Consider the following 117,978-nt stretch of genomic DNA (forward strand, 5'->3'; position numbering starts at 1 on the left):
CCCTTGATGTGCTTCTCAGGCAACAACTTGTTACTGAATTTCAGTTGTGCAGCCACTTGGGGATAAGTATGTATCTCAAAATTTGCAATCCCATATGTGTAACAAAATGTTTGTTTTAGAAATACAAGTGACTTGAAAGTAAGCATCAGCAGAAATGAAATACTGGTATATGTAATAGAACAACATCTTCTCTGTAGAGCAATGATTCCCAATTTCTTTGGCCCACCAGAGCATTGCAGCCTTCAAAATTTCAGGCAAACATTGTTCACCCTTATAATGAAGCTTTTAGCTGAAAGCATTTTTATGATACTTTGGTTGTGTAGCCAGAAATGATGAATTACCTTATCCATTATGGCCACAGCTTGAAAACACAACTGTAAATGCATTTGCTTCCCCCTTTTTCTAGTGCTTCTGATTCAAGCTACGTGTTTCGAGTCCATCACAAAAGGGCAAAGATTCCCATCAGATTTATTTCTCATGCACTCAGGTTGTACTAACTGTTCCTTTGCGCTTTATGATTTTAAATTGTGAAAGTTTGGAAAAAAAGTGAAGAGTTTGTTGGATATCATGTATTTGGTTATAAAATGTGCGCCTTTGTACACAGCAATAAGGTTCTGGTGTCTGTACTGAGATTGTTTTGTCTTGTGTTCACCCTTTCTGATGCTTGTATGAGAGATGATTTTTGGTTTTTACTTCTACCCATTTCCACATGATAGAAACTAACTTGAAGAAATATATTTTCATGCACCTGAATGTCAACACAGAATGGGAGATTTAATCCTTTACTTTCTGTTCCATATTTAGTCCTTTGAGTACACAGAAGAAAAATCCATGCTCATGGTGACCTACATAATCCCCAGAGTGCCTAATCACACCGTCATGAGGAGGCTGCCTGTGGTATCAGGGAGGGAATGTGGGCACTGGGAGACCCCTGCTAGTGCTCTTCTGAAGGCTGATATGAGTCACTTTTACTCTCTGGAAATAGAGAGCCTCCTCCTGTAACACAGCTTCTACAGAGCTGAGTATCAAGGGCACATAAATTGATTGATCTTTTAAAATGTGTTTATCATTGGCTATTTGTTTTTTTCTTATCATGGCACTCACTTCAGGGTGACTCAGGGCGAGCTTCTGCAAACTAGAGGCCAGCTGATTTCAGCCATAACTATGCCTGTGCTGTATCATGAGGCAATCAATGACTCCGAAACTAAGAGGTACATCATGATAGGTGAGTTTCAAAAAACCAAAACCAAGCAATGAAAATCACATTGCTCAGCATCAGCAGTGAAATAATTAGACATCTCTTCAGGATGGATTTATAGACTAGTACCATTCACAGGCAGAAGCAGAACTTGCTGGGGAGGATGCTTTATAAATGCAAAATTAGTAACAGTAGTCCTAAAACCAAAACTGAGTAAGGAAGCAGAGCCTGAGGAAGCACAGAAAAATGCACAGCTGCCTTGAACAGACCAGATGTGGGCTGATCTAGGGTAACTCTTCCCAGAGTTTTCTCCTTGCAGCAGGATGCTGGAATACTCTTTGGTCTTTGTGAATGAGGGTACACATGCCAGCATCTCCCTTGGTGCCTGTGTGCATTGAGGGCACAGAATAAAACAGGAAAAGAAGCTAGTTTATGGGCATGCTTGGTCAGAGTGAGATGGTATTTTAAAGCCAGGGGTGCCATTTTTGGTTACAACAAACCTCAAAACTTGAGAAAATGCCTTTGACAACTGGTGTCATAGCGTTGCTTGTTGTGAGAGAGGTTTCTGAATGTGCCCAAGGCAATGGGTCTCTTTGCATTGTCACATCCTCTCTTCTGCCTACTGGAGGCTACTGAAATTCAGAGATAAAGAGCTAAAACAAGAGGATCACAAGTATTTATACACAAATGAGAACCACCAGGCATTTCAGGTGGGATTTTGAGCCCCTGTGCCTGGCATGAAGCCCTGGCTGGCCTGTTTTGCTCAGAGAACATTTGGCTTCTAACATATATGGGTTCAAACACCTGCTTTTAAACCTGCCCGCATCCCGACACGAGTGACACCCGTAGCTGTGGCCAGCACTTCAGTGGCCTCAGGGCTGGAGCGCAGGGGGACAGTGGGTTGAGTCGGTGAGTGAATCCAGCCTGTGGAAAAGCCACCTCGTGCCTCAGTTTCCCAATTTTTGTGACCATGTGAGGGGCGGCTGCGACCCCTCGGCGGGATTCTCTTGATCCGGCTGGCGGGCATCCGCGCCCCGGCGCGGCTGTCGCCACTCCTCGGGAACCCCCACTGGGGTAGGGCTCGGGGAGCCTCCCCGGACCCGCGATCTGCCCGGCGGGGGTGTGAAGCCGGGCGTTGTGGGGAGGCAACCGAGTCCCCTGGACGCCCCTCAGCCTCCTGCTGCCTTCAAAGGCCGCCGAGGTCGCCGTGGGGCGCCGAGGGGCCGGCGGCGGGAGGGACGGGGGCACCGCCGAGGGGCGGCGGGGAGCAGCGGGCGGGAGCCGGGGAGGAGTCGGCCCCGGGGCGGGGGTCGGGCCGGGCCGGGGGTGGAGCCGCGGGCTGGCGGGTCGGGGCGAGGGGGAGCCCTCCCCTTCCCTTCACGAGCGAGCCGGAGCCGGGGAAGGCGCCTCCGCAACTCCTCCTGCCCCGCCGGTGCCGCCCGCCGCCCGCAGCATGGTGAGAGGGGTCGCCGGGCGGGAAGTTCGGCGGCGGCGGCCGCCCCGCCGGCCCCGGCCCGGCCCGCGCTCACCGCCTCCCCGCTCCCTCTCTTGCAGATCTGGAAAACTCTCCCGCTGCTCTGCGCCCTGCTGGCCGCCGCCCGCCTGCGAGCCGAGGTAGGCGCGGGGCCCCGGCGGCGGGTCGGGGAACGGGACGGGACGGGTGGGGACAGCGGGAGCGCCGCGGCGCCCGCGGGGGAGCAGCCGGGAGCGGGGAAAGTGGCAGCCGGGGCGGAGAGGGAAGTTGCGAGGCCGACGGGCGTTTCGGTGGGGCGCGGGGCTGTGTCCGCGCCGGGGCCGGACGCCTGCATCCCGCCACCGGGACGGGCTCCCCGGGGCAGCCCCCTTCCTTCCTCCCTCCTTTTCTCCATCCCTCCCTCACTCCCGCGCGCTCTTTCCGTCGCTCTTCTTTTCTTCCTTTCTTTCAATGCAATGACATTGAAAACCTTTGAAAGCCCCCAGCTGCAAACCCCCCAGCTCTGTTGACAGAAAACAAACGGTGCCTGCATTCCCGGTTGCGGCGGCGGCCTCCCTAAAAAGTGAAGTCAGAAACAAAATATTTGATAATTACGGCAGGGAAAATGTGGAAGTGATTTGAGGAAAATGAACTCAAGCTGGGCTGGGAAGGGAGGCCGAGCCTGCCTTCGGAGGAAAGCGGTCCCGCTCGGGAGGCAGCTCGTCCTCCCTCCCTGCATTTTTTCTCCCTACATGTTTCTCCCAGATGGTGAGACCCACCCTAGAGCATCGCAGTTTGGCTCCACGAAAAAAAAAAAAAAGGCATAAACACGTCTGGTTCCCTCTTTTTCTGCCTCCCACCCATGGACTGTGCTGCCTGGGTTATGGTAAAGAATGGGGATTAGGATGGAGCCCATCGCTGTTGCTCTCTGTCCATGAGCAAAGCTCTTTGTGAACTCCCTGCAACGGCCAGGTGAGGAGCAGAGATGATACAGAGTGGTTGTTAGCCAACACTGTTGGGCTCTGGTCGCTGCTGTCATGAAAACCAAGAGGGGTGGGAATGAGCTGTAGTATGTACCAGCATTTCACATCTGCCTGTACATGATAATATTGTAATACACATTCCTCCCAAATACTTATGTAGTGAGTGTTTCCATGCATCCTCTCCAACACTGTTCTGAATAAGCTAAATCGTGTTTTTTAATTTTCTTAGGAACCCTAAATAAATCATACTCAGCTCTGGTCAATGTTCACCAACATTTCTGTAGGAAGGAGGTGCACAGCATAAGAAAAATTATAATAAGAGCTAAATAATGATGACATTGGTCTGAGTAAAGCCTTCTGGGATCAGTAACCCAGAGAAACAGCCAAAATATGTTTGGCCCTGCACTTGTGATTCCATTGGTGTCACTAACATTGTCGAAGTGCTAATTCCTGCTTTTTGCCTAATGTTTTCTAATCTGTAGTACCTGGATAGCTTCCCAGACATAAGTACTGTCATGTCTCTGTGTCTCACCTGCAAACTGAAAGTAAGAAAAAGTGTACAGCCATCATGTTCAAAACTTGGTTTTAAAGGCCAGTTCATGCTTGAGTGAATAAATGAATTATTATGACTGGCTTCAGAGATAATGGTCCAAGTGTCAAACCAGTGAATGTTTTAGTTTGAATCCAGTCTAAGTTCAGGAAAACTTGAGACGGATGACTTAGGTCTGGGTCTGGTTTCAGGGAAAATGGACACTTCAGGCAACTTTTGTTTTGGGGTTCAGTTTGATTGCTCTTTGCTAGTAGCTGCCAAGCAGTGAATACTACCTCAGTCATGGGTAGCATCCCATCCTCTGGGATATTTAGGCCTTCTAATTTTCTAAAGAGTGGGCTGCTTGTAATTCAGAGACAGCTTTGATGCTTACCCACTTCTAAATGTTTCTTGTTACTACTCTACTGCATCACTGGCATTCAGTGAGATTAGTGTGGCATTTTCCTGTGTGGTTTTCCCTTTCCAGATTTTGGAAGCGATAACCCTCTCTATGCCTTCTCTTTCTGCTGCAGCTTGCACTTTGTCCCTTTCAGTACATTCAGAATATTAACACAGAGCCTTAAGCTTCTAATCCTTTTGTTAGCAAAACTCTGAGTTGTACTGGGGTTCTTGTACAACATTCATTTCTACAACATTGTTAGGTGCATAATTAGAGTCTTTAAGGAAAGAAAGAAATTGCTTCAGTAAATGTTCCTGGCATAACTTCATGCAGACTGGAAAATCTGAGGCGTGCCAGAACTTTGGAGCTTTTCTTGGCCTGGTTCAGTAATAGTCACAAGAGCAATAGACGGTGAACTGTACTCCTCGGATGGAGGCCAGCCACCAGCTCCAGACAGCCCCTTTTATCTCTCTTTTCCTGGGTCAGACTCAATGAGGGGGCTGTTCACTCATATTAACAGGGATACTGCAGATGTGAAGTTACTCATATTCTCAGCTGGGGCTCCCAAAGCATATGGAGTAATTTTTGGGAAGCATCCATCACAATAGAGGAAAAGGGAGAGGCTTGAAATGTCTGTTGGATGTATTTAAAGTCAATCAGTTGTTCAGTTCCTGCTGGAGTAAGTTACCTAGTTAGCGCTGGAGAGGAGTCCAGGTGCTATTTGGCTCTGCCCATTGAGGTCTGAAGGCTGGTGTGTGGGACCACTTCCATACCAGCATCATTCTGTCTCCTACCAGGTTACTTGTTTCACAATAAGAGCGGGGGGTTTTCTTGTTTTCATTTTCACTTAAACTTCATTCAGAATCTTTGAGAAAGTTATTTTCACCATGAATTTTAGATGTTAGCAAAGAGGTATATGCCAGCATGAGTATATTGGTGTGAGCTGTGGATACAAGTCCTTTCTTGAATCCAGCCTTGCCAAGAAGAGAGGTCACTGACCTGGCCTGCCTTCTGCTCCTTGCAAGTCTTCTGGCCATTCAAAATAATCTCTGGGGCCTGTAGCTGTTCTTCTGAGCTATCCTTAACCCATTTCTGGCCAAATGAGCCAGCCTTTGGAAAGGGTTATGTGTAAACGGTTTGATCTGACTTGTCTCATTTTGGCTAAAAAGGCAAGCAGAGGAAGACAAGCAACTTCACTCTTGTGAGGAGATGTACAGACCGATCTGAGGCACTCTAACCCCTGGGCAACACAGTGGTGGCAAATATCTGGAAGCAGATTCACAACTGTTTCTAAAAGCATGGTGTTTGCAGTGTCTACATCTGTTGTAACCTTGGGATGATTTTTTTTTTCACCTGACCTCTGTTTCCCTCAATGTAGTTTTTCTATATGAAAAGCTGAAAAGGGATGTTAAGGGGGAGAGAGAAGGCAGAGGTTTCTGTTTGCTTAACTCACCTAAGTGCTTCCTCTTGATCTGACTTGGCTGCTTTTTCATGTAAGGAGAGGAACTTTTCACCCTTTCCAAGACTTGTGCCATTTGCCAGCAGAGTACTTGTGTGCACCAGGGGATTTGGAGCTGGGAATTCAGATGATCTTCACAGGACTTGATGTACTTCCTCTCACTGGGTTGTTCACACAGTGTAGCCAGCATCAGGAGCTTGCCTTGGTCGAACTTTTCCCACGTTTTTGCAATGGACAAAACCTAAAACTGATGTCTTAATAAAGGAAATGGATTAAATTTAAATTGAGATCCCTGTGTAGTTGCATAGCCATATTTGGCTCTGAAACCATCATTTTAAGAAGTTTGCCTTTTGAAATTAAATGATAGAGACTTTAAGAATAGTTCAGCCCTGCTTTCACTGATAATTCAGCCAGGACGGTGGACAGAAAAGACAGCATGGTGCCAATGATGTGGGTAATGCAGGCTGTTTTTAATAGGCAGTGACTTTGTGCAATACAACCCAGCAGTAACACATTCATAAAATAATTTAATAAAAGTGACTTCCCAGGTGTAGTCTAGCAATCACATCTTCAGTGGAAGGAAAGATTGCATCCATTTTTTTCTCCTTGAGCTGGTTTTGGAGTGATAGGTGTCTTCCTTCTTGAAATCCTTCCCTTGAGTGCCAGACCAGGCATTGCTGGAATTGCATCTCAAGACAATAAGCACCTTTTAAATGGGAAAGTAGGAAATAAGTGATTCTTTCCTGGGAGCACGGCAAAGGCTCATCAGTGCAAAGCCTATTTTTTAAGGTTCGTGCTGTGCCACCAGGCAGCTGCTGCGCTGCAGATGTCCCAGGAGTTGGAGTGTGCGAGATGAACCAAGCGGTTCTGTCCGAGGCACCTCATTGTGCTGAATCACTGGCCAAATGCCCCATGTAGGAGTGTTTAAACAACCTCCCTGGCTGTTCTGAAGGGGCTGTAGCCTCTGAGCAGCAGCACGTGTGGCACGAGCTCTGCAGCAGACGCGATGTCGTGTAGCACTTACGTGTGCGTGGCACCCAAATGCTGCTTCTCAGATGGAGCTGCTGTCAGAGCCGAGCTGCTCTGTGTGAACGCGCCAGCGGCTGACTGAATGACTTTATCTGCCAGAGTGCAAATTCCTTGCCGGTAATTAACAGGGGGCTGCTGCTGGGGGCTGCCGAGGAGGCAGCTCTGCTCCCAGCACAGGAGGAAGGGACTGGCTGAGTCTCCTGTTGCATTTTCCAGCTGCTGTTATTGGTACAGCTGCTTACCCATCAGGAGGCTTCGGGACACCTTTGATCTTTCTTGTGTGGTGTTACATGAGCTGGGGAGTGTTTCTCTTTGTACAGAAGAGAGTTTGTCACGAATCTCAGCCAGATGTCTCTTCCCAGACTGATGAGACTCCCATTAACCAGGCTGTGTTTCCACCGCATATCCTGTGAGCTAGACGAGATTGGTTCTCAGAAATGCCTTGTTTACCTGGGTTGCATCTATCTTTGCAGGGATGTTGGCTTCTGCTCTACTGTGATAGCTATGCTAATCTGTAAATAACCAGCATTTCCTTGGAGAGATTTATCTCTCACAGTGTGGTCCCTGAGTTTAGCAAGCAAAAAGCAGCCTGCTGTTGTGCTGTGAAGCGTACTTCCTTCTACAGCTGCATCTGGGTGGTAGACAAGGGGTTATACACATCTGGACTTTACCAGGGCTTGAAGGTTTTGCCACAACTGTGTACTGTTAGGTGTGAGCTGGTTAGAGCAGGGGTGTATTTGCTCTCAACTGTGGGATTCGGATTGCAAATCCTCAACAGTAAATAAACAGATAGCTGGTGAACAAGTCTGGACACTTCAATGCTCTGTTAAAGCACAGATAACTGTAGTACAAGCAGCAACTGTGTGACATTTTCTTGCTAGTTTTTCTCAAATGTGTTTCAGTACTGATCTGGGCTGAAGACACCAGGCCGCAGTAATGAGTGGCTGTCCCTTCTCTGCCTTGCAAACTACCTACTCCCAAGTGAAGTCCATATAAGCTGCTGTGAAATTTTGTTACTGTGCTGTAGTTTTGTCTCTTATTACAGTGTACCTCTTGGTTTTGGCATGGGCCCTGTGGTTGCTTGGGACAGTTGTTTAGATGAAGGCTGCTAAGAGCTGAAGAAAAGCAAATTCATGCTCCAGTCTGCAAATGTGGAATTTCTTACAGATGTCTGCACCTTGCTTGGAGTGCATCAGGAGGCCTATAAGCTCGAAACAAATTTGAGGCTCCTCTTGTACAAACACACCTTGGAAGGAGCAAAAGATTTGGGGTGGATGACTGGAGAGGAGTTTAGTATCTTGTTAACTTCAGCTGGAAGTGAATCCCATATTTCCACTGTTTCACAGCTAAACAGTGTTTTCCTTGGCTGTACTCTCTCAGCTGCTGTCCTGGAGATGGACCTCTAACCATTTTCTCAAAATACCTTAATGCTGTGTAATAGACCCCATAGAACTGAGCTTTTCTTGTTCCTTCTCCTTAGTCCTTCCCTTTTTAACTGCAAAGACCAGCAAACCAGCCTGAGGGAACAATGGTGAGAAACAGATAAAAGCACCAAGACAGAGCCACTGTGTTTCATTTGCAGGAAGAGAGGATTTGCTCACCTTATGCTCCAAGCATGGAAAGGCTGTTTGGACAGCTATTTGTTATCCACTGCTGGTTGTCACTAGTCAGTACATGTTCCTTCTGACCCATCTCTGCTTCTTGCTTAGAGTCCTGAGACAGGATCAAGAGACCTTGGGAACATGAATGCTGGTAGAGCTTCCAGTGCTTAATCAGCTTCTTCCCAACACTGAAAGTTTTCAAGAAACAGTGATTTGAAGATTGCTTCATAGTCAGAAACAAATTCTTTAGTTTTGTATCTGTGAGGAGACCTAGAGAGGTCATGGAAAGATTTGCTGTGGAGGTACCCATGGCAGTAATATGACTCAAACCTGAAAGGGTCTTAAGTCCTACAAGTCATGGGATGGGAGCAGAGGATGTTAAAGTCTTTTATAAGAGGGAAGCAGGAGTGGAGTGACAGGAGTGCGCTGGTGAAGGCGCCTGCATCTGATGGAGAGATATGCTGGTGAACCTTGTCCTAATGAAGGAGCCCAGAGCCTGGGTGTACTTCCTGCCATCAGAAGTGCTATCCTTGCCTGTCTTTTCCTTGTCACCCTGCTGCAATGGTGAGATATTTTAGGGCTTGAGTGTCAGAGAGGCAGAACAAGGAATTTCTGCCCATCCGCCAGGATGGGCTTTGGCAGGCACTGGCCAGCTGATAAGTTGGCCTCCGGCACTGTGTTGTCCAGGGATGGTTTTGACAGCAGAGCCTGCTGTTTTCCCGACAATGGATCAATCTGGAGGACTGTTCCTGGGAAGGTGCCCCTCCATGCTAGAGCAGCCCCTGCCATTTAAGCACTGGTAATTTTAGCCCGAAGCCAAGAGCTTTCCTTCTGCATGATGTAACTCCTTGCATATGTACTTCTTGCTGCTCTGGGACCTTCTTTCCCCTCCCAGTTTTGGCTGTATTTTCATGTTTATGTTCAAGGAAGCGTAAGTATGAGGGATTGGAATTGTTGTCTCATTTCCTATATGTAGAAGGAAGCGATTTCATTGGGGAATTTTTGCAATGTCTGGATCATTTAGTTGTCTGGGTGAGTAAAATTCCTCAGGGATAACTGTAAAGGTTGTGACCGAGCTCTGGTCTGCAGTTTGTGCATTCAAACTCAGAGCTCTGGAAGATGAAGGTGGCAAGGGACCAAGCATTCATGTGGGAGGCATTGCCTTCAGCTTGGCAGAAAAGCTGCAGTGTTCCTGTGTGAGGACAGCGTGTTTGCTCCACGATGCAAGCTCTGGGGTATTCCAGTCCTAAGACAAAGAATGCCACATGAGTAGTCTCAGGCTAATCTTCTGGCAGTTCTCTCCCTCTCCAATTGCCCTCTGGATGGATCATGGAGAAGTCAGGTTGCAGCAGAGGCTCAGTTTCTCTCAAAGCCCTTTTTTCTGTCATCCCCAGGACTGGGGCTTAGACCCCTTTGTAGAGGATGATGTGTAAGGGTAAGGAGGAGCAGATTAAGCAGAGAGTACCTCTATATTCTTTCCTTGTTCAGAAAAACAGACTGTTTTTTCTACAAGGTATCACTGCATGCCCTGGGATTAGTAGCTGCTTGTACAAACCATAGCCATTAGTGTCTTATTAAATCCAGTTTTACACATCCCTGATAAGAGATGCCCCCCTTCCTGTTCTCTGAAAAATGATACTACACTCTGGAATATCTCAGAGTTAATAAGTTTATCTTCACAGTCCTCTTCTGTGAGCAAGTAGACCATTTTTTTTTTTTTAATTCTGTCCCAATGGTCCTAATTACACCCCCGTGTTCAGTGATAATCAGTGCCTCCCCCATGCCATTATCTCCACCTTGTACACACAGCCAGTTTGTGGGACCCCTCAGCTCAGTGCTTAGCACGCCTCTTTTCATCTCCTTGTATCTCCCTTCCTCCTGTCAATGGAAAGGAAAGACCTATGTGATCTGATTCTCTGTTTGGTGTCCCCTTTGAACCTTCTCAAGCAACTTTTAAACTGAAAAGCCAGTTTCAGTCATGTTTAGTGAAGCATGTTAATTTCCTACAGGATACAGTGTTGCTCTAAGTTTTGTAAAAGTAGGTGCGGTGCTACAGTACTTACTGCCTTACCAGAGGGAAAAGCTTGAGTGTGAGTTCAGCTTCTGCTGCAGGCCAGAGAAGCAATTTATGAGCATTCCCCAGTGATTGTAGTTCATACCTTCATAGCCACTAAATGCTATCAGCCTCAAGAAGGAATCTGCGGGAAGCAGTTTGTAGAACAATTTATTGTTGCTCAACTTTGAACTCGGTGCTTTGTCTTCTCCTCTTTGGCACTCAGAGCTGTGCAGTCCCCCAGGAGGGTGTCATGGAGGAAACTGAGCCTAAGCATAGCTAATCAGGGGGCACAAAATGTGGTTTGTTACACCTCGTGTACACCCACACCCATGTGCACAGAGCCACTGTGCCCAGTCCTGTTACTTGCTGGTAACTCCTGCAACGCAGACCTGGGATGGGAGAATGGAGGATGTAGCAAAATTTGCAGTTGATGTGGATTATTTGTGGATTTCCTGTCTTGCTGGGTGAGTGTTAAATCTCACTGTGGTATGTGAAAAGCTTGAACTCATACAGTGCCAGCGCCGTGCCTGGGCTGCTCCTGGCTCTGTGCACGTGAAAACCAAAAGAGATGGGAGAACAGCTGGATGTTAACACCTCCTCACAAATCAGTGCCAAGCTCTTCTGCAGGGCAGCAGCACACATCCAGATGCTGGGGTGAGTTAGGCCATCCTGGCTGCAGATACAAGGTCAACAGTAAACCAGCATTAAACAGAGCAAACTATTGAGGTTTGGGTGCTTTGGTTTTGTTTCAGGTTAATATTTATTTGCTGTGGGGTTTTGGCAGGGTGGAGAGACTACAGCAGACTCTCAGCATCTGTGGTTCAAACACTTTCAGAGCCTGTGGGCATCAAGAAAATGCAAACAGACTCTTTGCAGACCAATTTGTCCTCAGTCTTAGCATGATGCCATGATTTGTATGTAGGCTTTGGGCAAGGCATCCTATTCCTCTAAGCTGTGGTGCTCACATCTGTAAGACAAGGATAATGATGGTGCTGTGCCTCATAGCAAGGTTTATAAAGCTGAATGCATTCCTGTTAAGAAAAGTTTAAAAGCTCTCATGTAGAAGGTGCAGCAGGCATTGCCGAGGATCATTTTCCTTCCCAGCAATGGTAACAATAATAAGAAAAATGGACACAAAATGTAGACCAGAGGGTGATACAGCAATTTTTTGCCAGCCAGTGAAGACATGCAAAAAGGGCTTAATATGGGGCCACCTTCAAGGTGTGAGCCAATGGCTCACAGATGGAAAAGAGGTGGTTGAATGTTTTGATGAAGCCAGAGAGAGTAAGAAGCCAGTCATAAAGTGGGAGAGCTGGGGTTTCTCAGAGGGAATTGCACTTCTGGGGTGCATTCGCTCTTGCAAGAAAGCAGTAAGCACCTCTCCATCCCCTAATACCTCAGAGGAAAAAAACTAGAGCAGTGCTGTAAGGGGAGCACTTGACATTACAACAATGTAGATTTCCCCGTGTTCTGGTTCACCAGAGAACCTTACACAGGGCATAGTCCCTTGCTTTCCCTGACAGGTCTGCCAGAGGTTGACAAAGGAGGATATGGGTTAGTGATTTCCATTGGTTGTCATGGAAACTAATGGAAATTACTCTTCTTTCTTCTTTTTTTTTTTTTTTTTTTTTTGTCTGTCTGTCATATATGAAGATTTTGTTAAAACAACTAGGAAGCATTCTTTCTTTTTCTCTCTCTCTCTCTCTTGTTTTTAACATTCTAATTGCTACTTCTGCTCTTCAAAAGTATTTTGTTGGCAGAATTTTCCTAGGCAAGTTTTTGAATACTATAAAGTTTGTATTGGGGATGAGCATCTGAAGTAGGGCAGCTGCTGGTCAGTTCTGTGTGCTGAGCTACGTTCCACTCTGACAGTTTCTGCAAGGTACCCACGTGACCATTTTCTCACCAAAAGGCTTAAAATTAGATGGCAGGTAGCCTGAGTGTTCTGTTTCCCATGTAAATGGTAAGCAGATGATTAACTACTCTGAAAAAGCACAAGCTGGATGAAAGGGGGATGATAATGCCAATTTATCAGCACTGAGTTGTCAGCTTGCTGACATAGTGATGGTAAAGAGCTTAGAGAATTTCAGATTAGAGGTGTGGGTGTAACACAATGTATTATTATTGCTATTTCATGTAAACATCAGAATGTCTTGTTGCTAAAAATATGACTGTCTACCAACTCCACTGACACTAAAAGGGGCAATTTTCCCCATAGATTAGTAGATGGTGAAACCAGAAGGAGCTATTGTGCTTTGGTTCTGCCCTCTTGCACAATACAGCCCATATATCTAGTTTTTTTATTAATTCCATTTGCTCTGGACTCTACAATGTGTCTTAAAAGCATCTAGTCTTGATTAAGTAATTACTACAAATGGAAAATACCACTGTGTTTGGTACGTTGCTGCAGTGGTTAATTACCCACATGCTGTTACATCTCATTTCTGGCTTGCATTTGTCCAGTCTTGATCTACAGATGCTGAATCTTCTGTTTAATCCACTAAACAGAAGAAGCCTTTAGTCCAATGTGTCTCTTCCCCACTGCTGTAACTGTGGTCTGTACAAAGACTCTCCTAGTCTTGTCTTTGGCAAACTGAGCAGCCTGAGCTGCTCAAGCCATCCCCTGGCAAGGTGAGTTTCCTAACCTCTTGCTCAGTACTGGGTCTCCATGCAGTACATCCCTTTGCCAGTGTGTTGGTGCTCCCTCACTCTGTGGTTACAGGGCACATCCATGTGCTTGCTACTGGGAATCCATGAATACTGGGCAGTGTAAATTGTGAAAAGAAGAAAGGCAAAACCATTATGATTTACTACTAGGGAGTTTATACACATTAACACACACCCCATCAGGAAGCACAGCTGGTGAAATTTTCACAGTGGGGTTGCTCCCTTAGTACACAGATGTGCTGTTGTTGTTACCAGCTAAAGTTTTGGATTTGAGTTTCCTAAAATACATGCATAAGTTAAAGGTCACAATTTGGAGTGCTTTCTGACCCTCTTAACTTCACAGGTGAGATTTGACTGGTCTGGGGGCCAGGAGGTGTGCTCAGCACAGCTTGTGTCCTCTAGGAGGCAAGCAGCAGAACTGCTTAGGTGGAGCCTGTCCTCAGGCAGCCTCAGCTGAAGCTTGCTGGGGCTCCTGTGCTCCCCAGCCAGTGCCCTGAGCACGGTCTCTCTTTGTCTTTAACTTTTGTCCTTAAGTAGGGATGTTGGATTTTTTCTCCTCTGAGAGCAAGTGGAAAGCTGGCTGTGTTTCTTGGCCTCAGGTCCCTTCTTGGAAAGACTAAATGGGTGAGGCTGAAGGTTTGTGCTTTCACAGCTTTAAGGCATCTTCCTGCATGGCAGCCTTTACTGGGCAGCAGAGGCAGTCAGATAAAGAAAGCTCATGCACTTTTTCTGTGGGCAAGCTAGTTGGAAGTCTTTTTTTGCCAGGTGATGCTTTCACCCTGTGCTCTCCTGCAAGCTTGAAACTTATTTTTAATAAAAGTCTGGCAAGATGCAACAAAGCCCTGTTTCTCAAGGCTGTGATTTTTAGACTTGTAGCCACACTTCCTTCAGACATGCATCTAAAGAAGTGGTTACAGACTGTGTGAGTTGCTCTGCCTGTGAGCTGCCCTGAAGAAAGGTGAGCATCTCCTGTGCTGCTTTGTCTTTGTGCTCCCTCTTCTTTTTTCTTTGCCCTTAGGCAGCTAAAAACTGAACTCTGCCCCCAGAATAACTCCAGATGTTTGGAATGAGGGTGAGCACAGTTTTTAATTTTTTGTCTTTACAGACATGAGAGAAAACATTGGAAAATGGAGCATAGGGAGTGCAAAAGAGGTGCCCTCCCTCTCTGCCCCATCACATTCCCTACAGCCCCTGTGACAGAAGCCCTTTGCTGGCTGCTTTGTCTTTTGGATGCAGGAGAGCCTCAAAGCTTTTTCAGAGAAGCTGTGGTCTGTCCCCATGGTTTCTCTCACATAAAACCTCTCCTTCAGAGCCTCCAGCAGGATACAGGTGAGGACATTTGTCCATGGTCCCCCGCTGGAATGGGGAACTTGTCAAGTGTTCATTTATTGCAGAGGCAAATCCCAGAGGACACTAGGTGATGCACTCAAGGGGACACAAGGTACCATGACTGAAGGGTGAATGCAGAAGCATTTATCAGCTTAAGTCTGTGTGAGAAGGGCTTTGTGTCCTTGCTCATACTCCTGCAGCAAATGGCAGGATAGTGTCATGGAACAACTGCAGTTGTTGGTGGAAGGTGAGGATGGGCTTACCTGGCAGGACTTGCAAGGCTTCCCACAGACCTCCCATGTGGTATTGGATTAGTGCTGAAGATAGATAATGTATCTAACTTTCATGGAGAACAGGGGAGTTAGTCTCCTAAAGGATGATAGTGGTCTGAGCCGACTTCAAGGTGGGTGGTTTGGTAGAATCTTCCTCATCCTGTGTCACCATGTAAGATTCTTAAAGAAGAGCTTTCTACCCCATGACCACATTTAGGTGATAATGCAGTGCAGTTCATGCCTGCTTTCAGGAAGCAGCTATCTGACACAGCAGTGGAGAGTGTGCATACAGCTTTCATACTTAGGTCTGTTTGTTTAGCCAGGTGTTCACACAGTAAGTACCAGGAGTCCCAAATTAGTTCCTTTCAGCCTCTGTCCCATCCAGCAGCATTATGTGTTCCTAAGAGGTTGTTGAAAGCATTAGGATGTCTTGGGGAGGAGTGCCCATATTTGCATCATTATTTTTTATAGGATTTAGCTGTTAAAAGCCAGGCACACTGCATACTGCTGGCTGGGGTCCCAGTGTTATTATAGTCTGATCTCTCTGCAGTTGAATGGTTTCCGACAGGGAAGTGGGGAGGGGAGGAATTAAAATGTCTTGGCTCAGATGAAGATACAAAACTCAGGTAAGATGAAGAAACATGGTGAAGTCCATGTATGGAGTATGCAGAGGTATAAAGCATGTGTTTCACAAACTATTACTTGGTGTGTTTGATGACGTATGAGAAGGTGGAGGAACAAGATTTAATGGAACATTGATGTGACTGGAAGAACAACATCCCGTATAGCAGGGCTGTGCTGGCATCCTGACATTTTGGAGAATATGAGGCTCATGAAAGTCAATTGTATTTTGCTGTAACAAAGGACTTGGAGGATTAGGCTTGAACAGCTGAAATGCAGTGTGGCCATGGCTGCCTGCAGCAGCCTTTGGCTGAGATTGCCATCACACAGCAGAGATGACTGGACAGGTCGTGGAGCATGGCCGGCAGCGCTTATGGCACAGTGTGCACTGGTAACTGAACGTGGGGCAGCTTTCCCATGGGAGATGAAGCAGAGAGCTGCAGCACCTTGGCAGGAACTGCTCCACAACCACCTGGGATACCTTTGCTGTAGAGCATGCATTCATTGCTGAAGGGGAGAAGGGAGCAGCTGCAAACAATGCCCCTTTAGAGACTTGATTTTCATCCACACCCTGGACTTTATGTTGCTGACTGAAACATTAAAGGCTTCTTGTATAAAGCTTCACTGCTGGGACTAGGCTGTGTTTCTGTATGTGTTTCTTCACAGTATCAGGGATGCCAAGGCAAGAGCAAGTAAGACATGCATGGGTAAGGGTCGTGGTTCACCCAGTAAGTGAGAATTGGTGTCAAGGCCTCATGAGTGAAAGGTTTTTAAGGACCAGCACCAATGTGGAAGACATTCATGTTCACAGTAAGATACTTAGCCTCTCTTTGGTGAGTTACTGTATTGAAGTGGCTCAGGAACTAGAAGTGCTAGAGCATTTGAAACACAAGGAGGAACATAGAGCCAGCAGCTGGATTTGCCTAGGCTGTGGTGAAGTTGTTGGGTGTTATGATTGCAGTAAATCTTTCATTATTTAAGATTAAGATTAATCTAAGATTTAATCTAAGATTATTTGCTGTATCTTGCTTTTGCCATAGGCTAAAGGAACACACACACACACACACACACACACGATCCCTTCAGCTTGGTGACAGGACTTTCTAGGGCTTGTATCTTACCTGTGTCTGACCTGAAGAGCATACACCCTCAGAGGGTCTGTGTGTTTGGTAGGGAAGGACTGGGGCAAGACTTTGGACTTGGCAAGTTTTATTCTAGGAACACTGTTAGATCTTCAGTAAGGAGCTTTTGGGGCTTCTTTGGGTAGTGGGGTTTTTTCAGTGGGTATTTTTGGTTTTGTTTGTTTGCTTGTTTTTAGGTTATCTCAAACTGAGCTAACCCAAGTTACTGGGGAGCTGAAAAATAAGATTTGCTTTCTTTCCAAAACAAACCAAGAACTCAAAATGTTCCTTGTTGAGTTCCTGAACCTTTTCTTGCATAGTATTAGACTTTCATTAATTGCAAAACTTCCAGATGGCCTGCAGCACTTTACATTGGTTAATTGTGGCTCAATACATTGCTACAGATTCACATGCTATTTCTAAAATAATTTTGTGTGAAGTTGATCATGTTATCTTGTAACATTTCCTACAGCCTGCACATTAGTACAGGTAGTGTCTAGTGTAGCTTTGTTTGACAAAGCAAGTGGGACAATCCAGTACATGAGATTTACATCTACAATACACAATATGTACTTTTAAGGTTTTTTTCCTCAGTATTCAAAGGCTACCAGTGATTTCCTGGCATGCTTAGTCAAAGCTGGCTCTAGGGAGATATTTTAATAAATGCTTTGGGTGTGTGAATTTCCTGGGTTTTCTTAAATCTTTGTCAAAAAAGAAAACCCATTGTCTCTTCTAAATTTCCTACCTTAATTTCTTTCAACACATTGCATTTTACATCTGAAATCTGCTCTTCATAGGAGTAGAGGGTCTGGTTGCATTGGGAGTTGTAAAAATAGACTGCTTCTATATTCAGGTGATGTCATTCCTGGAGGGGAGCCCTGGAAGGGGGGAAGGTGGTGTCAGTAGTGCAGGTATTAGGGTCAGGAGGGCTTTCTTATTAGTTAGGCAGTGGAGGATGCTCCTACTTTTACAGTGGGCTCTGAGCTGGTGAGAGCATGAGCAGTGCTGATAACTCTGGCAGTCCTAGCTTTATCTTTTGCACCTACAGCTCCCTGCCCCCATGGGGAGCAGTAGATAGCCAAACCAGCCTTTCCAACAGCAAAGAATGCTCCATCAACTTCTGTAGAATAAACATCTTTCTTTAGTTCTTTAGCCCCTTTATTTGCCTCTAAGCCCTTCATGACAAGGAAGACATTTTGTTCTGTTCCTATCTTTTCTTTCCCTCCTTCAAAGTACAGTCTGGGATCTCACCAATCATCAGCAATGCAGTCTAATACTCTAGGCTGCAAACTGTAGTGGCTGAGGCACAAGCATGTATTTCTTTCTGCTGACTTTATTAGAGGAGCAGTAAATTCTGGCTGGCCAACAAGGTGGATAGCCAAGGCTGGCAGACAGCTGTGCAAGCTAATGTCTTAAACTGCTGCAGCTGGATTTGCCAGAGGCTGCCTTCTGAAACCTTTAGTCTGCCTCAGATTTGTGTCTATCAGAGTTTATTTTTTCCCCTCAGAAAGTAATGGCAAAAATTGGCTTGTCTTCACTTGGGTTCTGCAGGAGAACCTACCATCCTACAGCGATATTTTCTTTCACCTACCTCCCAGTGCAGCCCTGGCTGCAAATGAGCCACTTAATGTCATACATGGACTTCACTAAAGTTGTGGCAGAAGCTGGGTCTGTCCCGTGCTTAATGAAGACTGCAAGAATAGTGTGACCTTCTCTTTAGTTACTCACTGCATTCATTAAATGGGAAATTTTCTGTGGAATACCAAAATTGTTTATACTGCATTAAGCAAGGGAAGTTTGCCAAATATTTTATGCTTGTTTAGCTTAAAATATGTCCAAACTAAGTGCGTTCCCCTGCCTTTGATTTGATTTTGACATAAAGTATGAAAACCACCAAGTTTCAGCCTGCCACACATGTGTCTGGTGTCTCGATAGTTCTACAAACAAGGAGGTTTGTGGAGAAAGATTAACTCAGCCATTTCTGCATTGTTGGAAAGGGAGAGCGTGACCACTGCCCTCACTTTGTGGAGCTGAGCTTTTCACATCAGAGGGGATATTTTCAGGCAGTGTTAGACTGGTGCTGTGGGCTGGGTTTCCAGCAAGGCTAAAGGCTTTTGTTTCCTTTCTGTATCACTAAGCATTTCCAACCTCTGTGAATGTCAGGCTGTTTGGAGGAATGTTCTCCCCTGGCAGAAGAACTGAAGCAGATCAGATGATTTTTCTCTTTGAGGGAGGAGGTTAAAAGTAGGCATGCAAGGCTGGATACAAAAGGTAAAAAGGGGAATGTCAATCTTCATATGGTTCCCAGGAGGATGGAAAGCCAGCTCAGATCATCAGCAGTGTCACCTCTGATTCAAGGAGTAGCAATTGGGAGTGGTCAAAAGCAAGGTTAGGGTTGTGTTTCCAAGTTGCATCAGAGACACTCTCTCTGATGAGGTGGGCTACCAGAAATTCACGGTGTCTGGCTTCTTGCTGTTGTATGGGAAAACAGAGGCACACAAAAAATGTTACCACTAAATGAGCAAGCAAAAAACCCCCACGGAAATATCCTGTCCCTAAGCCAACTGACCTGGCTTTGGTAATTGGAGATCTGCTGTCTGTGCAGAGATCTTGGCTTCTGCTGCCACTATAAACTTCTAGGTTTCTGGGACGTTTCCCAAAGTCCGGCACAATCACCTTCATTGCTCAGGGAGGAATTGCTGCCGTGCAGGTACCCTTCACATCTGTGGGGGCCATTGCCTTGTCATGTGTCTTTTTCTACCACCTTTGTTTTGCCTTTAATACCTCCCTATCCCATGTTCCTGAGCTCTAAGGTGTAAATCTGTTGAGCTGCAGCTCCAGCTGCTGTGAAAAATTAATTTTTTGGGGGGGAGATATGAGCTGCTTGTGTGGCTGCTGGTATTGGGGAAGAAGACACCTGGGACCTGCAGTGCTGAGCTCTGGCTGCAGTTTGCTTGTTATTCCTCAATGTTTTTTTCTTCTGTGGTACAGTGCATCTATAATTTTATTTTGCTGCCTGCTGCATCATCTATCTCTGCCCATTAGAGCATTTAAAATCATAGAATACCCTGAGTTGGAAAGGACCCACAAGAATCACTGAATCCCTCTCCTGGCCCTGCACAGGACACCCCAAGAGTCACACTATGTGCCCTAGAGCATTGTCCAAACACTTTTTGAACTCTGTCAGGCTTGGTGCGGTGTCCACTTCCCTGGGGAGCCTGTTCCAGTGCCCAGCCACCCTCTGAGTGAAGAACCTTTTCCAAATATCTAACCTTAACCTCCTGTGACACATTTTCATTCCATCCACTCAGGTGCTATCACTAGTAACCAGACTTTTTGCTGCTTAATTTGCTGCCTAATTACTTGAGCAGCTGTAAAACCTCTGTAAGGTAGGCTGTTACTCCATCTCTCTTGCTTTAACCAAAGACAAGCAAATAAAGTCATCACATCCAGGTTGCTTTCATCCTTTAGAGATGTGATGACAACCACTGACTCTGTATGGTGAAGAGCGCAGGGCTATGCTTCTCTTTTGAGAAAATACAAGTAAGAAAGATGAAGGTCAGACATGACCTTTGTGCTTGGCTCCACAGTACTTGCTTACCCAGTAACTAAGAGGGAATTTTCATGAGTAGAGCAGCATTAACTCAGCCATCTTCACGGGCAAAGGGTTTGTGGTACCCGTGAATTCAGACTGCTGCTGTACTCATTCAGGCCCTGAGCTTCATCCCACTATGCGGCTGCCTGATGAGGGAACATAAAGCACCCACTGGGATCTGCTGCCACACAATCCAGGTTCCAAGGGGACTCTAGCTCCAGGGGATGGTCATGCCCTACCTGCCAGCCATTTCTCTGTGCTCTAAGTCATGTCCTGAGCCTGCTTTTTCTACAAAAACCATCTGCTGATTCAGTTCTTCACCCTTGTACCATTTGTCCTGTTTTCTTCTGGCCTCAACCTTGCTGGCTGCAATGATGCATGACCTGGAAGGGAGATGTAGCCCCCCTGCCTTTCATTTCATTGCTCCTTGCTGTATGCCATGCAGCAGATGCCTGTGAAATCCTGCAATCCCAGAAGAGAGCTCATTTGGCATTCCTGTTTAGCTCGTGTTTGAGCAACATAATTTGGATCAGTGAGCTGTAAGGGGAAAGATTGTTCTCAGCAGAGACTGAAGTTTTAGAAGGAAAAAGGTGCTAGAACGGTCACTGTGTGTAAATTGGTGATTTCCACGAACACACACTAAATTGCTATGGTCCTTGAGATGTGGCTGTCTTCCCACAAGCAAGAGGCACCAAGCTGACTCTTCCATCAAATTCAGGCCCTTGCAGAGGTGCTGAGGTCTGCTCTGTGTTCTGAGCACAACTTTAACAATTCCTCAGACATGGACAAAACTACTTAATCTTGTTCTTAGAAACCGTTGACCTTTTTCTGTTGACACTTTAAAAGGAAAAGTCACCCTGAGGCAAACTTCTGACATGGAAACATTTCAACCTGAGCAGTTCCGTGCTGGCAAAGTTCTCAGCAGTGGAAAAGATATTTTCATAAGAGAAAGTGTCAGGCTGCTTTTAAGCATCGGGTGCTACCTGTTACACCCATAACAGTGTGGGTTCTTTCAACAACACCTTGAATTCTGTGAATCTGCTGGCTCAGCTGCTCTCCATTCCTCAGAGGACCTTTAGAGGAGGTCAGGCTGTGAAGTACAAACCCAAGTAAAGTTGGAGGGGGATGAGAGCTGCTGTTTTATATACACAGCTTGGCATGTCTTTGCATTTTCCAGTCACAAGGATGTCTTGCAAATTCCAGATGTATGGAAAATTATGCCTTTACCTTGGCCTTTACTACACTTCCCATCATGGTACTTGACTCCTTACAGGCTGTGGCTGAGATTCTGCCATGGCTTTGGCAATGTCTGCATTATTAAATTAAATATGCATGGGTTTGCCAACTGTGGGGCTAAGGGAGACCAAATGGCCAACATCTGTGCTGCTGTTAGCTCTTACTTAGAGATGCTGCATGTGAATTACTTCTTGGTTACTGGGGGTCTGTGCTAACCCCTAAACCGTGTGTGAGAACTTGCAGACCACACCATTGGCCCTATTCTTTGAGCTTGGATGCTTGGGGTTTTCCTGCTAGTGCCTGGCTCTCTTGAATTTCCCAAGGTAAGCACAGCCCTGGTGCTCTGTGCCCATCCCAAAATTGCAGCTCCTCAATTTTTCCCTTTGTGCTGTTCAGGGGTGGATTGAGCTCTGTCAGCCCCTGGTGGCTTCTCCTGTTGCCTCAGGGTATTCCTGTCCACAGCTGAACTTCAAGGAGCTTTGCTGGGATTAGCCTGGACATGGAGGATTACTGATATCTGTGATATCTGTTATGAATTCACTCCATTTAGTGCTCTAAACTCTTCCTCCTTACTCCTGGGTTATCAGCCATAGCTATTGCTAACGCTATTGCTAACGAGTTTGTTAGGAGCACCAGCAGGGAGATGAGCTGAGACTGATGAATTGACTTAGGTTATTGTGTGCTGTGGAGGAGTCTTCAGGTGGTTCCAATCTCCAGTTCTGGTGACACAACTGCAAGTAGCATAGAGGCGAAACTTGCGTACCACAGTTATCTGGCGTATGGGTTGTGTCCCTGCTCTGAAATCTTGTCTGTATTTCTGAGCAATGGAGAGCTATGCAGTAAAATGAATCTCCCATGAAGGCTGGTCATCCCGCTATTTCTTCATGTAAAATTCCTTCACCAACAGCCTCAAGGACAATGCTGTATTGCTCAGACACTTAATGCTGTAGAATTTGTCTTGGGAAATAATATAATTGCATTTTTTTCATAACAAAGCCATTACACTGTCAAAAGCCTAATTTTCTGTTGTATTAGCCGACAGGCAGCAGAGATTGCTGGGAAAAGAAAGTGCTTAGCTTAACCTAAATTTCTTGCTAGCAAGAAAAATGGAATGAAAACAAAATGAATTTATAATGAAATGGATTTATTTCTGGGCTTTCCTATTGTGCTGTTGTTTGCTTTCTTTGAGGGCATTTAGAGCTGATTAGCAGCCCTGGAGACAGAAGTCCATTATTTACCCAAAGAGCAGCCAAAAATGGAGAGACAACAATGCAGCTTTCCTCCCTCCCTTTTTCTCTATCCTCTGCATCCCAAAACAAGCCTCAGATTTGCCCAGAAGGGAGCATTCTTCATCGAAGAGAGGATAGCTAAGTCTGTGTGGTCTGCTGTCTTCTGTTGGAGATGCCAGCAGAGCATTTGCTGGAGGTCTCCAGTTCCTCAGGGTCAGGTCCCTGTGCTGGGGAGAAGCATGGAATCCCTGCCCGGACTGTGGGAGGCAAAGGGCTGGCAAGGGTCTCTGAATCCATCTGTGCTTAACCAGCCTTCTGGGAAGCAGGATCACAAGGGCTGTTTCAGGAACAAGGAGGACGAACATGTGGTCTTGCTGAAGAGATTTTGCAAAAGCCTGCACAAAAAAAATTGTTTCTTTACATGGGAATTAAAGCTAGGGGGAAGAAGTGGGAGAGCCAGATATGAGCTGGTCTGTAGCAGCATCTCTACCCTCCTCCTCCTCCCCAGGTCCTGGGAATTGTTCCTGGAATCTCTGCATGCTCTATCTGTGGTGCATGGGCACTTAGATACCTGCAGAGATCCTGAGCATCCATGGCAATTGTTGCCTGTAGCATGGCGTTTTTAATTGCAGGTTTAGAGGCAATTACAAATTATTTGAAACATACCCTGGTTTATTTGAGAAGGTTTACAATGTGGAGAAAATGCTGTCTTTTTTCTCTCAGCTGCCCATTGAGGTAACAGCGTGGCCAATAATGGATATCAGCTCCAAAGCAGTAGGGGATTTAGTTCCGGAGGTGGCTGTTCCCTCTCTGAAACAGAACTAGAGCTGCCTCATGTTGTTCTGTTTGTTCCCAGACTATTGAAACCATGGGTAAATCCATTCTCCTTTTTCTCCATCCCTAATCTTGCATGTCACATCTTGTACAGAGGATTCTTTTACCCTGGAAGAAACAGGAATTTGATGATAATGGCTTACTGTCCTGATTAGAACCTTAGCTGAACTTGCACTGCAGTGAAAATATTAAATTCAGGTTTGTGACCTTTCTTTGCCCTCTTCTGGCCATAAAATGGTGTTAAACTGCATATTTTCACCTCTGATTTGGCCTGTCCCCCAGATTTCAATGCAATAAGAGATTTTTGAATCTCATGTTTCTTTTTAAAGTATTGTTGATAACAATCAGAACAGAAATTACTTTTATAAAAGAGCATTATTTATTAAGTCAGACATCTGTTTTTGCTTTCTCTTTTCCTCCCTTATGCTGAGCAAGACGAGGGAATGAAATGCCAGGGAGGGAAATATGTTGTTTGAGTTAAAGTATAGAAGTCATATGCTTAGAGTAGCAAAAGCATAGAATTTATTCATTCCTATGCCAGTGTGAATAAATATGGATGAATCAGCCATGAACACAGTCAGCCTTGACATTAGGGGAAGGTTTATAACTGTAAGACAGTTTTAAGATCAGGCTTTTGGTGGGTGTGAGACCGTCAAAAATAGCAGCCTTTAATCAGTGTCATGTAAATGGAGTTGCACAAAGAGGGAGCACAAATAACATAGAGATGAACTTGGCGACTCACAAGGACTTGGTGGCTCCCAGCCCTGTGTATGTCCCAGCTGTGTGATCCCATTGAAAGCAAGAGTTGGTGACAGGGACTAGTGCTGGAGGACAGAAGGAGCAGTGTGCTGGGAAAGTGGGTAAGGAAAGTCATCTGGACAGGCAGGGAGTGGGAGGCTGAAGTTCATCTTACTTCAAAGCATTAGAAAGATATCAAAGACTGTGACTGCCCAAGCACCTTGAGGAAATGAAGTTTCTACAAGGACAAAGTTACAGGAGTAAAAATCAATCATGAGAGGGACCAACACAGGACAGGAAGCAGACTACAGTTTGACAACACAGAGCAATGAGAGCTGCTGGCAACTGGAGGAAGTTCAGTGCTAATGAACAGAAGGTCTGGCACTTGAGAGAGAGATTAAACAGCCTGTGGACAGCAGAAAGGGTTGTGTAGCAGAGAGACACTCCAGGTGACTGAGTTTATTACCAGGAGCATCCTTGCTGAAAACCTCACACTGCACTGGTGGTGTGAAGAAAACAACACATTTTTGCTCTGGAATGGTACTTTTGCTCTTCCTTCCTGGGATTCCCTTGTCCAGGGCAAGGCTGAGAGTGGAAAGGACAGTGCCAGGGGGGCAGAGGTTCAGCAGCACTGGGATGTAGGGACAGAGCTGTGCTTCCTACAGCAGCCATGAGTTAGTGATGAGTTGGATGGCACAAAGCCAGCTTTTCTCACCTTGTGATTTCAATAAGGTGGTGTGGGAATGGGGCCATTTGACTGCCTGTGTGGTATGAAAAAAATAATTGTCTTGGGGAAGTATTAGGAGAAAGGACCTGGGTGAAGAGGACACACAAAAACAGCCACTTCTTTACTCTGGCTATAGTCTCTCTTGTGTGCATATGGCAGTGGTGCAGTTTATACACTCACAGAAAAAGCACATGCAATTAATTTAGCCCACCTCAGACATGACAGGGGAGGGAAATAGGGGAGCACTTGCCTCAAATGATATGATAAACTATATAGTACATAGCAACTGCAAGGGCATTGCTTTTCAGAGCATTCACAACAGGGACAGGCCAGCTCCTGTGACAGGGACTCCCTTGCACAAAGGAATGTGCTGAGTAGCCAGCTAAGGGAATACCATGGATTTTCTAAGAGATCTCTGCCCCTTGTCTGTTGGTGTGTCTCTGGTTTGCGTGCACAAAGCATGAAGGCATCAAGATTTCCCCAAGACATTGGATCCATCTGGTTTGGTGGTTATTCTTCCACAGATTCTGGTGGGTTTGTGTTGTTGGGTTTTTTTGTTGGTTTTTTTGTTTTGTTTTGTTTTTGTTTTTGTTTTTGTTGTTGGTTTTTGGGTTTTTTTTTTGACAGGGTTGTGTTTATAATTCCCTATCTTAGCTATGTGAGAGAGAGAGAGGGCTTCAGCTTCCACCCAGGCTCTGAGCTTATCTCTTCCAGCAGCTGGTGCCACAGGCTGGTGTGATCCTTGAGAGCTCCCATCTGATCTCCTGAGCTGTGCCAGCTTCATCCTGTCAGAACAAAGGGTTGGATTTGGAGTGGTACAGAGGAGGCCATCATTCAGAGAAACACCTTTTCTTGCTGGTTGTGGAGGATCAGGGCTGAGCTCCTGCACCAATGCTGAATTTAAGTGGGAACCACTGAGGGGACAGTATGTTGGGCTGAAATTCTGCCAGGCCACTGGCAGGGTCTCTCTGTAGCATTGTGATGGGGCTGAGCTGCATGCTGAGACTATGAAAAAGCTTCCCTTCAGCATTTGGGGTTGGGAATTTGGTTTGGCTTGTGCTAGAGCTGGGCAGGGGAGATGGATGTGTGCAGATGTCTGTATCACAGCCCTCCAAGTGCCTGCCCTACTGACTGCTTTGGTGTTGCACAAACCCTGAATTTTCTGCCCGAGACCTCGAGTGCTCTTTGGGTTCCCTCCCTATAGCACACATTTCCCAGCTGTGGGCAGTGGTGCTTCACATGCTTGATCTGTGACGAGCTCTGGGAGCCATGAGGACAAAACAGATGAGAAACACATGTTTTTATTGAGCAAGTTTGCGTGCTGATAGCATCATGGCTTTTACATTTTGCACCATGTCTCCTTAAGGCTGTTGGAACTCTCAGAAAGCAAGAAAGCTGCCTTGGTTTCTGCTGGGCTAGTTGGGGGCCCAAGGGGGTCACAGCTGGTCCCAAAGCCAGAGGGGTCTGTGCTGGGATCTTGCAGCATACCTGGCAAGCTGGGGTTTGCAGTACTCTCTCTGGGCTGGGAGGCAGCTACTCCTCCCTGGCAGTGCAGCTGCAGCTGCTTCGAGGAAAACTTTTGAGCCAGGAATGCGTAAGGATGCCGGCATCTGTGTGCGCTCACAGCCTTTCATCTCTGAAATGCGGCCCAGCCAGGCCACAGGGCAGAAAGCAAAACGTCTTGGGAAGGGCTCAGGAAGTATTAGAGAATAGTTCATGCTGTTGGAGGTGATTCAAGCAGTGATCCCTCTTCTAGGAACGCAGGCTGCAGGAGGCATGGAGAGCCTCGGGGTCACTAGCAGGGCTTGGAAGCCCTCTCCTTCTAGCCCAGGGCATGACTGAAGCTCATAGCAAGTCTGTGATGCCTCATCACTGTCTCCAGGGTGGGGGGAAAGGTGAGATGGGCAAGTGCTCAGATTGTTGTCATCACATGTGGCTGGTACTGATTGCTTGCCCTTACTGGTTTGGGGCCAGACAGGATAGTGGAGTTCAAAAGCCCTGTGTTTAAGTGACTGCAGTGATGTACTCAGGTCCCTTATGTCTCTGCAAATTGAGCCACTTCTGGGTGTGTGTAGACATGATGGCAGTGTCTCTTGAAATTACCCACCAGGGGAGGAGAGCTGGGAAGACCCAGGCACCTGCTCTGCAGCTGGAGGCAGTGCTGTGTTGTCCCTGCATGAGTCCTGGGTGCACTCTGCTTCTCCAGGCAAGCCTGCATATCTCTGTAGTGTATCAGCCTCCCATTTAAGTTTCTGCATGCAAACCTCCTGATGCCCATTAGCTTGCCCAGCTGGGTTTGGATGATGCCAGCAGGGCAATGATTTCCTCCTCTGCTGACAGCTGTAGCACTCACTGTGTGTCTCAGGAGGCAGGCAAGGGGGTCTGAAGGATGAGAAGGAATGCAGCGGGACTGAGTGTTTGAGAGGGGACCAGAGCAGAGCAGGAATGGGGTTTGCAGCCCTGGTACAGTTTGGACTGGGAGCTGCTGCCTCATTAAATCACTGCTTTGCTGGAGTGGCTCAGAGGAGGGGATGCCTTCCCTGAAGCAGTATCTCTCTGGGTTCTCATAACCACCAAATGGAGATGTGGCTTTATTTTTCTGTTTGTTTGTTTTTGAAAGTTGAGCCGTGGGAGTCGGCATCTAAAGTCTTCCCAACTAGACAGGAAAAAATTCCATGGTTGCAGAGAGAGGGGGAGAGCGATTTCTGCAACAGTTCTTCGTTATTTCCAGACACAGTCACAAAGAGCCAGATGGAAGGAGATGAAAGAATTAGAAGAATAGGTTGCTTTAGACACCAAATAACAATGTTATAGGAATAAAGCCATTGGAATAACTTATTGGTTTTGTTTTTTTAATTTCCTAGCTGAATCAGAGAGTCAACTCAAAAATTGCATTTTAGGTCAGTTGAAATTCATGTTTTATTTCCAACAGAAAAAAATAGCTGGGCAAACAAAGTTGCTAAGCTTACCAAAACATGTTTTTATTTTGCTTTTTTTGACCTTTAAGCTTAAATACATAGCCTCATGAAATATATTTAAAAATAAGAGAGGGAAAAGAGTTCACTTCATCTTAGAAATCATTTTGGAATCAAAGCTGTTCCCTGAACTAGGCACAAATTTCCAAATAGTTTTGGTCTACCTCAAATTGCATTTCCTAGTGAATTAGGTCTCTGTCTGAAAAATGTTACCCAGCCTTATTTAGGAGTTATAGGAAATCAATGGTCACTTCTCTTGTTTCTTAATCACAGAATTGCCTTTGGGCTGCAAATGCTGCCAAGTCTGTGCTGTCAGCCATGGGGACATAAGGGAAGCTCTGCTCTGGCAGAAGTGGCGGTGACTGAGTCTGGTTCCCTGAGCCTACACGTGTGGGTATGGGGTGTGCCATTTCTAATGAGCACAGCAGAGGTTGTTTGCTTCATTTTCCCCTTCATTTTATATACTGCTCCTCTGCTGGGAGGGGGATTGTGGTTGTGACTGGTGTATCTTCCAAGCAACACATCATAAGCTAACAGGTCAGGAGGGGTGTTGGGGGAAATAGCATCCAGCTTCCTCACTGATTGTCCACACAACATAATTAGCTCTCGTTCCCCTTCTGTTTAGGCTGTGTTAAATCAGAAATGAGGTGGGGGACCCACAAGGACACACCAGTGTAAGCACAAGCAGCTTGCCTAAGAAAAAGCCTCCGTGTTTGACCGGTCTTCTTGAGTGACATTGGGTCCAGCAGAAGCTGCAGGGAGCAGTGCAGTGGCAAAGGGGCCACTGTTGGCTGTGGTGCTGATAGCCTGGAGAGACACCCATCCTTGGGGCATCCATGGGAAGGCTGGAAACCCTTGGACTTTAGAAAGTTTTTTTCTGTCCTTCCAACTTCTAATGGCAGTTTCCAGAGTGACTCTATTTTGTAGCCTATTTCATAGTGATGCTGTCAGGTTTTTCATGGCCTTCTTGCCTTATCAGAGCTTCCTCTTGGCTGTCTTAGTGAAGAGATCGGTCATTAAGTGTAAGTCAGAGACTTACAGAGCTTTCCCTACCGCAGAAGTCTCTTGAGGATAGGCATGAAATGGTGTTAGCACTTTGCAGGGATGGTTTCAGGTGAGTTGGCTGAAGGTTTTCTGAAGGATAGTAGGGACATCAGGAGTTGAAAAGAACGTGCTGATCATAACTTGGGTCACAGTTCCCCTTGTGCTGGGTCCCACATGGCCCAACATTGCTACTCCCTGATCTCAGTGTGGGGCTGTGGGGTGACTGCCTTTGCAGTTTAATAGGATTTGCTTATTGCTGATGTGATGTTTCTGAGAGCAGTGAGCACACACCTCTCTCCCTGTGTACCTCTGCAGCCTTCCCAATGTCCCAGTTTCAGACAGGATTTTCAGTTAGTTTTTACAGCAGAGTTTTTTTCTCTCCTCTTTCCAATACTAATCAGTAGGTGCACACACCTGTCAGTTGTCAGGTCATCTCCTGAAATCCCCGTTTGCATTTTGCAAGTTGCAGTATGGTAGAGCTTTGGCAAGCTTGCCTTCAGCTCCCTCTGGCTACAGGGACACAGTTTAACCTTGGATGGAGCCATGCCTTTTTGGCAGATGCACCACTGATGAGCAGACTCCAGGTTACTTCCACAGCCAACTCAAACTTTTCCTCTCTTCCACATTCGCCTTACTTCACTTTTATTTTCAGGTGTTGCTGTTAGTCTGATTACCATTCCCAGCTATATGATTTCAGGAAGGGGATGGATGCTCTCTCAATACCATAGACCAAGAAAAGCTGTCTACAAAAAATAATGCATAATAATGAGGGGTTTTCTGAGCCTTCCTCAATGTTCTCACTGTGTAAAGGGGATTTCATGACTGCATGAAGGAGAGAAGCTTCAAAGGAGAGAAATGACTGTGACAAAGCACTGTCCCCTGGGGACTCATTCTTCCAGAGCCACCTCCAGCAGAGCCATTGGGTAGAGCAGACCCGAAGCTGCTCTGCATTAACAAGGAGCTGAGCAAATCCTTGAGCAAGGCTAGAAAACGGGAAGGACAGAACTGGCTTATGTCCAGCTCTGTTCTCACTCTCCTACACTGAGGCTGACTCAGTGTTTCCCCCCAGTCACAGCGATTTCCATTGCTTTTTTTGCAATGCGCTGTGGTGGAAGGAGAGTAAAGAAGGACTAAGGGACAGAGCTGGGAAGAGGGATCATCAAATCCATTGCAGTTGGATTCCCATCCCCATGAGGAGAACAAAACCACTGAGGACTCTTGCACAAGAAGCTGGAAGCTGCTGTTAAACCTCAGCATTTCCTGCAATCTACATTCCTCCTGAGTATCCAGTTACTGGAAGGGGTGTGAATATGCCATAGGGTTGTAAATTCTAACTTGCCTCCCACTGCTTAGCTCACTCTTTCCTTCTCTCTATTGGAGCCAGGTGATGGCTGAGAAATGTGCCAGATTTGGATTCCATTCAGAAATAAATCATCCTGGTCAGAAAAAAGAGGCAACAAAATTTACTGGCAGGACCAGTAAAATTTGCAGGACTTCAGAGTGTGGGAAATTAGGGGAATGAAGGATGAAAAAAGAGGGACTACCATGATACAGAATGAGCTGTGGGTCAACACAGATTATGGGGCTGAAAAAGGAACATTTGAGGTTGTATATGGCACAAACTGCCTCAGATTGGGAAATGGGTGTGGGGGCAGGCAGCTGTGTCAGTGTACCTCAGAATGGGGCAGATGAAGGAAGGAGCATACACCTTTGGGGAAGTGCCATCTGTCAGACAAACCTCCCTCTTACAGCTGAGCCTGGGTGTGCTTAGAGAGATGATGGCACTTATGTTTAGTTGCTAGCAATAGTTTGTGGTGCACAGCTCTTCTCTGGTGTGGAGGCCCTGAGGGTGAAGTCCTCATCTTCCTCCTTCATCCTCCTGCTGTCAAAGGCTTTCTCTGATGACTTGTAAGTGCTGTGACATACAGAACATCACCCTCCTGTTAGAATTCAGAAGTCAGTGCTAGTCTTGTTCTTATTTTTGCTTTAAACAAAATAGGATGGAGAACTGTGATTCCTAGGAGCTCAGCCCTGGCAAAATAGAGCCTGGCCCAGGGCACTCAGGATATGGGAAGAAGAATCATGCCCCAGTGAGGAGTGCAACTGGTGCATCACTCAGTGAAGTGGTCCTGGCTTCAGACCAGGGAGCAGAGGGAGCTGAGCTCCTGTCTTCTGGTCATTCTTGAGCAAGTCTTGCACCTTGGGCCTTTCCTTTCCAGTCTTGTCACATGAGAGGATGACACCAATCTCATCCCTAAGGCCCTGTGGGACTAACTTCAGCTAGGACCTTTCACGTGCACTGAGATGCTTTCCTGTGCATGAGGGTTATTTTTCTATCCAAATATGATGTGATTAACATGATTCCACCCTCTAAGAACCATGGTGCAGCAGAGCATCACATCCTCCCCCCCTGTGGGACTGATTCTGCTCTGCTTACAGCTGGAGCCTCTTCAGCTGGTTTGGTACGCACAAATCAGTCACACTCTGAACTCCTGTCTCCATGCCTTGCTGGGACCAACACTAGTAAGAAAGATCCCGGTGGTTGTGGAAAAATTGGCAATTTCACCACATGATGCAGCAGAAGGGAATCAAACTCCTTCTTCCAAAGGTGCTGTAGTGATTGGTGGAGAGAATAGTGCTGAGAGAAGAGCAGATTTGGGCCGTGACACTTTGGAAGCTGTGAGTGTAAGGAGTGTTTTTGCCTGAGCCGCAGAGAGGCTGCAGGAGTGAGAGTGCTGCCAGATGCAAGCTCCCTTCCTTCTAGCAGCCATTTTCCAGACTTGTTTGCAGGAGCGATTTCCTCTTCCCCAGACTCTCCTGTCATTGTTCCCCTAATGGGGCCTCACCGGTCATTGCCTTGTGGTGGAAAATATGAGGTTGTGGGGGCCAGAGCACAGACATTCCTTCCAGCTTAAAAGGGAAAACGGAGTCCTTGCGCAGCGGAGTCCCCGAGAGGTGTGCCTGGCTCCGGAACTGTTTTAGCAGCATCATGCTGTAAGAGACATCAGCTGTTTGGCAGATGCCTTTTTGCTCTTGATTAGGTTGTGGGGAGAAAACCCTCCTTCTTCCCAGTTCTTGCTTCCCTTTCTGTGCAGGCACCAACTTCTGCCTGCTCTCTGTGGAACATGAGAAAGCCATGGCTGGTGTGTGAGGGCTGCTGTCCCTGCCAGCGATCCAGGCCATGTCTCCACAGTGGGGAGGCAGAGCTCTCTATGCATCCTGCCAATGTCTGTAAGGCAATGCTGCCCAGGCAGTGTTTTTTAGTAGCAGTACAAGCATCAGACATCTTAATTTCCCTGACAGCGTCAGGGATGAATTCCTACAAGCAGGTTTTCACAAGCCGTGTTGGTTTTCCATGGCCTCATGTAGAGGTCACTGACCTGATGGGCCCCCTTTATCCCAGAGGTCACTCAGAGCCTCAGCCGCTTTCCTGCTTAATGCTCATATGATGGACACATCTGATCCATGGATCCTGGACTGAGCAGCCAGCAAGTCAGGGAGAGTCTCGCACAAATGGGTGAGGTACCGGTTTGCAGAGAGGGAACCTCCTCTGAGCTCTGGGAGTTGCAATTCCTTTCCTCTATTGCCTTCTTTTCTCTGCATCCAGATTTTCTGGGAACACACCCTGATTCCCAGCATGTGCAGAGATGTATGGTCTGGCTTGTTTCCCATGAGCAAAGTCAGCTGCCATTATATTAATATATATTCATCTCACAAGCATTCAAAAGCCTCTAAGGGGTTGCACTTGGTGTGATGCTTTAAGAGAGCCAGTCCTATACGTCAGTTGAGAATAGAGAGAGATTGGGGCATAGTATTGGAAAGAGGGGTTGGCTGATGTCTAGTTGTGTGGATTGGTGGATTGGGGCACATGCTCTCCTCCATGGCAGGCATCCCACAGGGAGTGCAATAGCTCCTGACCCTGTGTCCAGATCACTGTTCACAGCCCTTGATTGAAGCTGGCTGAAATACCCTAGTGATGGAAGCTCTGAGGGGGCAGAAGTGAGATGGGGTTTGTCCTCCAACACAAAGGAAATGCTGTTGGGGAAGCACAAGGGTCAGTGGCAGGGAGACAGCAGGGAGCCTGGATTCATGGCAGGGGGCTGGAGTGAGGATCTGTCCTCAGGACTGCAAGCAGCAGTGACGTTGAGTCTGTCAAGAGGAGAGGCTGAGCCGCAGAAGTGTTGTGTGGGGCTCTGCAAAGGAATTACTGCCTGGTTCCCTAAGGAAGCAAAGCAATGTCAGCAGGCTGTCTGTGTCTGCCTGCCTGTCTCTGGCCTCCAGCAAGCCTTGACTCTATGGGCCTGTTTCCGGCACAGCTGATAAAGCGGTGGAGGCCTCCGAGATAATGGGATCCAGCTGGTTGTGTGACTCTAGGTGACTGCCTTAATGAGAGGGGCCTGTGAAGACCTCCCCTGAGGAAGGAGTCCATGAGCTGCCCTGTAACTGGCTGACAGGCAGGCCATGCAGAGAGAGCTGTTGGAAACTGGCCTTCATTAGTTCTGCCACTCGCAGGATGGCTTTAGGAATTGGGGGAGGGGGAATCCTGCAGTTTAAATTGCACTGGACCCCTCTGCATCCAGCACAGACCCCATATTGACACCCTTCAAACTGGATATTGTTAGCATTGGGAACATTGTCAAATGCAGCTGGTCACACTCCCTTGGGGAATCCAGCCCTGGTCCAGACTTTGCCTGACAAACATATCTTCTTTTTTTACTACCTAGCTCAGGGATAGCGTGGTTTTGAGCCTTTCCAGCTGCCTAGCAACACCTTTGCTGGTGTGAGCAGCAGGACATGTACCATGTGCCTTCCAGAGACTGGTGAGGAACTCCTGCAGCAGGGGAGGGAGGAGTTCCAGAGGGTGCCACTCTGAGTCCAGATAACACCAGACCAAAAGAAGTGTTCAAGAGATGACCCTGCACCAGTGTGTACAGCAACCTCTGGCAGGAGGTTTCCTTCCAGAGTAGAGTATGTGTTATTCTGCAGCCTACTGTACCATCCCAATAGGGATGATGTCCTGGGTTTATCCTGATGATGTCTGGTTTTTTTGGAAAGCTGAACTGGGAATAGCATGATTCAATCCCCACTTGCTGGGCCTATCACCATCTTATTTTTGCTAAATGAAACTCAAGACTTCCAAGTAAAAATTTAAGATAATTTGTGTGGATTTTCTTCCAACCTAAGGCAGTAGCCCAAAGGAAGGAAAACTGTAATGGTCACCTTACCTATCTATTTATGGCAAACCCAGTGTCAGGGGTGCCTGCTTGTTTCATGCTAATCTGCTCAGTTTATACTGCTGTCAAATTTCTGCCCCGTCACACCAGAGTGTTAGTAGATCCAGGGAGCTGACACAGGAATTGGGTCAGATTTGCAGGGAGGAACAAGTGCTTTGCTCGTTAGTTGCAAACCAGAACAACGGGACAAACATTCTGCCAGAGCCAGCTGCACAAATGACCAGAGGTGACAAGCTGGCAGCCCCTTCGTGCCCTCCAGTGAACATGGGATCTGGTCTCCCTGGACCTCTGCAGGACAACACTGCTGCCAACAGAACTGGAGAAACACTTGGGTAATGGGATGAAACGCATAAGACAAATGCTTTCTCAGTGCCATCACTTTACAGGAGTTGCTAAATTCTCCTGGCTCCCCCCTGAGCTGCTCTGCTGCCCAGCTCTCTCTTTTTGAATGTTGCAGCACAATGTAGTGCTTCTCCCTCCCATCTCCACAACAGGAGAGGAGGAAAGTTTGGGATTCAGGAGACATAGCTTATCTCAGCTTTCTGCATCATTAACCTACTGCCTTCTGTTTCCAAATCTTTCTGCATTCAGAAGCAAACATTGCCAAGACAACAGCCAGACAAAGGTGCTAGATTTCATGGCTGGATGTTGAGTTGGTTTAGAGATTATGCAGGCTATGCAGTTTATGGGTAGCACCTTGGCATGTTCAGAGATCTCTTACGTCCCTAGTCCCCTGTTAGTTGTGGCAGGGAACGGGCAAAAGGGATGTCGATGTGAAGATGTAGGGAGGACTGGCAGAAATACATAGCTGCACAGCTTATTTCTCTCTGCTGCATGGAGGGGAGTCTACTGTGAATTGTAATGATTATATCTGAAAACTTGCAGCCAGCTTTTGCTACTGCCTTCCCTGAGGCATGAGAATCTGTGCATGTCTTGCAATCCCAGACATCATTTTGGTGCCCTTTAGTTTTGCCTTCTCTATGTAATACTCAAGTTTGTATAATACATGGGATTGCCTCCCCTAGGAGTTTTCAGTGCTCCAGTTTTAGAGCACTTTGATTTCTGTGCACATCACGCAAGGCAAAACCACAAAACCTTGATTTTACAGCAAACAGCACAGAGCATTATGTGTGGGTCAAGTAATTTTATGTATTTCCAGAAAGTGATGCCAAAAGGAGAAAAGACTTGCCCTCACTGCTGATACCAGAAAAGGTTGTTACTTGTATCAATAGGATCAGGACAGTAGGTAATATTTCTCGAACACAGTACGGGCTGCAGAGAAAAAGACTTTTGAGATCTCAAAGAGGAGATTTGATGTGGAAAGATATGCAGAAAACAAGGCAGTATGAAAGGTTGTTGTGAAGCACATTAACTCCCTACCTAGCAGCAATCCCTGCCGCTTTCTTCGGGCACTAGGGCACTGTGGACATGGAGCTGCATGCACAGCTCTTCTCTGCAGGTGGAAGCTTGTTCTTCCTTACAGAGGTGTTTTGTCATTGACTTGGTCATGGTTTCAACTTTCACAGGCTGGTTGGGAAAGTCCCAGTTCCCACCAAGGGACACCAGACAGTCATGGCTCAATAGGAGCTAGGGGAGGAGGCAGCCAAGGGAGAGCTGCAGCGGGCAGTTCCCTTGCAAAGGCAAGAAGCCATGATACCTCTTTTCTGTCATGTATACAATCACTCATATCTCACTGCAGACACTACACTGTTTCTATGCAGTCCCACCAGTGCAGAGCAGGCACAGCACCTGGTAGGACCTTGGGATCCTGTGCAGACCTAACACTGCATTGGTGTGTCAAGTCACACTCGGTCCTGGACAGCTGGGTGCAGCCAGGGACTCGGAAATGCTCCAGATGTCTGCGCTTGCTCTGTGTTGGGGGTCCAACTTCTCAGCACCAGATGCTGCCAGAGATGAGAAACAGCCCTTTCCACTGCCTAATTTCCTAATTTTAGCTCTCCACCTTGAGGCCCTGCATTGCTGGTTGCCATGGTGATCCTTCACCACTGGCATTGCCTCTGGCTTTCTCGCCTGCGGTGCCTTGGAAATGTCTTTTTCCTCCTTGCTCCTCAGGAGACAACAGCTGAGGCAGAGGCATTGCATGTGACTCTCTGCACTGTCAGCTCAGGTCTTCTGCTTAGTGTTTGTCTGTTAACATGCAAGAACCTTCATCCATGGGGTTACACTTCCCAGCCCTCCAAAATCATTGTGCATTCCCATCCCCATTCAGTAGACAAGCTGGGCTATGTAAACATGACACTACCCAGCTGCCCTGAACTTCTGGCCCTTGAGCTGTTGAGAACAGCTTTCTCCATGGTCTTTGCCAGAGAAGATGTCTAGGAAGGTCGTGCCCCTGCAGGGTGAAGAGTCAGAGTGCCTCTGTGCTGTGGCAGACATTCCAAAGGCACAGGCACTCCTGCCCTGGCTTCATCCTTGCTGCTTTTACACCTTCCCACTTGCTTTCTGGGCAGCAGAGGAGTACATAAAAGAGAGAGAGAGAGCTTGGGCACCTCACTCGAGGCAGAAGAGAGGAACTGCCTTGCCAAGGCTTGCAGTGGGAATGCCACCATGCAGCAATTAATAACAACTCTCTGCCCTTTCCCTTCTGCCTGCCCGAGCGCGCTGTGGACTGGAACGAGTGACACTTCCCAAGCACAGGATGACAGAAAAGGCAGCAGCAGCTCTCAGAGACAAAGCAGTGTAAAAGCTGTGATTCCAGCAAATCCTGATATTAATTAATTTAAGGGCAATGATGTTGAAACACTGTAGAGAATTTTTTTTAATTTAAAATTTTAAATTTGAAAAACTTGCGGTTTATATTTTTAAGCTTTTACAAGGAAGCTGCAAGGATGGGCTATTTAATATTAAAAGTGGCAGCTGCCATCCTCACTCACATGACTCCAGCCAGTGAAGCTTTATAAAAAGCAAACATCACAAGATCCAAGGTAAGATCAGAGTATCTGTCACAAGAAACCAGTTTGACTGGTAGATTCTGGGAGATCACCAGAGAACTGGGAGATTATAAAGCCTCATTTGCAGACCCCCACTGTACTCATCCAGTCATCCACCTCTGTCCCTGTTACGCTGTCAGTTGTGCACAGGAGACTCCCACATTTGCTGGGAAGGCAGCCAGGAGCTGCTAGAAAGAGCTCCCACCCTGTGGTATGCCACAGCTGGGTTTGAGAAACCCTGTGCTGGAGTGAGAGGGCAGGCAGAGCAGCTTGCTTCATTTCTTCCTCTGGCTGAATCCTGAGGTGGAGAAAGCCATGCTGCAATGTGGCAATCAGCCCCAACCCCCTGCCAGCCTAGGACAACTTAGGGCAATAAGAAGCAGCAACCAGGAAATTGTATTGCTTTGATTAATAAGAAAAATCAGAGTAATGTGGCCTTCTAGCCATGTGGCAGGGTGTCTTCAGAAACTGTTCTGGTGATGTCATGCTGCAGCATCCCCAGCCCAAGTTCCAATGGAATAGCTGGGATGGTTCCTGGGCTTTAGCACTACCAGGGAGGGAGCTGTGGAAGGCCCCATTGGAGACTGGGTTTCCAAGTGAGCTCCCTTGGGGAGAGGAGTCCCGCAATCTGAGCTTGGGCACTGCAGATGCTTGTTGAGACCAGCTGCATTGCAGCAGTGCCCTAAGTCCCAGCCAGGAACCAAAAGCCAGGCTTGCTATTGGTGGGCATGGACAGGAAGGTGGCTGCTGGCAGGCCTGCCTGTCTAGGGAGAGGCAGAGTACTGCTGTCTATTGCCAGGCACCTGGATTACAGACCTCACTGGGTGGCCAGTCAAAGCTGTGCCCAGCCGCATTTTCCTGTCTTTGACTGCTTGAAGGGATAGACAAGTTGTTCAAAACCCCTTAAATGGATCAGCACTTTGGTAGCTACATTGCATTTTAGGTGTTTGAGTGCCCAAAGTCACACTCCAGCCTTGGACAATTTGGGTTTTTCTTGTGCATTTTGCAAAATGAGCTATTCTTCCTTCCCTGTCCTGAGACGCACGAGGTTGCTTTGTGCAGTGAAGTACTCCTGTTGTTCCATCTCACCCCAGAAGCGCCCAGTTCATTTACCCCAGCCCTCCCCTGGAAGGTGACTAGAGAGAGCTGGATGCAGTAGAAGGGATAGTGTGTCACTTGTAACTCAGAAACATTATGTGAAAGGAGATAAAAAGGCAGAAGGAGGGGAATGCTGTCTTCATGGGGAGAACAGGCCTGGGACATGGAATACATTTCTCAGCTAAGACTGGCATGTCCAAATACTGTATTTGACAGAATAAGCAGCAAAATAGGAACACCTGCGGAGAATCCAAAAGATGTTTGTCACTATGTGAACCTGGAGGGACTCCTGCAGTGCTTTGAAAAGACCTTCTCAGGTTTGATGAATTGTGCACTAGGCCAGCAAACAAACCATTCTGAAGACCAGGACAAGGTTATTCAGAAAATGATCTGGCTGTCTCTGTGGGCTGTTCAGTAAAGACAGCACCTCTCTGTGAAATTGTGGTTTAAAAGCAAAACAAACAAAAACTAGGAGGAAAAAATGTGTTCAGCATTTGTCAATAATGCTTACTCTTCTGACAAATTCTGTTCCTTTTTTAACCACCTATTTTCAAAAGTAAATGGTGGAGGTACAAAGATGCCACAAATGAGCAGAGTTGAAGAATAATACTATGATGAGAAGGTGAAAAAACATTTTTGTATTAGAGGAAAGAAACACAGCAGATGTGATTGACTTATCTCACTGATTATTCTTCATTCCTCAATCTTCTTTCTGATGCAAAACTGTTGCAGATGCCAGTTGGCTGGCATAAACCAGATGCTCAGCATACAGGTGGAAAATGTTTGGTGAAAGGAGAGTCACAAAGGAAATTAATGACAAAGCAGGGAATTAAGCCAGGCTCTTCAAAGTCTGAGCCCTGGAACTACCTTCTCTTTTAAAAATCTATTAAAAAAGGCATTAAATGGATAAAAATAAGTGGATTTTTTTGTATCAAAAGTATGATTAAACTATGGAAATATTCCACACTGGGCATCACCAGTTTAGGAATGCTGTGGGACACCAAGAAAAAAAAAAGAAAATATTTGACAGTTGTGTGAACAACAATACTTGTGATGACTTTGGCTAGGAAAAAACTGTAAAGCATATAAATTGTGCTGGACATAAGTCAACTGCAGGCTGTCAGGAACCAGGAAGGAATTTTCATTATGGGAGGATTACTGGATAATTATCTCGTCCATGACAGTGTTCTTCCTTTAAAGTGTTTGATCTGGACTAGTGAAAGCAAGATAATGGGTCAGTTTTTTGTGACAAGGACATAATCTCGTGCCTGATGGCAATTTCTTCTGCCTGTTTGTATTTTACCTTTCTCTAGGGATACATTCACCTTCTTCCTAAGTGTCTCAAGCAAAGACATTTCTGCTCCCTACCCTCTGTGAAAAGAAATTTTAAAGACAGCAGTCCTTGACATGAGCAAATTATTCTTGCCATTCATGCTAGACTTCCTCTTGCTCATGTTTGCTCCACTTGTCCCAGGTGATTTTCCAGGAATGACCTGAAGGAAACCCTGTATTCTTGCGACTGCAGCCCTTGTTCTTGTGTCTGCTGCTTCTTATTGTCTGAGCTGTCCATCTATTGAAGTCACGTCTCTCTTGTTCTGTCACCCCCACCTTAACACTGTGGTACCTTTTTGGTCCTGATACCAGTTAAATGTGCTATTTTTTTTAACTATGTTTTTACTCTTCTGGGTAATGATGTATTTTGTGTTTCTCACGTTGTATCTTGCAGGAAGAGCCAAGGAGCAAATCTAAGATCTGTGCCAATGTTTTCTGTGGAGCTGGGCGTGAGTGTGCAGTGACAGAGAAGGGAGAGCCAACCTGCCTCTGCATTGAGGTATGGGAGCAGCACAGGTTCTGTGTCTGTAACAGGTGTCACCACCATCACCCCCCAGATGGGTTTCTGTCACTGGAAGGATCCCATGATGGAATAAGGCTATGGCTGTTTTGAAGCAGCTGCAAAGTCACAGTGGCTCTTCAAATAGCAGGACTGTTTCCAGTGTTGTGTGGGGGAAGAGCCCTGTAGGGTAGATACAGTCTGGGACTCACAGTTGTGCTGCTTGCAGGACTGCCTAGGGTCTTCACACGCACAGGAGACTTTTGTTGGGAAAGCCCAGTGGGGTCTGGATGTGCAGCTGGCTTTGAAGGGCACTCTAGGGAGTGGTCTGTGAGCTCCAAGACAGCCTGACCTCACTGGCGCCGTGTTTGAGGAGGTTACAAGCACCCTACTAAAAATCAGCTTTTGTAAAATGGAAATAATTGTGGTAGAGTGCTGTAAGGATGAATAGCTTTATCCAGCAGGGGGTCAGAGATGATTAGAAGAGTCTTTCCCAGCTGTAGGGACACAATGTCTCCCTACTGCGCTCTGCTCCGTGCCTTCAAAACATTTCTGCCTGGCTCCTGGGAATGGCCATGTGGCTCTTTGTTCCCCCTTCCCTCAGAGCTTCCAGCTCTGGCATGACCAGCCTGGGCACTGGAGAGGGAAATGCCCTGTTAGTAGGAAGAGAGTCTGTCACTCTGGGTAGGCTTGGCCAGACCAAAAGGGACAGGAGAGAGAAGCTCATAGCCTGAACAGTGGCACTGGTGAACTCTCTCTTTGCTGTAGGCTGTGCTGTTTGTTCATGGCCGATGCTTATTCTGCCATTTGGTTGCAGAAGGGTGGAGCAGAGTCTGCAGAGAGATGCAATGGAGCCAAGCAAGCACAGGTGCAGAGACCAGAGGCACAGAAACACCTCTGGGCAGGCATGGCCACAGCACATGGAGCAGCAGTTGCAGGATTATGCTCCATATTTATGCTGAGCACTGATTTCTCTGCAGAGGTCTGCTTTCAGAAAGATTCCTGTCATGCTGGTGGTGATGGAAACTGGGATGAAGTGAGGCCTTTGAACTCACACCCACAGACTTCCCTGTGTGGGTTTTTCTGGGCTAATGATAGGTGAGCCAGCCTGTTCCAAACACAGGGCCAAGGGGACCGTGCCAAGGACTTCTGAGCTGGGTATGGTTGGACTCACCAAGCTGTCCCAAGGAGGCAGGTGAAAGGCTGTGTTCTCTGGCTCTCCCACAGAAATGCAAGCCTCACAAGAGGCCTGTGTGCGGGAGCAATGGCAAGACATACCTGAACCACTGTGAGCTGCACCGTGACGCCTGCCTCACCGGCTCCAAGATCCAGGTGGATTACGATGGCCACTGCAAAGGTAACCCTGGCAAGGAGGGCTGGCTGCACTCTCAGGGACAAAGAGCTGGAAAGGAAGCATGGCATGATAACAAGGCAAGGCAGAGGCCTCACCAGCCATGACCTTGTCCCACAGTTGCTGAGTGGGGTAAACAAGGCAAGCCTCTGAACAGTAGCCAGATTCAAGCAAGAGTCCAGATGACCAGGCAAGCTGGCAGTGATGAAGAAGGCCTGAAATCAAGTTGTGAAGTCAGGGCTGGTGATTCTGGTAACCAGAATCAGACAAGAGCCAGAGGAGCTCATAGTGATGCAGTCTGAAGCAGGGCTGAGATCAAGGTGGGAACACAGTCACCAGGTGAGGGCCTGGATCAACAGTCTGTGGAAGAGAGTGGTTGCAACAGAGCAGGAGACAGGCATGGCTACAACATAATAATCACAGGCAAGGACTAGGAGTTAAGGAATCAGATATGAAATGGAGCCTCATGGTTCACAGTTAGAGAGTTTGGATGGAGGCTCTAGGTGAGGCCAGCAGGGTCATTAAGGCCCTCATTAGTGCACTCAAAACCCTGACATCTTGACTGTGGGGGGACCTTGGAGCTATTGTCTCCTGAAGCTTCTGGGAGTGTGGCACTCAGGAGAGCAGGACAACCTTTTGCTCCTGCTGCCTCACTCTAAGCTTTTGGATTCAGCCAGGTAAGTGTTTCAGTTTAACTGCTGAGGAAAAGTCATGCTCTGAGGATAACCTCCTAAAACCAATACTATCCTCCATGTTCCTAAGGAACCTCAATAACTTTAGGAGCAAGGATTTTACATCATCAGTGGGGCTGTTTAACTCACAGACAGACAGACAGATACACACACACACATCAGCTGCATGGTTTTCTTGTGATCAGACAGAGTTTTATGTGCTTAAATATGTGCCCACTGTCTCTTGCCCTGTCACTGAATACCATGGATAAAAGTCTGGTGCAGTCTTCCTCATTTCCTTCCATCAGATTTATAAGCATTGGTGAGATTGTCCCTGAGCCTTCAATTCTTCAGTCTAAACTGTCCTCAGTATCTCCTCATGGTCCAGGGGATTCCAGTCCCTCAATCATATATGTGGCCTTCATATATCCAAAGACTTCCAGGTTCCTCTGCTTTTACCCATGATGGAAAGAGATTTGTATTGCTTCACACTGCATCAGAAATGTCCTCTTCTGTCTTTCCATTAACAGAGAAGAAGTCTGAGAATCCAGCTGCAAGTCCAGGTAAGAAGCTGTGTCCTGTTTGGCTGTATGAATTTGTATGCTCTGGGAGATGAGCAGAGGGTGTGCTGGGGGACTGCAGAGCTCTGTGTAAAAGTCATATCCTGCATGGGCTGTAGAAGAGTCTGAGTTGATAAATCAGCTGAAATGTGATCGCCCAGCTCTTTACTCTTGGGTAACCTTTCAGAGCTCATACATCTCCTGGGCTTTTCACTGGGCTGGGATGTCTCAGGGACTCAGCATAGACAAAGTGCAATGAAACCCAGTTTGCCCCCAGGGACTCAAACTGGGTGCTCATCACCCAGACTGAGGGGTGGAGCACTCTTTTAAAAGGAAACGTTGCTTTAGGAGTGATGAACCAATGGGTGCAGAGGCAGAGTCAGGAGCTGAACTGCCTCTACCATCAGTCCACAAGATGATCTTGAGTCTCTTCTAATCTAACTGATTCTATGATTACCTAACTTTGAAGACTCTTTGACTCCCTGTGCTTGGTTTCTCCCCTTATGTATTGCCATGTGTACTTAACACTGGATTTAGGGCCATGGCTTGTCATCAGGAGAGCCTTTTCCTAGTCATGCCCTCTAAGTACTGGAGCTCTATAATCATCAATTTTAACTTCCTACGACAGATGAGAACAAAGCCTCATACAAACTAAAGAGGAAGGACCATGCCAGAGCATGGCCACCACCCCAAAGCAGTTTTAAAGAAGTACAAAATTAAATATGCAGAATCCCTACAGAGGTGATTTTTTTTCACCTCTCCATCTGTTTGTGATAGAAGTCACTGGATGCAGAAGATCCTTAGTGTGTGTATGTGACATGAATGCACACTGATTACTTTTCTGGCTTCACTGACCACTGGGCAGGCGTGACAATTCCCAGCTAGGCTTTCATTTTTGTTTCTAAATGCAGTTTGTACTAGCTCACAAAATGGTACCTGCCCTGGAGAAACCTGTGACACTGACAAGCACTGTGTGGGAAGAAGCCCAACCTGAACCCCTCTCATTTCCAGTCAGAGTGGGCAAACCAGGGCTTTGAAGAAACAGTATTTCCTGAGATAGTAGGCCCTAAAATTCAAGTCTTGGAGACAGAGTGGTAGAAAGACTTGCTCAGTCTAGTCTTCCCCCTTGCAGTGGATAGAGGTTTTGATATTTTAGGGTTGCCAGCTGAATGACAATTCTATGCAGTGTTGGGAAGCCTGGGGACATTATCAGTTACCTCCTCCCTCAGTCTGGGACTCTTCACACCAAGATGAGTCAGCTCCGGGTTGTTCTTCCACAAGCTTCAGGAATGGGAAGGGAGAGCTTCGGCAGGAGTGTTGTTTTCCAGCCGTGCCACATGGTGTCACCAACAGCCCATCCACTATTCAGCACATGACACATCTGCTTGGATCTGGCAGTGATGTAACTCCAAGGACTGGACCGACCGAGGGGCTGCAAGCTGCCATCTGGGCGAGCTGGCTGGCTTTTATTTCCAGTCCTCTCTTTGTGATCTGCCTGCCAGCTTGATTTCTCTCACTCTGTTTTTCCTTCTGCTGCACTGTCTCCCATTACAGTTGTCTGCTACCAGTCGGACAGGGACGAGCTTCGTCGCCGGGTCATCCAGTGGCTGGAAGCTGAGATTATCCCAGATGGGTGGTTCTCCAAGGGCAGTAACTACAGCGAAGTCCTGGACAAATACTTCAAGGCAAGTACAGCAGCACCTGCCTCAAAGCCCAGACAGCATTTCTTGCCTTGTCACTGCATAACAGCTGCTGTGCCCCCAGCTGAGAGGCTCCAGTGTGTGATTTGCCTGTTGAGCTGAGGACCAGAGGGTTCTGGTAAGTCCTACAGCCTGATGTGTTACGGGCTGCCTGCAGCAGCCACCGACTGAGACACCGACACAGCTTGTGACAACCTGATGTGAGGCATCTCTGACTCCTGGTGTCTGACCTGCCCTGGAGAAAAAGAAGAGAGCAAGCCACCTGTGCTTGTAGCAGAATAGAGAACTAATCTCAGGGGTAAAAAGCCAGAGGAAAAGAGGTGAAAGTGCTAGAAATGTGGGAAGCTGTGGCAGGGGCTGCTGATCCTCTGGTCTAGATAGCCCCAAGGCCATGCTGAGATGGGCATAACTTGGGGGCTTTAAGGAATATGTCCCAGTTGTGGCTGAGAGCTAGGCAGTTCCCTAGTATGCTGCAGAGTGAAAAGAGCCACTTGAGTCTTGGGCCTTGCAATAATCATGTTCCTCCCTCCTACCTGTCAGTCTGTCCCTCAGCCCATCTGCACCCCCTTCTGTAACCAGCAGATCCCAAGCTTCTCCCATGCTCCTGCCACATGCACTACTGTGTCCCTCCCCCTCACGCCTGGCTCCTGACAGAGACTTCAAAGCATTCGGGATGGAGCTGGAGGAGCAGGTGGGGAAGAGGGGAGAGCGTTTAAATCATGATCTGTTGACAGCCAGAGATTAATGGTGCCTGACAGGAGTTAGCACTGCAAGCAAATTTGCCATGGCAATGGCACCCCCTGGTGAGACAGAGGAGCTGATCCCCTCACTCCACAAAGCATCCTCACATTTCAGCCTTTAATGCTGCTCTGTCTGTGGAAATCCACTGCTCTGGGCGCTCCTGTCAGTGCCTGCCAGCACCCAAAAGCAGCAATGTCCTGTGCCAGTCCCTCTCCCTACAAATGTGCTGTCCTCAGCCACTTTTGCAGGGTCTCCCCAGGTCATGGGCTTTGCTGAAATGCATAAGCCAGCCACAGCCTTGTTCTACTGTCACCACACAAGCCGTTCACACCCACTGTCCCCATGCCTGTCAGCATCCTGGTGATATCTTGAGGCTGCAGCTCAGAGGCAGGCAGCCTCATGTTCTCTTTTCTGTCCCACTTTTTCTGGGGCACTGATCCCAGCCACTGGGTGAGAGATCTTCTGGCAAAGAAATACCTCTGCTTGTACCAAAGGGAGAATTTCCATGGCCAAGTATGAGGTTCAGTAAGGGCAAGTGGCAGGTCCTGTGTTTGGGTCACAACAATCCCAGGCAGAACTACAGGCTGGGGAAACAGTGGCTGCCAAGGGAGGTGGTGGAGTCACCATCCCTGGGAGGGTTCAAGAAACAATTGGATGTGGCACTTGCTGCTGTGGTTTAGTTGATAAGGTGGTGTTCAATCAAAGGTTGGATTCGATGTTCTTGGAGGTCTTTTCCAACCTTAATGATTCTGTGATTCTCTATCAGGTGGTAATCCACCTTTTCAACTACCTTATTCTTTAAGCTTTGGAACATTTGGGACAAATCAAGGCAAAGCAAACCGAATGGCTTCAAACACTCTGAAATTTGTGTCAGCAACGAGTGTCTGCTGTTACTGGAGGAATTTTGTCATGCCAAGCTGTGGGGCTCTTCATGCTCTGCATTCCTGCAAATGACCTGATTCCTGTCCTGCATGTAGGAAACACTGGAGGCATAGTTGAAATGAAGCTTTTCCTTTTCTCCTTGATGGGGAGGTGTGTAGATGTGGCATTAAGCTATTTTCCCTCCTGGAAGCCTGACTTGTGGGGCTCACTGGGATGTGCTTTGTTTGTCAGGCAGGTCATGACCTTGAAGGACATTATTTCAAGAGGAGCAAGAGCGGTAGTGGGAAGCTGCTCCATTTTGGAGAATCTCTGTGAGAATGCCTTAATGTAGACCATAACTTTAAAGGCAAGAAAACTCACTTAACAGTCTGGGTCACTAAGAGAACTGCAGTCATTTTCACAATAAAAAGCAGGACAAGAGGCTTCAAAGTCTATTGGAAGTTGACATGTGGAGCAGTTACACAGGATTATTTCCCTAGCCCTAGATGTTTCTCCTGAAACACATAGAGGTAACAACAGGCAGTGTCTATTCCAGCATTCCTGAGAGCACTGTGCAAGGAGCCACAACGACCTGCCCCAATCACAGAGCAAAAATTAGGTGGCAGCAGTCTGTGTGCAGGATTAATTTTCCACTCACAGCAATGCAGCTGTCTCTGAGGGGGCACAGCAGTTCCTGCTGAGTGCCCAGCACTGAGTTGTCACATCTCCAAACAGGAAAGCAAAATGCAATTACTTCTTTGGGAGTACAGCCAGGATTTTGGGGCTAAAAAACACTGCTCTTCAATGCCAGGAGTCTTGTCAGGACCTTAAGATGTTGATGGTGAGGTGTTGTGCTATTGCATTAAATTTTTTCCCTGGAATCAGCAGAAAATTGCTTCCTGTGATTTTTCCCCTCTGTCACTGTCAGAGTCCAGGCACAGCTTTGGATTTACACATATTTGAAAGCTGACACCTCCTTGAATGCAGCTGGTCTGCTTCAAGGCAGGAGGTATATAAGAAAGCTAAGAGCTGGCTGAAACAAAGAGAAGAAATAGGGTTAGAGCCATAAATCAAGCAGCAGGAGATGAATGAGAGGCAGTGTAGCTTATCTGTGAGAACAAGGCTAGGATCATTTCTCTCTTATTCTGAGGCTAATATGGATATGTTGCTGCTTTTTTCTGTGTCTCTTTCTTTGTGAAAAACAGGGATAATGGAACTTGTCTCACTAAAGCTTCAAAATGCTATGTATGTATGGAAGAGGAAGAAGGAAGGGGTACTTTGAATTGATAAATGAGAGCCTCTCACATCTTCCCATCTTCCCCTACAGAGCTTTGATGATGGTGATTCTCGCTTGGACTCCACTGAATTCCTGAAATTTGTGGAGCAGAATGAGACTGCCATCAACATCACCACCTACATGGACCAGGAGACCAACAAGTTGCTGAGGTGGGCAGTGGATAGGGTACCAGAGGGAGGGCCAGGGGGGCAGATGTGGTAGAATGGAACATGGAGATTCACTCATGGTAAATATCAGCTAGGGTTTGCACTGACAGAGTTAACTGTGTATGAAGTGGCTTCCAACTTAAATGGGTGTGAACACACAAGAGGAGCAGACCTATCTCTACCCTTCATGTTAGGCACGTATTCAAATCTTTTTTTGCCCTAAATCTAGCACTTGTGCAGCCAGGAAGGAGTTGGGTAACAGAAGATTTATCATCTTCTATTTCCTAATAAATTAGCTTTCCTGGGGACTGCCCTCACCTTTTGCCTAATAGCTACATCCAGTGCAGGGCAGATGGTGGGAAAACACCATTCATACACAGCCTTTGTATGAGAGGTTTCCCTCTTTTTGTGTCTGCTGCTGTGTGAAAAAAGGCTGTTTGTGGTTATGCTCTGCTTGCATCTCTACCTGTGTGACAGCATGCAGATGTCAACAAACTTGGATGTCCGATTCCTGCTTTTCTGAATATCCCCCCACTGCCCAGTCCGTTGCCAGACAGAGAGTATTTTCCGACTGTTTTTCTTTTCTCTGTATCCCATGAGGTTTCCTTAGAGAAGCCACTTCTGCCAGACATCTTGGAGTCTCCCTGGTTATTACTGTTTTTAGTTACCTGCACTCTGAAGAGTAGAGACTCTCTACTCACTCAGTAGAGCAGGGACTGACCTAGCCCTGTGCAGAACAAGCCTCTGTGTTTCCTTTCAGGGGACTCTGCGTAGATGCCCTCATCGAGCTGTCAGATGAAAATGCTGACTGGAAGCTCAGCTTCAATGAATTTCTCAAGTGCCTCAGCCCATCCTTCAACCCACCAGAGAAAAGTAGGAACTCCTCACTTATCTTGGGGAACAAGAGGGGTCCTGGGAAGGGAGGAAAGAAAAGAGATCAGCTTCAGGCCAGACATAGGGTGCTGTAACTCCCACAGCCAGAGATAATTCTAATATATGCCTGCCTCTCATCCAACAGCACCCTTTGTTCCTGCATTGATGAGAGTACTGCTTTTACTGTCCCAGAGCTCCTGCAGCTCTTGTAATAAGAAAGGTTTGGATTTTAGAAGCAAGGACATAGGTTGAATGGGTATGGTATGCTTGTAAGGTCAAGGTAGGTATTTAACAGTGCAGAGGTCAATCATGTGAGGAGTTCATGGCTGGATAACTTAGGAAAGTCAGACCAAAGTCCTGCTATGCTCTGCCTTTCACACAGAGAGCCTCCCTGATGACCATCTCAAAGTTCACTATCCTTCCAAATCATTTCCCCAACTTATCCCCACCTGGATCAGAATAACCCAAACTTTCATTTCAGGGGTTCTTTTCTTTGTGTAACAAATAAGGAAATTCAAACAAATCCAATGCTGAGATTTCATTTGGAATTGAGAAATTGAAATATGTTCTTCTGAGGAAGAAAAACAAAGGTTTTGACTTTCCCAAATTTTATTTTGGCTGATTTCACTCACCAAATTCAGCATGAATATTTTAGTCAGGAGGAAACTTCTGGTGGTTGGGGAAAGGAAGACTTCCCCTTCAACCTCATCTTCTCTCTCAAGGCATCTCCAAAGTATGTTGTCTTTAGCCTGCTTGCTCTCTCACAAGCACTGCCCTTGTTTTGTGCCTCTGCAGAGTGTGCCCTGGAAGATGAGACCTATGAGGACGGAGCAGAGACCCAGGTGGAGTGCAACCGCTGCGTCTGTGCCTGTGGGAACTGGGTGTGCACCGCAATGACATGCGAGGGTCCGTATGCTCTCCAGAAAGTTACTGGGTTTGGGTTTGGACAAAAGAATTCTCACTCTGTGCCTTCCCAAAGGCACCAGCTATCCAGGGCTCTCTCTCCAGCTTTTCCTCAGCTTCTCCATGGCTGGTTTCTGCATAACCCTCACTCAGTCCACCTTAGTCAAACCCAAGCTGGTACTGTTGCAGAGGTCAGAAAGTGTGTTACTGGGCTCGGGGCAATGCTGTTGGGGTTTGTAGTTTGGATTTGGTGTCATTAAAATTCAGCACTAAATCTTCCAGACTAGAGCTACTCTGCATCCAGCTGGTGCAAACCAAGTAGGTCACTGGCTGCTACTGTATGTGTAGGCGTGAGCAAGTCAGCTTTCCTGTATATGTGTCCATATCTTCACTGTATCTGTGTTTATGGAATTTGCAAAACAGGATCTAGGATCCTGTCTCAATCAAGAGGGGATATAGGAACCTTCATCCAATGCCAAGAAAGCACTTTAGCTTCCTTCCACAAAAACTGTAGAATAATGCTGATGAAGGGAGGTGGTGCTATGGTAAGGAAGGGTTGTTTGTTCCTCCTTTGGAAAGCCCTTAAACTTGCACAGCCATGGTACAATTGTGAGAGGTCATGGGGCAGTTGTGAACAACAGCTCTCTGTTTCACCTTCTCACACATAGTTCAGGGCCAGTAGAATGCCACCTTTTCCCTGTGTTAGCAAATGTAAGGGTCCTTCCCAAGGAGCCACATCCATCCTCCCAGCATGGTGCTGCATTTCTCTGGCCTTCTCCCCTAGAAACCCAGCCCTTGCTGCATTTTTACATCCTTCTTCCCTAGAAACCAGGCCCTTGCAGGAGCTTTATTTCAGGGCTGTGTGGGACCTGCCAGGAGTACACTGGTTCAGATCTATAGTCAGTAGCTTGGGCAGAGTAGGAGAGAGGGAAAAGGCAGCAGTGTGTACAGAGCTTTTCATGTTTATCTGATCTTCTGCAGCAGAGGCTTCAGGATCACCTCAGCTCAGACTTAGCTGTAGCAGCAGGAACTCACCTGAGAAAAGACAACTGTAGTATTAATAGAGCTGCCAGAGGAGCTGTGTGTAGGTGTCACAGATTAAGCAACAGAATGAGAGACTCTTTTTGTTGCCTCCCCAGAAACAACCTTCAAAGTTGCTATGCAACACCTGTTCTCGCTGCCCACTTTGTCCCCTGCATTCGCAGCAGAGGCATGCAATGGGATAACGATTCCTTGACTTTCTGCCCATGTCAGAGCAGCAGAGGGGTTAGAGGCTATTGTTAGAGGAAAAATGAAACTGAAGAATCAGATCAAACACATCAGCAACTTACATCTTCATTGAGCAAAATTACCTCTTCATTAGATATCAGTTATCGTACTTGTGTAACACTGAGCTCCCATTTATTCCCTACAAGAGGCCAAGATGTTTGAACTAATTATAGGTGTTTCTTTTCAATAATATGCAGCCTCTTCTACGTGGCTTTATTATCAGTCACAGGGACAGACTCTACACCCAAGTTGTGAAGTCCCAGGCAGCTACAAGGCCTGTTCTCTTTCTAAGAGCCACCCATACCATCCTCCAGCAAAGGCTTCCTAAGCTTGAGAGATGCTGTGGCTGACCTGCCTCTCTTTGTTCTTCATGGTTCAGCATCAGAAATTTGTGTCCCCTATTTGTGAAACACCAAAATCCATTTCTGCTTCCAGGGAGGAATGAGAAGGTGCCTGCTCAGAGACACCGACCTGATCAAGATTTGACTGAGGAGGAGATGGCCAGATACGTTCAGGAACTGCAGAAGCATCAGGTCAGCATGAAGCTGGGAAGGTCTGCTTGCACTGAGCCTCCCCTTGCCAGATGGGTTCCTTCTATTTCTGTCACTTGGAGACTTCTAGAAGAAGTAGAAGGGGGTAAGAGGTAGAAGGAGGAGCAGAGTAAATCTCTTGCCTGTAGGGACATATACAGGTGTGGGGCTTTCAGATACAAGCCAGTGTTGGCACTGCCTGTGGATGGACCAAAGACTTGAGAGCACGACCAATTCCTGTGTTAGTGCAGAGCTTCACTTCTGTGCTCTCTTTTCTCTAGGAGACGGCTAAGAAGACCAAGAGAATGAGCACCAAGGAGATGTAAGGGACCTCCACAGCGGAGGAGCCCAGGAGGATGGGCCCAACCTGCCATCCTGTCCTCCAGTGCTGATCTCAGTATGCACAAGTGTCTGCTACAGTTGCCCAGTCACAGATATTTACATGTATAGCGATGGGTTATTTGTTTTGTAATACACAAAGAATGGGGCCAGGAAAGGGGAGCAGAGCCCACCTGTTCAGGGAGCTTCATTGCTGGGACCTTGGAAGGCTGGGAGGGACTTACAGCAGCCTCTGGGGCCCTTCCCCAGAGCAGACAGCTGCTCCCTCCAAGAGCCAACAGGGATTTCTTGTTCCTCTGGGTCTGGGGAAAGGATGGAGGTCAGTGCTGGATAGAAAAGGGGGTCTTCAGTCAATACTATTGTCAGCACCACCCTTGGCTGCAGAAATACAGGCCTGGCAGTTTTGTGGCTGAACACGTGTGCTGCAGGGCATCACTACCCAAGGACCTTACCCTTTGCTTCGAGTTCCTCAAAGCTGGTCAGCCTGGTGTGACACCTGGGAGTTGTGGTGCCATGCTGCTGGCATAAGTCCAGCACATTCCTCCTTGCTTTCCACAAGACTGTCCCCAGCAGCTCCTCCAGTACATTGTGGGCTCCAACACAACATGGTTCCTTTTGACCTCATCTCACTCTTATTCTCCCTGCCCCCTCCTTAGAGGTGCTATCATATTTTTTTCTTATCACATTCACATGCTGACTCCCCTTTTTTTTTTTTTTTTTTTTTTTTTTTGTTTCGGGTTTTTTATTATTTTATTTCCTATGGTAGTGATTCAGCTTTTGTATGTTTTGTAGCTCTAGATCTTTCAAGAAAACCCAGCGTGTGGGTTTTTGTTGTTGACAGTGCTGTAATGCCCATGCACAGTTTGTATTGCACTGCGCTCAGCTGCCACAAACACCACAGGCAAATTGTGAGCCTTGCACTACAGGGTATTTCCCAGCTGGGGCACAGCAGTGTCCCTCCTGGGAAGAAGAGACAGGGTTGGATGTAATTAGTTTCACCAGACACAGATTGCCACTGCAGCTCTCTAGCTCTCACTCTCGTAGCTAGCATTGACCATGTGCTCAAAGTCTGTGCTCGTGCCTCTCTAAATTGCTCAAAACAGTCTAGAGACAGAGGGACCAGGCAATCCATTAGTATAGTATCTTAAAAAGCTTAACTATGTAGAAAACTGTTTAGCTATGCTGTTGGCATCATCTTGGGCTTTTCATCTTCCTTTGGGGTGAGGCAGCAGCATTATTCTTTGATTCCAGGTATGAGTTTGGAGTCAGGGCTGGAAGCTTCATTACTGACACATTTCTCAATGTCATTGATCAGACTACCTTTGACCACTCTCCTATTCCTTCATGGGTCAGTTTCATCCCACATGTTTCTCAGAGCATTGGTCCTAGATGTAAATGAAATGCTCTTTTGTTGATAGTCACCTCTGTAGCCTGAAGCCCAGCTGATTTTCTTATGCAGTCAAATGTACTTCATGCACACCTAAATATCCATGTTCCCTTCATGCCTGTGCTGTGCTTCCCAAGCAGCTGCATGTGCCCTGATCGACTGCTTGTTACTTCCATCTTTCTGTTTGTGAGCAACTTCAGCAGTTGTTGCTGTGTATCTTGCAGTCCCTTTTGCTTATTTGCATCTGCAAAAGCATGTCTGGTTTGAGTGAAGATTGGCAGGACTTCAGTCCCAACCTTCCCCTTCTTGCACAGTGCTTTCCTTGGAGAGGAGGAATGAGCTGGTACCTACAAGCATAGGAAAAGAAGAAAGCTTGGTCCCTCCTGTGCTCTTTCCCACGAGCCAGATATGTTAAAGGCTGTCTGGTCTTTGAGCTGTTTTCCTTATGTGAAGCCAGAGGACTTCCACTGACTTTGGCATAGTGCCACTTTTCCAGTGAGAGCTATAATGTACCCTGGCATTGAGGTTTTGGCATCATAAATATAGGAGACTGGTTTGTTTGGGTTTTTTTCTCATGGGGGCCTGGATTTGAGTAGCTGTCACCTGTGAAGGTGAGAGGAATGAGTCTGTATGAGCTGAGGGTAATGTGGACAATGCTACACTGGGTCAGAGTCATTGTTTGTGTTCTGGTGGCACTGGAAGAAGTGCTTGGTGAAATAGGAGCGCCCATTAGATATAGGCTTGCTCCTTCCTGAGAGTATGAGCGAAAGGGCTCCATGTGCTGGCTCTGGAGTCACAGGAACATTGTTAATAATGTTTTGCTTTATTCCAGCCCTGCTCTAAAAGGTAGTTAGTGCCTCCCAGATCACTTCCTTCCAGCTAGGGTTGTTGAAGTGCCTTAGAGAAAACACAACAGCTTGCCTTAAAGGCTTTCCCTGGACAGGGATAACATCTTGTTCAGTCAGGAATATCTCCAACTGTGAAAACCAGAGCACGTGCAGGAAGAGGAGGCGAATGCACGGCTTCAGGGCTTCTGTAGGCTGCACTGTGATGTGTTCTCTGTCCCCTCCTGCCCGCTGTGGCTGTGCAGCCGTGTGGATGGGGGTGGCTGCTGGGGCAGCCAGAGATGTGTGCTGGCAGCTGAGGTTTACAGAGCTTGCTCTTGCACTGAAGGCGGAGGGACGGGCTGCGGTCTCCGGCAAGCGGAGCTCTCCAAGAAGCCATACAACAGATCCCAGGGCAGCCTAGGGCAGCAGGCTGGGAGTGCAGCAACAGTGCCTCTGGAAGGGCTGCTGCCTCTGGAGCCTCTTCCTCCTTGTGCCCCCACAAAGGGACGTGGTGGAAGCAGGGCCCATTCTAAGGGTAGCAGTTCTCAAAGGGGACCAAAACATCTCTGCTCCCTGTTTAGAGGGGAAGGGCAGCCCAGACTGAGCAGTGCTCAGGCTTTTGCAGGCTGGTGACTCACTAACTCCTGCAGGGTGACCTGGCTGCTGGGGAAGGAAGTGCTGAATTTCAGCCATTGCCCTCTGGGATGATAGCTATACAGACTACAAGGGGCAGGGAAGGTGTTTTGTTTTGTTTTTCCCAAAAAACCAAATTTAAGCAACAAACAAAAAAGTCCCACTCCTCCCTCTATATTCCCTCCTGTACGTGTGTGAAATTTATCAGTATTCTGTAGGTTTCCTTAGTGCACTTATTTTACTTGATTTTGTAATTTTTTGAAGCAGGGGGGTTTGGATATTACTGCCAAATAAATGAAACAAAATTTAAAAAATGACACTTGTTTGGTTTATTTTTCACAAGCCACTCAACTTGTTTTCAAAAAAAAATCTGTCTTTGCACATTCATACACAGATCTCAGTGTGTTGGACAAATGAAAGACATGACTGTTTCTGTTTTCTAGCTGGGGAATCAGGTGGAAAGAGCCCATAGGCAAGTAAAAACAATAACTAAAGGCCTTGAAAATGTGACTGAATGGTGAAATAGCCTTCAGTGGTGTTGTATGACAGGAGGAAGTGCCCTGTTCATCTCCCCAGCAATGCCACTGTTGTGAATTCTCCTGTGCAGATAATGGTCTAACAGAAGAGAAAGCTGCCTTGTTTTGTTCCACTTGGTGTGCTCCTTCCAAAGCTGTTTAAAAAAGAAAACCAAACAATTCATAAACATTGGCTCTTCCATGTTGTTTTTCACACCAAATGGCCTCTTTAGCATGTACCAGCTGCTGTACATGCAGTCTCTTCTCTGGCATTCCCTGCCCATTCACTGCTCAACTGCAAAGGCTGCTTTATTACTGCAATTTCTACTGCGAGGATTTCCCAGGATTTTAAGAAGAAATTAATGGAAGCAGCAGCCACAAATTTAGCTAGGTGGAACTACAAATACTTTGCCTTGTGCTCCATGCATATTTACTGAAGCAAAGTGGTTTTGGGGTGGGAGAGAGGAAAAGCAAAAATTCTGTTGCCTGCTGCTTGTAGAGGCCTGGGAAAAGCTCTGACCTGTTTATGGAGTTGTGCACATCTGAGTATTAAATTACTGCACTATAGTTACATACCCTTAATCACAATTCTCCAGTGCTGTTAAACTTCAGATTGAGAAATAGGCTATTTAAGTGGCAGATCAAGAGACTGAACTGCATTTGTAAGGTATTTATTAACTTTAGTTCTGAGGACAGGAGCAGACTGATCTATAATAAGAATCAGTTCCTGAACCATGTTACAGGACACACCTTGAGGAGAACCAGGCTTAAAGCACTACAAAAGACAAGAACAAAATCCAGATGACCTTATTCTTACGTAAACTCTCCTAAACTCTCTTGCTTACGTAACCTCTCCTAAAACTGTCCTGGAACAGCACAATGTTTGTAAAGTGGGGAAAAAATGTTGATAAGAAGTTAACAATACTGGTGAAGTGTCTGTTCTGCAGCTATCTCTGGGTTCACATCAGGGCTTATACTTGTGAATATACTCTTGGAAAACAAATGAAACAAGTCCAATGGAAACTGACCTGTTCATTCCTACCCACTGTGGCACACTTTCTTGAAGGCTGGGCATAGCCCTGACAACTTCCTTGTCTCAGCAACAGGAGCTGTCATGTCAAAATATTTGTGGTGATAAAATCCAGAGTTCATAAGAGCAACAAAGGAAGGACAAGTGGACAATGGATTTCGTACACAGTATTCTGGACACCTTTGAAATCAGCATTGATGCTACTTAACATGTTTTAAACTCTTGGCTGGTACCTGCAAACTGTGATTTTGTTTGTGTTTCTTTCAGTCTAAGATGACAGAGACTTTTGTGTTCATTAAGTGTTTTGAGCAGGTGGGAGATTGCTATTCCCTTCTTTTTGGCTTCTCTATGCGTCACAAGGAAGCAAGTCTGCTTCTTAAGCCTGGACTTAATTGAGGCAAAAGTTCCCTTGGGTTGTGAATCTTCTCATTGTTATCACACATGGCTGCTGCTTCTTCTGCTGATTACTGACTACAGGGATGTTACCCTGCGTTCAAAGAGCAATGACCTGAAATCACCGATCCCACTTGGCTGTTTGCGTAGGTATGGTACAACAGGGGTCAGCTCCACGTCGATCAGTGACCAGCGTCAGACCGCTCCGCCTGGCAGACTCGTGTGTCATGGATTGCCTCCCGCCAGTGCCCCGGCTCAAGAGCAAAGCTCTCTTTTCACATCCAGGCAAGGACACGCACCGAGGTACTTCTGGGAGTGCCTCCCTTTTGGTGCTCCACGGCAGCAGCTCACAGAACCACAGAATGGTTTGGGTGGGAAGGGACCTCAAAGTTCGCTCAGCTCCAACCTCCCTGTTCTGCAGGGACCAGAGCAGATCAACCCTTGGACAACAGACCCGCTGACCAGGGATGCTGGGCCGGGCTCCCCCACCAGCTGCCACAAGAGAGAGGCCGTGGGGCACACGGGCTGAGGCAGCACCTCTCCTTCGGGCTCTGAGGGTGACCAAAAGGGCCACAGGAAAGGCTGTGGTTCAATTTTACACTTAGCAGCTCTGGCGTCCCGAGCTTGGAGTAATACACTTGGAAGGGAGCAGGTGGCATTTCCAGCCGGCGGTTCCGCATCAGCACGGCATGCCAGCCCCCGGGTGCAGACTGCGGGCGCAGCTGGGTTGAGCAGCGGCACCGGGGCAGCCGCGGCCCTCGGGCAGCCACCGCCATGGGCCCGCCTCCTGCCCCGCCTGCGCGCCGCCCTCCCGTGCTCGTTCCGGGGCCGCCGAACGTTCCCTCTCCCTCCACCGCCCACCCTCAGGTGCCCCGCAACCTGCATAAAAGCGCTCGCCTCGCGGCGGCCGCGGTGGCCTCGGCCGGCGGCGCGCCCGGGATCGAGCATGACGCGGGGGGCCGGCGGGGCTATGCAGGTTCCCGGGCGGGCCGGGGCGGGGTGTCGCGCGGGGCCGTCAGTCGGTGCGGGCGGGATGGCGGCGGCTGGCGGGGAGGGCCCCGAGCTGGAGCCGCGACCGCAGCTGGCGATGGAGCCGGAGTCGGAACCCGAGCCGGAGCCAGAGCCCGAGCCCGAGCCGGCGCTGGCGGCGGAGCTGTCGGCGCGGCGCAGTGCGGAGGCGACGCGACTCGTGCTGTCGCCGCGGCGGCTGTCGGGCCCGCTGCCCGCCGGGCTGTCGCAGTGGTTCCCGGCGCTGGAGGTGCTGGACGTGAGCGGGACGGGGCTGACGGAGATGGGCACGGAGTTGCTGTCCCTGCCGTGCCTCCACACGTTGCTGGCCAAGAACAACCGGCTTGGCGGGCCCGGCTCGCTGCCCAAGGGGCTGGAGCAGGCGCCGCTCGCCCGCTCCCTCCGCGTCCTCAACCTCAGCGGGAACCGCTTCTCCGAGGTGCCGCCCGCGGTGCTGCAGCTCCGCGGGCTGCGCAGCCTCAGCCTCGGCGGCAACCGGCTCCACAGCATCCCGCCCGACATCCAGGAGCTCCACAGGTGAGGGACGGGCCCGGCGGGAACAGGGACAGCCTCGGCAAGCCCGGCCGGGTTTTCTGCCACGCTCCCCCTCGGGGGGTGAGTTCTCTCCAGCCTCAGGTGTCTCCAAGCCCTGCTGCCGCTAACGTGGCTCTTCCTCTTCGTCATGTCGAGTTTCTTTACCTCATCCACACACATATATATAAAAGTATCTAAAGGGTGGGCATTGGGGATGAAGGCAGGCTCTTAGTGGTGCCAAGCAGTAGGACAAGGGGCAGCAGGCAGAAAATGATGATGCGCAAGAAGTTTCTCCTGAACATGAGGGAGAACTTTAATGTGGGGGTGACCAACCTCTGGAACAGGTTGCCCAGAGTGGTTGTGGAGTCTCCCTCATTGAAGGTGTTCCAGTGGACACAGTTCTGTGCCATGTGCTCTAGGGTGATCCTGCTTGAGTAGGGTGGCTGGAACAGATGACCTGCTGTGGTCCTTCCCAGCCCAACTGATCCTGTGTGTTCTTCAGGTGATGATGGGCCTTCTGTGCTCACAAACCGGGTGCCTCTTGGCACTGACCAGTCCCTGAGCTGCCCTGGTGCAGGACCGCTCTCCTGGTGATGGTGTGGTTGGTGTGAGTGTTGGCATGGGGAAACTTTCCGTGGTTTTCCTCTCAGGCACGTCTCTGGGTGACAGCGAGATAAACCCCATGTGTCCTGCAGCTCATGGTTGCACGATGGGTTGCTCAGGAGGATAAAGATGTGTTTGTGGCTCGTGCAAACAACAGGGCCTTTCTGCCCATACAGCTGCAGTCCCACTGGGGGCTTGCTGTCATGGATGGGGTTTTGTGGTGTTTCTCTCAACCTGTCAGCTAGTGTAGATCTGACAGGTACCGACAGACCCGAGGCCTGGAGCCCCGGGCTCTGCTCGGGTGCAGTGGTTCTTCTGGCTCTGGGGATGTATCTGACCACCACAGGCTGGTCATGCAGAAACTTGTGGCTGAATCACAGCAATTGGAACAGTAGTGGGGTGGGAACAGGCCTTAGACAGCAGAGGGTATTGGCTGCCTGCATAGGCCTGGGCTGGCTACTCCTGAAGCCCGGTGTCCTCCTGGGCAAGCGGGATGCTTGTTCTGGTTAAGTGACACAGGCACCTCAGTGTGTTCTGCAGCATTCCCAAGCCCCAGGCTGGCCTCTGTGTGGGTCTCTGCTAAGACTTTGGATCTGACCTTTGTTTGTTACAGCTCTTTGCCAAGGAACTTGCCAGAAGCAGCCTCTCTTATGCAAATTCCAGCACCCTTGACCCTAAATACTGGGATTCACTCTCATGGCTCAGCAGAGCTGGAGCTAGTGGAAGCACAAGGATGTGTGGAGTGATGTCTCCCATGGGTGTAGGTGGGAGGTATCAGAATTGCATGAGTGCTGTTGGGGAAAGGTTTTGTCTGCTGCAGTATAATGCAATTGTTAGCGTAGCATGCACCTGTTAAGGATTTGAAGCGATTCTGGGTTAAGCTCTCTGGGCTGAGAGATGCTGTGAGACATTCTGAGTGGTGGAGAATGCCCATATCCTTGGCAGAGTTATGATACATCCTGGGCTGGGGCTGTCATGAGGAAGAGGAAGCTCACCTTTTTTTCTGTCTGGGAACAGATGCTTGAGGGATGAAAAAGGAAATGAGGCAAGGGAGAGGAGGCTAATGGAGGAGGGCAGTTGCATGAGGAAGATGATCCACACTTTCTCCATAGCATGTCTGATAGCATCCAGGATGTGGCTGGAATCTGATAGTTGCGCCCACCTCTGAGTCAGAGGCTTCCTGCTGCTGTTTCTATGGTCTCTGTGGGCTGTGGGTTTCTTCTCTCTCTTTCCTTTTTTTTCCCCAAGAAATCAAACCTCAGCCCTGCTTTTCTTCTGTGATGTCCCCAGAAAGGTACTGGGCTGCGTAGCACCGCACATGGTGCCCCAGCAGGCTGTGACCTGTGCTCCACACTGCCCCTCTGTCACTCTGCTTTGTTCCTCTGACCTGCCCTGAAGCAGGGCTCCTTGTTGTCCTGTCCTGCAGCTTTTCTTGGACTGGTCATGCTGGAACCCCCAGCAGGAGAATTCGGAGAGAGCAAATGCAGACACAGCTGTTGAACTGTCTGTTCATCATGGCAGAGTGACGTGTCAGGTTGAAAAGTTACACTTAGACACAGCTTCTGTCTGCTGCCCACGTCACCACTGCTACCTCATTGAACTTCTGCTAACATGTCAACATAATATAATTGAACTTTAGCTCAAGATAGCAAATCTGTGCCCCACCAGGATTGTACGCTTCTTTACCTCTCTGCCATTGGTGACTTCTGTATCTGGGACTGTTTAAGTAATGAAAGGGAGCTGCACATGGCTTTGCCAGCGCTGGGAGAAAACAACACTTTATAATGTGTTGTTCCTCCAGAGGGACTCCTGAATCTATTCATTGGGACCCAGATAACCAGTGACCCTTCCCAAAAACATAGAAAGTACATTCTAGAGACAAACTGCTGCCAGACTCTGCTCCTACCTGCTGATAAGAGAGGTGTCCTCAGTGTGAGCATGCTTGTTGGGGAAGTGGGTAAAATGAGCCTGAGCAAGGACCGAGCAGAGCCAGCTGTTACAGCGCAGCAACATAGAGAAGATCTCTGTTAGTTTCTGAGCTCTAGAAGTTGAAGGTGGGACCTGGTGTTGTGGCTTCTGTTAATGCCACAGCTCAATCTGCAAATGCCAGTCTTGCTGTTGCTGACAAGCCAAGACCTTGACCCTTTTTCCATGTGCAATATCTCATAAAAATAAATTTTTCTTTTATCTTAAGGGCTCTGAGACCACAGGGGAATGCAGGCAGCACTCTTAGTGATCAAGTTTTTCCTGCTGCTACTAGAGTTCCTGAGACCAGCAGTTCTCTTCCTGTGACCCTGGCAGCTTCCCATTTGCTCCAGTCACTGATAATAGAGCAGACTGGAGGTGCAGAAATCTAGAAACGATTCTTGGATTTCCAGGGAATATCTGAGCTGTGATGAATTTTTTTTTTAAATACTCTTGCTAACTAAGCTTCATATCTTTCCTCTGCACCCCATAGTTTCCTGTTTCAGTTTTTGAAGGGACAGCATGTCAGTTTTAGTGAAGGCCAGGAATATAGCAGGTAGGAGTCTGTGTATGTGGTAAAGTTGAAAGTATAAAAAGCTGATGGGTCTGAGCTGCCAAAGGAGAAGGAACATGCTGGTGACTACGAATGTGAATGTCCTGGAAAGGGAGGTGCGTGCTATGTGTTGTTACCCACAGGAAGATAAAAAATCCACCACTTCACACAAGCTGTATTTGGGTCAAACATGTTGTGCAGAAACTTCCTTGGCATGTTCCTGGTGTGGTGGCAAGGTAATGAACTTGGTGATAAGAACCACAGCCAGTCCTGCTGCTGTTGTGTCCTGCTTCTTCTGGCTTCAGCTATCTGCCCTATCCTTGCCCACACAAATGTTTTGTGTGCAGTGCAAGGTCCTGCATGGAATGTGAGTGCTGTGTTCCTGAATACTGGTTATCTCCTAGGCTGTGATGGAAGGACCACCAATATGCTTGAAGCTTCCTTTGCTTGGGTTCATAAGTGTATGGTCATGATTACTGTGGTGATGGCAGTAGGATGATGCTGATCATAGCAAGCTGGCACCAGGCATGAATAACCTCTGCTTCATGTTTTTCATTAGGAAAATTCAGTGCTCTTTCATCATAGTTTCACTGTAAGCATTGAGAGTGACCAGCAGTAGCCTCATGTGTTTCTGAGAAATGTAGGTGTTGACCCTGCTGAGGGCTTTTTCTTGACCACGTTGAGGCCATGCCAGGTCCTTCCAGCATCCCCGGTTCCTGTCAGCTGGTGTGTCAGTACAGTGCAAGACCTGAGTATTGGTTCTTGTTGTGAATTTAGGGTGAGGAATGCACCAGACTTGTGAGAGCAGCCATTTTTGCATTGCTTTTCTGTTTGTTGCCAGATAAAATACAAGCTTAGCATAGGTAGCCACAAGTGTTATCTTCTCTGTAGTTCTCTCTGCTGACCTTGCTGTGTTTTCAGTGGGAGATGTTATGGTCAGTCACTCTCTCTCAGACTCAGTTAACAGCCTCAGCAGCTCCTGAACTGTAATCTGCAGAGAGATCCCATTGCACATTGGTTCTGCATATCCTCCCTCTGCTGATCCAACTGGGGATGCACTATGGGGCAAGGTGCATTACAGCTGGTGAGTTAGAAAGGTGGCCATCTACTTATGCCCATCCTGGCACAAAATTTGTAGGGCAAATCTGGTCAAACATAGCTCTGATCTTCATGATGCAGCTCTGAGTTTTGGCTTAAAGAGTGCAAGATTTACCCTGATCAGCGTGCAGGCCTGGGGAAATGTCCTGCAAGTGTCCTGTAAAATGAATAATTCTCAAAGGCTTAGCGAAATGCAGCTGATACTTCAAGTCTCCCATGGGAATTCTGAATTTAATCATACTCTTCTGGTGAATGCTCTCATGCTCTGTAGAGCACCGGGAGCAAGCAGAGCTTGGAAAAGACCGGTGCATGTTCCTTTCCTTCTTGCTGGTATTCCTCCAATAAAGCCTGGCTGTGCGAGGGCTGGGATCAAAGCCCTCAAACGCCTAACTGGATTCATGCAAGGTTTGTGTAAAGGCTTAGGTGCATTGAAAACCAGAGCGCTTGCTTTCATTCGTGGGTAGCATTAAGCATGTTAGACAAGCATACGCTTAAAAGACGGCTGTTAGTGTGGGAAAAAGGGCAAGCAGAGCTTTGATAAAGATACAGCATTAGGAAATCTGCTTGCTGTCTCCCTTCTTCTTCCCCTCTTCAAACGTTTTGCAAATAGCGTTCAGACGACCGTTTGATCTTAAATTTGCGTGTCAGCAAAGGCTATGCAGTTCTCTCAGGAATTAGCAAATCGTAGAACAGGGTTAACAGGAGTGTATTGTGGGCTGCTTTGAAATTCCTCCCTTGCATGAGCCTCAAAACTGCCCTGGAAATTTCTTGCTAAAAAGTTTATCTTAAAAAGACCCGGAGCTATTTCAAGCACCATTGTTGGTTTGGGTTTTTTTATATTACCTATTTAGATGCATCTGTTTGATGTCAGCTGTTAAATTTTATCCGAAGAAGCATCTGTGGGGAAACAGGGTGGATTGAAAATTTGAGTATCTCCTATGCCTGAAGATATTATCCCCTTGAAATATGACTATGGGAGTGCTGTGTTAATTGATAGGGTATAAAAAAATACCTCTAGTGCTCAGAGTGGCTCTTCTTATTTGCTGAATGTTTGGGGGCTTTTGGATTTGATTTGTGCTATATGATGACCTGAAAACATCAAGGACATACTCAAGTGAGAAGGTACAGTCTCTTTGCATGTTAAACTTTGCTGCCACCCCCTGAATTGATCATAGTTGTCTGAGCATTTCTCCACTCATTTCCTAGTAGGTAAAAGTATTTTCATTGCCACCCTACAGCTCAGTGGTGTGAAATGTGCTGCTAGAGAGGAGCACCACATGATGGACTCAGCGTGCTGGCTGTTCTTGGCAGCGATTAGGATGGTTTGTGCTGAGCAGGGGGCTGCTGGGTGTGAGGCTGAAAGGGACTATGGTCTTTTATTAGTGTATTTGTCAACATCACTAAAAGGCAGGAGAGAAAGTGTCAACCTTCATTAGTAACTCTGTCACATGGTCGTTGGGGTTTTTTTCAGAGTCTGTTGAGATTGATTTTGTTAGTGTTTGTCCCCTCTTGAAACTCATTCAGCCAAACCTGTGTGGCAGGTTGGAAGTAAATCACTCATTCTAGCTTCAAAAATTGGAATTGAGCTTCTGGTTGTTTGATGATAGTTGATCTCTGGCTTTTTGAAGATTCTGGAATTTTGAAAGTGCAGAAGAAAATCCGGTTCTACCTCTGTGTACACAGCAGTTCACAAGACCATAGCTGATCGATCAAAATGACTGTAGAGATTAATGATTGTCAGAAGGGCTAGGTGTAAATGTGAAAGGTTAGTTAGAAGCATTCACCTAGCTCAGTGCCATCCCTGCCGTGGTCCTCCTGCAGAAACCTGGGCTGAACATTGTGGATTGCCTTACTGCAGGCTCTTGTGTGAAGAGGGCAGAGCTGAGCAGTGCTTTTGTTTGTCTTACTGAGCAGCAAACTGCCCTGCCCTGAGCAGGACAACTCGAGAGCCAGCATCACCTTTGCCTCCAGATACAGGCTTAGTGTGAGTGTGACATGAGTATCAGGCCAGGAGCAGATGAGCTGGGAACAAACTGCATCCCAGTGCTGTGGTCAGTGCTCTTGATAAAGGGGTCATGCCTCTTGAAAATACTTTCCTTTGTCATGATTAGCTTTGCTCAGACAGTTCTTGACACTTCAGTTTGATGCAGAAATGGCTGTTGTTGATTCTTTCATCTTCATCAGCCTAGATCCTTCTTCCTAGCAGATTGTACTTAGAGGGATGGGAGTTACAGATTTTGTTTTCCCACTGAGCAGTGTTTCAGTGGAAGTGTAAGAATATATATTTTAAATGCGTTTCTTTGTAATTTCAAAACATCCTCCCTGTGTTTTTTTAATACATTAATAATCTAATTAATACCATAAGTTGATGTGGAAATTCTGAATTTGCTGTACCAGACTGGGCCCCATGAGTGTTCAGTCTACTGACCCCAAAAAAATGATTCGGAAGATGAGTAAAAAGAAGGCATTTTTTAAGAAGCATTTTGTTGCCAGTGAAGGAGTTACTTATTTAGTGGGTTTTTAGTTAGCGACAGTTTGTATTCTGATGTTTGGTCTTTATATCCTTCCTGGTATCACTGACTGTTCTCATTACAGACTTTATAAAGAGCAGATTTGAAGCTGTAAGAAGTTTGTAGGCAGCGTTTTTGCACACAGTTTGTCCAGTAGGGTGCTCTTGAAACATATGCATTTTATACCTTAGAAATTAATTCCCAAAACATTTTTGCTGTATAACTTGTGCACTCTTGTCCTTCCCTGGTAGGAGGTGCCTACCTTTTTTTATGCCATGTCACTTTACAGGCATTAGTGTCCTCAAACACAAAGGATGAGGAGTTAATTATTCACTTTTCCTAGGAAGTGCAAACTCATACACATCTAAACCTTGTTTAAATATTGAAATCTACATTGCTAGAATTCCCTTGCCCAACAGCTTTTGGTGCGAGCTCCAGCACTGTTATGGAGTTAGGAATTGTATACTCAGCAGTTAAGTCCCTAATGAGAGCCAAGCAGCCTAAATCCACCTCAGGAAATAATGGAGGTTTGAAGGAGGAATTTTGGTTAAAACTCAGGGCTTTGTTAGGGGATCAAAAGTTAATTAAAAATAATCTCTCCTTGACATGGTCTCTGCACAGCAGCCTTCCTCCTACCCCCACTCCTCAACATACAAGTTGTTGGAGTAGAAGAGAGGTTAAGGTTACTTTGAAGCAATGGCAATTGGGGGTGGTTTTTCACTGTGCACTTTCTTGCACCTTCAGAGTAACCTCCAAATGTGCTGTCCCACTTGGTTTGTAGTTACTGCCTTCCATATAATAAAATTCAGTTTAAGGCTTAATTTTCTGCCCACTTTGTCCAATTTCTATTATTTAGCTTGCCTTTGACATACTTGAACAATATAAGGGAATCCAGAGAAAGCTGAGTCCTGTGAGCATCTCTTGGTGTTGCAAAGGTCTGTCATTCTGTCCTTGCTGTTGGGCAAGTGCTCCAGTAGCGGCCTCTGTAGCCCAAACAGATGCTGTCATTGGATCTCTGGGGTTCAAGTTTCTTGCAAGAACTGAGTGAAATAGACTCAGTCTGCTGTTCTCCTGCTCCATCCCAGGGGAAGTCTCAGGGAGGAGCTTCTCTGCGCTCCACATATGCTGTGGCATGGAGTTCCAGGGCTCAGACCTTGTCAGGGTGGACCACCATGTCCTTTGGGTGCTCTGTTCCCTGTGTTTCTGTGCCAGTTGTATCCATAGCATTTCTCAGTTGTTGGGGTGAGATGAAGGTGTCTCCTACTCCAAGGAAGTTATAAACTATACTTATAGAAAGGCTGATGGAGCCTGGATGAGTTCACTTTCCCTGGCCTGTGGCAATGCTTGCTGGATCAGAGAAGGCCAAGGTGCTTTGTACTTAGGCAGCCTGAGTGTGTACTGGAGATACTGAGCCAGGACTGTGGGATCCACCTTCTTCAAACATGGGAAAAAATCTTGGCTGGACTGTGGTTTGCAAGATGAGCCTGCCTTTGCTCCTCTTTCAGACAAGATCTGAGAACAGTGAAAGAATGCTACTTCAGTCTGTGGAACGGAGACTTTAAGCTATTATGTCAAAGAGAAATGCTTGCCTGTTTTTCTTCCTAAAGGGCAGAGATGCACAGCGCATACTGGCTACTCCTGGCAGAAGAGATCTAGCCTCTCTCTGTTCCTGTGTCTCATTCACTGAATTTTCACAGGATATCTGTGATTCTTCATATCTATTATTATTATTTGGGCCTAAACTGTAGTGAAGCTCTGCTATGGTTTCTGGATTGGGCTTCATGACTTCAGAGTAGTGAAATCAATCTCTCTGAGAAATTGTGTGCATGTACTTGCGTGCTGTTGCAGCTGTGGTGTTGGTATGTGAATTGTATCAAAGGGGGACTGGCTGCCTCTGACTAATGGTTCCAGTTAGTGACTGAGGAGTCAGATGATTCCACAAAGAGCAACTAGTGTTGGTGCAGGGCAGGATTTCCAGGGAGACACACTGCACTCGTGCTTCACTCCTCCTGGAACTGAGTTCCCACTGGCTGCCATGGGATCTGTGTCCAGACCCTGTGTTTGCAGGCTGCACATCCTTGGAAATAGGAGCAGGAGCTTTGCATAAGGGGTTGGTGTAGGAATACACCGTTGTCTGATGCCTACCTGCAGGTGTAATGGTGACTGCAGGAGTCTGGAGGTAAAAATCTCAACATTATCTATTGTGAAACAGCAGCTCTGTTGTAATTTTGATGTGCAACTCAGCTTTTTTTCCTGATCTCAGCAAATTATCTCATAGGTAGTCATCTGTCAGTTTCCTTTAAGAATGCAGTAGCTGTGAAAACCCAGTGTTAAAAGAAACTTGAAATTAATTAAATAATGCACTCTTTTCTCTTCTGTTTTTCAGTTTAGAGTTTCTATACCTTGGAGGGAATTTCATTACAGCAATTCCACCTGAATTAGCGAAACTGCCTTCTCTGAGGTATCTAGTTCTGTGTGACAACAAGATCCAGAGCATTCCACCTCAGCTGGCACAGTGAGTATTTACTGTCATCAGCCACCAGCTGTAATTAACTCTTTGAACTTTTACTTCTGTGCATGTGGATAAAAGTACCTGGGAGGACCTATTTGTCCTTCAGTTTGTTAATGTGACTGGATTTGAAAAAGAACATCCTTGGCATAGTGCACTGCAGGCAGAGCATGAATATATGATCTGGAAAACTCAATGAAAGGGTTACATTAAAAAACCATCACCGAGATTGCACCTTAAAGTGAATTGATAGATTTGTGATTTGTGTAGAGGACCCTGAAAAGTACCTGGGCAACTCGGAAAATATAAATTGCTACCTTAACAAGTAAGAATGGTACTATTGTATTAGCAATGAGTGCTGGGTGGGTTCTGCCTTTCACCCAAAACCTTTTTGTGTGTACTTTTGTCTTGTACCATCCCCTGTGTTCCCTTGGCATTCCTTACCTTAGGATCTCAGAGTGTGTAATCCTATAGCATAGTTCTAGTGGCTAGGTCACTGCTTTAAAGGTTACAAATCTCTTCATAATGGGGGAAGAGGACACTGCAGTTCTGTATGTGTAGCCTAAGACCCTAAAAACAATTGAATGGCAGCATGGAGTTCTCCAAGTTGGAATTTGATGGTGTAGTGAGATTATTCTTAAAGTACAATGTCTTGTAACTTTTAGAAATTTGGGAGCAGCCCTGGATGCTTTGCTGGAGCATTGCTTTGTGCTTCCTGAGCGGGGAAAGCCTCGTCTAAAAGCAAAATAATTGCTTGTCCCCTGTGCCGCTGCTGGCCTGGCCTGACCTCCTTCAGATCTGGTGGTATCAGCGTGAGGTGGTGCAGCCGCAAGCAATGAAAACATGGGGCTTTCCAGGGCTGGCTCCCTCCCAGCAATCATCTTTAATGCATCAGGCAGAGCAGGTGACTTATTCAGAGCACTCCATGGGACTGTTCTTGATGCATGTGCTGGGTACAAGGAGACGTTATGTCCCCTGAGAGCACTCGGTTTGTACACTTCTGCCTTTTTTGGGGTGTGTGGGGGAAATACTGAGAGGGATAACAGCCTGTTTAAGACTGTGTTTCTTTAGCAGGTATTCTGGTGCTGAGATGAGTTTTCTAGTGCGTTGTGTGTACTGGAGTAAGAACAGTTCTTTTAGCATGAATTTATGATTTAAAAGGGTGAAAAGCCAAAGAAAAAGAAATTGGTGGGAGCTGGGAGAGTAATTAGGTTTGCTTAATGCAGCTGTGGGGCAATTTTGCTTGCACATCTTAACAGGGTATCCATCTCCATCCTTAGGCTGCATTCCCTGCGTTCCCTTAGCCTGCACAATAACCTGCTGACTTACCTTCCCCGAGAGATCCTTAACCTGGTTCACCTCGACGAGCTGAGCTTGCGTGGGAACCCGCTGGTGGTGCGCTTTGTGCGTGACCTGACCTACAATCCCCCGAGCCTGCAGGAGCTGGCCGGGCGCACGATTAAAACTCGCAACATTCCCTACGCTCCCAGCGATCTCCCAGAGAGTCTTGTCCGGTACCTGAGCTTGGCCAGCAACTGCCCCAATCCTAAATGTGGGGGTAAGTTCACCTTTACAGCTCTGCTTCCTGCTCTTACCTTATGGTTTCCTTTCCCTCTGACTTGCTGTGACTTTGTAAGCTCACTCAGGTTCAAAGTGTTACTCACTGCAGCCACATTCTGGCTGTATTTCCTGGCTCCAGGTCTCCTGGAAACTTGTCTTTAAGCAGCTTTGTTCACTTAGAAGCAGTATTCAGAGTTGTAGTGCTGGTTTACTGTATTTGCATGGGAATGTAAGACAGCACTTACTTCTGTCAGAGTCTTTGTAGCTCATCCCAGCACTCCACTGTGGTTTTATGATCAGGAGTTTCCGATCCACTTGCCCTGAAATAGCTCAGAGCAAGTGATGGACAGCAGAACTTTTGCACACACTCTTGCTGAATGGTGAGCATCATTTCTGAGTGGAACATAGGACAGTGGCTCTAGTGCTTAGCAGTTACCAACAGCAACTTGTTTAGCTCTAGCTTGGGACCACTGGCCTGCAGGTCTTGGAAGGAGAGGACTTCATAAAACAGCCTGGAATGCTTGGGCTTAATCTGGCTCAATGTTTAATCTTTAACCAGAGAAAAAGATCTGCACATTTGGCATTTAGAAGATTAAGGGGGAAAAAACCCCATTAATTAGTATCTTACCCTGCAGTCATAATGCAAGCTGTTATCTTCTAACAGGACAATATCAAAGCATGCTCCATAAGCAAAGATGGAAGGGCCGGGACTTATATTGGGAGGGAAAGAAAAGTTTCTTTTTTTAAGAGTTTTGCACAGCTTGGATAACAGTGCTTTTGTGCTTTTTCACTATGCCATATGAACTTGCACAGTACTGCAGCATTGCTCTAGCACTGCAGGAGAAAAGTTTTCTCCTGACCAGCTAGGACTTTAAACACTGCTGGAAACTTCTGAAAATGTCAGCGTCTAAAATCACTTGCTGTGACAGGAAGAGAACATAATTGTGTGTTGCAGCAAGACTGTTGCCATGGAAAGTAGCATCGAAGCTCAGCATGGTGGCTTCACTCAAGCAGAAGAAAAGTAGAGCTGTGAAGGTCTATTTGTGAATGCATTTTTACTAGCTGGTAGAAGAGGTTTTACAAGTTTGAAAGTAGAGTGCATTAATTCACTTGACGTTTAAGAAGTTTGCAGATTCCCAGCCTGAGTTTTCTCCCTACTGGTTAGAAGAAATTGCCGCGTTATTTGGAAGTAACTGCCCTGTGTCTTTATGTGAAGAGTGTGCTGTTCTGAGTCACCTACCAAATACAGTTTTACAGGATTTTTTTACTAAGAAAAGAAATTTCACATTTTCAGGGCTATTCTGGTTCCTTCCCTTCCACCAGTATCCCTTGTGCTCCCACATATAGTGCAGTGCAGTGCCAGTGAAATCCTAACTGAAGGCATACGCTCCAGGCACAAGAGCCCTGCAGAGTTTGCAGGTCCCTGGGCACAGGGTCTCATGTTTTCTGTTCCCTCTCCCTCACAGGTGTGTACTTTGACAGCTGCGTCAGACAGATCAAGTTCGTTGACTTCTGTGGGAAGTATCGGCTCCCGCTGATGCACTACCTGTGCTCCCCAGAGTGCTCCTCTCCCTTCAGCTCTGCCTCCCAGAGCTCCACTTCCCAGAGCGAGTCTGACTCCGAGGATGAGGCCAGTGTCGCCGCACACAGGATGCAGAAAGTCCTTCTGGGATAACGAGCAGCCACGTGGGAAGACGGGAAGGAAAATGGATTTGAAAAGCAATAATGGAATGGTGAAGCATGAGCCACCGACCTGAAGGGCTCGTGAGAAATTATCCTCAAGTCCATGCAGGGACAGAACATCTTAGCAAGCCTGGACTTGCTTGATGCAGTGCTGCTTAGGAGATCTAACTCAGTAGCATGCTGCCTGTAGGTTGCCTGGGGTTGTTAGAAATGTCTCCTGGCTGGGAGGCACCCCCTCCCCCCTCAGATGGGCTGGGAGAGGGATTTGTTCTCACTGGCGGATTCAGAAGGATTTTAATATATGAAACTTGACTGGACTTCAGTCATCCTGCAGAGCAAAGGAGACTGTCCAGATCCTTTAACACTGTGGTAAATCAGAAACAGGCTAATGATGCCATGTGAGTATGTGTGGACCCCAGTGTTTTATATAGCAGTTTGATTCCTTTCTGTCTCCTTTGATCTCAGTTACAGATTCTACACTCATCCACTGAAAATGAAAGTTGAATTTTTTTTATTCAGGACTAGATTTTTCCAAACTCTGGTTACTCTAACTTTGCCTAGAGGTGTAGGGTTTCTGTACTGTTACAGATGTTATAGCCATCATAGAACTGAGCCACCTTTTTTCTCCCTTGTGATACTGAGCTGCTCGTAGTGTCTCCTTCTAACAATATTTGTTATTTTTCCTTCTTCTCCCTCTTCTCATTACACCCAAAGTGTTGCTGTCTTTATGGTGCCTTCAGAAAACAGACAAGTTGTTCTGTTACAATTGGTATTACTTCAGACTTGTGGCCTGTGCAAGGGACCAGATGTGATGCTCTGTATCATACTTTTGAGTGTCAGCTTACTAGAGCAAATCTGCTTTTATAGCTGTGAACTGTAGGAAAGGTCTCAATTGACTTTTTTTTGTTTATAAATGGCCACATTTCCCCACAGTTTGTTCTGCTGTGCTTGGTAGGGTTACTTTCCATCTTTAAGGTCATGGGCCTAAGGTACATAGCAGCTCAGTGAATTGAAACACCCAGAGAAGTGTTGTGGAGAATGTCTTTTTTTCCTGATTCCTAACAGGAGAGGAAAAACTGGTAGGGAGGCAAAGGTGTTTTCTGAGCTTCTTGCACAAGGTGCTTTTGGAATGTCTTCCTTACTTGCTCTCGTGGCAATAGCTTTGGCAGTCTGTTGATGGTTCAAATAATACACTCAGTTATCTTAAACTATATTTAAGGGAAAGCTGCAGAAAATAGCTCAGAATTTGTAAGCATCAAGAAATATCTTATAAAATTAATATTACAAATCGACAGCTATCTGTAAATCTACTTTATGAGGCTGTTGTGTGCTTCATTCAGTGAGAGCTTCCCCTTTATTAATATTTCATGGTAGACAGTCCTTTTGATGCAGTTTCTGAAAGAGCAAATCCAACTGTGCCTTTGAATGCATGAACCGAGCAAAACCATCATGTTAAGAAGCTGAAATGAACAAGAAAAACTTTCTTAGAATCACTTTGGCCCTACAGGGTAATTTTAAAAACCTGTGCTTCTCTCCTGCATTCAGAAAACATCTGAACATCTTATGGCAGCTCTGTGTTAATGGTCCTGTTTAATTATATTTGACACTTTATGTATTAAAGCACTTTGATAATTCTGCTCTTTATAACTAGCTTTAGTGATTTCTTGTTTAATTAGACTACAGTTTTTCCTTTCATGTGACCTGAAGAACACGGTCTGTGAAACTTTGTATGTTCCAGTCTGTCTTGGTGTGCAAGTTGAATTTCTTGCCTTGCATTTCCTTGACAGAACTCTTTATTTCCCCAGTTTCCCTTGGAAAGAACTGGAATTGGAAATTATCTGATAGTTCCATAGCACCCTGTCCATTGTTAATCATTGCAACTTAGTTCCCACACACACATGTGATTCCCTGTGTGCATTGATCCACAAGGAATTAATTGCATGTGCTCTATGCCTTTCCAAATATTTTTAAAGTATATTTTTAAGACACAATGAGGTGTATGTGCCAAGCAACTGGATGTCACTTTAGCAGATTCTATGAGGTTTGCTTAGGAAAAAGAACGTACAGGTTTTGAGAGAAACCAACTGCATGCTGTTAGTGACATTGCAACCAGTGAGTGGCCTGTTTTGTTCTTCTCCACTTTCAGATACTTCTTGCTGTCCCAAGTGAACACAGGCACAGCAATGCTGAATGACAGTAAGGTGATTCCAGAGCCACAATTTTAACTTGCCTGCTGGTATAACTGTAGCAATCAACTGAGTGATCTAGAGCTTGACACTCCTGCCAGCAAAACTGAGCCACACAAGTTGAGATCTCAAGATCTTTTGAGCTCAGGGCCATGAGGTACTACCTTCCTTTCTTGTCTTTAGCAGCAGCTGCCTTGAAGTCATGCATTTTTTCACTTCACAAAGCTAGATTTCATCAGAGTTCCTGCTTGCTCAGTAGCACCTCTGTGTGTGATGAGTTCAGACCAGTGGTGGCTGGTTCTAATTTAGCTCGATCCTTAACTGCAGTTTCTTTCCTAACTGAACAGGTAACCCGCTTCTGCCCAAATATCATATGGTCTGTTAGGGTAATCTTTGTTTTTTCACAGATTCTTCACTGTAGTCAGGTCAAAACTTGACAGCTTATGCAGTTGATATCTATGCATTTTTAGACTTGATAAAATGTGTCTTAAAAATTTTTATATACATATATATTCCTAAATATAGCTACCAAGTTTTCTTTTTGCTGCTGGGCTTTAAAGTGCAATTCAAGTAAGTCAGAATTTAAAACAATCAAGAACTTGTATGAAAAACAAATTGTTGGTTAGTCAGGTTTGAGATTTTTTCCCTCTGAGGTAGTTTTGAGAAGACTAGGAATACAGATATATACTGTAGTGCCTAACACATTGAGCCCCTGTGAGTTGTTTTTCAGCAATTGTTCATCCCCAAAGACTTGAAAATGTACTGGGCAATAAAAGAGGTGAGACACAACTTGAGACTATGCAGGATGATAGGCAGTAGTTTTAACCATCCTCTTCTCAGGGGCCCTAAGAAGTAGGCAGTGTTTTTGCCACTGTTTGTTTGTTTGTTTTCTGTCAGTTTTTAGCAGATTTCAGCTCCTGAAGATGCATCTTCAAGTGAAGTCTTCAGTCAGTGTTTTGGTATCAGTCCCCTTGTTGCTGCAGCAGCCCAGCATGACCAGCTTTTGAAGCTGTTCTTAAGCTGAGACACAAGTGTGTAAAGCGAAGTTGCTCATTCTTTCTTCCATGTGGGGCCTGGGGCCCTGCCTGCATTCATCTGCTGCCCCACCAAGCCTGTGCCAGGGAGAGCTGCTGGTGTGTTTCTGAATGCAGGTACTTGATGGAAACAGTGGGGTTGTGTTAAAAAGAAGCAAAATATCAATTTGATGGGAAGCAACTTAGACAGTTGCCAATTCTTTTATGTTTTTCTTTAATAAGAGGTGAGACCTGAGGAAGTCAGTAATGAATATTTAAACATGCTCTGAAGTGGCCAGATGCACTGTTTCATGGGCTTCTCTCCTGGTCATTTTAAGTCTTTGAAATCTTGTGTTGAATTATAGTGGGAGTGGGGGGGAGGGAAGGGAGAACCAACTCCTTTTTGTTCCTTACTCTTGTTGGCAATAATGAATGGAAGGAATTTAATCCAGTGAAAGTAATGAAACTTAATCCTTGCAATGCATCTTTGTTGCCCAGTTCAAAGAATTATATTAATGCATCTTATTCACACCATGCTCTCCCTCCCCAGCTGAAAACACTTCAAATATACTGCTCCAGAGTGCACACTAATACAGCCGTAACTCTGTCTTGGAAACCTTTCTATTGATTATTTCACTTGCTTGCCTGACTAGAGAATTGATCATTTACTGACCAGAACACTAAGGGTAGAAAGGGTTCTCATCCAGCCCTCTTGTTAAATTTTTATATAAGCATTTGTTTTAGGACACCTTAAAGTGCCTTACGATTTTAAAACTGTATTTTGCCTGAAACATATGAATGCAGACTATCTCTAACAGTATTTCGTTATAAGCTGTAAAACAAATTGCAAACACTAAACCTACAAAAATGTTATTTCTACTGTTGTCTGTCCGTTATTTCCCAACATCTCAGTTCTGGTGTTTTTGCAGATGGAATTCTTGTAGGAATGGAAGCATTAAAATGGGGCTGTACGTGGTTGGGGAGTGGGAGGGATTTGACCTGCACTGTGTAAAACCAAGAGTAGGTGAGGCTTCCAAAGGGACTGCTGAAACTCCTGGCTCTTGGGGCCCACTTGTGACAGACCAGTGTGTGTTACAGAACCAGACCCTGTTTGACTTCTGGAAGAGTGTTGCAGAGATTCACTCCACAGTTCAGAGGCAGAAGTAACTCACAGACAGGAAAAACACCCGAACAAGAGCAGGTGATGTCATGGTGGAGTTTTCCAAAAATACGGAGCAACAGTTCTAAACTTTGTGAATTATTTCCCTCTTAATATGCTAACCTTGAAACCTGTAAATGATTTTTTGAATGCTAATTTTCTGATCGTGTTAACTGGCTAATATGTTCTCATTTCTTGAGTAATCCCATGTTTCCTCCTACATCCTGAAGAGTTTTGTAATCTATTGCCAAAATGTTTTGGATCCTGCCATGCAATTACCAGTTGTCAGTGCAGAAATGTGGTGTATTGGAAAATGGGACAGTGGGAAACAAGAATGACTTGATATTAACTTCAGCAGGAACTATTTCAGAGATGGTTCAACTTCATATTTAAGGAAAAACCTCTGAAATTATGCCGCAGCTCCATTTTGAGTAACATGAAATATAGAAGAGTGCAGTGATCTTGCAGGTCATAGACAGGCTGAGAATATTCTTATTTCTTTCTGTTAACTAATTTAAGGATACACTTTTCTTTGCCTTCTTAATTCCTACCTTACATGTGGAAACAAAATCCTTGAAGTGATGATTCCTGACACGAGTTGCCCATGTTTTAGTCTTTAGGAGCAAATTTTGGCTCTCAGACCCTCTCCTCTGCCTTCAGCACTAAAACAGCAGGAAGAGTGCAGAGGAAATGTGAGTGACTAGATGGCTGAACCAGATGCTCAGAATGTCAAATTGACATTTTAGGCTCATGCAGTTGTACAGATGCAAAGGGAGGTGTTATGTTGATGCTTTGGAAGTGTGTCATCATAAAGTAGAGCTGTACTTCTCTTACTCAGACATGCTGCCTTACATGATCAAGACAGTTAGAACTGAATTCTCCGCACTGAGGTTGCGAGTTGCAGTTGCCAGCCTTTAAAAAAGAATTTTGGGAGAAGGTCCCAAGTGCTGCATTGAAAAAGGGCAAGGCCATCTCTTTGTCCTGGCCTGGGATTTACTGGTAGTGGCTGAAAGCTACTCTCAGAGTGGTAAAGGATTAATGTATCTTCACAGTGTTGTCCAAGTGCCCTGTCTGTAACCCCTTCTTGACTCCATGGAAAAAGCAGGACCCAAAGTCAGTACTGCTAAGTGAGTTGTATATTTATCCTAAATATTACCCTTTCACCAGAGTGGCAAAAGGCTGGCTGCCATTTTCCACACCTCTGAAGACCATTGTGTTGATGAATGAATAAATGATTTCATTGAGCTCTGTCACTCCTCATGTAAGGGAATGTAAGAGTGTTACAGGGTCCTTGCTGGAGCTTGATTTGGGCACTGCTGAACAGGTGAGTTGGGAGGGCAAGCAAACCCTTCTTTTGGGTGGTGTGATGGCTTAGCTGGGGGCAGGGGGTCACAGAGTGAACCCAGCACGTCAGCATGTCACCCTCTGCATGTGCAAGGGCACGGACAGTTACTGCTGGTGAAAGAACATGTATGAAAGGCACAGCATTGTTTGGTTTGGAGGTTGTCCCTGAAAGAGTAAATTTCAGACTAATGGCTTTGAAAATAGATAGGAAAATGCCATTGTGGAAAAATGGTTTTCAGTAATTCCTGGTGTTCCTGGCATCCCTAGTAAAAGTTAGTTTAGCAAACATGCACAATATTGAGCAATGTCCTTTTTGCCAGCCAATGTTACGTGGTTGCTCTAAGCCCTGCTTTGCAAATGCTGTTTGTTCTCAGAAGGGCAGCCTGTGGTTCCTCAGGAACAGCCCTGTGATGGGCATAGGTGACCTAAGGGATTCTCCTTGTGAGCAGGGGAACACTGAACAAATCTTGACCAAACTGGCATTTCATGGGAATGGGGCAGAATGTGGATGGGAACCTGGATGCTAGAAATCAGAGACCTTGCATTTCCCTTAACAATAACCCTCTGTTTCAAACATGCTGGGTATTTCTTGAAGGCTAGGGTAAATCTGTCCTTTTGGGGACATCCTTTGTATCAGGTTAATGGGTCACTGCAAGTTGTGTACTTTCTTGGCAGCAGATCCCCCTGGGCCACTCAGGACAGGGCTTTGTTTCCCTGTGGATTGTCCTGCTCTCCCTCAGAGCCCCTGCTCATAAAACCTCCTCACAGGCACAGGGAGCCTGATGAAAGCACTGGCTGAACCCAGAACTTTGTTTCTGTTGTGAGTAGCACTGCTGAAAGGGCCTTGCTGGAAGACTTTAAAATCCCCTTGCATTTATATAACCAAACACCCTTTATAATCTAAATCAGACCCGAGTGGTTTGCAGCAGTGGTTTTTATCTTCAAATAAACACTGCAGTGGGTTTTCCAAAGCTGGGTTCCCTACTTACTCTCTTCAGGCATTTGGAGTTAAATTGCATCTTTTTGTTTGTTTTTCTTTCTTTAAAGCAGTCCTGAGTCTTTGACTGAGAGATATAATCATAAAAGGCCTTGCAGAAAACCCCATGCAACTGGGCTCGTCAAAACACGTTTTGAAATGGTCCAGGAATGTCTGAAACTTTATGTTGGTCTTTCACAACTTGCAGCCCCATCTGGCTGCCTTGCAGTTTGCAAACCTGTTCAGAGATGACCCTTTACCATGGTTTGTAGGGAAAGCCCACACTGTGGTGCCTGGCCACGGCTCGTCCCTAGTCCCACGCGCAGCCCTCCAAGAATCCTGCCTAGAAACACTTTGTAGTGCTTCTAGGAAAACAGATTTCATTTGGTGTATATGTGGAGGGGAGAAGTATGGCCTTGGGAGGCAAAACCTGCCCTTGACTGAATGCTGACAGCCGGCACAGCCAGGTGTGTCGTGGCAGCAGGTATTTTCAACCCTGTGCTTAGAGGTTCCTACAATTGTGGGCCATGAGGAAGAAAACCATTGTGCAGCATATCCAGGAGCATCTTGTTTGCTTCCACACCTCTCAATAGAGGGCTGTGGGCATGTTATATTTAAACTCTGAGTGAATACGGGATCTGCTTTGGTTTACTGCTATAAATATGGTCTGCATTAATAGTGGCTGGCAAAGCCCTGATGGGGTATATTCCTGCTCCTGTGATCCCACTTCAAGCTGGGCATTGTGGCTAGTGAATTCCCCACAGGAAAGAGGGCAAAGGCAGAGAGTCTCCCAGGGCCAGCATGTTCCTGCAGCAAGGAGGAGCCTGAGCTTGTGCTTGTTTACCTGCACCAGTTGCACATAAATGCCATTTGCACAGGAGGGGATTAGCAGGGCTTGTCTTCCACCAGTAGCTTGGAAAAGGCCATGTGCAAGGGCAGGGGGTGTTACTGTAATTGCTGCTGATGCTGCAGGTGGCTGGCCCAAAAACAAGTTCTAAGAGAACTGGCTGCTGGTGAGGATGTCAAAAGGGCCCATTCCTGCATGGTCCAAGGGAGGCCCGTATCAGGTGTCTCCTTAGGACTGGGAAATGGCAGATGCCTTTGCCATTACACAGTTGAGTTTTTGCATCCAAAAGGTCATTTCTCGTGGAGAAAGAGGTTCACCAGTGGCTACCTGCTTCTGCTCTGGGTTGTCACAGGAGCTCTGGTCCCACAGTCACAGATGTGCCCTCCAAGGTGGCTCCCTTTGAGAAGCGTATTGAAAATGGGTGGCAAAAGTGTCACTTCTGTGTCACACTGCCAGGTAGCTAAGTTTTTTGGGGATACATGTTATGAAATAATAATGATCCCAGGGTAATTCCTCAAACCCAACACCAGCTTCTGAACCAAGGGTGTCCTGACAGACAACACCTTCCAACACCATCTGTGGTCTCCTGGCAAAGAGAGGAGACCAGGGGTGATCTGTGCCATCCATCATGGGTTCTGATGGTGGATTCTGTACCAGGTGAGTGAGAAGAAAACATCCTCTTTAATGGCATTTTCTGAATGCCACTCCCTCTTCAGACAGCTTTTCAACAAAGATGCCTACTACACCATCCCACACATCACAAGTGTCTAGTGAGGGTGTCTCACATAATGCTTTCTAAACCATCATGGTGCTGTCCCCAGATTTCTGTGGCCAAAGGTGAAGCCTGATGATAATTTGACATGACAAAATGAGGCCCTGGTCTGACATGACTAAATAGCAACAGTGGTGTGACAAAGGGCCTTTGGATAGAGCAGAACATATTTCATCATGTGTAAAGGTAATAGATGTTGCTTTTTCCATGGAAAGGGATGTAGGAATATGGAAATATGCCCCACAAATAATTCTTTCACATTCATTAAAGCACCAAGAGATGAATCCTCCAGTGAAACCTGGGATGGCTGAGGAGGTTCATGGTTATCATGATGCAGCAAATCTTTAAAGCGATGGCTGGTTTATCACCAGCAGAAAAGCTTTTTGTCCTTCTACTGGCTCTGCAGACAACTTTATGTTGGTTGTAGTCTTGGTCCAGGCACAGGGGTTGTGATGGGTCTGCAGTAACTTTGCTTATTCAGTGCATTCATTTCTGAAGTCCAGAGTAATAGCCTGGCAACAGAAAGGCTGGAATGACATTTGAAAAGGCTGTTCCAGTCATCTTCTGCCACTGCTCCAGGCACCAGCATAATGTGTTTTCCCAAGCCTGCTTCTCAGAAGCCTGGTACATCTTTGGGTTTAACTAACCATTGCAGAAGCTGAGCTGTTGTTTCCTGAGAAGACATCAATGCTGGCACTCCTGGCTACAGTGATAAAAACAACCTCCCTTGCCTGTGTTTTCTCCTTGTCATAATGTGCCTGAACATCCCAGATCTGAGAGCTATTCCATGTGATGTTGAGCTGTGCATGGCAGCCCAGCCATTTCCTCCCCTCTTCTTTCCTCTCTTTTTACAGTAACAACCTTTCAAACTTGCAAGTCCTGTTGCTTTTGTCACGAACTTTTCTTCAGAATTCTCCAGGGTGAATAAAGCTGAGAAATGTCTTGTCTTTACCATCTTTTATTCAGCAACAAGTGTCTTCTTCATGCAAATTTCATTGGCAAGCATCTAGTCAAACTTTTTCAAAGACATCCATTTTTTCAATTTCTTTTTAAGAAAAGAAAGTTGTGTTTCTTTTATTTTTAAAGCAGCTCTTGATGAATGGGCTTTCAGAACCTTCAGAGAGACTGAGAAGTTCACAGCTTCAAGGCCGGTGTGTGTTGTCCTATGAAGCCTGTGATTATAATCCCTTTAAAGGACAGTGAGCAGAAACTCTTGTGAGTTGTACAATATTTTCCCATCTCAGAATCTAAATGTTGGGGTAAAGCAATCAGCAGTTGCTGCTTTGAATTTCTGAGTGGCAACAAAGCAGTGAGCTTATTGATCAAAATGCTTCACTGTATAGTTAAAAATTCTGTACTAAAGGTCTGTGATTTTTCAGGTACATGTCCTTGACTCAAAATAGCTTTAAAGGCCATGGAAAATCTATCATGTGACTTGTAAAATGTGGGCATATTTACATCGGCATCTGCCAAGGGTAAGGTGTACTTTAGTGGTTGTTAAATTGGGTGTTGCACATGCATGGAAAGCTGTATTGGAAACAATAGTTCTGCTTCTAAAATTTGTTTGTGCCAGCTTTTACAGAGAATAAGAAAGAACTGTTTTCTTGCATGCCAGGTTTGCATTTGCCTTGTTTCTCAGTTGTCACCCCTCCTCTTCCTGCTCTGCTTTCCTTGTTCACTTCAGCTGACGAGCTCCTGGCTTTTAACTTCCTATTTACTAAATTATTCTTGGCATTATGGATGCCCAAACATAGATGGTGGGAGCTTCCATTTCCTGACTCTGTTTCTCATAACCCCTTCTGCCTTTGTTTCCAAAGTCAGCAGCGCTGTCCTTGGGAAAGCCAAAGCTTTGCACCAATTTAGCAGACTGATTCAGCTTTTCAGCATTACTGGCTTATCTTTACTCCCATTTGCCTCCACACAGCACCCCCTTCCTGTCTCCTTGTTCTTCCTTCTGCACAAGGATTTTTCCATGACCCCATGGTAACCCTTTTCCATTCCTCACACAGCAGCCCCTTCTCTGGCAGCCAGCACAGACATCCACTATGCCAAGGAGCCCACTCACTCTCATGGGCGTGCTTTTCTACAGGGCTTGTTGGTGCAAGTTGTGGTGGCCTTTCCTTCTGTCCTCACATCTTAGTGCCTCCTCTTCCTCCTCCTAGTAAGCCCAGAAACACCTTCCACAGCTGGCCCCCAGCACTCCATAAGACAGGACACATAAGGACAGATAAGGACACAGACAGCGGGTCTCTGCTCCAGGATGGCCCATTCGGGATGGTTATGGGACCCTTCTCATTCAACACGTCCCCACCAGCATCAGGAACTAATTTTGAGTGATGAACATCTCCCACCAATGCCCTCTGTGCCACATGGTTCTCAGTCTCAGCCTAAAGTCTTTGTTTCTAAGGACTGCCATGAGCAAGAGGGCGTTGTCTGTGAGGATCTGGAAACAGGGATGTGCAGTCCTTACCTGGCAGCAGAGTGCTTACCATCCAGGGAGACAAGTGCCAAGCCTCTGCTGTGACAAGGGTACACCTTAAAAGGAAGGCAGTGGCCTGTCTTTCCTGTTCTTAGATGGAAAAATACTTCAGATGTGGCTAGAGCCAGAAATAAGAGATGCTTCTGTTGTGCACTGCATGTGCATTAGATCTGTATTAATGGGGATTTGGGTTTGGTTTTACTCTCTACTGTTAGAAAGAAAAACATCTTCCCTGTGTCAGGTAGAAGAAAGAACATGGTGACTAACAGAGATGAGATCATTATATGACTTCATGAGTAGTCATGGACTGCTACAATTGAAGGAAACTATCATTTACCACTTGTTATTTAGCAGATGGGCACAGCTGAAACTCAGCTCCACTGCAAACTTTATTGTTTCCCTGTCAAATCCTAAGAGGCTGAGATACCTCCCAGGAGACCACTAATCACTGCTGGCACTGGGTGTTGCTGGCAGCACGAAGGGAACCTTAAAAGCTTTGGTGGTTCAGATTAGCATCCAAAAGGCTGAATGTTTCCTCTGGCTTCCAGGTCATGCTAAACGTTTAATAAAAATCCTACATTAAGGCTCAGTATGAAAGGAAAGAGTGGGCAAGCTTACTGCCTGCATCTGGCATGACCAGTCCCTTACCCAAAATTAGCTGAACTCCTGCTCTCCTGTGTCAGCATGCACTAGAGTTTGGGCAGAGCCTGGCTGGTCCTTCAGGAGCTCAGACCTCTGCAGCCTTTTCTGCAGTGTGGTACCAGGCATGGCCTTTCACTGAAGCACCATCTAACCTTGGAGGGCATTTGTTATTCCCTCACCAAAAAGAGCGATTCATGAAAACCAAGTCTCCAATGGAAAACACAAGTGGAAAAAAAACCAAGAAGAAAACTGTGTGGTTCTTCTCCTGCCCTCTCCCACCCCACCTGCCCGCTGTCCCACACTATACTTTATATTTTGGTACATAAAATGTGTCAGCCTGCGGACAGCTCAGTCAAGGATGCCCTGTCCTCCCACGGGCAGAACCTGTGCTTTGCCATAAAGCATGATTCTGCCTGATCCCATTCCTGTGAGAGGGATTTGCTGATGTTTAATAAAAGCTGCGCATGTGCTCCAACCCCATGTGGGAGAGGGAATGATCCACCAAGTTTCTCTCTTCCCTTTGCGCTGGTTTTGGCTGAGGTAGAGTTAAGTTTCTTCACAGTGACTGGTGTGGGGCTGTATTTTGAATTTGTGCTGTCCACAAGGTTGATAATGTGGAGATGTTATTGCTGAGCAGATCTTACACAGAGCCAAGGGCTTTTCTGCTTTTCAGGCTGCCAGGCTGGGGAGGAGGCTGGGGAGTCCTGGGGGGCTGGTCACAGCCAGGACAGGTGACCCCAACTAACCAAAGGGATATTCAACACCCTGTGACATCATGCTCAGTAGGTAAAGTGGAGGGAAGAAAGAGGAATGGGGGGACATTTGGAGTGATGGTCCTAACTGTTTGGAAAGGATCTCATCAAAGATGAGGCCATTTGTCTCTGAGTCCCAGGACCAAATCTGTACGAACATCCTTGTTTGTCAGAGCCAGAGAGCTGCTTGGTGCTTCCTCCACCAGAAAGCTTGGTCACAGCCTCACTTGATTCCCACACACTCTGGCTACACACTGCGGCAAAGGATCATCCCGCTGCTTTCTCAGAAGCTCTACCCTGGCTCCCTTTTTCTTGCCACAGTACCTAATTCATAACCTCGTGTTTTCCCCTTGATGCTATCCCCCAAAAAAGCAATAATTAGAAAGCATGTGGGAAACCAGCTTACAAAACGTTGTCAGCTTCTCTCCCACATCCGACAGACTGAGGGTTTTCTCCATCCAACTGGTCCCTATCCAGCAATGCCACTGGCAGGATGCAAAAAGTCTTCACAGAGAATTTCTAACACCCCACAGACTGGCTTCATGGATGGAGCAGAAAGGATCAGGGAGAGTTGAAGCAGACCAGCCTTTCTTCCAGTAGTGAGCACCAGCTCTACTTCTACAGGGAGCTGCCAAACAGCAGCCTTGAGGGAGGTCATGTCTCAGGCCCAAGCCCTCTGTGACTTTCTGACCTGGCCCCCTGTCAGGTGATTCTGGGATGAGCCTTACTTTGCATAAGAGACAGGCAGGATGAGCAGGGTGTTGCTAACAAACCAGTTTTCATGGGTGGGAGTGAGCTGCAGCTCTGAGCATGGTGGAAACCATGCTGGAGCTGATCTTCCTGCCCCAGACAAGTTCAAAGTGTTGTAGCTTCTACTACAAGGGGATGTGGGTCACATGTCACTTTTCTTTACACCGTGTTATTCTTCCACCATATTCTTGATCCCTCTGGTTTTCCCCACTCTTTCCTGTTTCTTTTTCCACCTGGGTCACTCCTAAGATCTTGGCTTGTCCATCTAGCAACAGTGGGGTCCACATCAACCATACAAAGATTATCTTTCTGAGAGACTGATTCAAATTGGGAAGATGCAGAGCCTTGTACTACAAAGGAAGTTTCTTTTAACTTGCCCTGGATGGACAGGCACTAACTGGGCTCAAAATTTTCTGTGGCATGAATGAGTTATAAAGTTATCTTAAAGCAGTTCACAGAGCCATGGAAAATGGGCTTCAAAAGGAATGTGACCTGGTTCATACTCATGTCCTCACATGCACCTAACTACTCCTGGCAGAGATTTCACCATCTGAATGGACAGTCTTCCAGGATGTACTGGGAGGAGCAAAGTGAGCAGTGGGAACCTCCCTGATGGCAGTTCTTTGTGTAAGAATAGTCCACATATGTTCCCGGTTGCTTTATCAAGGTAAGTGGTTATAATGGGGAACTTCTGTCAGGGGAATGAAGATGAGTTGAGAAGAGGTTGTTTAGAAAGTGTCAGAAAACCAACAAGATGGTGTGGGAACAGCAGAAGATTGGTCAAGCCTTCAGAAATCTCAGGAAAGTAGAAAAAAAGTCCAAGGTTCTGCTCCTGAGAGTTGAAGAGAACAGAAACTCCTGAAGGCTGAAGAAGTGGCTGGTGTTTGCTGAGAGGCTTCACTGTGTGGGGCACAAGCCCTGGTTCTGCGGATGGGTTCTCTGGACGGCTGTCTGTTCAAAGTCCAGTGTCCAACTTCATGGCCTGGAAATGGGCTGGGAAAGGCAGGATGGCTTTAATGAACCTCAAATGCGTAAAACTTAAACAAGGGACCATGGCCTAGGTGGGTATGTGAAAAGAAAACGTTCAGTTGTTTAAACTCCCAAATAGGAAACTTTTAAAGAGGAAAATGTGAAAAAGTTTCCCTTTTAGGAATGAATGGGACAAAACCAGTATTGCTAAGCGTGGCCACATGCTTTTTTAAAAGGGGGATGTTAGAACTGCCGGCTGCCACATGCTGAGAAAGGAGAGAGTCCCTGAAGGAGGGAAGGGTGGTGCTTCATGCTAATGGCAACATTACCCGTTCTACAGCGGGGACTGAGCAGACTATGCAGATCAGGAAAGCCCAAGAGGGAGCACGGTCTGCAAGCCTGTGTGTACCTGACTGCCTCAGCAAACGAGGTCCAGCACGGGTCTCTCTCTACAGACTCATTTGCAATGTGTGAAAAGAAAACGGTATTTGCATAGATAATTTCATTCTGGGACACATCTGTGGAGATTGCCTGCAGGCCACAGTCAAGTCTCATGAGAGTTTTTAAGTGTGTTGGATGATAATTTCCCAGCAGAGGATTTGTCCATCCAGCACACCCTGTCTCCCTTTCAGATTCATCATGATGGGTAGAGACAGTGCAGCTGAGCAGTTGCAAAGTCAGGGCAATCATAGGTAGTCATATCTGAATTTGGCTTTTTCGGGACACTAATTTTCCCCAAGATGAAGCAAAACCCGAATGCAATTCATCCTAAAGAAAACTCTGACAAATTTGGTGAAATTTGACTGCAATGTGAGTTGCTTAAGAAGAGTTTAGCAGATGACCAAAAGCTGCAGTTAAAGTAGAGGGTATTTTTGATGGCTCTGTGTAACACACTGGTTGGGTGTGAACCCTTGAGGATGGACAAAGTGTGTCAAATGGGCTAAAACCCTGAGCCAGACCCCAGAAGAGAAGTGTTATTGCTAATGACTGGCAAGCAGGGTGGGGGGTCTCAGTCCACAGAAATCAACTCCAAGCCCCTCCTTTTTTCAATAGTAATCTTGAAACAAGGATCCAACCGTTGTGTACGTCTTGGAGCAAATGATGTGGGCCAGACCTCCAAAATGAGGTGCTGTGTCCCAGGTGATCACAGCTCCCACAGGGGATCCAGCAGCTGTAACATGTAAGTAGCTCCATGCAGGATGAACATGGTGCTAAGAGTGAAAAGCCAGAGCAGCAGAGAAGGGGCATGAGTGGGTGGTGTATCCTTCTTATCAGGAAGTGTTGCGATGGATACTGAACCCCTCCAGGGAGCTCTGAATTCAACTCTTCAACAGGATGTTTAAAAAGAGTAAGGGATGAGAAGAGACATGGAAGACAGATGGAGACCTGCCTCCCCTGGCAGTTTCAAATGAGTTCAGCTTTTGCTTTCCCTTCCTAGAACTCTGCCTGAGCCATGCTGCTGCTGGGCTCCAGCTATTCTCTGGCACGGGGAGATGTGTTCCCAACACAGGGCTACTGACCGCGCTTTAAGCACAGCAGGACCCTTGTCCCTGCAGAGTTTGTAACACAGCTCACCTTAACTACGGGCTATCTGCCCTCATTTGTGCCTTTCCAGGCCTCCATTCCTTCCTGCTCAGCAGCACAAATCCTTCTTTGGTGCACACCTGTAGTGCAGCAGGCACTTTCCTGCCTCCAGACAAAACACCCAGGCATTTTTCCCAGACTCTCCAACATCCTGGCTGCAACTGCAGGTTCTCTGACAATGCCAAGTGACACCCAGAAGGATGTCCCAGCTCTTGTAGGGGTGCAAAGCCAACTGGAATGAGGTTGTGGTCCCACTTCTGCTGGGTGAGGAATAAGAGGTGATGCACATCCATGTGTCTGTAACAGTTGCCAAGGAACTGTCCATATCCCCAGAGCTTTGGTGGGGTTTTTTTTGGGGGGGTTGTTTTTTTTTTGGGGGGGGGGAGGTGGTTTTTTGTTTGTTTGGTTTTTGGTTGTGTTTTTTGTTTGTTTGGTTGGTTTTTGGTTTTTTTTTTTTTTTTCAGAGAAAACTGAAGCACGCACAAAGTGGCCATTTCTCATTATCACAGTTTACAGAGTGCTTAGTAATAAGCATGAGTCAGTGGGGCACCAGGAGTGCTCTTTGCTAGCTTTGGGAGGAACCAGAAATAAGTCACTTCACTCCTGCTCCTCTGTGAACAGTCAGGGTCCCACTCCTCTCCCCTCACTTCCTGCTAAGAGATGTTTCTACTTATGGTCCTGGTTTCATGGAGGCAGAGACCAGATTGTTAAATTCAGTCTAAGAGCCTTTTTAAAAGAGATCAGACTTCCAAAGATAATGAAATATAGGGACCTTTGTTATAGCCACTGTGAGCTGCAGATAATCTGCACCTCTACAAAGTGGAGGGCTGCTTTCAGTGCCAAAATTCAGAATTAATCCACTGGTCTCCATATTTTAAATCACTGGACCTTGGTCTTCCAAGGGGCTTTTTCATTACAGGGCAGTAACAAGGCTCCTGCCTCCTTCACCTGCTCTGGATGTGACCCTTGGCCCCACTGAGCCTTCCTCACTTCATCACTGCCCAGGCAGGAAAACACTTTCTGGAGGATGGTGTTATACTCCCTGGGCAAGGTTTGTGTCTCTGTTTAGCCTCAGAGGAGGATGGGAAAAGGGAGTGGATAGGTCCTATAGCAGCTTCTCCTCTGTGGGAGATCAGTCAAATGGGAGTAAAGGGGAGTGGGAGCTGCTGCCAGAGCCAGAGGCTGCAAACTGGATGATGCTTTTACCAGGCTTGGGAAGTAACAGGTCGTTGTTTGCTTCTGATGGTGCTGTGGGGCACAGCGTGACCAACAGTGCTGTGCAAACCTCTCTGCTCCCATTCAGACCACAGCTGCCCCTTGCCCATGGCTCTGCAGATCTGGGAACGAGCAGGAGTGAAAAGTTAGCACAGTTCATCCCAGGGTCTAGTAGAGCTGGGTAAATGAGGTAAACAGAAGGGTGTAAGGAGAGAAAACCTGCACAGCCTTAGACCTGCCTGCAAACAGCCCTTTCCAGCAGCACCTGGCACTTGGCTGCAGGCTGGGAGAGAAACTACGGTGCTGGAGCAGAGCTTCTGGCTTTCAGAGTTGCGGGAAAATTCCAGTAAAATGGAGTGGGTGTCTTGAGAGAGCACGAAGTTGATGCGACTGAGCTGCAGCACCGTGGGAGGCAAGACAGGGAAACGGCCAGCACGGGGATGCTGTCAATGGCCGTGGGTCTGTCCGCAAGACAGCGAGCGCCGCTCACACAAACATACCTATTGCAGTAGTCACGCCGGCTACCACTAGCCACGGGGCGGCACAAGCAGGTCACGGAGCACGAGGTTCGCCGCCCTCGCCTTTACTCACCTTCTCGGGCCGGTTTTGCCACAGACGTGTGGCTTTGTGCTGCCTCAGCTGCCAGCAGCACCCGAGCCAGGCGGCCGGTTCCCAGCCGGGCGCGCCCGCGGCAGCAGCGGGGCAGGGGCCGCACCGGAGCGCGGGGCTGTGCCGGGGTCCCGCTCAGCCGGGGCTGTGCCGGGGTCCCGCTCTCCCGGCGCCGCGGCGTTCTGGGGAGGGTTCGACGCCGCTCTTGTCTGGAGGAGCCGCCGGCGTGAAACGAGGTCCAGCCCTGACAGGACAGCCCGGCCGCCGGGCTTTTTCCCCGCTGACCGAAAAGTTTTGTCCCGGGTCGGACGGGAGCGGGGCCGGCGCCCCGGCGGGAGGAGCGCGGCCCCCCGGGCCCCTCCCGCCGCCCGCCCCCGCCAGGCCGGGCCGGGCGGAGCCGGGCGCTGAGGGGCGGCCGCCGGCGCCGAGCTCCGCGTCCCGCCGCGGCTGTGGGGCTGCTCCGGTCCGGGCGCGCCGCTCCTGCCAGGCTCCCGCAGGTTTCCGCAGGCTGGCACCCCGGTACGGGCGCCGTCCCCGCAGGTGGGTCGGGGCTCCGCCGGGCGCGGTGTGGGGAGAGAGGGGTCGGCAGCCGTGGCTGGGGCTGCGAGCGGGATGGATGAGACGAGGGCGCCCAGGTTAACTCCCGAGTCGCTTTCCTGCCCTGGCGCTGTTGGATTTGGTGGTTTTGCTGCCCTTTGTGCCCCTTTGCCCACAGCCCGCGGGACCCCAGCGCGGCGAGGCCGCGGGATGGGCTGGCAGCCCCCGAGCGCTCCCGCCCTGAGGCACGGAGCCGTGCTCGGGGCGCGATTTTGGGGGATGCGGAGCTCCTCGTTCGCCCTTCGCTGGCTTGGCTGTGCCCGGAGCTCGAAACGGGACGGGCTGGGGCCGATGTTTTGTAGCTCTCCAGAAAATACCGTCCCAAAGGTTCCAAGCAGCCCCCGGGAGGCGCCTGTGGGAGCGGGAACCTGCCAGCACCTGGCGATGGCAAAGGGCTGCCTTGCAGGATGCAAAGATGTGAAGCTGCAGCGCTAGGTCAATTTGTGCTAACCAAACTGCTATTACCTGGGCGAGCCGTGTGCCTTTCGGAGTTCAAAATACGGGGAAGAAAAGTTGCAACCAACTCCACAGTGCGGCAGCCTTGTTTGGAGAGGGAGAGAGGGGGACTCTGTGCCCTGGATTCACAGCGCTGCTAAGGGGTGAGACCCCCCCACACACCCCAGGAAACTCTCCAGGAGCCAGCTTGTTTGCTTCTCCTTGGCTGCCAGAGTTGAGCATGACACAACTCCCAGGGACTCGGTCATCTCTCAGGGAAGAGTGGCTCATGGACCCAGAGCTGGATTTTCCGCTGCCCCACAGGTGCTCTGCATCCTCAGAAGGGCGGGGAGGAGGCCAAGGGAACCAGATCCCGGTAACCGGGAGCTGCCAGTGTTGAGTTGCAGCTGGCATTTCTAATGCAGCCTTGGCAGGTCTGCCACATCCCCTCACCCACCTGCTGCCGGGACACTGCTCCGCTCTCACTGCAGACCCTGTGCTGACACAGGTTACAAGCAGCACTTTCCACACGGGTTTGGTTGTGCCTCCAGTTTCAGAGCTGCCCCTCTCCACCCCTGAGCAAGCCTCACTGCTGTCTGCAGGAAGCCGGGCTGGCAGACCTCGTGGAAACCTTGATGTGGCCCTGGCCCTTGGTGGGGGGCTTGTTTTGCCCAGTAAGGAGACTAGAAGCCTGAGCAGGGCAGCACTGGGTGCAGTTTGGCAGCCTGTGGTACCTGGGAGGGGAGCCAGAGGAGCCGTGGACATCTCTGGCTTTCAGAGCCTTAAGTCAAGTCTGTCTCCTAGGGGAAAATATTCCCTGCTGCTTGGTCATCGGGAGTAAGGTGAAAGAGCTGTAGCGCTCTGTTTTCCTGACTCTTTAAGGACTAAATGTGTCACTTGATTTCCAAAATCTTGCCAGATTTCAAAAAAAAAAAAGTAAAATAGAGAAAAAAACTTGCTGACCTTGTTAGGGCTAGAAGCTGTCCCCATGCTTGGGGCTGTGTGGCTTTGCAGCCTGGCCATCCTAGCCCTGTTTGTGAAAACACAGGTGTGCTGGTGCTGCGAGGGCTCCGAGGGGATGGTGTCTGATTGCATGAAGGAGCAGCTGCAGCTTTCTGCCAGCTTTGGAAAGGGAGAGCTCTTGAAGGCATATGCTTAATGTGAAACATAACTTAATGGAAATATTCCTTCTGAGGTCTCTTCCTCCTCTGCATTTGATAGCTCGGCAGCAAACAGCCTCAGTGGGAGTGAGCTTCTGCTTTTAATTAAGTCATACACACCTCAACCACAAGGTAGATCTCCCTTGTAAATCAAAATTCTAAATCATCAGGCTTTCTTACCTCTTATTCATGGTGGCTCTCTGAAGGTGGTACAGTTAAGACAGAAAAAAATCGTAGGCTACACCTTCCTGTAAGGCTGTTTAGCATGTTCCTGTTTGTTAGGCTGGTGCTAACACCCCGAAGGCAGAGGGAGCTGGTGGAAGGAAGAGATGATGGAGCCTCCAGCAGTAGTGCTTGGGGCTGAGCTGTGCCTCAGAGCAGCATATTGGGGCACATGTCCAAAGGAGAAGGTATCAGCAATTGATGGGAATGGCCTGGGAAAGGGCAGGTTTCTGAGGCAGGCGGATGGATGGGAGCAGGTATAAAGGCAACAGAGGCACCAGGAATGGGCACAGAGCCCTGAGACCTGGTAATGCTGCACCAGTCACCGCGCCTTGAATCAGCGTCCTGGTGGAAAAGTGTGAGTGTCACAAGCCACAGTGGAGTCCTGCAGCCTCCTTGTCCTGTGACAAGGTGCCAGCCTCTCTGGGGCAGGGATGTGGGTGTGATCCATGGCAGGGATTCAGGATTGACCAGCCTGGCAGACGGGGGGGCTCATAGTTTGCCTGCAGCAGCTACCAGAGGAAATTGTGAAGCAGATGCTTGGGGATATTTGCACACCTCCAACATTGCTTCTCTTTGGCTGTGCCTGGCAGTGTGGCTGGCAGGAGCTGCGTTGCTGGGGGCATGGGGCATGGTGGCAGTGGTTTGGCCCTGTAGCCAGCCCTGGCCACTCTGCCACTTTGTGGTGAAGGTGCAGTGCAGCATGAAATTGGTTGTGTGTTTCTGGAGAGGTAGCCCCTGCCATCCCACTTCCAGGTCATCTGCCACATGCCCAGCAATTGGGATGGAGACCTTCCTGAATCAGGGCTTGGGAATGGGCAGGGAGGTTTTGCATGGAGGCAGAACAAGACCTACAGGTGTGGTCTCCCACTAATAAATGAAATGAAGAAAACCCAGGATTTTTCCCAAAGTGGTGAAAAGCCTCTGCATGTCCTTCCTGTCCATGCAGCACAGCTGCTGTAGGCAGAGGCTTGGGCATGGGAGCAGCACCTCTCCTTCCTCCTCAGAGGGGTGCTTAGGGTCTGCTCTCTGCCCTTTTCTGGGGGAGGCAGCTGTGCCCTCCTCATCCCCAGGTGGTGAGGCTGCTGTCTTGCAGCCGAGATCCCACTGCCTCTCTCACTGGCTGCAGGAAGGTGAGCTTCCACCTGGGGGTACCATGGTGCCCCTAAAATTCGGCTGGAAGGACTTTGCTGGCGTTTCTGCTGTCACCTGGCTCTGTGTGAGGAGCCTGCCAGGACACCTGGCCAAGCAGGGATGAGCTCAGCACGAGGGGCAGTGGGGGTCCCCACCCCTGGACCCCCAGCCACTTTGGGGAGGCAGAAACCTGGAGGGTTCTGCTCATTTCATCCACGTGCTGCTCAGCCCTCTGAGGGAGGCCTCAGATCTTCAAGTGGCACAAAGTTGTTCCTTGGCAGCTCCAAGGATTTGGTTTACCTCCCCATCAGCTCTGGTCTTATTGGCCTCATCTGTGGCATGCTCCCTATGCTTCTCAGTATTCCCTCCTAATTTTCCTTCCTTTGAGCATCTCCAATCTATTCTGTCTCTGTTTCTCACATGCCTGTCATTGTATAGCAATTATGGTTAGAGAGTTAAAAGCCTTATCAGCTCCTTAGTGGGATAAGTGTGAGTCAGCTCCTTGCAGGACTGTGTGTTGGTTCAAAAAAAGTCATGTGATTTTTTGGGGAGTTTTTTGTGCATGAAGGTTTCTTTAATTCAAAATGTAAACCACAGAACTGAGAAAAACCAGGTGGGTTTTCAGCCTGCACTTAGAAAGTTAAAAAGTCTAGAGGTAGAGCTAAATGTGCCGACCTTGTGCCATCCTCCCAAGCTGAGGGAGCTACAGTGGACAGAAGCAGTAAGATCAACATTCAGATCAACATTCATGATACTGGGACATGCTTTCCAAAATGATGGGAGTCTTGAAAATGTCACCTAGCTTCAGTCAACACAAAATTTCAGGTTTCAGTCACACAGCGAGCTCCCCATGCACGCAGAGGCAGAAGCACCTTGTCCTGCATCTCTCTCCTTTGTGTGCAGAGGGTCCTGCAGCTCCTGGTGGTTATTCTCACTGAGCTTGCTGTCTGTCTGTGAGGGATGAAGATATCTGAGGGGCCTGGAAGTGACTCTGGGAATCCCAGTGACAGGAGCACAATGAAGCACGAGCACAGGACAGACCCTGAGAAGAAGGGTGACAAATTTGTAGCTCCCCAGTGTTCTTGGGGATTGAGCCTTTGGAACCCAGGTTTTAGAATTATGTGATGGGTTTCTTGGTTTTCTTTCTTCTTCCTTTTGTGTTTGCAGGGAAAAACATGAAAGTGTAGGCGCTGAAGTTTTAAATATAAATTAAAAATAATCTTCAGATATGCTGTCTGCTTTAACTCACAGTTTTTAAGTAGCTTCATTGCGGGGGGTGTTGCAGTAAGTCTGGCTTGTGACTTTTTTTGATCACCTTGGGGATGGCAATATTGCAGGTTTCTCAGGCCAAACTAGAAGGGATCTTGTTGGACAAGAAGAGCAGAAGGAAAAAGCAAGAGCCTGACTCGGAAGCCCCGGATTTTGAATTGCAAAACCCCATCCTGCGGTGCTCGCGTTGCCGGAACAGTTATCCGGCTGATTTCCCACTGTCAGTGTGCAGCCCGGTGTCCTGTCAGCCGAGGCTGCTCCGCACCAGCGGAGCTCCATCTCCCACCTGCACTGGCAGTAGCAGCACAGACCCATTGTGGGTGAGCCCAGGTCTCCTGCTCCCCTCCTGCGGCAGCAGGAGTGGCTCTGCCCTTTGCACATCGCTCCTTCTCCCCAGTTGTTCTTCTCTGCCTCTGGCCACACAGCCACCTTCCCAAAAGTTCTTCCCAGCAGGTGTTTCTCCAGATGTACTCCTCGCAGAGGCGTGCATGTACCATTTCTCTGTCAGGGCTGGTGTAACCAGACAGGATTGCAGAGCTCATGAAGACTGGCACATTTCTGAATGCAATTGTTTCTGTTGTCTGTGATTTGGCATCTTCAGTTTTGCCCCTTTTGATTCACCGAGCAGCGATGTCACCCTTGGGAAGAAGCCTCTCTTTCAACACTACATCAAAATGAACCTGTTGGGTTGAAAAGTTCATTCTAGCTGCTCTGGGTCTATACATGCTGCACCAATTTTTCATCTTCTTTAAAGGGTTTTTTTCATCTGTTTTTTTCCCAAAAGAAATGTTTTGAAGGGGAAGAAAAAACTTTGAGAGAGTCAAGATGTGCCTTTAGATGACATCAACTGCATCTATTTTGAGGTCTATTTATGCCTTAGTCTACAGTTACTAAGCATTGTTAGATATTGGATTCAGTGGTTTTTGAGGTGCTTTCCAACCTTAGGGATTCTATGGTTCTGTATCTGTCCCTTGAAGCGTTCAACAAACATGTAGATGTCATGCTTAAGGACATGGTTTAGTGGAGGGGTTGGCAGTGCTGGCTTAATTGTTGGACTTGATGATCTAAGAGCTCTTTTCCAACCTTAATGATTTAATGCTAAGTATTCCTGGGTCTTGACAGATCTAAGGAAACAGGTTTTCCAGGCCTAGAGATCAGCCATTGAGGTGACCACAAATTGCTTTTATCCAAATACTGTTTCTAGCAGTCAGTGCTTCCCTTTTATCTGAGAAGATGATGGTGCTAATATTTTTCATGTGGTCCAGTCACTTTTTTCCTGTTGACTTTTGTCTTTTTGGATCGTGTCTGCGTGCAAGCCGGTGCTCCTCTGTGGCCAAATACTCTGCACCATGTCCCAGACAGCCAGCAGGTGCAAGGCCACAGAGACCGAGGGCAGCAAGGGCAGAGCAAGGCAAGCAGAGCTCTTGGGTCCCTCCCAGCCCAAACCATTCTGTGATTCTGCTCTGGAAGTGATCTGTCAGAATTGGTTGGCATTTTAATCTTAAAAACACCCCCAAAAAACCAAACCCCACAAGCCTCTGCTCTCAACAGACCCTTACATTTTAAGGATGTGGGGTTTTACCTGTGTTGTCTGTCTTGACAACCACTGCCCAGCCTCACCCTGAGGTCAGTGACCCCCTAAAGTGCTGGTCCCCCTTGGATCCTCAGGCTACAGAGAAGCATTCCTGCCAGCTCTCACAAGAGGCAGGAGCTGGGCTGGAAATGCCTGTTGCCTTTCAGCGGCAACTGCACTGGTGCTTGCTTTGTTGCATACTAATGAACACTAATTAGCCTCGGCTCGTTACCAGCTTTGTGTGGGAGCCGTTTGCAGAATGCAGGGGTGGGGGCTGGGGAGACCCCAAGGGGCTCCAGCCCTCCTCCAAGGGGTGGGCTCCTGGGTGGATGAGGGCTCAACTGGTGCTCCTCGTGGTGACACCTCCATTTGTGAGCCCAGGAAGGCTGTGCCTGCTGGCCTCATGCCAGCCTTAGTAGCAGGCAACCTGCCAGGTGTGTTCCCCCTCTGACCTGGCAGAAGGTTCCAAGGAGTTATAGGAGCTTTTGTCTTTAAACCCACCTGGGGACATGGGGAGGAGCTGAGTCCCTTGGAGGCTGGGCAGTGCTCCCCTTCAGGTCTTCTCAACATCAAAGGTTCAGTGGCCCTCTCCTACCCCCATCCCCACCCAGTCCCTCCACACTGTCCATTGGTCTCTGAATTGTTCCGCTGAAGCCTGTTTCCTCTTCTCCACTGCGCTTCCAGCATTGTAGCAATCCTGGCATTCACTGCAGCAGCTCGATATCTCCTGCACCCATGGCTCTTGTCCAGTCATTCAGCCTGAGCTATGGAGGGCATGAAAACTCCCAGAGGATGAGCCTGCTGCAGATGGGAAACACCACCATGGTTTGCCACAAGCTAGAGAGAAGGAGGCTTGATGGAGCTGGGTGGCTTCAGCATTCTTGAAAAACACATCTTTACACACCATGTGTGTCAAATCTTCAGTCTGGCTGATGTGTGATACTGTGTTTGTAGGACACAGCAAGCTGATCTCACGCTGGGGGAAGTTCTGGCAGGGGCAGGACAGTGCCCAGACCTGCAGTACCTGAAGGCTTCTTCCAGTAGGAGAGCTGGGGTTATTGCTTCAGAGGTGGGTCTGCTAATTTTGGACAAATAGCCCACTTAGCCTGATGTCCTTGGGCTGGGACTTGTAAGCAACTACGCTAAAGCTGAAAAATCAGTCTACACTCAAGCTGAGAACAACCCCTGTAGCTTTTCTGGCATTTGAATCCCGATTATGCTCCGTGACGAACATCAAGTTTCAGACCAGATCCTGGTGACCGTGCTTCCTTTTAATTTACTCTTTCTTTGCTCACATAATGACAGGAGTTTTTCCAAAGAAAGGACTTGGAAGGAGAGGGCATCACAGTCAGGAGCAGCAACAGGGAAGGTTGGAGCACTGGCTAGGTACAGAGGATGCTCAGCCAGGGAGCAGCACCGAGGAGCTTGATAGGGATAATTTTTTCCTCCCACCTGTTGTTAGGAGCAAATAGGGAGTGAGCTGTTGTGCCTCCTCCCCAGCTGCTAAGACTCGCTTAGGTCGTGCGCTGGAAGCTAATTAAACCTGGTGACAATGGTAATTGAGTAAGGATGCTTGAGGATAAGTATGACCTCATGTCTAAAATGGTAATGAGGCCTATTAAAATCCACACCAAAAAGAGAAATGAAAGGGGGAACAGAGGCAAAGGTGGTGCAAAGGGAGCAGGAGCAGGCAGGGACAATACCTGGCAGCTGGAGCACCGGGAGGGAGGGAGGGAGAGCACGGAGGTGTCAGGCTTCTACATCTCCTTAATAAACAGCCAGCTCTTCAGGTGGCCAGGCTGCATCTCAGGCCGAGTCAGCCAAAACATTGCATTCAAGCACCTTCCCCTCTGCTCACCCAGGCCTGGGTGTAGGTCCTGGTAAGTGATGGCAGCACTCGCTGTTTGTTGTTGTGTTCACTGGCTGGTTCTCTGCTGGAAGAAAGGCATGTTCCACGAAACCAGCAGTCACTGCCAGCACAAGGAGGGTACTTGCAAAATGACCCTGAAATTGCTCCAGTGCAGGAAAATGCATTGGCAAAGAAAAGATGCAGGGGGGCCAGGGTGCCATGCTCCTTCTTGGACCAGCACAGCACCTCATTTCAGCTCCCAGCTGGGATATAGGGGCTGGGGACCACTGTGACCCTCCATAGGTGTTGTTTTGCAGGGTGGTGTAGCAGTGCTGGGGATGCCACCCAGCAGCAGTGCTCTGTGGGAGCCCTGGTCCTGAGCTGACTCTCCTTGCTGCAGAGGACACCCAAGGGACACTGGCAAGGGGCACTCCCTGTCCTGGCTCTGGACCTGCATCACAACAGTTTGGGTAAGCTCGGCCCCAGGCTGTCCACAGACCCTTCTCTACTGATAGGGGGAATGTGGTGTGTGCCAAAGGTTTCTTCTTGTTGGAGAAAGCCAATGCTCATCCTTCCAGCAGCGAAGGTACGGCTGGATGACAGCTGAGGATGTGCTATGGAGCCGGGATTCAACTGCTCTGAGCTCTGCGATGGCAGCTCCAGTTTTGGCAGCCAGGAGCAGCAGCAGCGGGCCCTGCAGGAGCTCTGCACTGTGACAGTGGTATGTATGGATTCAGTGGGATGTATGGGTGCAGGGGAGTGCTCTGGGGCATGAGGTTTGCTCTGCAGAAGTAGATCTGGGGAAGGGATGAAGAGGGGATTGCAACTGCCGAGCAGTCCCAGTCCAGCTGAAGGCAGCACACTGTCACCTGGTTGATAGACAAGACACGCCCAGTCCAGGTGACACCCGGCAGTTATCCAGATGGGGGGAAAGCATCCACGACAGCCAAGTCATGTCAAGCAGCCCTCCCATGTGTCATCCAGCTGCTCAGGATTGGCCTGCGATGGCCTCATCTCCCCTTGACCTTTCCTGTCCCCTATAACTTCAAAAGTGCTTTTCAGATATGAGTAGAGCAGGATTTAATTAAAAGTCATCCTCTGTAATAAGTGGTACCTTCCCCCCTCCACCAGTAAGGCGGTAGAAATGACACTGGGATGCACTCAATTGCAGCTGGCACCACGTGGGGCTGCTGGATGGAGCGGCGAGGCTTGGCCCACTCGGCTCTCCATCACGTCCTGCACGACCATGGGCCTTTAATTAAAAGACTGTAAGCTGCTTGGCTCCTCTGGCTCTGGCAGCTGGCTTACAATTAATATTCCCCCTGCCAGGACCAGGATTTACTGCACTCAGCAGCCAGCAAAGCGCTCCATCAACTTCAAGTAGCATCAACATCCAGGGAAACAGCAGTCAGGTGGGAGGGTGTGTAGGAGAGAAAAAGTGGAGATCATGGGGGTGTTTCTGATCCCTAGGTGCTTGCTGGGAATAGGGTGCAGTAATACTTTTGACTGCAGCCAGAGGTGAAAAGATTTTGTTGGGAGTGAAGTGCAGAAGCCTCAGAATGCTGAGTGTGTCCTGCTCACCTCAGTGGCAAAAGCCAGGTGTTACCCTTAGGCTCAAGCAGTCAGGGCACAGAAATAGAATGGCATGACAGCCTTGCACTAGCACTGTCAGCTCCAGGCAGTGGGGAGGATGGGCCTCATCTGCGCTGAGTGATGGGGTTTTCACACAGAGAGTCCTGGTGTAAGCGGGGCACTGACTTGGCTGACCATCTTCACCATCTGGTGTGGTCTTCATTTCCCAGAGAGGCAAAAGACTCCCCAGGGAATAGCAAGAGAGAAGAGGAGGGGAGAGATGAGGATGCCCCCGGGGATCCCTCCATGCTGCTGCAAAGCGAGGCTGAGATGTGCACGCAGCTGTATCCCAGCAGCAGCAGCAGCTCGCAGCTGGATGTCTCTCCCAGGCAGGGGTTTGCCTTTCCCAGTTGCCCTGTGACCAGCGTGGCAGCAGCATGTGAGCTGCCAGGAGCCTGCAGATCAGCTGTGCTCGTGTGGCAGTGACATGTTTTTGTGTCAAGAATTATGTGGTGGCTTTATTTCTGCAAGCTGTGCGTTGTTCTTGCTCGCCCAGAGGAGATGAAGCCTGGCTGGGGAAGAGGGACATGAGGCATTGGCTTTAAACAAATGCCTTTCTTCTGCCTGAAGATTTATTTCTAGCAAGGTTGGAAGCAGAAGCAGCTCAGACCTTGAAGTAAAAATTGGGAGTTTGGGGCAGTGTCAACTGTCAGGAAAAGTAGTCTTTTGCAATAGAAATTGGATGCAGGGAAAGGCCTTGGCACCAAAGAAGTTAGTGAGGAGGTGTGTGATCCCAGCTCAAACCCCATTCTCCTCCCTCCCCCCTTAAAGGGGATGTGCCAGCACTTTTATTAAAGTGATGCCTTTTTTAAGGAAAAAAAAGTTGGTAACCCACACATGCACACCCTGTTAAAAATGCTGGAGCATTTTAGATCAGCAGCGGAAGTAGGTTTCTTGTTTCACGTGGGATCATTTTATCCGTTTTATGTTAATAAGGAGATAGCAGAGATTATTTTAAATGGAGATTTAAACCCATAAGGTGGTTTGTTTGTAAGGAGAGAGGTGCCTCCATCATACCTGCTTTGGGAGTGTCCCTCCAAAGCCAGTTCTCAGCTGATGCCTGCCTGGGACCAAGTTAGTTTCCGTCCAGCCGGGAGACGGGTGGATTCCAGCTCAGTGTGTCACCACCTCTGAAAAACGCTGTCACACTCCCTTTGCTGTGCTCCTGCACCGACTGGCAGCTCTGCTGCTGGCTCCCAGTCACATCCACCAGCTGATCAGCTGTCTGCTGCGGGGAGGAGTAAGGGTGGGAGCCAAGAAGCATCTAAAGAAGCATGATACCAACTGGGGCACCACGGGGCCTTTCTCCAAAGATTTCTTTCCAGAGGACAGTGGGGAATCAGTGTCCTTGTTCCTGTGTCTCAGAGTCAGGGCTGCCTGAGATTTATGAATCACTTGTACAGCTTGATTTGGCTAGTTGGCCATAAGAAGAGGGCTCCTGGACTGCCGTGTGTCCTCCTGAACACTCAGCAAGTGACAGAGCACATGTCCTGTCCACACACATCTCAGTGGCCCTACCTGAAGGACTTGGTCTGGTGCCGCAGTGTCTCCTTACTGGGAGCTGTGGTTTCTGGCTGAGCAGGATAACTGTGGGAGGGATCATGCTGGAGTAGGGACCTTCTTTGCTAAGAGCCCCAGCAATGTCCTCTTCTTCCTTATCCCTTTTGCTCCCTGCAGACATCATTTGACCGCAGTATGAAGAGCTCCCCATCCTTCTCTGCTGGTCTCCTGGGAGTTGTGTGGACGTTCCTGACTGGAGGAGTCCTGCTAGCACTCTTCTTTTTCATCTTCACTATTCGCTTCAGGAAAAACAGGTAAGGGCATCCTTCTTCTCCTGAGAGGTTTCCCCTGAGCTGGAGTAGCAGAGTCTGGCTCTTTCAGGACCATGCTCTGAGCTGATGACCAGCTAAGGATCAGGAGGGTGTTAGCCTGAAGGAGCAGCACAGGGCAAGAAAGGGCAATGCCAGGGATGCATTCTTCCATCACACAGAGTTTTGATCACAGTTGCAGCTTCTTCCATCACACAGAGTTTTGATCACTGGTGGAGACAGTCCTGTTGGGACTGCTCCTTTCTTCCCCAAGGCAGGGAGCTGTAGACAGGATGAAAGGAAATGGCCTCAGGAAGTGCATCAGAGGAGGTTCATGTTGGGCTCCCGCAATAATTTTTTCACCAAAAAGGTTGTCAAGCATTTGAACAGTCTGCCCTGGGAGGTGGTGGAATAACCATCTCTGGAAGTGTTCAAGACTGGATGTGGCACTTAGTCTGTGGTTTAGTTCTCATAGTGGTGTTGGGTTGAAGGTTGCACTTGATAGTCTTGGAGGTCTTTTCCAGCCTTAATGGTTCTATGACTGTATGGGTGCCCTCTGGCACAGACATAATGCATGGTCTCATCCAGGTGCACCTCGATAAAACCATTAATAGGAGTGGGTAAAAAGAGAGCTCAATTCTGCTCCACATGCTTGAGGGCATTGCTCTGAGCAGCACAGCTCCATAGCAAGTCCATCATACTCCCCACAGTGTGTCATGTCCTTCCTGCTGTTGGGCCACTCATACTTTGAAGATCTTAATAACCCTTTTTGCTCTTGATGGTTGCTTGTATTGGTGAACATGATCTCCGTTACTGAGAGAAGCTGGTGGTGAAGTGTAGACTTTTTTTGGTGCTGTTCAGTCTGCGCAGAGGAGATAAAAAGTCCTGCTCTCCTGAAGGCAGCATAAATCCAGCAGAAGGCTCGGCAGTTCCTCGTAGCTCAACCTGTCTCAGCCAGTGCTGAGCCTTCCTCAGCAATTCTGGATGTCTCTGCTGCCTCTTTGCCACCTTCTCCTCAGCCCCATTGGCCCCTTGGTATTTCAGCTGCTTCCTCCTCCAGGGATGCATCCCTCTCCCAGGCTTCACCTGGTGAAGCCTTTGCTCTCCATGTGCCATTGTTTTGCACAGAGGTGTACATCTGAGTGCAGCCTGCACTGATGTTGTTGACTTCTCTTGTGGCTTTAAGGAATTTAGTGCTCCTGACAACCACGGTGCAGTCGGGAGGGTCCTGCCCATAAGGGTTTGTGTTGAGAGCCCCGTGCCTGCTGCACTGCAGCAGCTGCATGACCTGTATCCCAACTGCATCCCAGTCTGAAGCACTTCAGTTACTGAGTGCTGTTGAGTTCAGTGGCCACTTGAATTTATGTTCTCAGAACGTGCTGTAATGAATGTGTGTTATTTATTTGCTCTGCGGTAAATAAATACTGGTCTGCCTCCTGAACCTGGGAGGGCATAGGAGACCTTTCTCAGCTGCAGCTGACAGCATGAGCTGGTGAATATCTTTCTCCAAGGGCTGAGACATGGTGAGGAAGGCAGGGAGGGAGAGAGACAAGTTGAACCCCAGGCTTTGTCACTGCAAGACAGCAAGCCAGGAGGGAGCTCAAGGAGAGAGAAAAGTAATGACTTGGTAGCAGGTCGAAGGGGCAAAGCTGTTGGGGAGGGTGGCAGAAGGTGCAACTTTCACTCAGTAGGCTGGCTGGGGAAGGGTGACAGGTCATAAGAGATCAGTGGGTTGATTCTCCCCTTCCTGAATACAGTTACAGGATTATGAGTGATGAGGTGAAATTACAGAGGGGAGACTGTAACCTGAACATTGCTGGCAGCTTCCTGTGCTGAGTGTGGAGATATCTCTCAGAGGAAGGAGCAGTGGGAAGGGCCTATTCCTGGAGGCACACATAGCTCTTGCACCTAAAGCTTACTACTGGGGACTGTCACGCTGGGCTGCGTTGGTGTGGTTTTCCACCTCTGTCCCTCTGCAGCAGAAGTGTTGGAATAGGGCTAAATGAATACTTGAAGGATTGTGAAGCACTCCAGCAAGAAAGGGGAGAGGATGGGACCATGGAGTAATGGCTGAGCTTTTGGAGCAGTGGTACAGCACAGGCTGGGGGTAGACAGTGTGTCAGCATTCCTTATGACCGTCATTATTCCTGTAAGGGGACTTCACCCCTGTGCTGCCAGGTCATGATGCTCAGTAACTGTCACCAAATCCCCTGCTTTGTTTCCTGGAGGATTGTGAAGATGTCCAGCCCCAATCTCAACATTGTGACCCTGCTGGGCAGTGGCTTGACTTACACAAGTGCTTACCTCTTTGGGATTCAGGAGCAGAGCCTGCCATCTGGAGACTCAATGGAAAAGCTAATTCAGGTGAGCAGGGGTTTTGCTGGGATGGGCACCTTGACGCATGTCCAGGCCTGTTTGTACGTGCTCTCTCCCAGCCAGCTGTCACCTGTACATGCTCTGTCCCAGCCACAGCCTGTCACCACCACGTTGCTCAGCTGGGCTGTGGCTTTCACATACACAAAAGGCAGCCAGACACTTTCTGTCTGAATGGCCTTTGCTGTTTTGCAAACCACATCTGCACCGAGGTCCCTGGGGGACAGGTCCTGCAGGCAGGCAGGCTGCTGGGCTTGTAGAAGTGCAGCAGGCAGAGGGGAGCACAAAGGGAGATGGGATCCTCCACACAGCCACCACTGCCTGATACAGCACAGGTACTGTGGGTGAGTTTTTTGGCTGCAGAGCAGATCTTCATCAAAATGCTCACTTGTGTGACAAACTCCCATGTCCTGGTCTGAGGCAGCCACCCTGCCAGACTGAGGACTTCGCATGCACCCATGTGGGAGAATGGGATGGAGCACACCCTGCATCCTGCTCAGCCACTGGGCTGAGGATAATTAATGGAGGTGCCAGCAAGTGATTTTTGGTGCTGGGACTTTCTGTGTCCCTGCTGCTCACGAGCTGCTGTCTCTCACTGCCTCCCCTTCCAATGAGAGTCTCTAGATAGGCAGAAAAAGGTAGGCAGCAGGCATGCCTACAGAGGAGTACTTGCCTTTGAATTTATTTCACCTTGTAGTCAGCTTTCTAGTATCTGGTATCACTGTCCAGAAGTCAGAAGACTTCTGTCTTCTGCTGTCGTCTTCAGCCATCCCTACTGCACCCCAGGCTGAGAGGGTGTGTGGTGTCCTTGTGAGCCCCTTTAGCCCCCTTGCTCTGACCCCTGGCAGGTGAGGCTGTGCCTGCTGTGTGTGGGGACCTCCCTGGTGTTCGGCCCTGTCCTGGGGAAGAGCTGGCGGCTCTACAAGGTGTTCACCCAGCGGGTGCCCGACAAGCGGGTGGTGAGTACCGAGCCTCTGAGGTGGGAAGGGGGGGACAGACTCTCCATGGAGGGCAAACACCAGCAAATCCCAAACCAGCGTGGGATAGCAGATGAAACTGGCACATGACAGGATGGATGGCACAGTCACAGCTCTGGTTTCACACCTGGCTGGGCATGGGCCCTTCAGTTATTCCTGCACAATGAGGCAGGAGCTTTTCCACTCTACAGGCAAGTGGGTGCCCTGCCAGGCTGCCTCTTCCCCAGTGGAGTCCCAGCCCCATCACCAAGCAATGTTCTCATTTTACATTGGCCACATGCCTTCATTATACTACACACCAATGTTTGTGTTCAGGTCTATTTTCATCCCACAAAAACAATCAGTTGTTTTTGTGGGATGAACATAAACCGGGTGTCCTCAAAAGCATCTGATCTAGGGCCATCCCCAGATGGATCCGTTCTGCTCTTGAAGGCAGGAAGGGAGCGCTGGGCTCTCCTCTGCAGCACTTAAGGATGCAGATTCAGAAACTGGGAGGGAAATGGAAAATTTGTGCACAAAGAAGTGCACTTACAACTTTCAGTGGTCACTTTCCAGCAGTGAAAAAAGTAGGTCTCAGATGAAAGACAAGAGGGACAAGAGGGTTTGCAAGGGAACTGGGTATCAGCAAGGACTCCTGTTTCACACTGGGATCTGTGTTAAACTTGCAAAATGATGCTCCTACCAGGTGTTTTTCTCTGCCCTTTTTGTCTCTGCTGGTGATATGGTCATAAGGGATGATAGTATTGTTTTGGAAGAGCTGTTTTCTGTCATAGCATTTACCTGCTATCCACACCATCAGGCAGGGTTTATACCTGGTCTCAAGCCTGTTTACATCTCCAAGAATTTGGGAGTTGAAGGCAGAGATCTTGTGGCCAACTTAAATGTAGGTGCTGGACACCTCTCTGGGTGAAGTAGTAGGATAGGTGTGTCACTTGAAAGAAACAACAGAAAGGGACCCAAGGGGGATTGAGGTCATTGGTGTCCATTCCTTCCCCACAGTAATTTCTGCTTCTTGCATGTTTGCAGATTATCAAAGACCTGCAGCTGCTGGCGATGGTGGCAGCGTTGGTGCTGGCAGACACTGTCTTGCTCTTGACCTGGGTGTTCTCTGACCCAGTCCAGTGCTTCCGAAGCCTCAGTGTCTCACTGCGGGTAAAAGGATGAGGAGGGGCGGTGTGGGATTTTGCTGTGTCCTATCTGAGTTCTGTGAACAGAGTTAATGGGTGGCCAGGTATTTGGAGGTGGTCTTTGAGAAAGAACAGAAACAAAAACGAGGCAGAAAACCTTCTGGGCACTCTGGATTTGGTTTATGTCTGGTCTACTACAGAGGCAAGAGTCCACTGCAAAATTTCCAGGTCTGTGCAGATCACCTGCATGACACAGGAGGGCTCCAAGGCATCTGCTTTAGAGAAATGTTTAACCAGCCCTGTAGGCAGCAGAAGGCCAAAATCTTCTCACTTTAAGACTCTGCCCCTGGTAGCACCAGCTTTGGCCTCTCCTTTCAGAAATTTACAGAGGAGACCAGCTTCTTCCCATTGGTGTGTGCCAGGCTGCAGCCTTCATTTCTGCTTTTGCCTTGCCTTGTAGGCGACAGAGAAAGGCATGACGTGCTCTGTGAGCCGGGTGCAGTCCTGTGCATCGCTCTATTCCGATCTTTGGCTCGTTCTCATTTTAGGGTTTAAGGTATGTAACCTCTTGACTGCTTCTTGCATTGAATCTCACCTCCTCCCTGTCTTTCAGCCTAAACTGTTTTGCAGCATTTGTCATTTCGCTGCCCTCCCAAGCTACCTGCCCATTGCAGATCCCGGCTACTCCTGTTCATCTCATAAGCCTTCCTGTTTCCAGCCCTTCCCGTCTTGGGAAGGGTAAAAGCCCTGCTAGCTGCTTTCTCCTTGCTTCACCATCTCCTTTATGTACACTGTGCACATATAGTCTCTCAAGATCTCTCCCAGCAACCCCCTGAGCTTCACCTCACTTCTAGAAACTCAACATCTTCCTGGTCTTTATGTCATACTCCTTCCCTAAAGACTCCAGTGAATGGCCACTGCCAAGGTGGCTCAATCCCTGTGTCCTGTGACTTCAAACCAAGGAAGTGCTGATGACAAGTGCTTGGTCCCCACCTTTGCAGGATGCTTATCGGGTTAATTATACCTCTGAGGTGCACTTTCACTGGTGAATCTCTGCACATGGCCAGTCTTCTTCCAGCAGTGTTAGTTATACTGATGTAACTATGTTGGTATAATTATCACTGTAATTATCTGTGGTCTCATGTGTCTCTGGTATGGCAGAGGCTGGACACATTTCAGAAAGCTGATGTTGATGAAGCTTGTGAGATCACAGCCTTTTTTTGGGAATGGCCTAATCTCTGCGTGCAGCACAGGCACTTTCTTTGTGATTCACTGTAATATAATACTCACTGACCACCTACCCAGAATCATAGGAAAAAGAGCAGAAAGGGACCTCAGAACACAGCCAAGTCCTTCTGCACTTCATTTCAAAGTCCTTAAAAGTCCTCTGGTGTTAGGGAATGTAGGCATTACCTGGGCTTTCAGTGCTGTGTCTCCACCTCTGATTTTGTCTGCAGTTTGTGGTAGGGTTTAGAGAAGTAATGTCTCTGCCTACAGCCCTTACAAAATCCTTTTGGAAATAAAACATCCCCATAATCAGTTCCAGGTAATCTTTTTAATGTTGTGTTGAATCTGGCCCTGTTCTTTCCTGCTTACTGGGGGTCATGGAGTACTTCCTTGGTGATTTCTCTGGAGTTTGTCTGGATTTACACTAACGCGAGTGTAGGCTTTATCTCTGCGTACATAGCGCTTCTTAGCATCCACAGCATTAATGTGCTCAGCCCTTTGGGAAGACACTCAGTGTATTATCCTGGTTTTACTGGCACAGAGCAATGAACAGAAATGACTTGCCAAGGACATGCCTGGAATTAGAAGCAAAGTCCTCTGCTCAAGTTTAAAACAAACAAACAAACAAGTCACTGAGAGTCCTAGTTTAGGAGACGGCAGTGCTGTTGTCTGTGTCCCAGATAGACTATATGAATTTAAATGGGACTTTGGTGCTGGGTTTTTCCTGCTCAGGGATTTGGGGTTGCCTTGCCTTTGGGCTGTTTGGAGGTGCTCCATGGTGGACACAGTTATGATCCAGTGCAGATTCTACAAAGCAGGGTCAGACACCAGCCCAGTTCCCAGCAAGGCAGGTTTCGCTCTTACAACCCCACCCTGAGACCTTATGCTGCTTTGAAGTTGGGAGTCTCACCAGAGATCTGGACATGAACCTCCCTTGCTTGTGTCCCTCCAGGCCTTAATCCTGGCAGTGGCCATCACAGTCATCAACCAGGCACAGCACAGAGGGGTTCAGAAGGGTCTAAAAAACATCTGCGTCTCATGTCGCAAAGCACTTCTTGATGCCCAAATAACAATGACACCTAGTAAAAGACTGACACTGGGTAGCACAGGAATAATGTAGGTCACATTCCCTGTATTCCAGGTCCTTGCAGGAGCTGGAACTTTGTTAGATGGTATTTCCAAATGATCCTGAAGGCAGACCATGCTCAGCTCTATGGAGGCAGTCAAAAAATACTTGGTGTTTCCTGCTAGTGTCACCTAGGGAAGGAGAAGCTTATCCTGCTGGGTAGTTTTATCCTGAGCACACTGGCAAAATGCATGCGTGAGACCCTTAAGGAGGAGGGTGGTGAGACAGCCTGCTCTGAAACAACTGCACTACTTTGGGGGAGGGAGAGCCTCTGTATACAGAGCACTTCTATAGTGCCCTTGCCTGCTGCTGGAGTCAGGAAACAGCTAAGGGAAGGGAAAAGAATTGCACCTGGTAGTTTCCTGGATTATTGCTATTTAAAGAGGCACCAAGAACATCCTCTTTCCTCCAGTCTAAGCCTCCATGTCTCCTTGCCTTCTTCTTTGAATTCCTTCTGGATATCTTTCCTGCTCCTTCAGAGGTATGCTGTTGCTCCTTGATGGCACCCACCGCTGCATCCCTGCAGGGACCCCTGCTTCCTGTCTGTCTGCCTTTGCTTCTCCTGCTCCAGGCTGCCCAAGGGGTGGTTTTCAAAATTTCTCCCAGCCATCCCCTACTCTGTGGCACATGCTGACCTCTGACTCTTGGCTTGTCACACCCTTTGGTTGGGACCCCCAATGCCCACCAGGGCCCTCACTCCTGCCCTGTGTCCCCAGCCCCACTCCTGGCCTGCAGCAGCGTGCCGGGCGTTTGCCGCAGCGTCACCACCGCACGCTCCAGTCTGCATTATAGATCAAAGAGCATTAATTAGGATTGCGCTGAGCATGATCTGAGCTCACCGGGCTTGGTGCGACATTGGGGTTGACACCATCAGGCTGTAATTTTCCACACTCTGGAAACCTCTTTTTTCTGTTTCCAGAGCATCCTCCTGCTATACGGGACCTACTTGGCCGGTCTGACCGACAACGTCAGCTCCTCACCAGTGAACCAGTCCTTGACACTCATTGTCGGGGTCAACCTCGTTTTCCTGGCTGCTGGTACCATCTGCTTAGTTCACCGTTTCTTCCGTGCTTGGCACAATTTGTTGTTTGGCTTTACCTCTGGAGGCATCTTTGTGTGTACAACCACGATCAACTGCTTCATCTTTGTCCCACAGGTATGCTGCCACCTCTGTCCTGTCACTTGGCTGGAAATGGGCACATTTTCAGAGTTAAACAACAGCAGCCGTGGGTGTCAATGCACTAACTTTCCTGCTTTTTTTCCCCAAATGTTTGGACTCACCTGCACAGCTCGTTCTCCAAGCCCCACCCCACCCTGGTGGTTCTGCTTCCCCAAGCAAGTTCCCTAAGTCTCAAAGAATCACAGAATTGTTTGTATTGGAGGGGAGCTAAAGATCATCTAGTTCCAACACCCCTGCTCTGGGCAGGGAAGCTTCCACCAGACCAGGCTGTTCGAAGTGCTATTCAGACTGACCTTAAACGTTTCCAGGGATTGGGCTATCCACAACTTCCCTGGGCAAGCCTGATCCAGGGTCTCACCACTATCATAGTGAAGAATTTCTTCCTTGTATCTAATCTAAACTACCCTCTTTTCAGTTCAAAGGCATTCTCCTTTGTCCTATCACTGTGTCCTTGTAAAATGTCCATCTCCAGTTTTCTTGTTCCTTGTCCCCTTTATGTCCTGGAAAGTCTCCAAGGAGTGCAGCACTGCTGCTCGGAAGGCCTCCTGCAGGAACATGCCACAGGTGACATTCGCGCAGACAACACATATATGAGCTGAGGCAGCCACTGGCCTCCTCCTCCTGCTCCATGTAGGTGGTGGGATGTGTCCTTTGTGCAGTTGTCCTTTCCTCATGCCTCACGTGCCCACTCACACCAGGAGCTTCTGCTGCTGGCAGCGATGGAGCCAGGCACAGACCATCCAGATGGCCCAGCCACTCTCAGAGACTTCTTTGCTGCTGGTGGTCCCCAGGGGAGGCTATCCTCCTCTGCACTTTTGGAGAAGGAAGCTGGGCTTTGCCACAAGCGAGGAGAAGGAGGTGGAGGTGTTTAAAGGAAGCCTTTTGTGGTGAGGTGAGGCACTTCTGCTTCCTGTGTCCTTCAGGAGCAGCCTGGTGTGCCTGGCCACCACATTAGTGGGAATAATGCTCCCATTGTTACAGGGAAAGGAAACAGTTATTTACTTAGTTGAATGTTTGGAGGGATGTTTGGGCTCAAGGACATGAGGTGAGAAAGGGAGGAAGAGGTGAAGCTGAGGAAAGTACATCTGTGCAAGGGAGGGCTCCGGGGATCTTGGCAATGTATATAAATATCGATGGGGGTGGAATAGGGAAGGGGGAGCGAGGCTCTTTTCGGTGGTATCCACTGATAGGACAAGGGACAATGGGCACAAACTGAAACACAGGAAATTCTATTTAAACATGAGGAAAAGGTTGGAGTTTTTTCTGTGAAGGTTGTAAAGCACTGGAGCAGAATGCCTAGAGAGGCTGTGGAGTCTTCATCCTTGGAGATACTCCAGGCCCAGTTGGACACAGTCTTGAGCAGGGCACTTGGGATGATTTCCAGAGGTCCCCTCCTGCCTCTTGAGGCAATGTAACTGCAGAGCCCCAAGCCCTTAGATGAGCAGCCTTTGGGAGCAAGGATCCAAATCTCCTCTGGTGAGCTCCAGGCCTGCTGGAGCACCAGGTCTCTTGGACTGAGGGTAGAGAAGCTGATGCGCTGTACTTTCACTCTGCCTGTACCATTTTTCTTTGGGAGCCTGGGGCCCTTGAACATTTTATTTAACTTGGATCTTTTAATTCATTACCTTGTTTTTCCTAATGGGCTTGCTTTTCTATAGCTCATCTGAGATCGATAAACAGCTGGAGCTGGGCTGCACAAGGCTTGCAGGCAGACACTAGATGAGAAAATGGATACTAAACATTGCTGGTTTTCAGCTTGTCACCAGTGATTCAGGGATAAGGGGGCAGGCATGACACTGTCTTTGTCTGTCATGGAGTCAGGGAGTGGGGAGAAGAGGGAGGGGGCTTTTACAGTGTGCTCAGCAGCCTCAGTGCAGCCAGGCACTGACCCTCTCATGCATTAAAAGCTGGAGCCAGGAACAGGGTAGGGCTCAGATGGGTGGGAGGCTCCAAGTGACACTGCAGCCCCTCTCCCAGCCATCTCTGTCTGGCTGTCTCTGCTCCACCCTGTCTTTGTCTCCCCCTCTCCATCCCTTTGTCTCCTTCGCGCTTGAGCTGTGCCTGCCTCCCGCTGTGTCGGCTGGGGCTCTGTGGATAACACCCTCTTCTACTCCCCAGCTCAAGCAGTGGAAAGCCTTTGAAGAGGAAAGCCAAACCATGAGCCACATGGCAAAATATTTCACCAGCCCGAGCAGGAGCTGCCGCTCAGTGTACAGCGAGGAGCAGCTCTACCAGCTCATAGGGGAGAAAAACTCTATGAAGCGGTTGCTTACCGAGGTACAGGGCTCTGCCAGCCCCCCTCCTCCAGCTTCCCCCCGTCCCTTTTGTGGGCTGAAGGCTTTGCAGGGTGGGAAGCCCTTTTTACATCCCTGTCCACACTTGTGATCCCTCACCACCCTCTTCCTTCCTGAGGGGAAGAGCTGCTTTGTTTTGTCAAACTCCACCACAATTTAGGCATGATTTGGAGATCTTAAAGGAATTCTATAGAGAGGAGCACAAGAGAGCCTGGTTCCCACAGCCTTGTCAAACATGCTTAATTTAGAGGGGAGATGCTCTGTCTCAGAAAAGCCCCCAGCCTCCTGCTCCATCACCTGCACTGCATGGGCAGGAACACCCCAGCCTGAAGAGCTGCCTGCCCAGTGATCCCCTTCCCACACACACATCCCGGGGGGGGGGGGGGGGGGGCTGCAGGGGAAGCTGAGGTCACACATGCTGCTTGTGTGGCTCTTGCCATGCAGAGAGGGGTGATTTGTTTTCTGGCAGTGCCTGCTTCCAAACTGGCAGCATTTTCCTCCTCTGTGCCCGCCCCACACTTGACAGGCTTATTTGTTTGACACAGAAAAACGCCGTGATCGAAAGCCTGCAGGAGCAAGTGAGCAGCGCCAAGGAGAAGCTGATGAGGCTCATGTCTGCGGAGAGTGGCTGTGACCCCCGTGTGCTGCCAGCAGCTCCCTGCACCTGGAGCTCAGGGCAGCCTGGGGATGCACCAGGGGACTGCTGCCCCCCGGATCCAGAGAGGGACGGGTGGCAGCCCCCCTGTCTGGTGGGTACATCACCTCCTGGCAGCAATGCTCAGGCCCTCCAGAAACATGCAACCCAGGAGCCTGTTTGCACTCAGTTGCTGCTTTTTAATGGAGGGGACAGCATTGAACGTGGCCTGAAAGATGTCCAGGAGTGTGGAACACCTGCGGTGCAGGGGCAGCCTCCAGAGCAGCTGCCAGGCCAGGAGAACTCAGCTGGTGTAGCCTGGGAGTCATCCCCCAAAATCAGCTATGTGAACAGTGAGAAGCTGTGGGAAATCTTGCAAGAGTTAAGCCTGGATGGCAAAAACTACAGCCCAGCCTTATCTGCAGGACACACACTTGGCAACCGGGGCACCTCAGGCGAGCAGGGAGAAACACAGGTGGGCCAGGAGGGCTACCCAGGCATCCGCACACCCCTCAGCCCCTACCTGGCAAGGCATCAACGGAGGATCCCGTTGCCCCCTGCCTCCACACGCTTCCCTGGACGCGTATCCCCTCGTGCCAGCTGCAGGGTGAAGGAGGTGGGCAGCTGGGGCCGTGGGGAGTCAGCACAAAACTCCCTGGGAAAGGGAGGGGACGTGGCTGGCAGAGGGCTCCTTCACGGCCCAGCACCATCCCCTGCAGCCATCCCGAGGGAGGCCAGCCTCCAGCCAGAGGGGTGGCAGGGATGGCCCAAGTCCCAGGGTGCTTCGTCGTGCATCCCGCAGGAGCAGCAGCGGTGGCAGGGCACCCCGAGGGGCCCCGCGGAGCCCTCCCTGCGCTCGCTGTACTATTACCCAGACTCTGACTCCAGCAGCAGCAGCTCTGAGGAGACGTTTCACGGCTGCCACCGGCCCTGCTGCGAGGTTTGCTTCCAGAGCCCACGTGGCTCCCTGGACAGCAGCAGCACGGACACGGACACAGAGCCCAGTGACTGTGAGGATCACCAAACAGAGCACCACGGTGGGCCCCAGCCCGTGGTGAATTTCAAAGACGATCTGAAACCCACTTTTGTGTGACTGGGAGCACCCCTGCCCCAAAGGCAAGTGCCCTCCCACCCCCAAACACTGCGCGTTTTCTGCAATGCTAAAGCCACACATCCCTCTGGGGAATGTGCCTTGTTCTGGAATTTGGGAATTTGCCCCATTCTGATTTGCAGTGTCAGCCGTGACTGCAGCCTGAGTTTGGCTGAGAGGGGCTTGGCAGCACTCCGGGAGTGCTGTCCTGGCTACTCTGGGCAGCTGCCTGTGTCCCACAGGCAGCCGGCAGTTCTGTCCATCCTGGTGCCAGCAGTGGAGAAACTGCGGCTGGGGGTCTCTGAGAGTCCAAACTCCATCTCCTCAGAGAGCTTTCCCTGTGAGAACTCCGTGATTTGCTCTGGCAGGGAGCAGCATCCTGCCTCAGAAACAACCATGGCTTCTTGCACACCTCTCCATATGGAGCGACAGAGGACTCCTTCCCCCGAGGCTGCCCAAGCAGAGCATCCCACTGGCATCACCCCCAGCTGGGGATGGGAGACGGATGCCAGAAGCAGTTGCAGGCTGCCATGTGCCTGGGGTGTGCTACTTCCAGGCAAAATAAGGACTTTGGAATGGGGGGTGCACAGCAAACTTTTGGGTTTTAGTGGGGCTTTTTTTGTAGCATCTGAACGAGAAAATGGAGTCCGAAGGTGATGTCTGTGAAGGTGAATTTTGTGTTCTTCAGGTGCATTGTTGTAGGTGAGACTCAGGTCAGAGCTGAAGGGAAAGACAAGCTAGCCATTGTAAAGGAGGATCTGGAAAGGGGTTTCTTTTTTTACCTTGATTTCTGGGTCTTGTGCCCTTCTGTCTGTCTTTGTATGGATGATATAGTCTGGAATATGGTTTGTTTAAATTAATATGCTCTGTTTAATTTTTATCTTAGAAACACCAAGAACAGTAAATCCAGTGTGTGTGCCTTTTTGGGATATTTATCATGGCATTTGAGCTTATTGTTGCCTCCACAGGAGTTCAGGATGCTGAGACCTGATACCCAGTGCAATATAAGCCTTCTGGAGAAAGGCTTGATTAAAAAAGCAGGTGTCAGAGGAATCCCAGAGCTGGTTTTGAACAAAGCATGTTAGCACTGCCCCTCTCCATTACCCTTCATGATGGTGAAATCCCTCACTTCTGTCTCCCTTCATTCCTTCACTGGTGTCACCCTTTTTTCCCCTGTTGCCTCTGCAGTTTTCCAAGCTTGCATGTAGGGCAAATCATCAAACTCAGTAATCTTATGAGGAACAATATTCCCACAGTCCCTGTTTGCTTAATGGAAACACCCCAGACAGAGTGTAATCCTGTAATCTTTTTTTTTTTTTTTTTTTTTGGTGTCACTTTTTTGCTAATAGAAACCGTTCTCTTTCAGTTTTGTCTCAGCACTTATGGCTCTGGCGTGGGAGAAGTGCACTGACTGGGAGGGTCCCCTGCGTGTGCAGGGCAAACCCGGGAGCCCGGCAGCTCCCTGCAGTGGGACTCGGGATCTCTCTGTCCCCGTGGCCTGCCAGCCGCCTGCAGTTCTGCAGCGCTTGCAGCAGGTGCTGCTGCTGCCACGCCGGGTGTGCCGGCAAACACCGAGTACATCCCACGGCATTGCCACGCTGGGACAAGGCGGGGAGACAAGCACGCTCTAGGGACCCTATTAAATATGGGTCAAAACCTCTCCCCACCCCCAAACGTGTTTAGAATAACACTTTGCTCTGGGGCTGGGAAACGCTGCAGCACAGTCAAAGCAAAAGATCAACCATGAACCCACCTGGAAGCGGCTGATATAAAAATTAACTTTTAATTCCACTGGTGAATGCAGAAAAACCCTCCAGAGGACTTTGAACCTAGGGTTTGTTTGGAAACTCACTGCTGGAATTTGAGGTCGTTGCTTTTCTGTGCAGTGACCAGCAGCCACCACCTGAAAACTGTGTAGCCTGTGGATTGCACCTACTAAGAAGGCCAAGAGCACTGTGGTTTGTGTCATAAATAGTGTGCCCAGCAGACCAGGGCAGTGATCATCGCCCTGTATTCAGCACTGGTGAGGTCACACGTTCAGTTTTGGGCCCTTTCCTTGCTGATGGCTGTTTAGGGGAAGGGTCACATCAGAGCCAGGGTGAGATCTCTCTCCATGCCTGCTTGGTGAGCCTTGGTAAGAGGCAGGAAGGCAAGGAAGCCTTTAGGCTCTTGTGGCACAACCACCTGCCATGGCTCAGTCTACCTCTGTTACCCCGTCATCTTGCCACTGCTTAGGAAATAAAAAAATTGATTGTGATTCAGCTGCCTAGTTAAAAAAAAAGAACAAAAAAGATTTAAAGAGCTTTATTAGCTATAGCAGAGAGGGATTATGGCAGGCTCTCTGGCATGGGAGTGCTCACCATTGTTGTGGAGGTTTCCCCACTGCCTCATGTTGGCATTAGCAGCTGGGATCTCTGGGAACTTCTTGCTCTGATCTTTGATACTGGGTGCAGTTATGAGAAATAATGAGTATTTGAAAGTACTGCAGGAGAGAGAACCTTCTGGTTGCCTTTGCCTAGAGTAACCAGACTGTGCAATCCCTGGTGCCACATCTGTGTGGAGACATTCCTGTTGCACAGCAGGGAGCAGAAGTCAGGGGTCCTATGACTCCAAGTAGCCTGTGCTGCAGGTTTTGAGGAGGTGAGGGAGCACCCACATCTGTACACAGGTCTGGAAGAAGCTTCCTTGATTCTGGTATCCATGAGGGCTGTGGAGAAGCACTCTCCTCCTGAGCAGTGTTGCTCTCCTGAGCCAAGAAACCAGGCCTATCTCTTCTCTTGTCTGGTTTTTCAGGGCTGTCTTCTTGGCCTCTGCCTCCAGCTCTGCACTGCTGAATTGCCAGCTGCTGCTGTTACCCCAAGGTCTGCTTGCAGCCACTTGTGAGGCACCAAACCTATCAGTGTAAGCTGCACCCTGATTGCTGGCCTTGTGCTCAGGCAGAAAGTGCCTGGGGAACTCCATGGAGACAGGGAAAAAATACCATCGAAAGAACTGTGGATCCTGGCATGGCAGGAGAACTGTGAATGGCTTAGTGGTTGATGTTAACTGCAGGGACTTTCTGCTACATGACACGGTCATGCCCTACCGACCTGATCGATCCCTGCACACACCTGGCTGAGCAAGTGCAGGGGGCACTGCCACATGGTTCCAAGAGTTTCTTTCTCTCATGGAGATAGTGAAACTGCTGGAGCACATTCACCTTGAAATGTGTACCTCTCAGTGTTTACAGTGGGGTTCCTTGCTTTCACACCCACACCACCACCTTTCCCCTGTGTAGAAGTGCATAAAGCTGAGCTGCTTTTCTTCCAACTCAGGCATCTGTAGCTGCGTGCTTTGTGCTGCCAGAGCACAACCATTTACGTAAGGTTTGTTAGTTTTTTTTGTCCTGGAAGTTCTTGCAGACAGGATGGGTACGAGGGACTTTGTCCTGCCAGGCAGCTAGATAAAGCACTCAGTGATTCAGCATTTATTGCACCCTACACAGATTCCTCTGTTATCATACCAGCAGGAATGTGGGGCTAGAAGGGATCTCCTAGTCATCATCATATTTTCCAGCAATGACAAACAGTGAGTCATAAAGTCCCTCTTGTTAATTTATCACAGTCCATCTTAAGTCACTGGGAATTTTCTTGGCACGTTATTCAAGAACTTCACTTTGACAGAAGGAAACTTGTTTCTGATTTGCAGCCCACATTTTTTCATAGCCTATTTTTGTCTACTTGTTCTCATGCCAGTGCTATCTTCAAGTTAGTAGCTGTGCTTCCTTCCCTTCTCCAACCTACTCTCTTACATGCCGATAAAGAATGTGGCCTCTTCTTCCCAGGATCCCTGGTCTACTCAGAGAAGATACTGTCTATTTTTATTTCCCTCTAGCAGCTCATACCTACCCCTCTTTGAGGAAGAGCCCTGGTTTTATTGCTACCAGGTCATACCCTTCCCTTGGTAGCCATGTGAGCATGGCTGTATACACTGTTCCCTGCCTCCAGCAGCACAGGAGGCCCAGGGTTCTGGGACAGGACATGCTCATGTTTGAAAGGAGAGAAGGAACACTCATTGGGAGTTAGGACATCAGAAAGGCAAGCCAGAAGCAGGAAAAATTCCAGAGGGTCATCAGGAAGCTGACATTTTCTCTGCAAGTCTGCAATAGCCCTGGGGTTCCCAGCACCCATCGGGTCCTAGATTTACCACCAGTATGTTAAAAATCTCACAGAAGGGCTTTCATCCCTGCTTCCTTTAAACACACCTCCTGAAATTGCTGAGAGATGCACCTCTACCTGGTGAGTGCAGAAGCCATGAAGAGCTTTTATTTCTTGGAGTTTCCCATGGGAAAATCCATAAGGACCTGAGTTCCTTAGAAAGCCCCTAGTACCTCTCAAGAGGTTCGCAGAAGGGGAAAATGAAAGCACACCCCTGTACGGTGTCCTGATGACATGATCCAACATAGGAATGGCATGGATATTTTATTGGAAAAGGTGAATATAATGAGCAAGGCACCCTTCTGGAGTTGTACACAGGCTTCCAGGCAATCGCATCTCATATCTAACCCAAATGAGTTGGGTGATATTTCAAACCAAAGAGAACGGCAGGAATAATATTAGCTGATGCAATCTCACCTTGAATTTACAGCAGTGCTAGGCTGCAAATGCTAGTGCTAGATCCATGAACAGTGGGATACTCTGTACATGATTACAGCAAATTCAAACCCTGTTTGAAAGCAGCTGGGTTTTGGCTGGGTATTTTTTAACAGTCCCCCAAATAGAGGTGGTGGATAAAGACTTCTTTTCTTCTGACAGGTGAATCGTACATTGATGGTGAACTACACTTTGACAAGTATCAGTTAATTTCCTTCCTATTACAGCTTTTTTCATGGCAGTAACAAAAACACATTTAGAGCTCTGATGCTTCTGTAGTCCATTCTTCACAACCCTCCAATGATGAGGCCTTTTTCCTAGCTCTGCAAATAACTGATAGGAGTGTGTTGCAGTCAGTGGGGGAGCCAGGCTCTCCCATCCCTGGAAGCCCAGCATTACTGGGTACCTGCTGTGCCTCAGTACAACACCTTTGGGCTAAATACTCACTGCACTGCCTTCTCGTGGAAAAAAGCTCCCAGCCCCCACTGCCTTCAGCCACAGCTGCCTGAGGGCATCTGAAGTAAGCCCTTAAAGCAGACAAACCCAACAACAACAAAGTGTATCCAAGGATGACATGGGGTCTGATTTACTCAAGGAGGAAACTTGGGAGTCAACAGCCTTGTCTCTTCTACTGACTGTTATGTTCATCTCAGAGAGAAAAACCAAGGTCTCTTCTGTCACTCACTGGCACCTGGCATTCAAGTGCCACCTCCCTAAGTTGCATCAAGATTTCTTCACTATATGTTTGCAAAACTGGATCTGAGTGTTTCACCAGCAAGGTCTGAGTGACCAGTAGGACCCATGAAAGAACAGAAAAACAGGAGCTGATGCTCCCAGGTGGGTCTTTTTCAACTTCCTTAAACAGCAGGTTTTGGATGGATGGCAGTGAAAATCCCAAATGTCCTCTTGAAAAAGTGAGTGAGAGGCCAGAGAACATGGAGAAGGAGTTCAGACAACAGTCTAGAGTATTAGCAGGGGACACCAATGTTTTTGCTGTTGAGTAGTTGCTATATGTGGGTGGTTTGTTCACAACAGCTGGTTCTAGTGAATTGAATAATATTTCTGTGCATGTTCATGCATATATTTGTGTTTTACACAGAGGAAAAACATCCCACTTTTTTCAGGATCATCCTACCATCTGGAAAAATTGGAATTTGACAATCATCAATTAGAAATAGAAAAGAACCCTGCTCCCCATCAGCAAGTATGCAATTTCTACCACAAGACAAAGATTCTTCTAGGTAATGACAGCTTTAGAAACAACCCCACAAGCATGTGAGGTATGTCTGGTAAAGCACTTAAACAAAAAAATCGTCTTGCAGTTTTCCACTGGGAAAAATGAGTGTCCTGCAACACAATCAGACCCTGGGCTGCAGGGGGGCCACACTCCTACAAGGAGAGATGACACCTCTATGCTGGACACAGCAGGGGCCTATTTATTTTACAGAATTGGGCTATCCTCCCCCTGATCCAGACAGCATCAATCTTGCAGCAGCAGCAGCAGCAGGAGGTAGGGTAGGTTTTGCACTGACCACCTACCTTCCGGTACAGCTGGAAATTGAGGAACAATATCATTTCCAACGTTATTCAGCGGATTTCAAGATCGGTGCCAAGCCCTGTGCGGCCAACAGCTGAGCTACAGAAATTGTCTGTCCTTTTACAGGATTATTGTAAAATAATTTCTCTCTGTGACCAGTTTAGGCTGTTCTAATGCACAGTCATAAATGAGACATTGACTTCTAAAGATCTTCCTTCCCTTAGGGTGGCAGATGAAAGAATGGGTCACAGCTTTGTTCTGCCGCAACATGCCTGGAAGCGTTGAGAGACACGCTTTCCTCACAGGAAAATTTCCACAGTCTCCTTGAATTTGCAAGTTTGTAACCTACCTGTGGAGTATAAAGGAAATGCTGGGCTGACCAAAACAGATGTAAGAAATTGATTTGCTCATGCCATTCAAGCAGCAAGAGCTGTTCTGCTGATGTCTCTGTCTGTGGGAAAGAGCACAATGACTTCCACTTTTGATATAAAGCTTGTGGCTTTTTTTTTCAGCAACTTAGCAAGCAAATGCCCAAGACCAAGATAAG

General features: G+C 48.0%; 3 protein-coding genes across 3 annotated transcripts; all 3 read left to right on the plus strand.

Annotated features, from left to right (window-relative positions):
- Positions 1–2,564: 2,564 nt before the first annotated feature.
- On the plus strand, positions 2,565–54,561 carry FSTL1 (follistatin like 1). The gene is made up of 11 exons (XM_084226069.1): positions 2,565–2,654; positions 2,753–2,812; positions 40,106–40,210; positions 41,438–41,567; positions 42,763–42,795; positions 44,347–44,477; positions 47,422–47,540; positions 48,298–48,410; positions 49,206–49,316; positions 51,018–51,115; positions 51,394–54,561. Exons 1-11 carry the CDS (start codon positions 2,652–2,654, stop codon positions 51,436–51,438), a joined length of 948 nt encoding a protein of 315 aa, XP_084082195.1. The 5' UTR covers positions 2,565–2,651; the 3' UTR covers positions 51,439–54,561.
- Positions 54,562–57,249: 2,688 nt separating this feature from the next.
- LRRC58 (leucine rich repeat containing 58) lies at positions 57,250–74,311 on the plus strand. Its single transcript, XM_084224077.1, has 4 exons — positions 57,250–57,781; positions 66,894–67,022; positions 68,297–68,574; positions 70,043–74,311. Exons 1-4 carry the CDS (start codon positions 57,270–57,272, stop codon positions 70,249–70,251), a joined length of 1,128 nt encoding a protein of 375 aa, XP_084080203.1. The 5' UTR covers positions 57,250–57,269; the 3' UTR covers positions 70,252–74,311.
- A 22,100-nt stretch (positions 74,312–96,411) lies between these two features.
- Positions 96,412–111,266, plus strand: GPR156 (G protein-coupled receptor 156; the record flags this gene model as incomplete). The annotated part of the gene is made up of 9 exons (XM_084224063.1): positions 96,412–96,516; positions 99,105–99,241; positions 101,464–101,599; positions 102,457–102,567; positions 103,612–103,737; positions 104,173–104,268; positions 106,985–107,221; positions 109,364–109,522; positions 110,085–111,266. The coding sequence occupies 9 exons, from the start codon at positions 96,412–96,414 to the stop codon at positions 111,264–111,266; spliced, it is 2,289 nt and encodes a 762-aa protein (XP_084080189.1).
- Between the last annotated feature and the right edge of the window lie 6,712 nt (positions 111,267–117,978).

Source organism: Fringilla coelebs (assembly GCF_963513975.1).
Source record: "Fringilla coelebs genome assembly, chromosome: 2".
Lineage (NCBI taxonomy): Eukaryota > Metazoa > Chordata > Aves > Passeriformes > Fringillidae > Fringilla > Fringilla coelebs.

Excerpts from the sequence above, each read along its gene's own strand:
- LRRC58 (XM_084224077.1), top strand. The coding sequence starts at position 57,270 with ATGGCGGCGGCTGGCGGGGAGGGCCCCGAGCTGGAGCCGCGACCGCAG. Across the intron at positions 57,782-66,893 it reads GACATCCAGGAGCTCCACAG|TTTAGAGTTTCTATACCTTG; the intron begins GTGAGGGACGGG and ends TCTGTTTTTCAG. Across the intron at positions 67,023-68,296 it reads ATTCCACCTCAGCTGGCACA|GCTGCATTCCCTGCGTTCCC; the intron begins GTGAGTATTTAC and ends CTCCATCCTTAG.
- FSTL1 (XM_084226069.1), top strand. Across the intron at positions 42,796-44,346 it reads GAATCCAGCTGCAAGTCCAG|TTGTCTGCTACCAGTCGGAC; the intron begins GTAAGAAGCTGT and ends CTCCCATTACAG. Across the intron at positions 48,411-49,205 it reads CTTCAACCCACCAGAGAAAA|AGTGTGCCCTGGAAGATGAG; the intron begins GTAGGAACTCCT and ends GTGCCTCTGCAG.